Source organism: Periophthalmus magnuspinnatus, chromosome 5 (assembly GCF_009829125.3).
Source record: "Periophthalmus magnuspinnatus isolate fPerMag1 chromosome 5, fPerMag1.2.pri, whole genome shotgun sequence".
Taxonomy (NCBI): domain Eukaryota; kingdom Metazoa; phylum Chordata; class Actinopteri; order Gobiiformes; family Gobiidae; genus Periophthalmus; species Periophthalmus magnuspinnatus.
Genome location: NC_047130.1, coordinates 2,270,890 through 2,391,694, shown reverse-complemented (window position 1 = coordinate 2,391,694; position 120,805 = coordinate 2,270,890). Strand labels below are relative to the sequence as shown.

General features: G+C 38.8%; 4 protein-coding genes across 6 annotated transcripts; 2 read left to right on the top strand and 2 right to left on the bottom strand.

The window, feature by feature from the left end:
* Window positions 1-13,453: 13,453 nt before the first annotated feature.
* On the top strand, window positions 13,454-24,311 carry igsf8 (immunoglobulin superfamily, member 8). The gene is made up of 8 exons (XM_033966089.2): window positions 13,454-13,583; window positions 13,718-13,835; window positions 16,366-16,746; window positions 17,992-18,423; window positions 20,049-20,206; window positions 20,339-20,588; window positions 20,897-21,355; window positions 22,382-24,311. The coding sequence occupies exons 2-8, from the start codon at window positions 13,793-13,795 to the stop codon at window positions 22,507-22,509; spliced, it is 1,851 nt and encodes a 616-aa protein (XP_033821980.1). The 5' UTR covers window positions 13,454-13,583; window positions 13,718-13,792; the 3' UTR covers window positions 22,510-24,311.
* Window positions 24,312-25,265: 954 nt separating this feature from the next.
* soat2 (sterol O-acyltransferase 2) lies at window positions 25,266-36,630 on the bottom strand. Its single transcript, XM_033966090.2, has 16 exons — window positions 36,517-36,630; window positions 35,250-35,389; window positions 34,726-34,778; window positions 34,501-34,640; window positions 34,372-34,425; window positions 33,244-33,351; window positions 31,797-32,079; window positions 30,431-30,506; window positions 29,652-29,736; window positions 29,534-29,579; window positions 29,287-29,416; window positions 29,038-29,135; window positions 27,753-27,851; window positions 27,497-27,632; window positions 27,023-27,168; window positions 25,266-25,607 (listed from the first exon to the last, which is right to left on the bottom strand). Exons 2-16 carry the CDS (start codon window positions 35,326-35,328, stop codon window positions 25,551-25,553), a joined length of 1,590 nt encoding a protein of 529 aa, XP_033821981.1. The 5' UTR covers window positions 35,329-35,389; window positions 36,517-36,630; the 3' UTR covers window positions 25,266-25,550.
* Window positions 36,631-41,256: 4,626 nt separating this feature from the next.
* On the bottom strand, window positions 41,257-105,337 carry kif5ab (kinesin family member 5A, b). Of its 3 annotated transcripts, XM_033966088.2 has the most exons (29): window positions 105,133-105,272; window positions 79,917-80,004; window positions 78,123-78,196; window positions 77,684-77,788; window positions 76,507-76,555; window positions 75,168-75,223; window positions 74,670-74,757; window positions 72,988-73,112; window positions 71,008-71,112; window positions 69,765-69,913; window positions 67,210-67,358; window positions 64,822-65,054; window positions 63,240-63,308; window positions 61,263-61,469; window positions 57,089-57,235; window positions 55,988-56,176; window positions 55,028-55,145; window positions 53,720-53,784; window positions 52,804-52,913; window positions 51,926-52,027; window positions 51,363-51,423; window positions 51,198-51,269; window positions 51,010-51,114; window positions 49,063-49,282; window positions 47,731-47,977; window positions 46,736-46,800; window positions 44,093-44,120; window positions 42,689-42,801; window positions 41,257-41,538 (listed from the first exon to the last, which is right to left on the bottom strand). In XM_033966088.2, exons 1-28 carry the CDS (start codon window positions 105,259-105,261, stop codon window positions 42,702-42,704), a joined length of 3,255 nt encoding a protein of 1,084 aa, XP_033821979.1. In that variant the 5' UTR covers window positions 105,262-105,272; the 3' UTR covers window positions 41,257-41,538; window positions 42,689-42,701. The 3 variants fall into 3 exon arrangements, with proteins under 3 accessions (XP_033821979.1, XP_033821977.1, XP_033821978.1); XM_033966086.2 differs by having other exon boundaries at window positions 51,198-51,423; window positions 105,133-105,337; XM_033966087.2 differs by having other exon boundaries at window positions 42,689-42,768; window positions 51,198-51,423.
* Window positions 105,338-107,305: 1,968 nt separating this feature from the next.
* dctn2 (dynactin 2 (p50)) lies at window positions 107,306-116,288 on the top strand. Its single transcript, XM_033966977.2, has 14 exons — window positions 107,306-107,494; window positions 107,794-107,862; window positions 109,964-110,060; window positions 110,253-110,314; window positions 110,738-110,836; window positions 111,211-111,371; window positions 111,834-111,987; window positions 112,817-112,882; window positions 113,020-113,058; window positions 113,250-113,327; window positions 113,459-113,530; window positions 113,741-113,843; window positions 115,061-115,152; window positions 115,400-116,288. The coding sequence occupies exons 1-14, from the start codon at window positions 107,459-107,461 to the stop codon at window positions 115,484-115,486; spliced, it is 1,215 nt and encodes a 404-aa protein (XP_033822868.1). The 5' UTR covers window positions 107,306-107,458; the 3' UTR covers window positions 115,487-116,288.
* The last annotated feature ends 4,517 nt before the right edge of the window (window positions 116,289-120,805 follow it).

Sequence of the window (120,805 nt, the reverse complement as noted above, 5' to 3'; positions counted from 1 at the left end):
TGAGAAATTTTTACAAATAATCATCCCAAATTGTTCATGAAGAGGAAAATTGTCGGCGTGGAAGGCAATTTCAAGAAAGGTGCTAAAGGTGAATACAAGTTTGTGCTTTAAGGAGAAAATCTGTATGTTTTTTGTGTTATGAGGCGGGGTCGGTACAATCTACATCGACATTTTGACTCCAAACACGGAGCAAGCAGTGCTGAAGGTGTGCGCTGACCAGATACACTCTTGTCAAAAATGTCAGTTTATCAGGAAATACACAGTTACACGGAGTTACACAGACACGTAATATTTGCAACTAGAATAACTAATAAATACAGAAACAGTTATTTAACAAGTTTAAAAGGAGTTACATTTATTTTACATGACATTTGAGGCAGTGTAAATGTCACTAAATGTAAACACAGTTACATCTGGCCCTTGATGGCAGCCATTTTGCTGATGTGGCCCTCGTTGAAAATGAGTTTGACACCCCTGGTTTAGACTGATACTTACAAACTACAAACAAAATAGTTGACAATATAAAAAACAATGAGGACTGGTGTGAGGGCCCTTGATCAGACTATTGGTATGGACCCTACTTTCACGACACTCATTTCAGTCCTTTAGTCTTCTATTTTGTGGATTGGTTTCCGATAGGCTTTTTACCATTAGGCCATTACTGCAACCAAGTAAGTGTACATAATGTTGGATCAATGGAATATCTGGCCGTAATGCGTTTCCCTTGACATTCCCCCTCTGGGCTGCAGCCTCAGAAAATTAACAATGTTAATAATACTGTGACGAAGGGGGAAAATTGAAATGATTAGATGTGTTTTAGTTCAGTGCTGATGGAAATGTGGTGAGAGGGAATCAGGGTCAGGGATAGACTTGCCTTGCAGCATGACTCTGTGCTATTTTTCCAGGCTGTGTGGTCAGAGATTCGGAGAGTTTGTCGACGGAAAATGAGCGAGCGAGAGACTTGGAGGTGCGGAGAGAGAGGGGGATGTATAGACAGAAAAAGTGGTGGTTAGTTATACAACACACTAGTGAATATCATGTTAATACACCATGTACCATTGACTGTTGATCATGGCGGCAGATGGCCTTTTGGATTGGGATGTTAGTTACAACAAACATAGCTTTTACTGTGGAGCATAGACTTTTAGTACAACTTTCAACTGGTGGTCAAGCGACAAGTAGCACACTAGAATCCAGAAAAAGATATAGCAATGCACTGAATTTATACAATTTTACAAACATTACTCATTACAACACAAGTTTGATATCTGTCATATATTTGAGTTTAGTATGTTCTTTATCAGCCCTTTCTGATGCCTTTGTTACATAACACTCAGGGGAATGAGGCTCAAATTGAAGCTAATGCTAAGCTCCATGCTCTCCCAAACAAAGTGCAGTGAGCTGCCTGGTGCTGTATACAAGCCACTGTGTGTCCTGTAATCTGTGTGTCTGTCGAGGAGACCTGTGGCCACCTAATCACCCCAACAGGCGTCATCATTCTGCAATAGCCCTGGATGGGGCAACTGCTGGATCTGTCAATGTCGCTTTACAAACAATTAAAGCGTTAAAGAAATGTGTTTTTTTATTAAACAATTAGCAAATGTTGTGTTGCTGCCATTATAATTCTTTGTAAACTTCAAATATGATCAAAAACAAGAAAGTAATAGAAATAAGTCAATTGACATTAATTTCTGTTCAAAACTGCAGAACTGAGAGGCACCACTTCTTCATAGTGACATTTCACTGAGAGTACTTAAGCCTTGAATGTGTGACGATGTAGGATTACTCAAACATGAGTCTTTGTAATTAAAAGGTCATAAAAGTAGATTCATAGTAGATTCACATCGTAAAAGACAAAGTTTAAATCTGTCGACTGGACAAATTGTTGTAGGAGTGAAGATGTTTCGCTGCTCATCCAAGACACTTCTTCAGATCTGGTCAGAAGCAGATCTGTCCAGTTGACGGATTTAAACTTTGTCTTTTGCAATGGATCAGACCTGAACGACTGAGGGATTACACAGACATAGATTCACATCATTTGTCCCAGTGTAGGGTTGACAAATAAGATCTTGACAAATAAGAATATATTATGTTATTGATTATTTATGTTTTAATATCCCAGTAACAATAATCAGAAGATATTTTGTCAATCAGAAAAGTACTAAAACATGTTAAGTGTTTTAGTTGTGCCCTTGTTTGAATGTTTGAAAGTTTGATCCATTTTAACCAGCTCATTTGCAGCATTTTGAGAAAGTTTTTTTTATGAACGACAATATTAATATATATTCTGTTACATATTTACAATATTGCTAATACAGGCTATTGCCCACCTCTAGATGTTGATGGATTTTAAGATTAAAGTATAAGTAATTTATATACAGCTGTTTACTACTTTCTATGTTCATGTGGTTTTGAATGTAGAACCAGGTTGCTGTTCAAACGTCTGGTTGAAAATCCATATTCTCTGTTTTAAAGTACAATGTATAACTTTATAGTGGCAGGTCCACCAACTTTGTGTCTCCATAGAAACATTCAGCAATATGGCATTAAACTTATTTACCTTGCATTTATTAATACAGAACAAAACACTGCTTTGGAAAGGCCATAAAATGTATGTTTAGGATATGTATTTAGGGAAAATGTTGCATAGAAGAAATGATTAAGTAAAATAGCTTGCCTTTGACAATAGTTTAAACTGAGCAAACTGAAATAGATGTGACTGTATGTAATTGACACAGTCCGTTTGTCACTCCACTGCCTGAGCCCCTGACTGCAGCTGGCCTGAGGTTAGGGCGGGAGCTCCTACTCTGTGGAGTCCTGCCAACACGAGTGCGGGGCTTTTTAAAGACACTAAATTGAGGTTTTCTTATACTTATTTTATTTCATGCAGGCAAATCCGGCAGCATGATGTGTTCCATGTGTCGTGTGTGCCACCAGCCATCACTTTTGGTTGCAAAAATGCTTCTCTAAGTCATCTGATTGTCTCCCTGGTACCAGACACACACACACTAGTTGTTATATTTGTTTTATTTTCTCCTTTGTGTTAATATAATCCCAAAGATAAACAAACATTAAACCAATCCCATTTTAGATACCTTGTTAACGCAAAGTTACATCATCCCACATTGTGCATTTTATGTGGCACCAGGACAGGAGTCAGATGTAACCCACAACCATTTAGATCAAAAGATATTTCAGAACTGAGTGTACGTACATCTTATCACATGCTCTGTTGTTAGACCTGCACTTATTCTGGGATACAAATCCATTTCTGAAGTGTTGGCAGCATAAATGACTAAATGAAAGAAACATTTTCACATAAATTGTAAATCCATAACATTCAATGTTCTATTTTATGTGTAACTGCATTCTCCAACTTAACACATTCAAAAACTATTTAGCCACATGTTGCACAGTACTACTTTTTGTCTCTTTTACTATCATGTCCCTTCTACATGAATAAAGCTCAATTTTAAGTACTATTTTAGGTCTTTGTGATAGTAAGTTTGTGGTCAGCCACTTACAGGACAAAGCCCCATAAGTCCAGCACTTAGAGCAGTACATCTCTTGTCTTAGGGCCATAACTATGTGGTCTGTGCAGTGGAAACATCATCATTTATGAGAGACATTACACAGCAGGAGATCATATCTGTGAGTGGGTCAGGACATCCAGTCTGTAGACCAGTGACCAAGAGTATCGGATGTCGTCCATGGAGTGTATGGAGTAGAAGTGAAGTGTGCTTGACTAGTGTTTCCTGTGATGGAGAGGAAACTGATCTGGAGACTTCCTGATGATCAAGGAGAAAATACCCAAGACGGGAAACAGGAGGAGTGTTGGGTTAAAGCTGCTTTAAGTTATTAGTGAACATGATGCAAAATGTTCAGTTCGAATGTAGCAGGAAGGTACTCGGAAAGTGTGGTGAAAGAGGGCTGGGCCCCACAACAGAAATAGAAGGCATTATAGGAAGGTAAAATAAGCATGTCGTACCTAAAGACACTTTATTACTTATAACCTAAAACCTCTAAAATGGAAACAAAAAGGCCACGCCACACCATATGTGTGTGAGAGGAAGCTCAAGTCCTTTTTGCTTTGGACCACCCAGCGCTTCACCCACACAGGCTCCTGAAAAAATCTGAGACAGAACAGCACCGGAGCAACTTCATGTTTCACAAGGTCCTGGATCCAACTCTAATACTTCCACATCTTTTCTTTCCTCTGCGATCTGGAGAAACACCAAACCACACAACTAAAACAGAAGCAGTCTTCAATGTAAAATTTAATTTCTTTTGAATATATAAAATAAGTGAAGTGAGTTTTTTTGCACTAGGAACCAACATTTAATCACAAAGCACTGAGGAAGTGCCAAACAATTTTCTACACTAACTGGGCTGCGACTGTAGAATTCTCCCAAAGAGCGTGGCGCTTTGACTTAAAATAAAGAACAAACCATCCTTCCCCCACAGGCCTAAGCCACAGCATGTGGTCTACTGTGTTACTGCTCTAAAAATGGCAGGCCTCGGGAGAAGCCCAGAACAGCCTCCGTCGTAATGGCCGTGTGGGTGTGGCCCCCGTACATGGCTTTTGAGGGGGCCCCTCCCGGACGCCCGCGCCCCTTGCCAGCACCCAAGGGCTCCAGGCTGCCTGACCAGAGACACCGCGAGGCAGCCCACGCTCAACCAGGTCGATCCGGACCGCTCTAGGCGTGGCTAGGACCAGTGCTCCCTTGTCACCGCATGTCGTTGCACTCTGCCCTCTGCTGGGGGCACACAGGACAACGGAGGGAACTAAATAAAAAATCTTGTGGATGAAACATTTACTAAAACTTGACTCTCTGTATACATTTAGATGTAGATCTGAAATGAATCAAACACAAACAGGACATCCACTCAGTGAAACACTATAAAAACTTTCATTTGTGCTGTCAGTTTCAGTCTTTAATGTGGTACAGAAAAGGCTTTAATCCTGGATAAGATCCTTGGCAGGTCAGACAAACAAAAGCACTGTTTGATGTAAGCTGTCCAGGAGCAGTCTGTCATTGGAATGAGCATACAACAACAAACTGAGATATATGCAGCCATTATACATATCCTTAAAAAAGACATAAAGTTGCTTAAAATATTAATTTCACCATTGTTTAAAACAGTCTGTTAATGGCCCATCCTTCAGTGCTGTTGGGACAGCTTGCTTGTGATGGGTCAAAACGCCACCAAAATGAAATCAAGACATAGCAGCCCTATAGTGGTGAGTTGTACAGCCCACATGTGATGGTAATGCAGCCTGAGCTCTGGCAGAGTGGTGCAATGCGCCGTTACCTTCTGGTTTGAATCAGGGGAGAGGGGGTCGCTCTCGGTAGGTTGGCTTTTATTGCTTCTCTCCTTTGGTTTTAAACAGATCTGCCTGTTTGTGGAAGTGTGGCTGGCGGTTGGCTCCTCAGCTGGCGAGGCAGCGCCGTTTAATTGGCCTTTGTTGTGGTGGGATCGGGGGAAGGAGGCCCTGTGGTCGCTGCTGCACAATGGATCCACGGGCCGCCAGCTCTCACACACATCAACGCACCTACAGTCAACATATTTTGACACAATAACTTGCATATTTTAGCTTAGTGGGGCAGATTGTAAATTATTTAGATATATAAAGTATTTACTTCATCATCAATACACGTGTTTATGGCTACACAAAGGAAATTCTCTAATAGTGTTGGTTTATAATGGTCTTACTAAGTGTTGTAGGAAATAAAAGGGAGATTATGGGAGAATAAACAGAAGCAGCTTGGTTTGTGTATTTGAGCTGCTCTGTGAATAGGCAAGTGTATAATTATCACATTTACGGGGGAAGAGCGGCTATAATGGGTCATTGTGGGTGCAGTGGAGTGGGGAGTGGATCCTCTGTTACTCAGCCACGCCTGTAGTGAGTTACCTGAAACAACATTTACAGCACATGTCAAACCCAGGGCCTGTGGGCATAAAGTGGCCTCTTTGGTTTTCTTTATATATAAAAACAAAATATGAGGCAACATGCAAAAAGGAAATAGACAGAATTAAACAAACAAAACATATTAAAACTAAACAAGCCAATTATGAGTGATGATTATGAACCTATAATCAGTTTGTCTGACACTACTATGCCTATATTAATTAGTCAGCAGTTGATTGACTTATAGACTTAGTTTTACATTATTTGTCACCCAGGATAGGACTATTGCGACGTATTGTAATCTAATGAAGTGTTATTCTGATATTACCATTATTCTAATATGAGTATTCAAGGTGCTTGTCCTTTACTTCTTCTTATTACATTCCCTCTTATACATTTTCCTTCTGAAGTGATACATTAGTCCCAGCCAAAAATCTCCTTGCCGCCTTGTTTACTTTTCCGGCAGCCCCTGCATTTGTGTTTATCCAAAACTCCACTACTCTTTCTTTTTGCTCCTGCTGCTCCATCATGGTGGCTTTTGTGCCCAACTGTGGTGAGTTTTGTGTATTTGTGTGTATTTTACTCCTACAATTGAAAGAATAATGTGCTCCTAGTCTTCACCAAGCCCCCAGCCCCCAGCCCCTGCCTCTACCTCTCTCCTTCCAGGTCACTCAGTTTCCATTGATGCTTTTACTGTAAAATGTTCCTTCATTGTTGACCACATCAACTTAGCCAATCACTGATGACTCATTAGACAACACAACAAAGCCGAAAGAGTCATCACCATGCCATAGTGCACATAGGCAGACGCATGAGCCAGAGCAATATCTACCCCACTTTTCCGAGTTTCTCTTTCGCTCCCTCTCTCGCACACATCTCTCACACTGAAGGAGCAGAAGAACCACTGCAATTTTTGGAAATGAAAATGGAAACTGGCACCAATTAGAAAACCAATAAAGTAACCTCAGTTCTTAATGCCTGCCAAGTGGTAAACGGGATTCTACTGAGGAGTGTAGTGTTACAGACAACTTTTAGGTATCAGCCAGATAGCATCATTTACTGCAAACAACTTTTATCTACTTGAAAAATCTTTTTATCAACACTTCACATAAATCCTGCTTAATATTAACTGTGGTTTATGACTATTCCTTCTACCAACTGCATGGTTTTTTGTGTAAATTTTTTTCCCCTCATAATAAAATGTGACAAGTTTTAACTATTAATAAGGGTTTGCACTGTATAAAACCATGGTTCATTTACCCTGTAATTCATAGTGATGCAGTAGGCTTGTTTTGACTGTATTTACACCTGTTTCATCATCTTATCAGGTGTTCTGCGGTTCTTGCTTGTTTCAATCCAAAACATATGAAAATTTTGGACTTTAAACTTGACCAAATACAACATATTTAACAGTTTTGACCATGTGCTTGAACATAGGGTACTGTTTACATTGGCTACCAGTAGGATCAGTTACAACAGAGCAGACTTGTTTTGATTCCTTTAAAACACTTACTAATTGTGACCTTCATGGCTGCTGCAATTAATAGTTTCCTGCAGGTTTTCCTCGACAAACAGTAAGGTATGGCGACAATTGTTCGGTCCACTGATGATGAAGAGGAGAGAATATGGATAAGAACCACTAAAGACTGTCACATTATTATCACAATCAAACCCATGTGAAAGTAAACAAGAAAACATTAGCATCTGTGCATTTATTTTTCCTTGTACTAAACTACTCAGTCTTCCTCTAAGCTCAAACAGAGCACTATACTTACTAAAATATAGCATGAACTGGTAATTATTCGACGAAAATAAAAAGCTACACATGGGGGAACCTCCGAGAGTTGTTTGGACATCCAGAGCAATGACTTCTGTGTGATGCAAATATATGCATAGTCACATTCATATTTTTGCCCTCCTTTGAAACGACTCAATCCGCTCTTGTACTTTTGAATTATAAAAAAAAACAGTTTTCAGTAGCTCCTTGTTCACTGCCCTTTCCTGCTGTTGCTGTTTATTGCTTGTTGCCTCTGGCCTGTCACAACTACTCCACTGCGCCTGGTCTTACATCAACCGCCTCACCTCTTCCCTCTCTCTCTCTTTTTCGGTCTCCGCTGTCCCACTCCTCCGTCTATCTCCATCTATCTCTATCTGGCGTGTGTCTGCGCTGGCCTCATGTGGAACCGATTGGGCCGATCCTCCAGCCCTCATCAAAGGCCCAGTGTGGTTGAATGTGAGCAGGCCGCGGAGGCACCAAACTTGCGCTGCCTAATGAGACTCCGCTCCCCTGTTCCTGGTCTTCTTCCTTAGCCCCTAACCACAGCAGCCCTCCAGCGACAGGCAGCACAGCCCCACTTCCACTCATGTAAAAAAAAAATGAAAAAAAGGGTTTGTTTAAAATGTTTAGTTTCAATTCTCGATGTTGTTCTGAAAGCTATATTTTATTTATTTTTTTGCATTTGCCCAAATTTAAGACATTGCTATAATACCAAAATATACAATATAATTCAGTTGTATTTCTTTTACTCTTGTTTGGATCTCAAGTTAATCTCCAAATATCTAAATTTTAAACCTGGTATTTGAACCAGAGGCAGAACGATAAATCGATATCTGCTCTGTCTGTATATCGCTGTAGGTCTTAAAACTTCAACTTTTTGCTCCAGATAATTTGTCTAGGCTGAAAAACATGACTAAAGGAGAAACAAGGTGCTTGATTTGAACACTTTAGTGCAACAGAAGATACTGTCCATAACTACTGCTTTCTTATAGGTTTGAGGTGAGACAGGGCACTGAATGTTTAAAACCATTGCTATAGGAATATTTTACTTTATTATTGTACTTTTGTCTGCAGAGCACTACATATAACATATTACACTATAATTTGGAGGAAATAATGAAAATCTGTCCTATATATCGGCTTCAAAATATTAGCGAAGTTTACTGGCCATCGGCTGCTCTAGATTCAGAAACATTGGTATTGACATAATAAAGTCATATCAGTTGATCTCTAGTTGGAAGCACTAGTACAACAGTTTGAGAACCAAGAAAAAACAAAAAACAAAACAACGTTTTGACAGCTTTTCCTTTTTCTCAAAGCGACAGGACATTTTGTGTTCTTAGAAATTTTGATGAACTGATGAAGTGACCCTTTTATGAGTTATTAGTTTGCTCTTTTTTGTATAAGCCCTGCCAGCCTGTTACAGCAGCTCATTAATGAGGTTTAATGTGGACAGTGGCTTTTTAGTCACAGAAAGCTATTCATTAGGGGCATTTGAATGACCAGTTCACCTCAAAACACATGCAGGGACAATCAGAATGTATTTAGGTTTATTTCGTGGTGCTGTGTTGCTTAGCTGTGAATACATCTGCAAAAATATCTTTTGTTTTGTCAAACAGTCATGGATAGTACTACACACATGATGGGCTCTTAAAGAAGCCCTTTGTGCTCTTGTGTTTGTACTGTCATTGATCATTCTTCCTTTATTTCCCCTCACAGTTCCTCCAGCTTTAGCCGCAGTCCTCGGGCAGTGCTCCAGACCAGCGCCGGCGTCTGTCTGTGTCGGACCCCCTTTGGTCCTGTGCCCTAACCACCACCACCAGCAGGAGCAGTAAACTGATGAAACATACGTACACCCGCTCAGCTTTAATCACACTAGTGCAGAGCTGTGCCTGCGCATAGGGCAAGGCTGCAAACAGGTGGGCAACTTGGAATGACTACACATGTGCTTTTCAAAATATATGCATCTTAATTTTAATAATTTTATCAAATTTCCTTTCTATGAATGACTTAAAGTATTTAGATAATTTTACTGTCAAGGTATACTTCCCAGTGGGAAAATTTGTCCTCTGCATTTGACTTATCCTTCATTGCCGCTTGGCATTGGGCACATGACTCCAGCCCAATGCCAAGCGGCACGAGTGGATGAACAGTAGCCTGTGCTGTTGATAAATATTTGTAACTGGTCTGTTTTAAATTAATGACCACATTTTATACAAAAAACATGTCAATTTTGCTCTTAAACTTCAGCTCATGTATCATCACCTCAGCCTCACACCAACTCTGGCCCCTGTCCTGTCTTTGTTGTGTGGTTGTGCGCTTGAGAGAGGGGAAAGACTACTGCATGTGTTTCCAATTCCTCTCCTCTCGTCTCCTGCCCCTCTGCTCTGCTCTGTCTCTCCCCATGTCCACCAAATTGCCCATTAGATGTTGTATTTGTATTTCTGTTGGACAGCATTCTGTGGCAGTCGGCTGCAATCCACATCCCGAGCCAATTGGACCGCTCCTAATGCTTTACAGAACTACTCGAAACTACAAATTTTCATATTTACTACAACTACAGTAGTTTCAGATCCATACTCCTGTATATATACTATTATTATTTAAATTGAAGTAGAAAGACACAAGATACAAATCATCATTGCCAAAATGCTTCTATTTATAATGTTAGTTTTGCAATTTACAAGTGCTAAGTCTGTTATCCGTACTATTGCTACAAGTACTACTCTTGCTGCCATGCATCTGTGTCCACATCGACCATTCATCAATATTGTATTTATTGTGAAGCAGTTGGAAGGATGTGTGTCACTGTAATGTGCATTAGACAGTGTGATTTATTTAATGTATCGCTGAACATGTTGGGGAACTGTAAAATCATTCACCATACTATAGCATGACATCTGCTTTCCTTCTTATGGTGTTACAGAAAAAAGTCACTCTCTTTCTTTGTTTTTGTGGTGATATTTTAACCCCATGTGTCGATTCCAAGAAAAACGGACTGATCAAGCTCACACATTGGCGTCCCAGACAGTGACCAAACTAAATCAAACTATGTGGTCAGACGCTTTACTAAAAATTGTTGTTACATTGTGTAATAAAGACAGGAAACCTACATGGCCAGAAGCCCTTTGAGAGAAAGTTATTAATATCCTGCCGGCAGTAAATTAGCTGTACCTGGTGTTTGGTCTAGCTGTGGTGCGCTCACTGCAGTCACTCCTGGCTGTGAGTGAGGTGTTTTGGGGCAGAAAGACACGGTGATAAAACTGCTGACAGGAATACAGCGCCGACTGGGTCTAAATGGGCTATATATTGTATGTTAGGAAAGAAGACCTATGTATATATTTATATCTGTCCAGACATGAAATCCAATGGCTTTTTGTAAATTGCATTGAAATTAAAACAAACACAAGAAAAAGAAATATTGACAATGAAAATAATGTATGAGAAAGATATACAAACCAAAAGCGACAATGCGTATGTATACAGATGCCACACACGGTGATGGGCCCAGTGACGACAGGCCTGCTTTAGTGACTGGGGTAGAGGTAATTAGAGGCAGTCTCCACTAGGTCACAGTTTAGTCTGCCCTGGCCTGTTCGGAGACAGAGTGGGAGTGGAGGCACAAGGTGAGAGGGATCACAAATACAAAGATTTCATAGAACTTGGGCATAATATATATTGGCCAAATAGATGTTTTTTTTTGTCATTTACTTCAAAGAAAATGCGTTCAAATAGTTGGAAATGTGCTGGTCCATGAACATTTTCAGTGATGCAGTGTGAGTAGGGCTAGCTGGTCCCATCTCAGTACCAACGTGTGCAGAGCCACCTAAATAATACTTGCAAAGATGTGCTATATGAGTCGCTAGTTTTCATCCTTATTTGACTGTGAATAAACCATGTTTCCTTGCATTTTATAAATCACATTTAAACAGTAAACTGAGACCCAATCATCACAGCTTTTATTGGAATAGCTTTCCCTGTCTGTCTAATCAGGTTCAAACTTGTGATGCATTGGCAGCTGTGAGTGTGAGGAAGTTTACTCTGTCAGTGCCATCCCTCAGAGCGTCTCTAGGCTCCTGCTGAAGTCTGCACAGCCCACTGCCGCCTTGTCAACCCAGGACTCCCTAATCACATCTCCTCTCTGTGCCCAGCCACATGCAGGCCTTCCATGTTTCCATGTAGTCTTAAGTAAGGGCATAGGAGACGAGGGCCAGATAGGATGTAGTGTGTTGCAGTGAGTCCTTAGATGTCCTTCGATGAGCATCACATCTCACAAGGCTATAGTCAAGGCAATATTGCCCCGCTAAACTTTGTTAGTCCCTGAAAAAGAATCTATTTTATAGCTGTTTTTAGAAGGGAAAGGGGGTGGGGGGTGGGGAGAGGAGAAACCATGACTGTAACTGTGGTGCCATTTGAAGCCACAGATATGTTGACTGGTTTTCTTGCTGTTTTACATCATTCTCAGCTCATCAGTGTTATTATGTCAAAAGCCTCAGTGTTAGTTTGGATGTGGAAATAAGGGTGCTTAGTTTGTGTAGCTGTTTTATATAGGCCCGCACTTAATGCGTTTTATTCAGTGTAATTATTCGTACATTTCCACAGTCCTTTTGTAGCTTTGTGGACTTTGTAGTTCATATCATGGCATGAGGTTGTCAAATTGAATGTTGTCGCCATCTTGTGGTTAAACAAAGTTTTCAGTTTTCTGAAAATGAAACCCACCAACATATTAAAAATTGGCATTCATTGCATTTTCCTCTTTTTAATTATAGACAACTTTGTGTACTGTGCCTTTAGCAGTTTACTATTTGTCATAGACTTGGAAAAACATTGCTAAAGTCTAACCACTTTGTCCTTGGCATTCATACATACCTCATACAAGTACCTGGGTGTTCATCTGAACAACAAACTGGAGTCACAACGCAGATGCACCGCACAGGAAGGGCCAGAGCAGGCTCTACCTCCTGAGGAGACTGTGGCCTTTGGGACTGAGGGGGCCACCCCTGAGGACCTTCTAAAACTCTGCCTATAGTAATCATGCGCCATACTGAAACATAATGTGAATCATCACTGGAACAATATACTAAAGGCACAGTGTTGTGTTATTTATTATAAAATGTATTTAGGTATTTATGGATTTATTTGTTTGTTTGTTTGTGTATGTGTTTGTTTAACAGGAAACTGTACAGTCACATATGTATCAGATTGCCTTCAGATTGCCCTCAGTCAGGCATTGTATGCTTCCTATTCTTCTGCTCTTCTTGAACTTTGCATTACAACCCTGTAATTTGTCCATTGTGGAACAAATAAAGGTTTTGTCTTACATAATAGTGGGCTATATAATAGGCTAAAACATACAAATATCCTACTGCATAATAATATATAGCAACACATTATAATTGATTATTATATTATGTTGCATTAATTCATTTATTAATAATAAATAATGTACTGAGGCCTGTTTATCCTTCCACAGGGTGTAGAAATTAATTGAGCTTTTGGCTCCCTCTAGTGATTTAAACTCCTCCTTTTAAAAATCTGTGTCGTCATCACTCTATTTTTTCCATTGGTTCATGAAACAACCTCCACATCGTCACTGTTCTGGTTTTACCCAATAGCGCCGCAGTGACTTGTGTTTACGCATGGTCTTTTTGTCACTCACGTCCCTCCCTTTTGTAAGTCTGGACTCCTCCCCCTGTCCCTCCCCCTGTTCCTCCTCCTGCACCCCCTCCTGCTCCTCCTCCTGTCCCTCCCCACAGCCCCAGCCCCCTGTGATGTCTCCGTCCAGCACAGGCTCCCCGTGCGCGGCATGTCTCATCAAGCGGCAGAATCTAAAGCCTGACCCAGCCACAATGGAGGCGTCGTCCTTTTGAACAAATGCGCTTGTGCACGATAAAGGTAATTGATTATGTCGCTCTGTGCACCTATAACAGCACCGATACTTCCACTGAGAATAGCTCATGGCTCTGGGTTTCATTTCTGTGTCAGGAACATCACTGCAAACTGAATTATGATCATGCTTGTCCCGACAGTGCGAGTGTATTGGACAATGAACAGCGAGAAATCCCAGTCAACGTAACTCCATCTGGACATCAGGACAGGCCACGATGGCTCTGATAAAGGCGGCATTAATCGTGTTACTTCATGGCGGTGAGTCCATGCTGTTGTGTGAATACTGTTTACTTTGTAGCAGTCTGCCCTCTACACCTAGTTATTATTACGTAGCAATGAGTGGCTGACTACTTTACATTTTACAACTACAATAGTGCGAATAACCCATACTTCTAACACTTATTTGCTTTTCTAACATACCGATTATGTTTTTCCCTATGGGCCTATTCCCATGTGAGGCCTCTCCAGTGGACAGGTGTTTGTCCACTCCTCAGTAAAGTTAACACCCAAACTGACATGATGTTATCAGTTTCATCCATTCAACACCTACCTCATAGTTTCTGTAGGGTGACACAGCCTTGATCTCTCATCCCTGTGGTTTTTATCTCTTTTCATTTTAGAGTTTGTATTTGTTGACTCAATGATTGAGGAGAAACAGACACAGACAATGGCATATAATTAATTTCCTCATTTCAGTCTGAAGCACTTGTTGTTGCGCACTTGATTGTCCTCCATGTTTACAAAAATGTGCAGCATTATTTTATTATTATTCAATATTCATTTTACATTTTGAATATTAAATAAGTTCAAAACTTAAAGTTAGTTTAAAACGTATTAACCCACACTATTAATTTCCTTGATGCTTTTAAATACTATGCACTGACTTAAAATGTATCAATACTTCATCCATTTTCACCCATACCAGGAACTGAAACTGAAATAGACACATAACTACTTCATATCTACTAAATAAGATAAAATACATCAGTGAAATGAATCATCTTCTCTCTACTACTTCCTGATCTGTGAATGTGACTAGGTTAGTGGTTCAGTACAGACATTTGCACCTCATTTTGTGCCGTTTCTAATCCAGAGTGAGCATTGTGTCCGAAGAAAAAGATGTGGTTCGGCCCCCGCCCCATCCCATATCAGCCCAATGTTAATTAGGACTTGATCCGCTTAAGCCTCCCTCTAGTCTCTCTTGTCATTATGGGCGTGTTGATACTGGGCTCAGGTCATGACAGAGCTCCAGTTGTTTCTACATCTGACACTTTTAGTACTGTAAGTGCACAGAGACAAAACACACATAGCTAGTATTTCCTGTTGTTCAAGAACCATTTATCACGGTTATCAGTTTTAGGGCGTGTTACTTGGAGCTTTTGTTTTTGTAAGGGAGTGTACCTTGTTAAATTGGGGTAATCACAAATCACTGGCATCATCTAAAATGTATTTCGGCTTTAAACCTGGGGATGCGGAACGATCAATCTTCCCTTCCTCTAAAATACAATATAGTTGATCAGCTGGTTGTGTGTGTGTGGGTGTCTAAACTTGTAATCTGAATATGAATTATGCCTGTTGGGTGAATGCATAAAAGAAGAGCTGCCCATCGAATTGCAAAAAGAGCAGTATAGGCCCTACAGCATAAAAAGAAACCGCTCACAGCAAAAGCAGTTGAGATCTTCCATCAACTATAAATGTCTGTCCAGTCTTGTGTCCCGCTCAATGTCCAGTTTTGTGGCATCTCCGATTACATCTATCCACAGGCGTCTCATGATATTGAATGTTTTGTCCATTAATTTCCCCATTTTTGCAGAGTGCTGTGAAAGGCGTCAATAACTCACTGCTGACGCCTCATCAATCTTACATGTGGTTTCTGACACACTTGGGTGAATAGTTCACCTCTAACTGTAAAGAGAAAAAGAGAAGCTCTTCATTTGGCATCTTTGTATTTAAAAATGTTTTGTGTTATGAATTAGTGTCCAAAGCTTTTTTTTTTTTTTTTTTAGGGAGAAGTGCATTATAATGTCACCTCAGAAGACACACCAGGTTCCTCTTTGCACTCCTTTGTGTGCCATGAAAAATAAACATGGATACATTTTCTTAGCATTTGTTTTGCCTTGTTTTGGAGAAGGCCAGGGACAGAGTATCAGATTTAGCTATGTCACAGTGCTGACATTTACACTGCTAGTCTAAGCAGAAGTATCACAAATAGCAGAAGAAAACTTGGTACTTACAGTTATTATTTTAAATGAGTGCCACATATTTAGTATAAACTAACGGAGTAATGAAATACAGACACATAAATGTAGAAGTAGGCTCCTGTTAATGATATTTCATCATTTCTGTGGAAGTTTGAGTCATGCAATCAACAACTCCAGCCAAAATATTATGCACTGGTTCTAACAAGTCTGAATGAACACAGACGTCACCTATGTTATGTCTTTTCTCATTAAATAAATACAACTTTTAGCTGACAATGTGATCTGTTTTGTTCACTGCTGTTAATTTCGAGTATGTTGTGTTAAAACATACAACATTCAAACTAAATAACACTTATCATGGGGATTTCAATTAGTTAAATACATACGCAATATGTTTTTATTGTGCTGGCCCAGTGAAAGATTTTTACTCTTCCATTTAAAGCATCTGTTTCCAGTGAGGCATTTATCAGCTTAAGTTATTGATTCATGGCTGATTGTGCCAAACATGCTGTGAGTGCTGTAACCCACACTAGTCCCATTGCTGTTATTAAAAAGAACATCTATCTCAATTTATTTTTCTTTCCCAGTTTTCCAGTGTGCTGTGTGCCGGGATGTAACTCTACCCATCGGACCACTTTACCGCGTGGCAGGTTTCCCCGTGTCCCTGCCCTGTGTGGTGACGGGGTACGAAGGCCCACGGACACAGGAATTTGAGTGGTTCTTGTACAGAGACGATGCGGGTGGGAGGCAGATGGGTGTCATCTCCACTCGGGACCCAGGTTTCCCCTATGCCCCGTTTCAATCGCGGGTGAGGAACAGCGAGGTCAGGGTGGAGAGGGATTCGGGTGATCGGGTCCGACTGGTGATCCACAGGCTGCGTATTGAAGACCAGGGGAAGTACGAGTGCTACACACCCAGCACGGACTCCACCTATCAGGGCAACTACAGCGGCTCGGTCATCGTCAAAGGTACAAGTCATTTATTTCAGCTTTTGTAACAGTGGAATGCTTTGAATGATCCTGCTGTGGAATAATAAGAATGTGACAAGGCTGCACAGACAAAAAGGCGATTTCTCACATATAAAACTAGTAACCAGGTGTACATGGGCTTAAAATGACCCAGCCTTGTGCCATTTTCTGTGCCTAAGTCTGTTTTTGTTTGTGTTGTCGGATTAAGTTGTTATGTAAATAAGACTGTATGTGTGAATGTGCAGACACAAATGAACTCTACACCTCTACAATACATTTTATAAATTGTGCTGCAAATATAAAGTAGTACACATAGGACCTTAGACATGTTCCTATTATCAGTATGTGAGGAATGTTAACAATGCAATGTGCTATGAATGTATGATCCAATTTACATTTTCAGCAAATTACTCATCATAGCTTGAGACTAACGTCAGAGAATATTCACCTGGAGTTTCTATTTCATACTATATAGGTATAGGTGGTTTCAACGGTGGTCCTCTGGACATTGTTTTTGTGCTTTTGTGATCATCTCCCATCCAGAAGCCTTTTTCAATTTGATGGAACTGGCTTGAATCTCTGGGCTTTATTCTAACTCGTGTTTAGTAAGTCCAGCCCCAAAGGGAGTTTTAGAGTTAAACTGGCCTGCCATTGTTTACTTCCTAACATCATTATGGGTTGTTATTCCCCTATTGTGTATTGGCTGTTTCACCTGCCGCGTTCTGTAAATGGCTGTTATTTTATATCAGACTTGGAGTCCACCATTTCTGTTCAGAGAAGGATTCTCTTCACATGAATAGTTTCCTTTACTCCCCAGGCAAACTAATTCTTCTCTCCGCTTTAAGTTTGCACCTCACTGTTTTCAAATGAGTGGCTTGTGGTTAGTAAACTCAGGTTAGGATAAAGCCCAGTGCTTCAAGCCAGTTCCATCAATCTGAAAATGGTTTCTGGGTGAGAGCCAAAATGTCTTGATCACAAAAACAATGTCCAGATGGCCAACGTTGAAACTGTCTCTACATTGAACCACTCCTGGACAGATGAGGGATTACACCGTCTCATACTATATAGGTTTACTTCTTTCTCAACTTGAAATTAATAAATTATGCTTAGTTTACATTATTATTTTAATAATTCAACACATCACATCTAAAATATGTTTTTAATCTTATTTTAAAAACAATAAAAAAATGCTCTGATATCAGGCAAATATGACATAATGACATAGTCTGTTCTGTACACCCACAGTGATTCCCGACACACTGCAGATCAGCTACTCTCGCTCGCTCACAGGACAGCCACTGCCAGAGGGGGCTGAATTAACTCTGACTTGCTCTGCTAGTATCCAATCGGAACAGCTCACTCATCTGTCGGTCATGTTTGGGAAGCACGGCGAGACAAGTGACGGAGATACAGAGATTATCTCCATTGACAAGATGCTAGGGGTTGTGCCTGCACGTCTGTACCAGAAGCGCTATGAAGATGGAGAGATCACATTGGAGAAGAGGAACGTGGAGGGTGGACAGGACCTGTACGTGATGAAGATGAGAGGGGTGCAGGCAGATGACAGGGGCTCCTATTTCTGTGAGGCCTCCCAGTGGATCCGGGACCCTGATCGATCATGGCAGAAGATTGCACAGAGAAAACTGGATATTGGCAATTTGACTGTCAATCAACTAAGTTAGTACAACCAGAAAGTGTGCCAGTGTTTATGTTGACCTTAGAGGATTGGTGCTCTGAATTTCACCCAAAATTAATACAATTTTTATAGCATTTATAGCTGTTACAAGTTATCACAAGCATTGGGATTTAGTTGCTTCCAAGCCTTGTTAAAAAGAAGTATTAAAAACAGTTGTATTAGGAATGCCATGCACTGCATCAGTGACATCAGTGATTCGCTGTGGTGAGCTTTGAAGAGAGAAAAGTTCTAGTATGTCTATCCTCTGTATATATAAGGATATAAGTAAAAAGCACAAGATGATTGACACGTCTGAAGCTCACTTCCCCTTTTGATTATTGTGTTGCATGTGACAGCTGTCTGCCTAAGCAGCTGGATAACTGCCAGTTGTCATCCAGGGCTGCCCAGTTGTGATTATAAGAACCTATACAGATGCATAGATTTGAAAAAAGCTTTGTTTTCTGTGTAATTTTTGTGGCATCTCTGAGATTGGCCTCTTAAAATAGCAATGAAAAGTAGCTTATTTGAACACATGATCACATAAAATTAGTTGTAGAGGTAAAAACGGGAACTTTGTTTTTGTGATAATGACTTTGTTTGGTTGGTTGGATAGTCAAAGTTCATAGTTTTACATCAGTAACTACAGGATTTTGTAATTACTGGGCTTATCCATATGAAACAAAAACTGGCACAATATTTTCCTCTCACCAGAAATACAAGTGAAATTATTTTGTGGCTTCAGAAAGTGCAGTGGCATTATTCAACATCAAACATATGATAGATGTGTCAGCTGAAAGGTTGAAATGTAGTTAATCCCTTACAAATACTGATGAGGTTCAGCAATTGTGGATCATGTTTGTGAATCTCCCATGAAGTTATATAGGCTCTCCATCAGACATTATGATATCATATGATGGGTTTTGGCCCCATAGAAAAATGTTATCGATACTCACAATTCCTATGAATGTTTGGCCCTTGTTTTCAGTGTAGTTGCTAGGTAACAATAATGGTATGTCAGTAAAATTATAAAAAAATGAAATTTTCAAACTGAGATAAAATCTTAAATATAACTTTATTTAGTGAAACGGATAGTCTAACCTGTCCTATGCACTTTACTGAAAGTTGTGGTTAAAGTGATTTGTGATATATTCAGGTCATTTGAATTCCTCTTGTTCTGTTTAGTTAAAGCATTAAACATCACGCAAGTTCTAGGCTGCCCTGTGTTTTCTCATACTGCACTTAGTAAAACAAAGGCTTCCCACATCCCCATTGTCTGCTCAGATAACGTGTCTATTATAATGCAAATTTCCGTCTACAGATATTGTGAGCTCAGTAGTAAACAAGCGCTAAAAAAAACAATGCATGAAGTTGTTATTTAGTTATCAACTTCCTCAGACTAACCACTAGAACTGAAGATGATCATGTAGATTTTATTACAGTTCCGGAGGAGTCTCTCCTGGTACTTTCTCTTGCTCCCACTGAACAAAGCACCTTTAATTAGAACGGGCTCCATTACCCTTGACCTCTAAAAATAAAACTGACAATTATGAACAAGTGTTTTCATTTGAATTAAACTCACACTTCCCATACCATTAATGTTTTTATATCTTTGTATTTTTTATTACAGGTGACATTATAAAAGTGATGCCCGTGCCCCAGGGGATTCTGACACTGCAGATCGGTGCTCCCCTGCTCCTGACATGTGAGGTGCAAGGATTACCCACTCAAATCAACTATGGACTCTTGGTTCAGTGGTTGGTCAGTGATGGCACCAGAAGCAAAGAGGTGGTCAAATTATGTTTGTACACACAAAATATTATTTTTAAGTTTAGAAAAGTTGCTAAAAAGTGAATGGAAACTAAATGCTAAGCTAAATTCTATATTGCATATATTGAATGCACATATGCACTTTGTTAGGTGGAATTGGCACGGATGACTCCTGCTGGTGTGGTGAGCTGGGGGGACGAGCTGAGCCAGGGCAGGGGCTCACTGGAGAAAGTGTCTGATGGCCGATACACTCTTAAGTTGTTCTCGGTGCAGCCCGCAGACTCCGGCTCTTATCGATGTGCGGTCAGCTTTTACGCTCCAGACACAAGCCTCAGTCCATCTACAGCACCCATCTACTCCCAGCACTCTGAGGGAGTCACTGTCAACCTCCGCACTAAAGGTGAATTCTTTTTTCAGTTTTTATTTTAATAAGAAAAAGTCATTGGCCAGTACAACCATGAGCCTCTATCTAACGATTTCTAACAGAATGATATATGTGTATAAAAGTGTCAGAATTCTGTCTGCACATGGCAGTTTAATGTTTGATTGAGGAATTGATGGACAATTTTATGTTGATGCTTTGGCACTAAAGGGAACTAATCACACACTTCAGAATGAGTCATTCCTTTTCATACACTCACAATTTCATATTTTTGACATCTTGCTGTCAATTGCTTTGCTCTAATTGTGTGATATTCATTCCCACAGATGTGCGTGTCACCGCAGTGGCTCAGCTCCCTCGTGGTCCCCTGTTGAAAAGAGGCAGTACCATCACTTTAATTTGCAATGTGACTATTATAACCACAGGCCCTGTCCAGGCACAGGTGCAGTGGGTGCGCTCGCCCATTCCCGAACCAATCACAAAGAAAGATCAAAGTCCAGCCTCAGACGTATCTTCGCCTGATGAACCAATTGAAGTTACACCTGAGCCAGTAGCTACTTTGAGGCATGACGGTGTGGCCGAAGTATTCTCCAACAGCAGTGAGGTTAGCGTGGACCGGATAACTATGAGCAGCTACAGGCTAAGGGTGCATGTGGCCCAGACTGAGGACCAGGGCTTGTATGCCTGCTACGCTAACGCCTGGGGACAGGATCCACACGGAGCATGGTACAACACTGGTGTCAAAGCAGAGTCGAACACAGTGACTGTTTATCTCTATGCTCGGGGTAAGTAATGCTTTGTGTCATGAGAATTTATACAAGTTTGGGCAATATAAATAAAAACAGGAAAAGGCTGGCTAAGCAGATCCTAACAACCCAGTCTGTCAGCAGCCATTTTTCTTCTTAACATTATTTAAGATAGTTAGAACTTAAGGTGCACTAGGTAACTGTAACTGAATGAATGCAAGACAGATGTTTTTCATTGTAAAAAAAAAAAATCCTCTGTATGCAAACTGTAGAACATTAAAAGTAAAACAATAAAATCTCAAGACATCACAAGCAGGTGGTGTACCCTTCTCCAATGGTGCACATTTAACAGTTTGGACATGTACCTATAAATATTCTGAAAAATGATTTAGACACTCCAGATGTGAGTTGTATTTGTATTCCACTCTCCTTCAGTTGAAAAATCATTGCTCTTAGCTCTATCTTTTTCACATTTGTAGGTTCTTATTTACTGTGGTGGTAGTAGTGTCGACTGCCCCCAATGACCCTAGTCTGATTTATTAGCTATGCAGCAGCTCTTCTGGGTTATAGTTCAAGAAATGCCCTCTCGGTTTAAGCCTATTGCTTATCCAAATTGAACGCAGCTGTGTAAATGTCATGAAATCATTTGACCCTTTTTGGGGGAGTTGGGTAAAACTTGTGTAGGTACTTAATCTTTGCTGCCAAGTAAAATCTTACCTTATACTTTATAAAAACTATACGTTTTCTCTCTGCCAAACTTTTTTTTTTTTTTTTTACAATACTTTAAAAGTACAGGTCTTTGCTAGTGCTCTTAAATTGAAGTGTACATATTATTACTTATTTGATCACATTTAATGATTTAAGTTTTTTTAAGGTTTTGAATTGTGTAATGTATTACTTAAAATAAACGCATATGCACCTAAGCTTTTACGTAAAAAAATGCGTAATATACTAGATTTGTAATAAATACAAAAAGATTACAGGCAAGGGCAGGTCCGCATTTCTAACTGACAATATCTCATATATTGTACATTGAATGTAAATCATGTTTTGTTTCTGCTGCAGCGGAGGATCTGCTCCTCATCCCTCTGGTTGTGGGCGTGTCGTCTGCGTTGTTTGTTGGGATTGTCATCATCTCAGCTGTGACATGTTGCTTCATGAGGCACTTGGCTAAACAGAGAGCCCGAAAATAAAACAAATGCTATCTGCTGCTGCCTACACTTTGAATGGCCTAAAAGAAAAGTTTTCCATTGGATGGCTGGAATGATCCAGTGTCTAAGCTAACACTTAGCTTCTGCGGTTCTGATCTATTTGTTTAATTATCAATGCCAAATAATTTGGTTTAATATACATCTAACTTTTGTAGTAGTCAATTCCAGGCAAAAAAAGTTTATTTTTTTAGATTTTATGTCTGCTCCATGCCGACTGTGCACACCTGTTGTTTTCGTAGATATTTTGTGTTTTGCAAATATAATACTGCCTTTTTGCAACAAAATTCCCTAAATAGACTAGACTGTTGCTCTGTTTTGAACTGTCCATATGTTTACAGCCCCTCACTACTTTTTTTTTTTTTTTTTAAGTTAAAACAGATATTTAAAAATGCCACTGCAGGTTTCATATGCCCACATGAAACATTGCCTAAATATAAGTTCATGTGTTGTCCATTGTCACTGACTTTTAGTTGGAGAGAACATTTGAAAGTGTCTCTGCAGCACTGGTCAGCAGTGTAAACAAAGTCTGCCTGTGACTTAATAAGGAAGGCACCTACCCAAGACTGCCTCATGCCAAGCCCATTGACTACCATCATTGTGTACACAAGCTTTCTTTGTGTATGTTCACAATGTACTATTTTTTTCTATATATAATTTTGTTATGTAGGCAAAGAAATTGGGGTGATGTCTATAATGCACTGAGCAGAAACATGTATTTTTTTTTGTCACTTTGTTTTACAGTTTGTTTGACTGTAGTGTTGTGTTCGAGTTTAACATTCTGCAGCGGTCCAATGTGAAGCACTTGGACTAATGTGGGCCTCCCAGTCCACATCTTACTTGAGTTTCTTTCAGTTGAACAGTTACTTGCTGTACTTGGGCTATGGAAAAACAGTTCTTGTATGTTACTTGTATCGCATTGTGCAAAAGTAGTGTAATGTTGGACTCTTATGCCTGAGGTGAACCCGTGCACTCCAGTCATATGACTAGAAGAAGGTCTGCTGTCGCCAGTGGTCACATGGTTAAAAATGAATGACTTGAGCCACTGTGGCTAGCCCCAGGAAATCTGCTGGACACATTCACCTTGTGGTGAACACTTAAGTGAATTCTGCTCCCCACATTCTTCCACTCGTGCTCCATTAACACTGATACAGTATGCTGAAGGCAAAGGTTTTTTTCCAAATTTGTTTGCACTCATTGTTTGTGTTAATTTTATTTGTAGCCACTTGTAGCCATTTGTAATCATCTGTATCTTGTGGATGCTTTTAAATGTGGATCCTACAGGAGCTTGTGCGTTCTTAACTGACTTTTAAGGTTCCTCGTAATGAACAGGTAAACACATTTGTGTTTGTTTCCAGAGCCACTTTGTTCCAGATCAACCACTCAAAGCTGATTTGCTGCTTCGACATACTCACCCACAACATGATTACACAGGGAAGGCTCAGATACACGTGCACTCTGCCAGCGCACGGTGCCGCTGGCTCATATTTCCGATGGGAATATCTGTGTCCTTCTCTAATCCCATGGCCCTCCCCCTCTGCTCCTCTGCTCCTCTGGCTCAATTCATTTCAGTTTGTGCCAAGAGGAATTAGTCAGTTGGAAAAGTTAAGCTGTCCATAAGTTACATGTTGTGGCTGTATGTATGAATGACTTGTCCACTCTTAAGTCATGAGCTGGTACTGTTCCTGAATGCAGTTTGTGTGGAGTTTGATAAACTTGTTCACTTTTTCATGGTGCTTTGGTAAACCTGCCAATTGAAAAACCAATAAACAACTGTGGATTTATCAGGCCTTTGGGTTTTTTTTATCTTCATGTGGGTAAGTGGAAGTTGAGAAGCTGGAGATGATAATAGAAGAATCCAGCAGCATTTTTTGTGGTAACTGGAAAGGATCAATTGTCCAAGCATATTTTCCATCTTTCGTTTGCAAACCATCATATTACTTGTGGTTGCTGATAGTGCTGATTTTCAAGTAACTGTTTATCACAACTGAAGTTCAAATTTGTCCATGAAAAGTGTGTACGGTCGATTTGACGGTATATGTTTATTTATTCATATTTTTCAATTTTAGGCATGACTGAAGAGGACATGCAGTCTTCATAACAAACACTAGACACTTTACACCATAGAAGTTTTTACTGTTTCTAAATCTGCTACAATAGTTAATGCAAATATACTTTTTACAAGCTTTTATCTGTTCTGCTGCCTTTGTTTGTCGGTTCAGGTCTTTGCGGCCCTGGTATGATCCTATATCAGTTTATAGAGCATTACATCACTAATACAAACACAGTAATCCTCTTCCTCCTGTGTGACTTCACCGAGCATGATGAACAGCAGAGGCTTTGTAAAAGTGATAAGGGTTACATGCATGCCTAGGTTCCCCGTGATACAACACAACAGTGATCAAGGCTGCAAGGGATAGGAACATATCTGCAAGGGAGCTGCATAGTAAGATAGAAGCTGCTTTCCTTAATCACAATAAAACTAAAAACATCAACTGCAACTTGCTAGTTTACTCTGAGGTGAATTGTTTTATTTTTCTATAACAATCTTATTCATATATAGGTTAAAAGTTGGATCTCAAAAGGCATTCCTTAAAAAATAAAAAAAATAAAATTTATAAAAACATAAATTAATTTAAAAAACAGTTTCAATAAAAATCACATAGTATTATTATTATTATTTTATTAATCTAAATATATATTTTTTACATTTATACTCTTTATACTTTATACTACTACAAAAATTTCACAGTTTGTTTTATTTATTTTGAGCTCAACAACCTTTTTTTTTAAACATTAAACAAAGCATAAAAGTAGTAACAAAATACCTGTTACAAAACCAGACTATTCTATGCATTAACCTCTCTGTATGTTTGTAAAAAATTCTATAAAACACTGTTAACAACTGAAAACATTGCTACAAAGGGCTATTACAGTACATATTTACACAATGCATTAAAAAACTAACATCTAAAACATCTAAACCAGTCTCTTCTTCCAAAACACTCACACCTGCCACATAGTGTTCACTTATAGTAAGTGCAGGACCAAGAGCGAGGCGTCACCAGCTCCCAGAAACTATCCTGCAGGGAAAAACACACATGTTTCCTTTAGCCTATAAACACATTCCCTGTGGTAATAACATTATGTGTCATCTGTTCATGCCTTTAACTGCATAACATAAAACCATGCATTTATTATCATTGTATAATCTTATTTTATGGGCTCTATTTTTAGACAGCTGTGACGGGTGCTAAGCCAGAGGAGGAGGGAGTGACGACAGTGGCATTAGAGGAGGCCTGGCTTTCGCAGCAGAGAGTAGAGAGAGCAGAGAGCAATAAGTGTGTTAACTACTACATCGCTCCCATCTGCCACAAATCCTCCACATCTGGGACCTGATCCAGGTCTTGACTTTTCAAGAGTTAAATGTTGGTCAGGGTTTCATCATTATTTGCTCAAATACAACTCATGTGCAATGGCTGTACTATATGATTTCATGTATTAATTACATTTTATTTATTGCTAATTTATGGTTTTAGTGTTTGGCTTTATTTTATTATTCTGGTACTATAGTTTTAAAAGTATTATCAAAAAGAGCACATTTTGTTTTCTATTCCTGTGTATCACTTTGAAAACTGTTTTGTTTATAAAATGTGCCATATAAGTAAAGTGGATTTGGATTCAAATCAAACATTCAATCTAATAGTTATTGCGTACCCCTGCTTCACTCGTAAACACCACTCAATGTTAGACTTTTACGACCACGATTTAAGTTAAGAATGCAAAAATTCAAAGCATCTGACTGTCATATTATTAGAAGACTTGGAGCTGAAACTGAAAATAGCAGGAAGTGTGAAATTACTCTAAAATAAAATTTGTTTTGAGTTAGAGGATATACAGAACAAGCATGACAGTGTTTTCAAACCATTTTGTTCATGTGCCAAGTTTGCGTATTATAAAACACCCACACAAAACAGAACTTTTCCAAGTCATCACCAAGTATTTTTACAAAGTTCAAAGTACATCAGTCATGCACTTAGTTCTTCTTGTTTTTCACTTCATAAAAATCTGAACGTCCATGATGTTTTTGAAGGTAAATTAAAAGTGCTGACCCATAGGTTGCCTGCATACATATGTCTCCATTATACAGATACTACCCTGTCAAAAATGATATGAAGAATCGCTTTTATGTCAAGTCTTACTGATTTTGCTTCCTGCGGCTGTAATGGTTGTTTATCTGCCCTGGCACTGTGCTATTGTGACCTACTTCTGTCAGGGTAAATTGACTTTTACCCTCCATGCTCTTGTTCTAGTCTATTTGGATGTTATGCCTACCTAAAAACAACAAACACGTCCTTAAAATACTTGCCCCTCTCAAACACCTACTATCAAAACAGAAGTAATTCATTGTATTTAGGTTTTGGTCTGTACTCTACCATCACTGGGAATTTGAAAGGTTAATTCTCTAAAGTGCAGTACATATGAGTGGAGTACGTACCCCTTTAGGAGGACAGTGGATCTGTGCGTACCACTCCTGACAGTAGAGACACACCTGGACCCCCTGCCCCAGGAACAGACACGTCCACATGACCACGTTGAACACTGGGCTCTGTCGCTTGTCATTCATGGCGAAGTTAAAGAGAACTAGAAGAAAGAATAGAACATACTTTTATATTTTATGTGCGGTATCTATAATATACTGTATACAGCTTTAAAGGGACTAAGTCATGTCACTATCAAAGTACAAAATATAATATAGTATCATCATCATCAATCATCATTACTGTGAGTATGCTTAAGGGCTGTAGAGTCAGATAATCCTACAATATTATATACTCAAGTGTTCATTCATTTATTATCAGTAATATCTTAAGTAAATATGTTTCAGTTCTCACTCCAAGCACTTAATTTATAACCTGTCTATTTTTGAGCAGTTACATTTCAAAATTTTGTGCGTGTGTGATTAATTTACCTCCAAAGATGGCAAAGAGGATGAACATGACGGGATAGAAGAAGCCAAAGCCCATTCCCAAGGCATACTCATGAACAAAGGCGGACACCATGAAGACAGACAGCATGGCAGCTGTTCTGAACTTCCTCCTGGACAGCTGGAGGGATCACAGGCACACAGAGGATCAGTCGCAGGTTCAGGGGTCAGCACAGTTCAGATACATACATGTAAAATATACTGTTGTGTGAGTCATGTGAGGTTGTTTCAGAGCACTTACCCACAGGAAATCTCTGTATCCATAGTAATAAAGAAAATCATGGACCACCACGTTCCAGGTGCGATAATAGTTTGCAAAAGAGTAGGAGTTCCACCAGTCCTGTAAGATTAAGAAAAAAAGACCTATGAATTTACAGTTAGATTAGCCGTAGGGTTAAAAATGAGGTGCGGTAGTAAATAATGTGATGCAGCAGTAACATATATTTACCTTCTCTTATGGAATTTGTACTTTATGATAAAATACTAAATTCTTTAAACAATAGATTATTGCAATCCCTATTCCGGAGGCCAGAGCCTGAGGCTTCAGGCAAGCACAAAACAATAGCCTACTTTCACAACTTATCTGACTTACACAACAATAATGTGATCTCAAACTGTTTTACCTTTGTAGTAATACCTTAGTCATAATGTGTTAAATATACAGCAAAATATTGGCTCAAGATATCTGTGATGCAGAACTGCTGGTTGCCCAGCAACAACACATAAAATGAAGCGTATTTTAAGTCGTCTGCTGTAATTAGAGCAAAGAGTTTCATAAAGGAACATCTATAGTCTCTGTCAAATCAGGTAACACTCATGTGTATGTATGTCTGTTTGTGTACCAAATTAGTACAAGATAATGCATGAGTACAAGTCTCCTTAAATCCTCTACATTTGAGCCACCCCTCAATGCTGCTGCTGGGGCAACCTGCCAGGAGCTGTGGGTGCTCACAGTGCATCCATCTCCAGATCTTGAGCTAAGCTTGGTTAGGTCTACCTGAATGAAGGATTAGCCTATTGTGCATGACTGAGGTTCATGGGGGAATATATACTTATAGGAAACTAACCCAGACACAGGGAGAAGATGGATGCACCACCAAGAAAAGCCACAAGGAATTTAACTCAGGGCATTATTTCTGTGAGATGGTGAGAGTGCTAGCTAACATGTCGGCCACTGTTTAATGTCAGAACATGTTCCATTTAATATCACAGAGTAACGTAAACCCAATCACAATGGCAGCGCTTTGATAAACATGCACTATATGACACAGCAGTTTATTATATAATAATATTATTGCACTCATCTTATAATATTATTATATAAATACAGACTATAATAAACTAACCATGTCAAAAACCTGTCCAACTCATTTTGTGTCTATAATTGCCGCATTGCATTATAAACATGCTGACTATGCTCAGGGCCTATCCAACTGCCCTGAAGTATTTAGCTCTGCTTTTCCTACTGAGAAACAAGAGCCATGGAGGTAATAAGTGTAGAGGAGGCGATCAGTCATAGACCTCACCTTATAAAACATCCTGTCGGCAAAACGCATGAGCTCGGCAAAGAGATTGAGCCAACAGTGCAGGAAGGCGAAGAAGCAGAGCAGCAGCAGCATGGTACCTGAGCGGGAGACAGTATCATTGTGAGGAGATCTAACTGAAATGTACACTTAAGACACTAATTGATTTACAACACTATTAAATGTGCTAGCGTTGTGTTACATGAAAGGTCTGTACAGATGTATCTGGTATTTGATGTAGGAGTCACTTGCCTGGTAATATTGAATGGAAGACCGCAAGCACCATTGAGCGTTTGCTGAAAGTCTGATTAGTGTCAGGTCTGAACACTGGGACACAGAGTCGCTCCAAGATGTAGAAGCCGTAGAACAGGCACAGCAGAATCTTCAAAAACACACACACAAACAATTATGTATTATGATGTATCCTTCAAAGTGATCCAGTTATTTAAATCTTGTATTAGTATTTCATTAGTATTGTTTAAGTGGATATTTATCTTACCATGCCAATAGTAACTCCAACATACTTCCATCGAATGCGGCTATTTCTAAAAACAAAACATTTGATTAGTTACTTTTGCTAGTATGATTAACTTCAGGGGCATACAGTTGGTAATTACCTGGGGTATGACTCTCGGTAGATAAGTGTTGGGCAGAAGAGGAAGTACAGGTAGCTTGAAAAAGTTGGAAACCTGGGATTTTCTCCTGAAAACCAAAGTCATCAGAACAACACAAGTTAACTCAGTACACCCTAATGGGAAATCTATGGGGCTGGTGTTTTATGAGAAAACAGATAAGGTTGAGTTTAGACAAATAGCACTGTAAATAAAGTTGTGCTTAAATTTTTAATACTCCTGTAGCTTAGTATAATTATCCAATTTTCTTTTTGTAAACACAATGATTCACAGCAGCTTTACACAGCATTCACTGCACAAAGAGCAGTGCTTAAATGAAACTGGAAGAAGTTGATCACTAAATCGTTCGGGCAAATTACCTCTAATGTACTTCGCTATGGGCTTGGCTGCGGTAGGGCTTTAGTTTCTTACAAATAAAACTAACTTCTAATGTCTGTCATGATTAAAATCACTGATGTATTATGGCTATAACTATGGGAGTTCTGAGAAGTGTTCAAGCTGCAAATGACAGCTTTTATCATCTCAGTATTATTACATTTTCTGGCTAAAGAGATTCTCCTCATCAAATAGACATTCATAACACAAGCCCTTAGGAAAAAGAAGATTGGACATAATATATATCTTGTATGGGTTTTTCCTAGCAAGTCTGTATCATTAAAAGGCAGCCTGCTGAGCAATGTCTCAGTCATTTTTCTTTTGTCGCTGTGAGTAATGGCTCCACTCAAAGTAGAAACACCTGATTTCCACACAATAGGAGGCCGTACCTTCTTTTGGAGGATTGTTGATAATAAGAGGAACTGACTCCCTTATGAACGAGTAGGTTTTCATCAGAAATCGAATCTGTAGAAGGAGAAAAAATGTTTTTTTATTACTTGATACTACATATTAAGTGAGCAAACTATGTAATCAATCCATTCATCAGAACATTGGCTTATATTATTATATTTACAAAGGCAAAGGAAGTAGACGAAACCAACAAAAAATACAAGAGTAATTTATCTGTAAGTATGCACCTCTTTTTGTTATTAGTCATAATTATTGGTGATAGTAATTCTGGTTTTCTCACATTGAAAGTAAGATTGAGAGTTGTGCCCGAGGACACTTTTATTTGAAGCAGAGAAACCAGGTAAGAACAACCCTCTTGTTATTGGACATGTTTTCATCCTGGGGCTCTACAAAATACAGTGTTCAGGTATTGATTTCAAGAAACCAGCAGATCTGGTATGTCAAAACACAGAATGTAAACTTTTACACGGTTCCCACACAAGGGATAAATCTTGTATTTCCAGATGTTGACATATGTGTGCACTCAATGCTTTGGGACTCTCATTTCAGCAGACGGGGTTAAAGTTAGTCTGGGGACACTGGCTGCAGAGACAAAAGGGATGTGAGGCATATATTAGTGGATAGATGCTGAAATGTTGGCTACACTCAGATCTGCGCCTCTTTGATCGCTGTCCAGATGGAAGTTGGGGAAGCTTTCTTTTCATCTTGCTCCTCTTTGGCTGTTCCAAAACAAACCTATTATGTAGATAGAGGTGTGACAGACTTTAAGAGCGTCTTTGACCAAGGGTACTTAAAAGAATAGCTAAATGCCACAACAATTTTAACGGTTTCAGAAAATGTCCCATAGTATAAACTGTATTTTCTAATAACCACAAACACATTTCTATCCACAATTATCTACAGTGTAAAATATGAACATGTGAAAAACACATTTCACATTTGTTTTTTTAAGGTATCGTTTCTCATAAGGACAAAAGACATAATGTTTCCTACTTTAAGGCCTATGTTTAAATTATGTCGAATCTCTGAAAGTGTCCCACCCACATTTGGTATAAATTGTGCCCTTTAGCTAGTCCCAGTTCTGAATAGATAAACTTGTTCATGTGAATTCTGCCACTCTTTCCAGGACAAATGGTTGAAAAACGAAATCTTGACAGGTCATAAAAACGTAGCCAGAATCCAAATACATTTAGGCCTACGTATCCTGTGCCATCATCAAGCCCTTATGTCAATCCTTCAGTTATTTTCTCCTGACAAGAGGTTTCCAACCCAAAAAATCTATGCAAAACTGGATGATTTGCATTATGGTGTATTGTGTAATTGTTGAACGTGAACTTAACTAACCTGCTCCAAGATAACAATGAACCTTGAGGCAGGGGGCAGCTGGTTGTGCACGACCACATAGACAGGGAACAGTCCTAGGACACAGGTCTGCAGGGCGCACAGGACCAGACCAAAGCCCAGACTTAGACCCAGCTTTGAGGGGGACTTGTGGTACAATGACCCCCAGGAATCCAGCAACCGATAAGGAACAAGTAAAGTGTAGAGGAACATAATCGTCCACGCCCATGTAACCACCCCCAGCTTCCCAAAGGCATAAAACAGCAGGTCAAACTCCAAGACCAACCTGTAAACATAAAACAACACCATGAACAAAGTATATATTTACAACAAGTACATTTTAAAGTGCATATGACAGGTAAACTACTCATTTCACTAAAACAGAGTTAGCACAATTATAATTAAGATTTTATTTTTTATTTTTTTACTTATTATTATAATTTATTTATATTTTATATTTTATTTTAGTGAAGTTTATAATGGACACAGGCAGCATTACAGGTTAATAACAGGTTAACATGGATCAGGTTAACAATAACACCTTTATTTTTGTTAAATTAAGGTTTAAACTGATAGAGAAACGTGTTCCTTGAGCATCCTTGTATTTGAAGTGGAATTTTCAGCGTGGTTATCAGGTAGGGCATATTCTGTTTAAGAACTCATCACAACTTCCTGCATTTTTGTACTTTCTTCTCAGCTTTTTTTCTGCAAACTGTCGCTAAACTGATCTGAACTGAACCCCAAAAAACATTTAGCTACTGTCTCACCAAACCAAGTCAGAAAAAACAGAAAAACCTGTAATATACACTTTGATTAGACTTGAGCATGAACAAAAACCTCTTAGCTTATTACGAATGGTTTGATAATTAAGGGATCATGGTACAGTTACTATGCATGAATCATTCTTAATAAACTATTTGTTATTATAAAGTGTTACCTAATTGTTTATGGAGGATTACATTTACATCTCCACCTGGAAATAACTGCAATATTTTCACATAAAAGAGCTTCTATAGTCACCCAGAACTTGAGTCTGTTCACCACATTAAAGTCGAATCTAACTCAGGGCAAATGCATTGAATAGTTTGTCTCACTGAGGCTTTTCCCGCTGGCACTTATGAAACAGGGTAAAAGGCAGGAGACTTAAACCCACAACCCCACATGTGCGAAACAGCCTGCACATCATTACACGGCTGCCCATAGCAACAGCAGCAATCCTCGCAGGGGCCGATTGCTCTATCTTTCATGCTCCAGAAGAGTGGGGAGGCGGGAAACAGAGAGGAAGAGAATAACAAGGTTTAGTTGGACCAATAAAAAGATAAGACGGGAAGTTTCAGAGCACCCCAGGGTACAAAAGTTAGCTGGGGGTGACGTTTGGGGTCATGAAGTTTGGGTGTTTGGGGAACTGTGTCAGCCTATATGTGCATGTATAAAAGATAATAACACTGACCTGCCATGTTCAAGGTAGTCCACAGTCAAAGTGCTCAAACTGAAGATGAGAAAAATTGCCAGAAACATGTGGTAGATAGTTCGGATGTGGTTGATCTCAAACAATTCACTAAAAACAGGAATGAAAACATAACTATACATACAGACAATGTTATAAAATAGACATATGCAATTTGTTTGAGTATCTTGTTGATAATTGTTGTCGACACATTACTGATTGAAATACAAGGTCCTAAAACAACATAAAACACAAAAAGACCCAGACTTTCAACTACATTTTGAGACTCATTTACAGAAAGTAGGACCATCTTCAAATCATTGCTCTAATTTGCAAGATATTGCAAAAATGAAGCAATAGCAGACACTAAACAGTGAAAAACTAGTGACCGAAAGTTCCAACCTGTTTTATGACATTATTCCAATCACCAACTTATGTATATGCAAACTTAACAGTGCTACAAGAAATGATCCTCTTACTCCCATTTCTAGACATTCACTATCACAGACGGTAAAACAACATTTAAAAACAAAAACAAAAAAACAACCTAAAATTCAAATGAATTAAAATAAAGACTAACCAATTATTTGCATTTGTAGAATACTTCAGTTTGTGGCATAGTTTTAATATTTATTATGCATTTGAGACACAAATATCTTTCTTTTGAAACAGAGAAGTGTCCTCTGGTGAAGTATTTATTTTATTTGTGTAGTTTTTAACATGTTGTCAGTGACATCCACCTGCAGCTCCCTGTCCACTGCCTTATCTTTAAATATTTATTAATTTTAGCGCAACTCAGCAAAAACCTCATAGATGCAACTGGACAGGAAGTAGTGATGCTGACAGTGAGGTTGCCGGGTGCCGTTGTGCACAGTCAATTGTGGTTATTATAGTTCTAATCATAACCATGGACAGAAAATGTGTAATTTCTCCCTTGACACAATTTTTATTATCACAGTTCATCACACAAGCTGCTATTGTTGCACTTCTAAACGATGAGAGGGGAGAGATGAGAGTGTGCATCAAACGGAATATGGCTTTATAAGTCATAAAAATGGAAATAAAAACTTGATAAAAAGCCTGGGCTATTTGCTGTTTAAATACTGGCTATAACTGAAGAACAATACTTACTCCAAAAGGGACATTCTGTGCATGAACACTTTACCACCATCTTTCCTCTCTGTTCTGAAACAGAGCATAAAAGAGGATTAGTCTTAATGTTATCTGCCTCAAAAACATGTCAGGCCCTTTCATTCTCACCTAGAGATGGGCGCCTGTGCCGGCCTCCCATTCTGGTGCGGCTGGATTTGGGATAAGGTTTGAACGGACTCAGACAGCGCTTGGTCCACAATCTCACTAAGCTGATCCTGCAGCTGGGCCAGGAGTCTTCCTTTCACTTTCTAAAGGGCGACAAGAGGTGAGAGAGTGATATCATCTGTTCCACGGAGGGTAAAATGTAAAAGGACCAAAGGTGACAACACCAACCTGAACATGTTTGTGCCACAGCCGCAGAGCCTCATCCTGAATGTGTCTCAACTCTGGGGAAATACGAGACGATTGTGCAGCTTTCATACACAATTTGTATTTAGTATTTGATTGATGAATGCAAATAGCCTACATAATTGCTGCTCAATGATAAATGGTTAGAATGGTTTCATCAGACCTGAGGCTGAGGCTCAGCTAGGGGCTACAGAATATCAAGTCTAGTAATCACTTAAGGCATAATCACTCCACTCAGGCAAACTAAGGCTAAACCAGGGAAAAAACAGCACAAAAAACTCAAGTCAAAGCTAATCAGGACTACATGGCTAGTCTTGATAGGAAATGGGACTAATTGATAACTATTGTTTGGGGCTGGAAACATAAAATTATTGTTACTTCTCACAATAGCACTGACTCTAAAACGTGATATCTTGAGTCTAGGATAAAGACGTATGGCTACAAGGAAAGAAACTAGTGAACCCTACGACAAACTACTCTTACCCTCCTCCATCTCTACGCTACCGTACCTGGGCTGGAGATCTCATCAGAGCTGCGACCACTGATATTTCGGTGCAGCACTTGATTGGTTGGCTCGGCCGTCGTCATGGTTACCCTCAAATTGGTCCGCCACTCGGAGCGCTACCTTGTGAGGCTCGGTTGGATGATACTGTGCATATTAAAGAAGCAGGTTAGTCTGTGCCTATGTGGTTTGAATTATGTTCTAACATGAAAACTGCCATAATGTTTGTTGTATGTTAAAAAGAACAGAATTGTGGGGTGCTTCAAAGATACTATAGTTCACTTACAGCAGTGTCGTGTTGAGATTTTGATTTAATACACAACGGATTTTTGCTTGGATTTATAGTTGGGTTGGGTTTGATGACGTAAATCAGAGGCTCTTCAACAATAAATCGAGTTATTAATTGGGTCATAGGGCCTATTGCTGGCAGGTTGCCTCATATCAGTTAATATTCCTGGCTTCTGTGCCAAAAGGCCCTGTCTGCAGATCAAAAGCACAAAGTTTACCCTAGGATGTATAGGTCAGGCCTTTGAACGCCGGTTACCTGTCGAGCTTGTCCATAACATGAGTGCTATTGTAGATCAATCGAAGCAACGTAAACAAATGATAAGACTACAGGATCTCCACACACTATAGAACAGATAAGAGTGAGTGAAGAGAGCAAAAGGAGTCAAAGACATAAAGTGACCTTGTTTTATAATCCGCATGGGCTACAGAAGAAACCAAATAGGGGGATTATATGTGTGCATGGTGCCATAGACTGAAGTCAACAGGGGGTGGTGGGGGATCAACTTGCAGCATTTATTTTCGCATTTAAAGATTACCGGTATTAGCACGTAACTGTAAAAACTTTAATGCCTTTAATACGTCCAACAAGATTATTTAAATACATGACATGTCTGATAATAACACAATATATTATTCCTTGTGGTTAATTCAATGTGTCACAGACAAAATAAACAAGCAAATATACAAAAAATACTATTGTTTTGTTCATCACGGTGCTGTATTGTTACACACTATTTTTGTTATCTAATTTTGGAAATATATTTGAACCTAAAGGAGTTAAAGGATTTTGAAAGCTCCTTGGTACAGTAGACTGATTATTTTTTACAATTTTACATTTGTTCATATATCTTGTCTGGTCTTACAATTATAATTCTGTTCAATTATGCTGCAATACAACCAAAAACTCAAAAACTAACTCAAACTCTAGTTAAATTAATTATAATGTATATGACAAAATTAACAAGACTTTTCATCCAGATACTCACAGCGTCTGGATCCTTGCGCCTTTAGGTGAGTAGATGCCCTCCTCCTTCACACAGGCTCTGGAGTGGATTGGAGTAACACAGTGTTTGTGACATATGTCCTCACCTTTTTCTCAGCGCTCCAGTGAACTTTGACCTCTGAATGCTGGACTTGGCAAACGAGTCTCCGCCCCGTGCACCCTCCTCTGCACGCCGAGGTTAGATGTTAGGACGAGGAGTATGTTGTCTGACCTGGGACATTTTGTAACTGTACACTAGGGAAACTGGCTTAAACAACAAGACAAATACCATATAAATATGATTTGGCTTTCAAGTGATGAGATATAATCATATTACTGAACAATAATGTGCTTATGTGACCTGGCTGTTACTCTCTGGCAAGGTTCTAGCCAACAAAGTGAACAAATACTGAAGTAGCCAAGTCATTAAGCTGTGTTCCGTAAACATTACCAACGTGTAACAAACTGCTGTTTTGCTAGTTTTGAGCTCAAAGCTCACAATGAAAAAGAGCGGCAGTGAAGAGTCATTAACTGTTTTTAGGGGTAAGTAAACAGACACAACAAAGATTATTTAACTTTTTGAAGTGTGTATTTTCACTAATGAGCTCAAACTAGAAGCTAAAAAGCAGTAATACAAATCTACAGAATAAAATCTTAATCAAGGAGTAACGTTTTAACCACTTGACTCAGAGACTAGGGTTAATTCTTGTCTTAAAAGTGTGAAAGTTTAAGTTTAATCAGTGCTTAACTTGAACTTGTATTGTGCTTGTGACACTTAAAACAAATATAATCCACACAATCATAGCGCAATGCTGGATTGCTCTTTGCTTTGACTTGGATAGAAAACTGGGGCAAATAACTCAAAGCACAAACAGTGGACAGTAAGAGCCAACAGTAGTGCCCTCTGACTCCTCGCATTGATCTGTTTTAGTGGTCTCTCCTTATCAATAAAATGAGCGTCACTAACTGGTGGCTTCTGGTGGTTGTTCCCAAGTCTTTTACAGACCTTTAACAGTTTTTATTCTGGACTTTTCTCCTTTAATGTTAATTTTATGATGATTATTGATTAAACTTATGGCAATCATTCTGAATATACATAACTTACTGTAAAACCGAGGCAGTCGGGGCTTGTCCGGGTTGATTTGTCCGGGTTGATTTACATTGTTTGTTTAGTCCTGGTTCAGTCGTAATGTAGTCAACTTTTCAAGCTGTCTGGCTTCTGTGTCTCGAGTGGTACTTCTAAAGCCAAATATGAATTGTTACTATAAAAACGTGTGGGACCTCCCTTGTCAAAATGATTAAATATGAACCAATCAACCTACAGCCTACAGCTTTGTGGTGTCAAACTCAAATCTGAAGAATAATCTGGACACGTTTTATATGAGCTGTTTGTTTAAAAGGACTGTGTTACTAGTCGACAGGTGTTCTGCATGTATTTCAGTGGTGGAATGTTCAGCAGTTACCATGGTATTGCAATGCACACGTTATCACTGCCAAATGAGTTTTTTAATGGTCTGAAAACTCAAGAAAAAATACAAAAAGATGGACTTGTTTAACAGCACAAATTAGCTCACCTGCTGTAGTTCCAGTTTAGTCAATTCTTTCCAGTCAGATTGTGTTAAAACAAAGCTCAGATTAAAGTCTAATTTGAGTAACAGAGCCTCAGACAGAGCAGTGTCTACAGCTAGCATCACACTCTTGGAGAATATTGATGACAGCTGACAGTCGTAGTTTGACAATTGATAAGTCATCATTATCTGGTCTGTAAGCCACATGCAAAAAGACCTTTTCATAACAAACACAGTGGCATTAATAAGTAAAAATGACAAATAAACAACAAACAATTTGCACTTTTCTTTTATAATAGAAATAATTGTCTGAGTGGTTGACAAATCAGAGAATGAAGCACCTAAAATGAATGCTCTAGATGACTAAAATAATGCAGACCTATTAATTGACATCTTAAATATTTTACAACTGAATTGGGCAGCTTTCCCATGTCTCCGGTGTCTATAAGAATAACAGCCTCAGGACTAATTCAAAGATCTCATTTCCCATCACCCAGAGTACACTTACCCACCACTATTGAAATATAATCATGAATATTTAATACCCACTTCACTTTTATTGGCCTTGTTAAAATAAAGACAGGAGTGGTGTGTACACATGGGATCATCTTTATTAAAATGAATGGGAACAGTGCCGTTTGTGCCTACGGAAAGGAAAAAAAAAAACGGCATGCACTACGACCTCACGCAAGCAAACAGCCCAAACCGACGCGCACATGTACAACAAAGACACATTTTCTCCATTCTTGTCATAGATTTACTTCAATATTGTTACAGAATACGGTCACTAACGGCAACGGGGTGACAAACATCTCGGACATTCGCTCCAGTTCAAACATGTGGCTGTGTAAGGAAATGTTTTTTGTGGTTCGCTATATTTGAATGTTTACATAAAAAGAACTTGTCGTTTTTATGCAAATACACAGATGTTTGAGAAAGAGAACGTAGAGAGAATTTCAAAATAAACATATATTTTTTTAAAGGAACTGTTCAAGATTTGCCACAGGTAAAGGATGAGTATTTCCAGTCATTTTGTGCAAGGTTTTCTAAATTCCAGGGATTGAGGACTGTTGGATCAATTACTCAAAAATAGCATACTGCTGTTGTGTCACAGGGCAAGACACTATTTGTAAACTAAGTGATTCGTTTAGTTAGTAGTAGTTTTAGTTACTTACTTAATTAAACAGGTATTGAATCCAGCTGCAGGAGCTCACAAGCTAGTATGCTATTTTGTTAAGGAAGGGCATCTGGTATAAAAACACACTGCCTGGCCAAAAAAAAAGGTCACACACTCTAATATTTTGTTGGACCATGTTTAGGTTTGATTACGCGCGTATTCACTGTGGCATTGTTTCGATTTCGCATCTGCAGTGTCTCAAGATTTATTTCCATCCAGTGTGGCATTCATTTTTCACCAAGATCTTACATTAATGATGGTCGAGTCTGACCACTGCACAAATTCGTTTCCAGCTGAATCCCAAAGATTCTCAAATGGGGTTAAGGCCTGGACTCTGTTGCCAGTCCATGTGTGAAAATTATGTCTCATGCTCCCAGAACCACTCTGTCACAATTTGAGCCTGATGAATCCTGGCATTGTCATCTTGGAATATGTCCGTGCCATCAGGGAAGAAAAAATCAATTGATGGAATAACCTGGTCATTCAGTATATTCAGGTACTCAGCTGACCTCATTTTGTTGCTGAAACTATACCTGACTCGTACCTATTTGCTTAGTTAAATCCAGGTGGCGACTTTTTTTTTTTTTTGGCCAGGCAGTATATGAACGTTTGCAGTGGTGAAGGGAAAACCAAACGTCTTCTACTCCTGACTGTTTGATCAGGAAGTCGACTACAGGGGACAGTCACTGCTCTTATCTAAGGTGATAAAACACTGAACGCATGTAGCACTCTGTAGAGTACTCCAATACTGGGTCAAAGGTCCACAACCACACTGTCTGATGAGGTAGTGTCCAAGTGTGTGAACAGTGTATGGATCTAAGATCATCTTAAGATAACCTAGAGTAACCCAAGTTTTCCGGTCCACCTCACAGCTTGTAATGTATTTTATGGACAGAGTGACTCGATGTGATCATTCATTTCATATCTCCTCTAGAATACCGGTGCATTTTCTATCAATAGTCTTTAGACACATATCATCAACACGTCAGAGCAATAATTTCACATTCAGCACTTCTTCAAATAAATAAATATATAGCAAATAAATAACATTTACTTTAAGCTAATAATAAATAGCATCTGTCTCTTTTTATATTAATATAAGTATAAAAATAGTTGCTACACAATATATTTTTTTTACTGTGCCATGCTTTGATGACAAGGACAACAAAACACACGCAGCCCCCCACGAGCATTTTTTGGGGTAATTTAAAAACTTCACCACACAGTATTTGTCCATAGGGTCTTTTGCAAGTTATCTGTGGTTACGCTGCTATTTGCACAGTTACAGCCAGTTTCATATAAAAAGTCAAACATGCCGTGACTGACGAAACCACAAAATACTGAAACGTTTTTTAGCTTTTTTCAAGTGTGGTTCTCCCTGCTTATGGAAGTTTAGTTCTTGTACAAATGTGGCCATTGAGAAAAGTTATTTGGGGATATTATAAGGTGATATATTAATGTCTGAAAACTAGTGTGGCTTTCTCGTAAACCAATTCTTCTTTGTGTGCTGCATAAACACGTAATGCATTAAAATGACAGTTCTTCTAACTTTAAGGCCAAAACAGGCTTGTGTTGGTCCGCATTGTATATCATTTTATAAAATAGATGAAATACCCCACTATTCTACTGTTCTTAAATACGCTTTATACATTCATTATTTGAGGGTCATTGTGAACATGAAATGGAGCACAACAATATTGTCATTTGCTCAATTCAGAACAAAAAACTCACTCATTGTGGGATATTTAGACTAAACTTGATATATGTGAACTTATGTGTGCCATATTACCAACAGCAGGCACAGTATTGAACTTATTCCCTCTTAATGCATTTTGTGTACTTAAACACAGAAAAAGCAGCAATGCATTACACACTACCTCTCTGTATTTGGCCTTCAATATGTCAGACATATGAACATTATAAAAAAACAAAACTATTCTCCACATTTTGTAGACTTTTGGATTGGATGAAAGAAATGTTGAGTTTCAATGCCCATTCAAAACAGGGAAACAGCACACCCATCTGGTCATTTAGAGAACTGCTTAAGCCAGTCTGACACAGGGGGAGCAGCTCGATGGAGAAGCTGCCAGCTCATGCACTGAAGATGCAGTGCTTGCCACAGATGCCACTGAAATCCACACATGTCCAACAACATCGTGATACAGGGGGAGACGGGGGTGAACGGGGGGTTGCAGAGGGGACAGGAGGCATACAGGTGCAATAACAGGTGGGAAAGAATCAAGAGGATAGTTCATGCAGATTTACAGAGGTGCTTTCAGACCTGGAAAAGAGAAGACAAAATCACAGACACAAAGAGAGAGTCAATTAGGTTAAAGAAGAACAGAAGGGATAGGAGTTACAGCTGCAGGCAACACATCACGGCCATTTTATTTCCACAGCCTCAGACTTGGAGTAAGTGCACAAAGCCCACGGCCAAATTTAGACTCATAACAAAGTGGTTCATCTGCTCTGTGTTAAACCTGTTCAAATATATAGTCTGGAAAACATCCTCAAAATCTCATATCTTCTCTCCACTTCTACATTAAATATCTTATGATGTGTACGAGACAAGAACACTAACGATTAAGGAAGTAGTTTTAGTTTTATGTTGATAGAAATACATTTGCCATAAATTGGGACATGGTTTATCAGTGTTATTTAAAGTAAATCTATAACTATTGCAAATACAAATCACAGCATCTACTTACTAATGATCAGAATTAACAGAATTATTGCAATTAAACAACATTAGCATAGCTGTTTTGAGGGGAAAAGGGTGAATCTCGATGTGACTTCAAAGCACTGCAGTGTGAGTGGAGTCGTGTGAATACAAACTGCATGAAGGACAGTTTGTGGTATCATTAGATTTAAAAAGTCTCTGTGGTCTCCAATGCTGGAATCAAATAACTGTAAACGTTATATGGTTGACATTTTATTTTCCCATTCTGTATTTCCTTAGGCGATGATTTCTTACAGTTTTTCAAAACTCCTGATGGGATTTATAAAACAGGTCCGATGTGCACAGTTTTCTGCAGTATTTTGGATTTATTGTAAAGATTGTCCAGATCAAACCAGTTAACTTTACATTTGCATTTGGAGATTACCATAAATAGTAATGCATGCATCTTTGTGTGTATTTTGCACATCTGTTAAGACCAAAAATGTAAATATCAGAGATTAGATTGTGTAATTAGATTTGAGGCGTATGTTTTCATTTTAGGACTCATGGTGCACATCTTAAGCACGACATTACATTTAAGTTCTGAAATGTAAGCAGTTAAATTAATGCAATCATCACATCCATTTGATTTCGGAATATGTTTGTAGATGTTTGAACTACAGCGTTAACAGGTTTCTTTTGTAATGTAACAGGTTTCTTTTGTAATGTAACAGGTTTCTTTTGTAATATAACAGTCTGTTAGAAATCTTACCAGAATGGAGCTATTAGCTGGCTGAGGCCTCTGAGTGACGGCCGTAGAGCTGGATTTGGTCCTGATTGTCGCAGATGACACTTGTGGAGACAGAATTCACATTGAGACACATGCTACACCGCACATAGCAGCAGGCCAGCGGAGCAGCAGCAGTGAAGGAGGCATCAATGGGGCAGCCACAACAGGGACACGGCCAGAAGAAACAAATCAGTGGAGTTAATTGGTCCAAAAGACCAGAGGGATCAAAGAATGCAGAGGAATACAATGGTGCCATATTGGATTCTATAGTGAAGCAAAAAGCAACATTATCCTGCTGGGGTGTTTAGCAACCGATAATGTAAAAACAGCCCATAATGTAATCATTTTGGCCAAATTTAAATGCAATAAGCTCATAATGTAACAGCCACTAATGTAAAAACATGAGTGAGCCAAAAAAGTAAAACTTTATTACATGGTTGGCTGGGTATTACAGTATTACCTCGACAAGGGAAAAAATGTCATAATGTCAATAATGTAATACATCAAAATTATTCCATTGCTTTTAATTTTTGTGAGGGTGCAGGTAGGTGGGATAAATTAGGGGCATTGATGTAATGTTTTTGGGGTTTTTTGTTGTATTTTTCTGTATTTTAAACAGGGCGTCCATGAAAAGGAGAGTCTGAGTGCTTTCACTGGGCTCCCTGCAGAAGTAAAGATACATGAAATGAAAATGAATTGGAGGTAGTGGTATGCATACATTAATTTTCTATACGCAGAAATGTAACATGTCCTATGAATATTAAATAAACAGCAGATGTCCTTTGCTTGGGAATACACATATTGCATAAACTCTGGTAGGCTGCAGGTGTCGTTTACAAAAAAGTGCTGTCAGTGAAAGAGTTAAGTGTGATAAGTTATTCGGTTATTACATTTACAGTTGGCCAAAATGATTACGTTACTGGCTGTTATTTCTTTATGGGTTGCTACAGGATGCATGTGATAAGTTGGCATTTACCAAACAAGAAAATTTTCAATGTACAACAGGATTCACAAGCTAAAATCCAATATTGTAATAAATACATTTGTTTAATATTGGCTGTTGAGGAATTGCAAGGGTTGAATTTCTCCTTGTTGCGCCAAAATCTGCCAAAATCTCTGCCATGGGATTTTTTAAAATCAAATTTAAATGGTCTATTGCAAACTTGAATTTGTAAAACACTATACTTGTCAAGGAAACAGCATGTCTTTATACTAAACTAATTTAACGTAAAAGTCTAAACACTATTGTGCTGCTTTAGACGTCTCAATTAATTCATAATGAATTATACAGGATTGATGTCAGCAAAAGCAAAGCAGGAAGCAGCAGTTCATTTTTCATTTGTTTGTTTGTTTGTTTTTTCCTTTATGGATGAAATAGGCTCTTACCTGTTGTCATTGATGTCAGTGGTGTTGCCTGTGGACAGAGAGAGGTGCATGAGGAGCAGGCAGGTGCACAGTGAGGTAGGGGGTGAAGGGAGCATGATACAGCAGGAGCAAACAGTGTGGTGGTCACATATAGGTACAATACTGGTGTTATTCAGAGGCACATGAAACAAGCAACTGAGCACAGCTCATCAAATATGAAGCTGCATCTCAATGAGTTGTTTTAGTCCATAGTAAGACGCCTGGTGTGTCACTGTTTTAATCCCAGTTGCCGTAGTTTTGAATATGATGCAAATTGAGTCAGAATGTGTTTCTTATCACTTGGTTTCAAAACCAGGAAAAAACTGGACCATTAAACAGGAAGCTGAAACCCATGAATTTGGTCATTTCAGAAAATAATCCTATAAGCTTTGAAACATTGAATAACGGATTATCTTTCATATAGAAAAGTCTGTGTAAAAGGCAATCAATTACCTGGAAAATGTAGCTACTTTTTTGACTTTCAACATGATTACATATGCCCTTGCCTTTTATGTAAACATGCAGTGAGTGCTGTGCAAAGGCAACATCGGTTAAAGCCTGCTTGAATGACAAGAGGGCAAATGCCAAACTTTGCATATATATTTGATCATTTACATATTACTCTCCGACACTCCCAAGAGGAATAAAGTGGCAACATTTTTACTAAAAACAAATGTCCTCTGGTACTTCATCCTAATTAGTTTTACCAGGCAGTATTTAACACATGTACAGCAAAGACTGCCTGAAAAGAAAACAAATATGTACTTATGTGCCCCATAAATCTGTGTTATGGCCTGACTGTGCACCCACCCTTGAAGTTGCATTCTCATTATAAGTGTCAGAGCAAGAGGATGACAAATTCTAAAAATAAAACAGTGGGCTACACTGTTAATAAGATATGCACATACTTTACTCCTACAAAAAGTACAAAATAAATGACTGTATCCTGATATTTCATTTCCAAATATCGCCAAATCCATATGGAATAATGCTCAAATATTTCCCCTGCAATACATCATTAAAACTAGACAGCTGCCCTTTAGCAATCGGAAACATCTGTAAATCAGCCTGGTCACTTTTGTAGCACTGACCAGTCCGGCGTGATGAAAATGACATGAGCTGTCCTTGAGCATTGATAAACCGACCTAAAGTGCGATTTTGATTATTATTGATATTTACTGAGCGTGAAAAAGGTGGGGTGTTGTTGTGTGCACCCATACAGCTGTCATCTCTGGGACACAGGCTGAGGTGGGCATCTGTCTGGCTGAGTAATGACTCGGCAAGCACAATCTATCGCCTCTAATAGTCCTCCGCTGATGCCTGCTTACGCACACATTCGCACTATGTCTTTCTCATCTCTAGGGGCAGCTTTCAGGGCTATAACCGGGCAAGGAAAAAGCTTCATGTATTTGCATATTAAAATTTTATAATACACCTTTTGCTTTGGTGCAGGAAGTATATATTGGGTGCTTAAGCGTTACTTCTACAACAATGAAGCGAACCTACAGCACTGAGTAAAGTTGCAAAGCCATTACACAAAGATGAGCACCACAGGAGAGGAGGCGGCAGTTTTCACAGCAGCAGTATATTTAATTAACAGTCAGTAGTCAGAAAAAAAATATTGCACCATATCGTTGATCTGGGATGTCTAAAGTCAAAGTTTTGCTACAATCTTGATCTCATTATACCTGGGGAAAGTGCAGATATATGGCCTCTCAGCTTGATCTTGTGTTTGCACTGAGAGCTGAGGGTTCACTTGACCGCTGGCCAAGGAACAGTGGGTAGAAGTAATCTCTTGGACAAACGGCCTTTTTGTCAAGCTGGAAGACCTTGCTTCTTATACATCAGGGTTTAGATTGTGACTTAAGGGATGCAACACTGAAGCAAAATTGGAATATGGAATAAAAGTCATACGAGTTTGTCTGGAGCGCAGTGAAATAGCCAGTTTATGACGATGTTTATGTCTATGTCTGGTACCTCCATGAAGACACAGATGTTCCAAGGACACAGACACTTGCATGACTTGTTTATCATGACACTGCACGTTAGATATAGTTAATGCAAAATTCTCCAGGTTCCTCTCAGATCTGGTAAGTTTTTAAGCGTAATTGTGTCAAGCTAATGTGCAAATCGCAAAAAAGACACAAATATACAAAAAATGTACATGTAAAAATAAAGTTAAACGGTAAAGTAAAACCAAGACAAAGTACTTATACATTCTAATACATATACATTAAACTATAAATCAGTAAACATAAGCATTACTTAAATGGTAAAAAGGGAATTATGTGCAACATCAACAAACAGCACCAAGTCATGATTTGCTAAGAAGACACAAATTGTTTCTTTCAGTCATTTTAGAAACACAAGTAAACTGAAACACAAGACTAAAACATAAACTTAATTTCACCACAAAAAATATTGGTTAGTATTATTAGAAGTGCTTTTAATCTTTCTCTATTGCATAACCCTTAGCTTTATTACACAGGGATAACAGTCTACAAGTCTCAGTTAGCCCCCGTCCACGTACCAACGGCAATTATCAAAAGAAAACACTGTGTATAGCATGAAACAAAGTTCATTCCCTAAAAAAGTTGTTGTTTTAGCAGGCAGAAGAAGGCTCACCATTTTCTGTATCGAGCATCTCTGCTGTGCTGTTGGCAGCTGTGTTCACTGGTTCCACTGTAGGCCTGAGAGCAGATACAAAAACATGAAGTACAGTTAGCTCAGTTATCTTACAACTATAACACTTTTCAATGTGAATGAGGTGCATATCTACAATCTCAAAATGGCTTACGAAAACTCTCACTCTCACAGTCTGCCTAGTGTGATAACGCATAGGCATGACTGAGAAAGTGGCTACCTTTTAACAATATGCAATCAGAGCTAATTTCTAAGCACATGGAAGCGAGAAGTCAAAAGCACTAAGGCAAGATTAGAAAGAGCCAACAGCCATGTTTGATTAATAAGGCCTTCACTGGTCAATTTGCCTCCCATAAAAGGACAGAACCATCTCTTATAAGTATTTTTACCATCTTCTGTTTTTAATTGTAATTTTTCAGTAACTGAGGATCCATTTTAACAGTGAATTAAAAAAATATTATACATGTATTCAGCCCATTAGCTAAGAAGACTACCGGTATGTTACAATGCTTGATGTACATTTGAAAGAACACACTGAAAGATCACAACAGCGGTGAGTACTATCAAACAAATTAAATATTTATTTGCGAGCTCCATCCCATTTCTTCAGGGGCAATTCCCAAGTCGGCTTATGTGCCAGTGTTAATGCAAGGTCAAAGATTAAGATGCAAAGATAAGTGTAAGCCAAGAAAGCATTCCTAGAAGCAAATCAGTAGGCCATTCTGTAAATCTACAGGGAAATACTTAGTTGTTCTAATCCAGCATGTGCATCACAACAAATCAGTTTTTGAATGATCTATTTTCAGAGCTTAGTCTTTGGTTAATAACTTTCATCTGTAATTTAAAGCATGACTTGTCTTACCCCATGCTTTCTTGCTCCTTTGCATATCCACTATTATTTATTTAATATGCATATTTCTATCTCCTATAAGAGCCTCAGACTCATTAAAACACGTGCTTAAACTTTTAATACTTACATGCTGTTTTGAAGTCCATTATCACACTCCTGACTGTCTTGTGCGTGGGGAGTCTTGGTGGGGCTGCTCGGTGTGGACTCAGGCTCACTATCTGGAGAAAGCGGCTCAGCGGGATCAGATGCTTTCTGTTTGTTTTGGTTGTAGAAGACAGCATTGCAGAAGGCGATGGGGTGCTCACTGAAGCCTCGGCTCAAGAAGGGATTGGTGGGAGGACACAGCGGGTAATGGCCCGGACGTACTGGCTTCGCTGTGGGGAGCGAGACGAGATGATATATTGATTTAGCTATTCATCTATGCACCAATAAGAACATCTTTAGTCTCATGTGCCTCTGGCTCTGCTGTGTTTTTTGGTTTAAAACTGTACAATATTAGAATTCAATATTAGAGAAATTAAGCTGTGGATGCCCAAGGACAATCCTAAAATCACTTGTTATTCATAGACATTAGAAATACATTTACAGAAAACAGCAAGGACACAAAATCAATAGCTCATTTTCTGAAAGAATGCGCATCTCATTAAACCAGGTCTTTGCAAGTTTTAGGAGAAAAGAGTTCCCCAACTGTATCACTGGCGTAAGCATCATCATTAGAGGGTGTTATTTTTAGTTTGGTGCTAGACGTGAGCCAGTGGAGCATAACTATATGCTTTCATACTGGACTATATGAATAAACTGCAGGGGAAGGAGATTAAATGCATATAAGGACTAGTTAAGAGTGCAAATGATGTCCCACAGGTATTAACAGGAAAAGAGGAAATAAGGAAAACCTGCACCATGAAACAGCTTATACAAACAAACAAATACTTAAATGGGATTTGGGGGTTTCTCTTTTGGTACAGAATAAGTCTGTCTGACTGTACCTGGATCATACTAGTCTGACTCCTTCACCTCCAACAGATCAACAGTAGCACAATGTCCAACAGCAACATAGTAGTTGTGTTTAACCCGATCTGTTATGTCTTCAGACTTGGAACTGGCAACACAACTTCTGGAGATCCTGATATATATTTTAAATAATCACAAATGCTTGTATATCCTGTAGCCAGGTTGACTAATTCTGATCTGGGTCCATAATGTTTTCATAGGACACATGTGTAAACACATTTTCAGTAGCTGATACATCATATCATTTTTTAATACAAAGGTAAGGGCTAAATCTATGGCTGACCTGATGTTGAGCCTGGCAGATGGGATTTAAAGGATCAGTGCAGCGGTACAAATTATTGGATCGCGCTTTGTTATTATATTGCTCCATTTGATCCGCTTACAAGCTTTTATCAAGATGACACATTGGGGATGATGTTTAGTGTGGTAGGTGAGGAGTGTGACTGACCGATCTGAGCTGCGTGTGGGCGGCGGAAAGGGTTGCGAGTCCTGATCATCACGTCTTTGATGCGCTCCACTTCCTGCTGGTAGCGGTGGCGGTCCTTCATGGCGCCCTCCTTGGCCTCCTTCAGTGCCCCCTCCAGAGCCTTGACTCGCTCCGCTGTAGAGCGAAGACGCTTTTCCAACTTTGGAAGCTCACAGCGCAGGTCTGCATTGTCACGGACCAGCTGTGACAGGCAAACAACAGCATATACTGCATTAACAAGGCAAATCATAAGATATAAATATTTCTATTTTCATTGTTTCATAGTGTTTTAGCTGAGAAGCTGATGTTTAGAAACATGTGTGAGTGAGTGTAAAAGAGCTGTGGGGTATTATAGTACACCACTGTTAAGAAAATGAAAAAAATGAACCATACTGAAAAAAATAAAGAAACAGCAACCCCCGCGACCCAGCCACGGATAAGCGGAAGAAAATGGATGGATGGAACCCATTTCTTCTGTAATGCTGTAATGTTGTTGTTTTTTTGGGTTTTTGTTTTTGTTTTTTGTTTTTTACCAAACCCATACCTAAATGTATGCAGAATTAAAGAAAAAAAAGAACCGTAGCAGTTATCCTGACTGCCTGAGACTGTTTTTCAATTTAGCTTCCGAACCCAGACCAACTAAAACAATATTGTTGATTTTTCATCCATTAGATAAAAGAAGCAGCAGGAGGTTGGAGCCAATCCTAGAAACTATTCACTCTCACTTATTTGTTAAGGGCAGTTAAGAGTCAACAAACCATTATTGCCTTACAGTAAGAAAACAGAGGGATCATTAAACAGACAGTATACGGATAATTACATGCTTAAATCTATACAGTCTTGCTGTTTTCTAGGATAAAACTGTTTTTTTCTTTATAGGATAATGCCGCCTAATCAGGCCTATATTTTTCATTTCAGTCACTGAATCCTAATATCACAGTGAATATTCAGAATAGTTCAGAATACTGTCTAGATAATGCATTGTAAATGTGTTCATAGCCCCAGAATCACTGCTTGTGTGATGACTTGCCTCTTCATCTCTGATCGTAAGGCCATATTTAAGTATCATCCATTTGGAGCAGATGTAGAGAGTGAGCATAAAAATCCCTGATTGAGCACCTTGGATGGTCCGTGCACCATGATTATGCAAATGAGCCCAAACCCTGGAGTGCAACATACTTAGAATAATATATTGTTTTTATCATCCTGGAAATGTGAAGTTATTTGCACAAACCCTTCAGAAACATAATCTGCTTTTAGAATGTAATATATGAACAAACTGAAATAGGCTGTGCAGGTCTGCAGCTGTGTCACTGGAATAATCCCATCTGCATGATTTGTGTATGTGGAGGTTCAGCAGGTGTACGGGCAGACACACATTAGATATGTGGACACATTTCCTTTGCCTTATCACTACTGAGACTTTGCAGATTTATGAGCGTGACTTTAGACTTTCATTCTCACAGTATCAGCAGGAGGTGGCTGGGATAGCCTCTCCCAGCAGCCTCTTTCACATTGGTTTTCTGCCTGACAAACTGCTGCAGTGCAGTTCACATGATCTGCCAGCCTGAGTAGATGTGCCAATCAGCTGAGCATTTCGAGCATCATACGTCATCCACTGCTGTAGTGAAAATCCTCAGAGGATAAACTCATTGTTTATCAAATATAAAAAAATGTTTTGTGCCACACAGCTTTCCCTGAACGCACACCTCACTGCACTGTTTCAAGGAGACTTTCATAAGTTCCAGGAGAAAAAATATTGATGGGCCTAGAATTGCTTTGCTCTGGGAAAGCACGGATAAACAGCACACAACAATCAGCTCTGGATTAGAACAGCCTTCTTTCCTATTTTGATTTCGAACGTATCATTGCACCTCTAATACAACCACGTGCTAGTACGTGCAAAAGTAAACTCACTAAGTTTGTTACCTGTTTGTGAACTTTTGTGAGCTGTTCCAAGTTGTTCTCGAGAAAGGAAATCTTCTGTTTCTGAGTGAAATATCCTCCACTGTCATCCAGGTGCAAGTCTGAACTCTGTCCAAAAGATGATAAAAGTTACCACAATAGACTTTCAATTGATAGTTTGTGCTTCTTAGATACAGTAGATAAGGACTTACTTTTCTGACTCGAGTGGTGAGGTCTTGAACAAACAGCTTGCGGAGGTTGTGCAGGCTGTAGAGCTCACGAGCCTTAAGCATAAAGACACACAGTACAAAGTGAAAAGTTACAACAGCCAAAAACATATTAACTGAGAGATGAGAAATGAAATCATCATGACTTACAACAGTCTCCTCCAGTCCTTTGAGGTCCTGCTTTGACTGCTCATGTCGCTCATTAAGAAACCTGCAGACGGACAGAAAGTCAGACACATACAGTATATGCAGATTTATGGCACTTTCATGAATAAGGAACATATGTATCATACAGCATCGACCTATTCACGAGCTGTTAGCCATCTGCCATATGATGCAACAAGCTGCAAAGGTCAGTGCTGAGGCCTATTATCAACCAGCTGTCTCTTTATAGTAAAAGTCTATAATGGAACGTCAAAGAGGGTCTGACAGCTAACCAGATAAAAGAAGGTTAAAAGGGTTAGCTTAGCTTTCTAGCCAATTATAGGCACAGTCTGTATAGCTGCATTAGAATATTAAGAAAAGGATACAGTACATGAATACTGCATGAATGTCATAACAACAAAATAAGTGGACCAAAGAATGGTAAGTGACAGTGAAGAATAGAGGATGTGGAGTGAAAGAGACAGCCCTGAGGTATCCATATGGGGGCTGTTTGAACACTGGCCAGGCCCACAGAGCACAGTAACACACACAGTAACACACACACTCACGTCAGTTCCTCCAGCTGCCTACTCTTGTGATGCTCCTGGCTCTTCAGATGTTCAAAATCCTCATGAAGTTGATCCAGCTCCAACTGCTGTTTCTGGTTACAACTAAAGTGCAAAGCAAAAGCCTGGTTTGGATTACGATTTTCCTTCAATGTTCAGCTTAGTCATCTAAAAAGACAAGTGCATCTGAATGAGTAATGTAGAGAGTAGGTTGTGTCCTGTATGTAGAGGTCAGAACCGTAAAACCTACCTCTAATGTAATGGGGCTCTATGGGATTACATTTGTCCTTTTCTGCTTAACCTTGCCACAACATTTACTTACTTAAAATTTATATTATTACTCAGTGTAATTGAACATAACTGCCTTCATACCTCTATACATCATGCATTTATTTGTCAGGGTTTACACAAAGACAACGGTAATTGTTATTAATCACCTTAAAGGCTTATGGTGCGTTCACACCAGGGCGTCAGAGGCGTCCAGTTTAGATGTTTGATATTACATTGTGTCCCTGTGGTATTTATTTTATTTTATGTTTATAAATTGTATTCACTACAAACACTTAACAGTCTATTTCCCACCAATTTCATCTGATTAACAGAAAAAGACAGAGGAGTCTGAATGTGTTCTGAGGGTTTCAGGGGGACCAAACAAGCAGTCTCACAGCAATCCTCTGTGTACTGTCCTCTCTGTCTTATCTGATACACTGATGCTTCTAAACACAAATGCCCAGAGGAATCCTAAACCACATTTCAACATAAACCTTGTACTGCAGTTCATTCACAATGCAGACCTCATAGGAGAGATAAGACCAGGCAATTAATTGAAAATATACAGCTTTTTCAAGGAATGACAAACAGAATGACAAGTAGGCACTAACTCTGAGAGCTGGTCGATGGTCCTCTGCTTCTCGCTGAGTTCATCTCTCAGAAGGCTGAGCTGTTTGCTGTGTGCCTCTCTGTGTGAGGCCATCTGCTGCTCCATGGCCCTCTGAGGAGAGGCCACCACCAGGGGCAGGACAGACACGTGTTAGGACACACGGGAAAACACTAAATAATGACTGAGTATTACACACTCCAGTGAACACATGGACACATAGGAAATAGACTAGAGTGTATTCCACTGCCAGTGTGACTTTTGAGCTAATGAACCTTGACATAGAATAAAACAACTGTTAAGTGGTGATTTAGTGATGAACGAGAGCTCCAGAGAGCCCTCAGTCCCATTTAGAGCAAACTTATAACTGATTTGATCACATGTTAATGTTTACCCTGTAGTAGAAAAACAGCTGGAAACTGCTCGATTACATAATTGCGAGTCTCTTGAGGGGGCATGTTCTTTTGGAGAAGCTTAGTTCAAACACGACTGTGTTCTTTTAACTCCTGCATATATCAAGCATCAAAGCAAATAAACATGTGTAATTACACCTAAAAAGACTAGAAATAAACAACAGCGCTCTGAATAAGCCATGTTACAGTGCAATATCATTTAATGCAGTTATAATTTGGAATAAGGACTTGATCATTTGAATCTGACATTTCCTAAGGAAACATTCCTGTTGCTACTCGAGTCTCATTTTGTTACAAAGCAATTTGTGCAGACTTTTCTCAGAGCACTCACAATGAATAGTTTGGGCTTAGTGCCTTAGGAGAACCATGGGCACCTCAAACGATGCGTAAAAAATGTTCCGTGTCTGCTCCTCCACCTACACACTATGACAACAGCAGCTGGCACATGACTGTCGCAGAGGGATGAAAGGCGTTCAGTGGTGATGCTCTAGTCCGAGTCATGGTTACCTTTATTCTGGCTGACTTCTGGACAGTTGTGTGATTCTCCCGCATGGCCACCCGCGACACACTCTCTGAAAACATCCAAGCAGACATGTTTGGAAAAGAAGATAACTATGGTGATAAGCAGAGAGAGGAGAGGGAGAGAGATGGTGGAGCGTGTCACTGATGGAGATAAACGGGGTGACAATGACCTGCCTTTGACAGCACTGCGGCACGTCGAGTGATTGTGACGACCAGGTCAGGAGGGGAGAAGGCATACCTCTGGTGTAATCATGTGTAATGTCCCAGCTACAGGGACACTGAGCAGGACATAGAGCCACTTTAATGATGAAAATATCAGGCTCTTTCAGGCACAACCTCCACAGCTCAGCGTTTATTTACTCCTGAGACCACTCAAGGACCATGTGGCATCGTGAATAAAGAGTGAATTCATTTAGCCGACTGTTATTTAAAGCACTTCATTGAGACTCCCTAAAACAGTGACTCACACTGCCTTTGTGAAATGTGTCTGTATCTGTATTCTGGGACTCTACATGGTTAGTTGTATCTTACATTTTAAACACATTTAGAAATATGCCTCACATTGAAGCTGAGCAGCAAAAGAGATCAATAGGTCTAGACTTTAGAAGAAGAAAGAATCATTTGTTCACATTTTTTTCATAATGTGGAAAATTTGTACATTTCACCAAATGTTTTCATCTTAAAGGTCAAGTGCCTTTTTTCCATGTATTTGAGCAACATTTGTCTGGCCTCTGAACAGATATATAATATAAGCAGGTTACTGAGGTCAAACTTAGTCTGCTGGGTCCTGTCTGCATCTAATTAGAAAGCACTGTACAGTTCAATAACCAGGAAGTCTGCGTTAACATGCTAGTCATTGTTAGATGTACTGCCCTGACAAAACTGCACACTGGTTTCTTGAGAGTTGTAAAAAGTGCTTATAAACTCATCACTGTGAATAATTAGAATCAGAGGAATAACTTTGGACCACTGCAACCCATTTAAAATGACTACTTCTGTTTTTCATGTTTTCAGACAGTGAAAATCAGGTACAGTACAGCGCCTTTAACCTGTATTTTTATTTATTGGAGACTCATGGCATTATTCCAGAAGAACGTATATATTTAGTTTTATGTACTGCAGCATCCTTGCACAGTATTGATTTTCTTGGCTTAGTTAATTCATCACTGGTTCAGGTAGTGGACCGACCCCAGTATGTAGCTCTATGTTATTTACACATAGACCGACTGATGGGTGTTGACATGTTTAGGATGTCACTGCATTGATTTATTAAGATAGTATTCAGGGCCGTACCTTGAGCTTGGAGTTTGGCCAGTTCCTCTTTGAGAGAGTCATAGCTGTCCTCCAGCTGTCTCTTCTTCTGCTCCACGTTCTGCATGCACTCAGTCAAAGAGCGGATCTTTGCTTCATGCTGGAAGTCACAACACAGAGTCAACAACACACGCGGGATACTGATGAGCCGTGGGACTGCTTGGAACTGTTGGAGCAGTCTATGTATCAGCTAATTATGAAATTAACCATCTCATTCAAAATGTATTTCCTGGTTAGGCAGAGCCTGTCCTAAATTCATATGCATCCTTTTATGTAAATAGGTTTCAAGAAGATATGATATGAGCAATATGATTTGTAATTCAGGTTTTGACATGGAAAATTATGCAAAAAGGCAAATTAATGTAGCAAAGACAAACATGAAACAGAAAATGCTACATATTGAAAGACTTATTTTAATGTTTTTTGTATTCCAAATACAACAGTTGCTCTAAAAATCAACTGACTAACTGGCACATGGGGTTTTGTGCATGTAAATACACACCAAAAACTAGATCTAATTACTCGGTATTCTGATTATTCTAGTTATTTGATTTTTACTGGCTGTGTAAATGTGCTCACTGCCATATTTACTGTACCCTATGCAATGCAATAATCAATAATCACTTACATTGATTAAATATTAGTTTAAACTTTTTAATTCATATCGTTTTATGTGTCCCCAGGCCTCTAGTACAAACCATCTGTTTCATGTTTCAGGAAGGCCTGTCTAAGTATAAATTACTCTTGTCTAATCAGAGAGCTTTGTCAATGTCTAAACAGCTAATTACGCTATTGTCATAGCCATCATCTTATAAACCCCAGACTCTGAAACTTCAATACGCTGGATCATTAGTAACATAATTAAAGCGGATGCAATATCTACTTTGAATTCACGTGATTATCATCTATATCTCTATTATTCTTCATCGTGAGCCATTATACCTGTGAAACGAGGAGCTGACATGAGGACAGCTCCTTGCCTGTCTCCTCCATCTTGCGCTGACACTCAATCTGAAGGTTGTCCAAGTAACGGCAACGCTTCACCATAGACTTCACTTCCGACTTGATCTTGTTGATGTAGAGGCGCGCTACCGTGAACTCCTCTTCAATAGCACCCGTGATTTCTGCCGGCTGCGGGAAAATTCATTCAAAAAAGTGAAGTTTGCTTAACATTAAGGTAGAGGGGTGATATGAAGACGGATTTGAAGGGAGGGATGTGTTTTATATTCATAGTCGTTCAGGTAATAGGGCGCTTTAGTGGATGCTATGAAATAAGCGAGAGGTGGAGTGGGACAGACTTTTATAATCTGTCTAAATTTGACAGGAAAGATGTGCACCGTGTACAAACTATGGCTTTAACCACTGCCACTAACTTTCACTTTGTGTTAAGGTTGGAGCATAAAGTCCAAAAAGTATTTATATTTATTGGTTGGGACGGCAAAATGTACAAATGTCTTGCAAAAAGAAGAGGTTTTGACATAAAAGATGTATTTTAATTTCCGTTTTTATAATGAAAACCCTTTCTGTACGCCAATCTATTCACAAATTCCAGGCACATGATTCAATCCTGATTTGAAGGATTACGAGGACCTTTCCCCATTCAAAAGATATAATACTTTGATGTGAATTGCATTATTGCTACTGCAGCAGAGGGCTGTTGCTATGCCAAATCCTTCAAATCAGCAGCGAATCCTTAAGCCTGAAAACCGTGAGTTGCCTGTTGTGGACCGTCTGTAAAAGCTTTAATATTGACACCACATAACACTGTTTAGAGAATCGTTGATATCTTCACAGTATTTTTATAGGTCCACTCGCTCGACGCTTTAATTGAATACTGTGCAATTGATACTGGCTATAAATCCTTTCCAAACATAAATCTCCTCTTTCCCCTCTTCTACTGAAACAGGCACAAGAAACATTTTAGATATCAGTGCACAAACACATCTTGAGCCGCACTTGTTCATTATTGACAGTGTTCTGTGGCATATTTTTCACAGTCTGCTTCCTTTTGGTGCTAATTAAATTCAACATCTCTCCACTCACTAGCTTGATGTCCCGGTTTCCAACTATTGTGCTGAACTCGCTCAAGTCCCTCATCAGGCCGTTGAGGATCTCGGCGATGCGTTTCCTCTGGTGACTGCTCACTTCCTGGATACGGGACAGCTCCGCCTCCAAAGCCACGAGACGAGTCTGTGGGCAAGAATGAGGTATAATCAGCACATAGCAAAGAAGAGGTGGGCCAGTGGACAAGACCTGTATGTATGAAAATAACTACTAGAATAGGGTTCGGCCATATGGCAAAAAAATAATAAATTTTTCACATATTGACATATTTATTTTTTCTTTATCAAACACAAAATTGGCTTTCAGTACTGATTTCATGAATATACACAATAAATACTTTTAATCATTATCATTTAACACAAAAAATGGCCCAATTTCCCCCTTGAAAGTCTAAATTCAGTTATGTTATTACTGTTATTGACAAACATGACAGAATCTCAATCTTGAACAATTCACAACAGGAAGAAGACAAGATAGAGTGAATTCAATGCTGAGAGATACATGTTAACCCTTGACCTTCTTTCCAAACCAGAAACACAAGCAGGAAAACAAAGCGGAGGCCAAATTACAAATCAATAGAGATCCGAGAAACTGGCCACATGCCATCGGAAGAAGCTGATAGGATGTTGGGAGTGAAAAATGGAACTTTTCTTGTGCTGCTCTATTTCGTGCAGCAAGCAACTCTGAGACAATGCATTGCAGCAGCAGGAACACAGTCAAGCAATTGGGATTCTGTTGATTACAAACCTGACCTCGCTGTAACTGGAGAGAGAGACCATTTGTAATTCCGTATCTGATAAAAAAAAAAGTCCCAATCTGCAGCTGCGACACTGGCTATTTCTGTGATGTGAATGCAAGGGGTTTCTGTAATTGCACATTGCACTGCGACATAGTAAGTAATCAAAACTACAGCATAGACAGTGGTGTTGTGCATCTATCTGTGAAGGAGACTGCAATTTATTTGGATGGATTCACACTAACTCAAGCCTGCTAAAAATGAAAGAAGAAGAAACGAAAAAATTGAGAACAAGATTATGTAATAAGTAAAACATAAGACACACTGCCACAACATTAGAGGAGAAAATAGCAATTATGATATTATAAACACACAAGAATAGCCACACCAGAACTGAGATGGAGAAAAAGGGCTTTTGGCTTTTTGATACTTTGGTGCCACAATTACAACTTAATAATCTAGTAACAAAGTTTTATACGCACACCGACATCTGTTTTTAATGTTTTATATGAGCTTATATACTTATTTGTTTTTGTTTGTATTGTATTTTGAACAGGGCACCCATGAAAAAGAGAGTTCTCATTGGGTCTTCCTGTATAAATATAAAGATGAAGAAGATAACAAGGCAACAGAAGAAAAAATAAAAATCTTATTACATTGAACTTTAATGTAATAATACTGACTTTGATCATAAAACTTCCAAATGTTAATGTAAAAGTCAAATTGTACAACTGTATCTGCCGGCCACTGTTTTTGTCTTCTCCATTTTTGTTCGTTTCCATCCTGATAATAAGGTCATTTGACATTTCGGCCACAGTTCTATTTAAACCCACCGCAGCCTTTCTCAGCACACTTCACTGTACCCTCGTACATCCACTCATTCATTAATTGTCCACTTCAGAAAACAACCCCATAGGCTAGGCAACGTGACGTCTTGATTTTTTTTTTTTTTTTCTTTTCAAAAACAAAGAAAAAATTACTTTCAATATTGACGTTTTTAATTTTTCAACAGAGGATTGGCTATAGACCTCTCAATTAATCTCTATTTTAATTACATTTTGATTAATTGTCCAGCCATAATGTGACTCAAGGGAGCAAGAAAGACAGACGTACAGCTATTCTTAAGAAGCAAGATTAAATAAAGGTATTCAAAATGACTTTCAATAGACAGGTGGATAAAAGAGGATGGGTAAAGGATCAGTTGTATGGCAGTGACACTGAGTGATCACATGGCCTCCTGGAGAAGAACACAGGAGTATCAGCACAAAGCAAATTCAGCTTAGGAGAGAGAGGCCCACAGACAGTGATGAATGGACTCTATTGCGCCATTTCTGGGTCATTGCTTCTACAATACCTCTGCAAATATGCTGAATTTAGAAAGCTGCAAATGTGCAATATTAACATAAATGCAAGTTGCAGTAGGTGGACATGGAGCTTTAAAAGAGCCATGGGGCCTGTGGGGCAGAAGAGCCAAGAAGTGTGAGCAAAAATTAGCAAAAAAAGAGTCAGATTACCAGATGGTGGCCTTTTAAAGCTTTGGAACCTGATCCTCACACTGCAGAAGGAGAAAGTACTTAAATCTGTCTAACTTGCCCTTCGCTCTAAAAAACCCTTTGGCACATTTGGCTATTTTTAGGAGCGTCATTTCTAGATGCAAATTGAAACTGGGATGGACTGCCCAAGTGCAGCCAATCAGAGTGCTGATTATGTCTGTTTAACTATCCATTTGACAAGAAATAAAAATACTTTATTATTAGCTACGGACAGTGCGCAGTGATTTAACTTTGTCCCAAAATGCTAAAATATGCATTTGGGGGAAAACAAAATGTATTAATTTACAAAAAAAAATTTGGTTCCCCATCCTCAAAAGACTTAGTAACAAAGAGGTTAGGGCAAACTAGATGTAAGTTAGGACAAAGTGAGCATTTCCATCATATTTAGTCCAACAAAAACTAAATGGGGTAAACAATATAAGTGAATGACCTCTATGCATAAAATATGAAAGCTAATTCAAAAAGCTGAGTAATGATGGCCATGGTCTACTGGGCTGGTCGTAAGAAAATTAAGAACTCATAAATTCTGCCTCTTCAGGAAATACAGCCAGCAAAAAATAAGGGTCTATTTCTGAAGTTTGCCCTTACTGACTCCTTTCTAATAAAGGCAGTGTGATTGAGTCTCCATCAATGATTTAAAACCACTTCAAATGCTCTTATAAATATATATATGAATATACATGAGCTAGTGGACACTCTGCTGTATCAGACTGGTGAATAAGTAAACATTCTCAAAGTCAGAGCCTCATGATTAAACAAAATGTAATATTTATATTTGAGAGCACAGTTTGCGCTTGAATAAACAGAGTTCAGAGGCTTTGGTGTAATGTGTTTGGTTCTAAGAGACACTAAAACTGAACCATTTTGCCGGCAGCTCTTTATTTTAATATTGTGTTTAAGGCACCCATGGGACTCGAAATGTAATTTGCCACAATGTATGTGTGACTGAAGTATAATTTCTGGACACAAACTTGTAAAATTTGAAAGTAAAAAACATCAGTGCAGATTAATAAGCTTAAAGCCACATGAAGGGTAAGTATCATATCATGTATCTCCTCAAAATAATTTTACCAATTCAGATAAACATTTTCTCACAACTGTCTGTCAACTCATTTAAAACGCAACAATAAAATCAATATTCAATGTTTACAAGTCATGAGAGCTATTTATGCGTTTCAGCTTCCTTGTTATAGGGACATTTTCAGAACTTTTCACCATTAATAAAAGATATTCTGTTTTAAATTGTTAATTGCTATGGTAATGTTTTTTTTGTTTGTTTTTTTAAATCATTCTGAAACCCATGGATAGTCAATATTACTAATGATTTGGTAAAGTGAGGTCATGCTCCATCTTATGCATCTCCTTTGCTTATGGGTAAACAGCAGCATGTCAATGATATGTGCTTAAAAAAATCAATATTATGTGTGACATCACTGTTTCAGAGGCAGAAACATCACGCATGCGCTGTCTGAATACATTAACAAATCATTAACCTCAGGCACCAATGTAAAAATAGCTTGTATGATGAAAAAGATGAACATATAAGACACATATTACCATTTTAAACCTCATCTCTCTTATCTCGTGTACAGAAAATTCACACATGGCTAAAATTGTACTCATTTACAAATACAGCTAAGTAAAAGTAAAATGTATGCATGAAAAACACTAATTACACTTTAATGCAGCATTTCGGCGTATAAAACATTTGATTAATTTAACTGTTCAGTGCAGAATTGCGTTGTTTTAAACCATATTATTGGGAAGATTGGGACTTAGTGTTGTACTCAGTAACTCCTATGAGTACAATTACATGGCTATAATTGGTAAATAGTTACTTTCCTCTTGGCTCACTCAAACTCACCATTTTCTTGGTCAGCTCCTCTGCCAGCAGTGTGTTCTTGGTGGTCTTCTCCTCCACTTCCAGGCTCTTCTGGTCATAGTTGAGAGCCAGCTCCTCCAGGGCCTGCAGCACCTCTTTCACCTCTGCTTTGGACCTCTCGTTCTCCGACTGCAGCCGGCCCAGCTCTGACTGCACCTTCTCACTGTCACCCCTCGAAGACGCCAATAACTACAGATAGAGCATGAGCAGATGTCAACCCTGGGGTCATTAAACCTCATTCGCCTTGTTTAAGTATGCTTAATTACAAGATTAGATTTGGCCCATTTTGTTTGTTCATTTACTTGGAGTTTTATGAATATGGAAAGGAAATTATAGGTTTAAAACTACCACAGGGCCAATTTTCCTACATTTAGAAATCACTGAGGATAATTACGGTTACCTAGCAACAAAGGCACCTTACAATTGTGCCCTAGCACTAAAATACTGGATTTTAAAGTGCAAAATTAGCATGCGACATTAACTTTATGAATAATGATTAGTAAATAATTAGAAGTTTGTGTCGAGTAGACCAAATATGTACAATCAAGTGTTTCCTTATACACAGCCTATACCAAGGATTTACCTATTTATCAAATGGAAATCAATGTAATTTTATCTCAAGACCCTCTATATCATACTGTATAATTCTTCAGTGGAAGGCATACAAATTGACTATTGCCAGCATTGCTCACTTTGTGGCTCTGGTAGGAAGCCAATTGATTACAGTTCCACCATAACAATTTTACCAACTCTCTGTATGTGTTTGTGAATGTCCAGTTATTACAGCACTAATGATGATCCTTTTTTGACCCTCTCATTATACGACTTGTAAAAATACTTAAAAGTACTCTGGCTTTTTACAGAAGCACTCAGGATTATCATGACCTGGACCATTTAGTCACCCTCGTGATAGCTCTCATCTGCATCCCACTGTGTGTCAAACTTTAAACTGTGTGTGATATTAAATGTGGATATTGCTGGGCCCAGGGCGTCCGTCTGTTTGCACCATACAGAACAGGCTGAGGTCGGGCAGTTACCATCATGTCAGCTTGGCTTGTGGCAGGACCAATTTAGATTATGAATTGGCCAATTTCAAAAGTGTGCACTCATTTTCTTGGCACTGCACTGTACAGCATGGACATATGCGAGTTTGTGGCTACTTGGTGATTGGTATTCATACAACTCTAAACGCACTTTGTTAATCATGTTTTAACAAAGCCTTTCATGGATATTTTGAATGGTGCCATTTAAAAGTGCTTAGAAAAGGTCACATTACATTTCACTTAGAGACAACAGTCATGTCATCAGTCATTCCACGCAGATCAGTTGTGTGAATAAATTGGGCCTATCAGCTGACATCAATGCATCGAGTTTTCCCTTGTTGTTGTAGACGTCTAATGAGCAGTGCTGTGTATGCAGTCAGGTATTTCTCTCAGGCATAAGCCCTTCATTAATCTTCACATTGATTCTCCCACTGACAGTGGAGTCAAAGGAGCCACTGACACTCATTTTCCTACCAACGTCTATGATTAAGTGATGATCCGTTAAGAGCTTTTTGGCACATCAAACTTTGTTTTTTATTCATCTCAAGGGCTGTACTAGATAAACCTCCAATACATGTACTGTACATGAGGTTTATATAGTAGTACTATATAAACCTCATGTACATGTACTGTGTGCCTCTGTCTGCTACTTAGGGATGGGACAGGGCTTTGCCTTATTCTTGTAGCGATAACCAATACTTACAGATGAGAACATTAATATTTAAAAATTACTGTAAGATGCAAATTGATGTTTACACATACATGCATGCATACCGTTAAGCATTTCATTCACTTATATTTGTAGAAAAAAATATAACAACATAGGCCTGATATATTAGGGATTTACACAATATTGTCCACACCAGCAGTTACTTTGACAGTATTTCTATTCTGTTTGACCAAGTGTGATCTTTACCTCCTCCTGATCCAGCATCTGTTTCTTCAGCTTCTCCACCATCTGGCTCTGATGGTTGATCTCATCGTCCTAGAAACACCAACAAGATAATTTATGACTAAGGCATCTGCACAATAAAAGAGAACTTAAAGACTATTCATGATAAAAATCATCAAATAACTAACACAGAAATGGATGACAGCAATTTTACAGGGGACATACTCACTTCAGCATCCTTAAGGAAATATATATCCCCTGTTCTTCACATGTTTTAATGGTTCTAATTTGGCCTGTTTGACTTTATATATTTCAGAATATCAAACTTGTGCTATCCTAAACTCTATCCATCCTCTGCTCCCTACTGCTCTGCCTCCCGTTTTAGTCCAGAGTGCAACTTTTTCTAAACCTTAAGTCTTACAGATATACCCTTCCTTAATTTTCTCTTTTAATACACCCCATTGCATCTTCTTAGTATACCAGCTAAGTCTGTAGTTCCAATGCTGCATGAATGTCAAATGCATGGTTAGCCCTCCCAACAATGTATTTATTAAAATATTACATTGTGTTGATGTTGTATGTCTATTTGTTTGAATATCACACATTGGATAGAATAAGAGAACGTTCCTTGGAATATGTTTTTTCTATTTATAGACATGCCACATATGTAATTTTGAAAAGCCTGTCTCAGCACTTGCACAGTGAGAACACTACATGAATAAAGAAGAAAAAATGTTTTGTTTTTTCCTTTCCATAGGCCGCCCTATATTTTGAACCACCCACTGAATACTTATACATAAAAGAAACATCCTATTAAGTGTGTGGGGAGTATTGTCAAAGAAAGCCTGACCACATTATCTGTCATATATAATGTCCCCAGTGGAGCGCTCTGCACCTGCACAAATCATTAAAAGTCTTAATATAGGTGACAATAGCCCAGTGGAACCAATGTACTTGTCTTGATAATTAAAGACGAATCCTTGTCTACGTATAACACAGAGCCGGAAGAACAATTTTGGTTTTAATAATTGGGCTCTGTTCAAGTTCACATTTTAAACGCGGGCAGAAGAATTAACACAAAGAGTGGAATATAAACTGACATATAGACAGAAGAATCACATTACATTTTTCCAAGTATCTGAACAAAATGTCTTGCGTCAGTATAGATATATTGTATAAGCAGCTCTTGAACTCAAAATAAGTTGGCTGTGTATTGTCTCCATCTAATTTTAAAGTGTTTTATTGTTCAATCAGGTAGTGCACATTAGCATGCTAGCTTTACCATGGCAGCAAACTCTGCTCTGGCCTCTGAAAGTCATGAATAATGCTCAGAAACTCACTGTGGTGAAAAATTAGGATCTGAATTCATAAGATAAGTAGCTTTGGACCAAACAATTTCAAATGCGACATCACCATTCTCTGTGTGACATCTATTTTTGCAAGAATTTTACCCACTATTATCTGCCTCCACCCTCATTCATTTACATAAATAATACATGTATGGTAGTGTATTCATGAATGCAATCCATTACAGAGCCCAACCCATGTGTAATCTGCTCTCTATTCATGCACACAGATGGGCCTTCGGGCAGTAGCGATTATGCACCTTTTCATCCAGCTGTTTGTAGAGCTTGCGGATCTCCTCCTCGTACTTTTGGCGCTCCTCGTCAGAAATATGGACCACGATGGAGGAGGCGATGGAGCAGGGAGAGCAGGGAGTGCAGGGAGTGCAGGGGGTACAGGGGCTGGATATGTCGGGGATGGCCTCTTCAGATTCAGGAGGCAGCAAGGGAAGGGTTTTTACTGAAGTCAGCTCTTCTTCCCTGCTCATGTATTCCCCTGGTGAAGATGAAGAAATATAAGAATTAGAGCTGTTGCCTCATAATGTTTAGGAACTTAGGAATAGTCACAGTGTTACAGTATTCAAAGAGGCAAATTATATTGGTTGGGTTATCTTGTTACAATTGTATGTTTTGCAATCTGCATTTGCTTCCTTTCACTCAGTCTTCTCTTTTACATGTTATTTTATTATGTTTCAGGTGTGAGGAGGATACAACGTCCATCTTCATTAATAATAAAGTCATATTTACACTGTATTCTGAAGATGTGGTCCTTGTTAGTGAAACAAACTAGATTAAGTCATAATAGTTTGCTGGATAAATGATTTCTTTCTACAAAACATTAGTCAAACATGATTCATATGCAAGAATGTATTAATTGCAAGGGCTACAAGTAATTTTTCACATAACTTAATCTGCATGTTCAACCCTTTACAATATCACAGTAGTATTACAACTGATTTGATGCTTTTTAAATTGAACACAGCTTCTGTGCTTTACGACAAGGTCGAATAATCCATATGGCTAAGACAGCGCAGTACTTAACTCATGTGGACTGTCTACCGAGTGGTTTTTGATGGTGCACCAATCAATAAAAGCTGCCAGGTTAGATGTAAAACGCACATAGCGAGATGAGACCCCATTTGCCACTGGAGCCAGCGGGCTACTGTAGAGTTTAAGTGAAGCAGCTTCTGGTGTCTTTCAGCCATCTTTGACTAAAAGAGTGTGGGTAACGTGGGACAAAATACAGGTCAAACGCAGCCATTGTGAGGAGTGATTGGCCTGAGGTGCAACGAAATAGGGTGCAGTGAGGACGGTGAATGGGAGATGTTGTCAAAATGATCCATTAGCAAATTAAAAGTACTAAATTGTGAGGTAGAGTCTCTGGATGGACTCTGTGTGAAGGAGAATGAGAGCGGAATGAGGCAATAAAAGGAATAATTTTCGCTGATAGGGGTTCAATAAAGATGCTGTGAAATTATCTTCGGTGGACGACATCCCCTGTATGACTAGAATGTCAAGTAATTGCTGTCACTGTGCACATGCACATTGCATTGACCTGATGTTCTGAGAGAGTGTAGGATATGTTTGTGTGTGTGTTGTAGGGAGGTAACTGATCCACAAAGATCCCAAAGATAGATGACAGCATAGTTTGCGGGGTTACAGGTGATCTTACTAAAACATAAGGATGCATTATACAGCGTAATAAAGACAGACACCATTTAAGGGCTGCTTCTGAAGCACATTATACACTGTGTAAAATTCAGAACTTAAGGAAATAGGCATGAAGATTTTGCTAAGTGTCTGCAGGCACAGGACCAGCCATTCTCTCTGCTCTCTTTCCTTATCCATTGGCTTCATTCTCGATGGTATCAAATGAGGTTAAGTCGGCACTTAGACGGTCTGGAAAATAATGTCTTGAGGCAGGACGGTTGGTGAGATTTTTATCCAATTTCTCATCAATGCCAGAGTCCATCCCAGACACACTGGGGGATAGTGGGATTTTAGGCAGATTGCCAATATGGTTTAGACTATAAAGTCAGGTGGTGCAGTTGTTCATTTAGTCTGGAAATTATGAAAGGGTTTGGAGATGTTTGGAGAGTTTTCTCCAAAATATTAATCTTTTTCCTTTCTACATGTTGTGTATTATGCATATTTGCCTATATTTGGTTAAAACAATTAATGGACCAAAACTAGCAAATTATTAATGTCACTTCTTCTATATTGCACAAGTTTGTCCCAAAAAGAGACCATGAATTATTGACCTTATTTTTAAGTCAATACATTCACTTAAAGATTCACTATGTACTTTTTTTGGTGGAGGGTGTGCCACCAGATGTTTGCATGGAGACAGTATTTTTTTTGTCTGGATTGTGTCATAGTATGGAGTCACGTGTATCTTGTGTTTATAAATTTTTCAGCTGTTTTTATTTTTTTTTTTAATCCTTGAAAAACAAGCAGGCTTGTCTCTCCACAAATTTCACTAGTTACTTGGCCTGGCAGCTTGTCTCCATAGATAGATAAGTTTATCTTCATACTGTGGAATGTACATATCTTTGGAGACAAGCAGATGGCAAAAAGTTACATAGTGAGTCTTTACGTTTTGGACCAAACCCTTTGTGACTCTATAAGTGGGTGATTAGAGCAGACGTTACCATTCCTCCAGCGGTTGAGCTCGATCTCCAGTCTCTGAATGTTCTCCTTCAGCGAGCGGTTCTTCTCTTTTTCTTTTTCATATTTCTTCTTCCACTGTTCAGCTGTGAGCTCCAGGTTCACCGACACTGTATTGCGTATGGTCTTGGCTCTAATGAAAGGGAATGTAGTGAGAGAGGAAAACCACAGAGGTTAGAATAAGCCAATAATGAAACCAGGCAAGTTTTCAGAGCAATGTGAAAATTTTCAAAGAAACTGGCAAATTAAGGAACTGTCAACACTGGTGTGTAGCACCCCTGGGTTGTCAATGAAGGGAGGCTTACATCTCACTAATTGGTATGCAAATTAGAATATACTGTTTGATGGTGTGTGTGGTAAGGAAAATGTATGTATGAGCAATTACAATAGGAACATATACATGCAACACTTTCAAAATGTGTTATTTATTTGATATCCCTAAGACATTCATTCATTCATGGAGCTGTCCTGGCATCCTGGTGCTGTCCTGGCATCTGACAGTGAATATCATATCACTAGATATCACTTAATTTCACACTCCAGCGAGTAAACATGGTAAGTCCCAACTCATTTGCATTCTGATGTTAACGAGACAGAACGCTTTATATAAAATGGTGTCATCTTGCCAAACTTTGGGTAAATTGAACAGTAAAAGACTCAAAATGAAATGTCTTATTGTCGTATTGTATACATACATGACCGATCAAACTCTGAAATCTATAGCACAGTCAAATTGATGATCAAGCTAAATAGTAGTAGCAGTGTGTGTATTCAAATGATTTTCCATAAACCGCTAATGCATCTAGCATTTCCATATGTGAGGAAATGATCTACTGTAATAGCGTATATGTTAAATATTCATTGATTGTGACGTTGTGCAGCTGCCATGGCTACGAGGAATAAAAGCTATTATTTTCTTCTTCATTAAAGCATGCTTTCAGTTTTGAATTCTGTCAAGTCACTAGTAATTTACAAACACCATGTTCCACATTACAGCCCATATTTTAAGAATAGAAAATAATGCAATAATACCTCCATTACAGTAGATTTTTGTCTGGGCTGATACAGTGGTCTGCTCCCATTTAAAGAGGGGGTACTTTACTTAACTGCTAAAACATAACATATTTGCAGCACCATGTTACCTTTATTTGTTTTGAAAATATGCCATATTCGTAGAAAACAGCATATTAGCATATGTTATACCTTTCACTTCGTTTTTGACATTCTGAGTCTCCCCATCTCTTTGCTCTCTGCACTAAGTCCCTCCTGCTTCACAGCACTATCACATTACAACCAGCGTCCCACTAATGAAACTACTGCACATCACATCAGGTTTGCTGTGCACAGTTTTGTATCATGCTTTTGTATATTTATGCAGAATTGTCATGTGGGAGCATGGAAAATGTAAGCTTGTGGGTTGCGCATTGCACAGAATCTCACAGCTGACCATAAGAAAGGATCGAACAGACGAGATGTAAAACAGCTTCAGGCTTGTTTTTGATGAGAGAACAATGTTATAGCATGGTAGAAACCTCCAACAATCAATTTTGTATAATACTCTCTCTCTTTAAGTTCTGCTGCATTCGTCTCTTTCTTGCACCTTGGAATTTTTCCAGTTTCAACTTGCTCTTGATTCTATGCAAATAATGTGTTATATTCTTACATAAATGTCTGATTGACAGGGAGCTAGAAACATATTAAAACAGAAGACGCAATGAGCAATTCATGGGTTTCAGGCATAAAAATTCCTTCTTGACTGGGAGGATTTGACATGGCAACAGGCCTCTTTTGATATAGCAATAACTTGTTTCAAATCAAATTATTAAATATTTTGAATGGGGAAAGGTTCTCACAAAATCCCTCAAATTAGAAGGGACTCATTTGCCTGAAACCCATGAAAAATGAAAAGGGAGAGTTTTAGTACTCTAAGTAGTGTATATAGCTAGAAGACATTTAAGATCAAACAGTGTCACAGGGTCTATTTAAAGCAGTAGTGTTAAAGTGAAATATTCTTAATGACACATTTGAATGTCGGGTTTATTACTGTGTATGGGATGAATAATCTTGACTTAATGGGTCACAAGTCACCATTATTTTTGTCCTTGACCCAAAGCAAAGATAAATTAATTAACAATGGCATCAGATCCATGATTATAATAGCGTGCTTATATTAATATATTATGACTCCAAAAAACTGCACTGAAAGAAAGTGGAGGATGCAAGTATGAAAGTAAAATATGATATATTGAAAAGCCTTAATGGAATTGGTACATTAACTGTAAGCACAAGAAATATTATTTTAGTTTATTATGAGTGGAACACTGTGCCAAGTAACACTAAACCTAAAATCTAGGCTTCGTGAATATATTCTCAGAACGCCTCAGAACCCCGCCCACATCAACTGTATTTAAATGAGAACACAGAAGCACAGTTGTCCCGGGGTCCAGTGTATGAGAACAGCATTAGCAGAATAACCCAATAACCAAGGGACAGATGTATGGGGGAGGGAGTGCAGCTAATTAGCATACAAGTATTTTACCTTTGGCCAAACATCAAGGTGGACTTGGTCTCCACATCATTGTAGCTGGAGGGGGAGCAGCAGATGAACATTGTGGTGCGACAGTTTCCGCCCAGCGAGTCCTGAAGGATGCGTGTCATTTTGCTGTCTCGGTACGGTACATGGGATTTCTACACAGAGAGAAGTGAAAGGAGACACCCGAAAAAGAGGAGCAGAGGATTAAAAGGGATTCTCTTTGGTGCAGTGCTATGTTTTTCCGTATCACTGGAAGAGGAATGTTGTGAGCATCAGCCAGGAACAAAGACTCGAGAGGGTTTTCTCTGTCTGCACTGTCGCTCATAGTGGCACATGTTAAATCATTACAACTTTGTCAATCAGGCTACATCCTTGAGCTGTGAATAGGGAAATAAGTGCTTTATTAAGCAGTCAAGAGGCATTTGACAATCTCTCAGTATTTCTGTGTGGTTTATAAATCAATGAATACTTGCTTCGAGTTCAAATTAGATGGACGAATGGTGGTGCTTTCTAACAAGGTGGACAGAAAAAGGCTAGTTATATAGGATGAATACTGACAGAGATATTAGCTTATTGTTACTATGGCCATCATGCACAAGCATGAATGTACTATTTAACATTTGCACTGGCTATCTATGCTATGCCTTATAAATCATACTTTTATAATTTTTTAAATTTTAGAAATAGTTTAAATAGCTTGTGAATGGGCAAGATTCTCTTCTACTGGTTATTTTGCGTGTTTTTTGGTCGGTTGATAGGGAAAAAAGAAATGCCTGGAGGATACCCACCCAGACGCAGGGAGAAGCCGGCAAACTCAACAGAGAAAGGCCCAAAAGCTACCACTGTTACTTCCACTATGAGGTTTATATCGCCCTATTATTACTACTGCTGCGCCTGATTGCTACTACCAGGGTTAATGATTGGCTCCAGTTTATGTTAGATGCTCTTTAAATCTCAGTAAACATTTGGTATAAAAGTTTAATGTTTATAATTTAAAATAGGATTTACAAGGAAAATATAAATTATTAAATAGAACCAACAAACACAAATGACTTGTTAACTTGCTATAGGGCTGGTAAAGATGCTTTATATTTATGCTAATTAGTATTGGACACATATATGTACAGTAAATGCATTATGTATAATAAGCAGGTGTTAAGATATAGCACATGATCGTCACACATCTGCTCTGCTCAACACTGGTGGAACATAAATATTATAGTAATGTACAGTGATTTCTCAGTCATACCGTTCCTTCTGCCAGGGCTGAGATGACATTCCCCAGGGCAGACAGAGACCTGTTGATGTTCTTGGCTTCATCCAGCACGGCTCCCTCTGCACCTGTCTTACTGACCTGACACAGATACACAGCACAGGAATTAGAGAGAAACTGTTTTTAAATACACTATGTCAAAGAGGACTAGGTTCATTTTTTTTTTTTTTCTTTTCTAATAACGGTCAAACAGCAGCCACTTTCTCTACCCAAGTGTGGGCTAATTGGGTCTGAAAATCAATATGCAATTTGCGACTAACTAGAGTGAAAAATAAAATGGTGGTTACAGGGCTCACATGTGATACTCTCAATGCTATTAAGGCGTGAGGGGATGGGTATTTACAGTAACAAATAGTGGGGGTTAAAATCTGGGGGACTAAAATGATGCAGGTCTCCTCATCTTGTGGTGACAAAAATTAGGTCCCTTTTATGTAAATTCTTCAATATTAGATCACCAACATAAATAAACGTTCAAAATTGGTTAGGGTAAGTCACGTCGCAAGCCAGTGTGGTGGTCCCATAAGACATGTAAGCTTGTGTGTAGAACAAACCTTTGTAATCCATATTAAACAGAGTGAAGAAGACGCCTGGCAATCATCGCCAAGGTATAATTGAATAAAATTTGTATGTTAATTCATTCAGGTCTTGTCTCCTTTGCTTGTTAGCAAATTTAAAACATAATTATTCTAGGAAGTAATTTCAAACTAATTAAAAAGTAAGCAACACAAATAGAGCGGTATTATGTATTATAGTAAAAATAACTGTCTAATTAATTTCTGCTAATCTATATAAAAACAGTGTAATAAAATACGTAATAGCGCTACATTCTGTATGCTGTTTAATGGAGATCTGCCAAACTGTAGTTAGCATTGCCTGCTACCTTATCTCTGTGTATTGACGCTGCATCTCTGAATGGAGCTGACATTTCCATGCCATCAAAGTCCTCTTGATTTTTCATTTCAGTTGTCTGGAAATACCACAGCTGATGGCATGTGGCCCAGAAAGCAAGCAACACAAAAAGCACGAATATATAGGCAATAAAAAGAACTAAAAGAAGACAGCAAGAAACTTTGTTGCTGTTGTGGAGGCAGATAAAACACCAGGCGCCGTCCTGTGAATACACTTCTTCTAATTGAAGTTATAGGAATGTTGTCCACTGTTTGTAACAATGTGCCAGTCAACTTCAAAAACTACTGACACATTTGCTGTCAGTAGAGAAGACATTCCAACTGTGTGAAGCATCGTGGGTATTGGTATTGACTTAATTAGGAGCCCATTTTCAGCAAATAACTACTCTGATCAAAGCTTTCTGTCAGAGCGATTTGACTTGGTGTAGAGTCGATAATGTTTTGTATCAAAGTGAGCCCAGTTTACAAGGGAGATGTTATTTTTTCCCCAGGAGATGACCATGACAACTCAGCCGTGCAGTATCAGCAATTATTAGCTAATGAAACCTCAGGCTATTCCTGGCACTACTTCCCATACAAGACATTCTATAGTTTGCATCAATACCGTTTACAACCAACAACACTGAGAGGCTATGTTTCCTGCTGGTTGGGTTTTTCTTCTCCCTGCTTTCCTCAGAATGACCTATGTCCTCAAGAGAAATTATTTTTCAGCGAGCATGACAGAGCAAGCTGAGTCAGAGTTCACCTGAGTGGCCCTGAATAGAAAATATTGGTTCTTATGTCTTTGGGGTCCATTCGACCTGTGTCTTGGAGGAATGACCTCATTAAACAATGGAAATAGCTATATTGTTTCCACATCGGAAAAGCTCCCAAATCTATAAAAAATGGCCTTTACCTTGAATGCAGAACAATGTAGTAACATTTGTTTGAAGACTCCTAGTGGTGTCAAGAATGAAAAATGTGAGAATTCACTTAACAGAAAAAAAACAAAAAGTCGGTGGCAAATTTGACCTTGTAGTAAGTTATAAAAACAGCCCATTTTTCTTACCTTCTCGCTACCTGCTAGGTCGACTAAGTACAGCTTCCCACTCAGTTTCTGCTCGGTTTCCACATTTTCCTGTTTGATATTTATTAGGAAGATGCTGTGGCTGCGAGAGCTGTGCTCATTCATGTCTGCAGAAGAAACATAGTGAGCCAAGATAGAACGTCATTTTGAGTAAGCTGCGTCAAAGCTGAGACAAGTACCGGTAGTCATTTTACACCTCATGGCACGTTCCTCACCTCTGCTCCCTTATGTTCCTACGCTACATCATAGACTGTTTATCACTGACAAACAGCAACCCAGGTCTTTATCACAACTCAACAGAAGCAAAACAATATGTACGTGCTTGTGCCTACCCCTAAATTCAGAACACAGAATAAAATACCGGCCTCTAAACAAGGAGTAATGTGGTATGTCTTACTCTTGCGTCCTTAGTTTGCTCACACAACCAAACAGCATCCCTGTATCAGTGAGCTATTAAATATTCATAGTTTAAATACTTGATTGAATCCATTGCAGGAGATGTCTCCTGAGAGTACATCTGATGTTCTAAAGATTTCACCATATTTCCTTTTCATTGATTTTTGTTCTTGCTAGAAGCTTTAACTTCAAGCTCTAAACAAAACACCTACAAATGCAGCTACTCTAAACAGTGCTCATTCGTAGCTGTGAATTTTGTTCACTGACACTGGCAATATAGCTTTCTGTGATTGCAATACTGATTCTAATACATCAGACTGGTACATTAACAGCTCCTGAAGGCATTGTTTCAAATGATGTATTATGTCTCACATGACCTGCAGTCTTACTAGCTGGTTCCATCACACTACACTCAAACCACTGCTGCATAAACAGACACTTCCATGGCCTGGCCCCTCCTCCTCTTGTGCAGTGTAAGGTCCAACATGAGGCGGTCACTAGAGGATCATCTAGAGGAGATTGTTCTCTCAGAATGACAGTCTTTAACCAGTCACATTCTCCATCAGAGCTTCTAAGAAACTGAACACCATCCCTCAAATAAAATTGGTTATTAGGCAATCAAATCTGTCAACACTGAATCCCTGTTGCGTGTTTCTTACCTTCATGTTTTACTGTTGCTTTTATTCACACTGCCTCTTAAACTTTGCTTTTGCTGCTGCCTCTGTTTCACTGAGCTGCTCTGTCTGGACTTTTATCATTTGTGTCTCTGTCTGGACTGCCTGCTTACTGCTGCTGTGCAAACATGCATACATTTTAAATAAATGTTTGTTTTATCTTATTGTGATCCTTCTTTCCAGGGTGTTTTTTGTACATTTGGCCAAGAACTACAGATGGAAACGAGCCTCTTGGCATATTCTGCTGTTATACTGTTGATCAATACGCGCTGTCCTTCTTGAAAAAATGTAATTGATAAATAAAATAAATGTAATCTATACTTGCTGGATAGACTGAAAAAACACTCAAAATTGATTAGAATTCAATGATAATTTTTCAATGTTTTTTGCAAAAATGAAAATATCTGACAAGGCTGTGCTACTACATTGATATAAAAAAAAATAAAAATGTCTAGTTTGCCCTGTTATTGCTAAAAACATCATCTACCGTCATTTAAACCATGCACCTTCCCATCCTTGTAACATGCGTGCTCCTAAGTTTTAACTGCAAATTAGATGTGACGTGAGATGCCTGAGAAGAGTCGGGTGACTCACTGGTGACTGCAACATGGCGGTTGGCCTTTCCTTCATCTATCACATCCATCACCTCCTCAGGGCTCGTGACGAAACGCTCTGTACATCCCTGTGTTTGAAAACAACCAAAATAAACATGAGGGTGACACATTATAAATACTGTATGGGCTTATCGTTCAATACATGGCAGAAGGATAAATTATTTTTGGGGATCAATATTTACCGTGGGGACTCTTTCGTTGTACTAGAGGGAACATGTGGGTTATCTTTTTTCAGTTCAACGATGAGTTTTGAACTGTAGAAGGTTGAATTATGAACTTCTATGTGTTGCATTCTGTTATTTATGTATTGCAGCTCATGTTCTTAACAATATTGTACATTCCGAACATTTTTTGGTGCTGCTTTATGGTTTGGTTTCAGTATTATTGTTTATCACCTATATTTACTTTAGCAATATTTATCATGACAGCCCTAAACACAGTCGCACATGTTTACTGGGGAATTACTCCAGGACCTCACCTTTACATAGGGAACTCTGTATCGGTCTTCGTGCACTGACAGGTTAGTCTTCGTCACTAGAATGGAATAAAAAGGTCAGAGTTACCCAAACTGTGTGGTTGAAGGTGCATTTGCATAAACTGACTACGCTAGCATTTAAGCATAACAAAACCCAACTCCAGTCATTCTTATCTATCTCTTTTAATTCACTGTGAAATTTTACTATCCCCCTACTGAATAAAACCATTTATAAATCTACTGACATGCTCCAAAATAATAATAACTTTAAACCACTTTTTGGCTCAAACTCTTGCATTGCTCACACAGCTTTTGAATGCTCCTGTGCTTTAATTAAAGTGAACTAAGATTCAGAGACCCTGCGCCGCTCCAACAGCCCCCATATATAGTTGCCAAGTCCACAACTCTCAGCTTCTTTTTTAGAAAGTCACTTGCAAATGTTGAGAGTCGCAGGTTTCGGGGTTTTTTTTAGCTTACTCCCAAGTGGCACTTTCACATCATAACTTTTTTTTTTCAGTTTTGTTTCACATTAATAGACTGTTAATGTTTTAAAGTCGTCATTGATGTTAAACATGTGAAAAAAAAAATGTGTATCTCATTAGCGTTTTCTCAGCTGTCACACACAATGTTTAACTGGTAAGCTGCTTCTATTTGGGGCTTCTTTTTGCACGGCTCAGGTCACTTGTTTTTCAAAGGCTTGGTTGCTTGCTACTCTCTGAAAATCTGGCACCCGTATCCTCATCTCCTCTCTAAATACTCTGCTGGCAGCTGTATGATGCTTTGATTTACCTCGCTTCAGACTGCTTAGGTTTTGGCCAGTGCTTCTATATCTTTCGTCTTCATTTAAGCACCCTGCATGGTGATGGCGTATCGCTGCAGTCTCAAGCTCTTTTAAAAATGTTATCACAATACTGTATCCTGCGGTTTACGTTTTTTTAATCCAGTCACTTCACATGGTTTTTTATCCCTATAATAAGAATATGCTGTGTTACGATGTTTACTGTGGAGGTGTACAAACCAATCTAGTTTTATCAGCGGCAACCAAACATAACTGCACATTTCATATCTTGCACATTTTCGATTTCAGTTTTTTACAATGCCATCATACCTTTATTATCTGTTTATCTTACTAGAAAAAGATATACTGTATTTGACATTTAAAACATAGTGTGCCCTTTCAATAATAAGACAGCCACGCTTCTTATATTGATTGTGACTCTGTGTAGGCAGTTGACTTTTCAGCACCTAAATTCCCACGAGAATATCGTAGCCTGCCTTTGTAATTGGGTTTTCGCTGTAAAATAATAAACCATAGAAAATGCAAGTGTGAGCAGTACTTTACCATCCAACAAGTCCCGGATTTTGTCCATGTAGATCTCAAAGTAGGACACCTGCAGAAAAAAACAAATGAATGAAAAATGTAGTTGAGGTTTTAAATAACAACGTGATAATAATAACACGGCAGCCGTACACATATACAGCATGTTGTTTTGCCCACTGCTGAGCCAAATGGGTTCAGCGCCCTGTTTAATTACTGTTAATTATGTAATCTTTTTTGTTTTTGCTTTTAACCAAATTATAAAAAACAGGACGTCAGGAGGAGAAATGATGAAATACAAGAAATGTTACAGGATGAGACCCAAATTTAAAGTAAGTAATTTTAAAACATAAGCAAAGGTGAATAAGGAGAAGCTAATGGTAAGGTTTCCACAATACAGACTAGCTTATTGAGTTGGAAACATAGAAACAAGTTGCAAGCATTTTATTATTTGTAATGTCTATTAGGAAGTAGCTGATTGGGCGGAGTAGTTAAGCTTGTTCTGGTTTTGTTCAAATGCTTAATTCATTTCCATCTAAAGCTACGGAATAGTGGTGTAGTTCTAGGTCACAATTTATCACAAACAAAACAAAACAACATCATTTTCCTTGGTCCATTAATGAGGTCAATAGTGGAATCTATGGGCCATCAACTATAGAGCAGAGTGGGACATAACCTCATTTTATTTTTAAACTGTTTATAGTTTAGGACAATTATGACCATTTATCCTGACGAATTGATCGCATTGATTTTAACTTACATTATGGCTTTTCTAGTAATTGCATCACTATGTTATGCGCTCCATAATGTATTTGCCAAGTACTTAGCAAAAAATGAAAACAAAAACTGCGTAATAGTTTAAAGAAAATGCTTGGTCATGGCCAAATAATGAGGCACTGCAGCCAAGATAAAAGCTCATTATTGTGAAGAGATGCACATAATCCTGCAATAACACATCCTTTGTCTTAAGTGTCTATTAGATAGGGGTATAAACTGGAAGAAGCCAACATTATGTGACGTTAAGTATCATAATTTATTGGTACTTAGTTTAGTCATGTGAGATTATAGTGGTAAACGTATAGGAGGAAAGCCCTGAGGTAGACATTATACAGTGCTGCATGTCTATACCAATAGATTGATGAATTTAATTGAGCAGGAATTGAATCCGGAAGCAGAGATCAGGATGAAAACACACAACAACCTTGATGTGAAACTCCAGGTTCTCATCCATGGCAAATATGTGCTCGAAAATGTCCTCTGCAATGCGTGGGATGATTCCCATTCCCTGTGGGTCGTGCAGGTTCCCCTACAAGAGCAGAAAGGTATAAGTGTAAGTGTGTGAAGAGGAGGACGGTGGACGAAGACCTTGGGGTAAATTAAGTAGCAAAACAGTGAAAAAAAAAGGCTGGTAGGAAGGCTTTTGACTTGTAAAGGCTCTAGGGTGTCTTCCCGTGAGAGTTGTAAAAGAGGTTAGCTCCCACTCATGGCTAGAATCTGGAGAGACAGTGTTACGACATAGATGGAGTGAGATTTACTGTGTGAGAGATAGTACTCCATAAAAGAAGGTGTGTCTATGTATGTGCTGTAGCAAAAGGTCTATCTGGTGAATAATTTAGTTGTACAATATACCGATACTCTACCTCCATTGTGTGTGTCTTCCCAGATGATGTCTGCCCATAAGCGAAGATGGTGCCATTATATCCACCCAGGACATCTACGACAAGAGGAGAAAGCAAGGTGAAACTAAAGGACAGAACAGCTCTATCCAGGGAATACTTTATTATAAGTAAATTCAAACGTACAGTATTAATGCATTGGTTAAACAATAGTAAAGTTTACAATTCTTCTAAATAGTTGAGCATGTGCTTTTTACGTGTATTTAAGTTAGTTGCAATGTGTAAAGTTGTAACAATGCCTTACACATATAATCCACTTTAGAGGCTTGTTGAAGCTTCTAAAAGTGCTACACTATAGTAATTATTAATTTACTCCATACTCAGGGGTAGTAAGCTATTTCTATACCCACAACTGCCCTGGAAAAACTGACAAAAACGAAACTTCCAATCTGTTACTTTGATGCAAATACTACATATTAACAGATGGCAATTATTTCTGCTTTTGATGTATTTTTAACGTAATTTATGTAAAAAGATGTTAAGCCATTCACATCATCATTAATCAGTGCTAGTGCAGTCTGTGCAGCTCAATGAGTGAATTATGGAGGTTCGGAGCTTTCACGTGAATAAGAGAATAACTGAGAATAAGAAAAACCTGTATGTGTCCTCTATGTGCAGGTTAATGGACTGGTGACCTAGGTTCAGTTGTGATTGCAGTACCTTTTTTGTAGGCCTTTAAGTGTATAGCATCGGCAACCAATCTGATGGTATGTGCTAAATTACAGCCTTTCTGTCATCAAGTGTTTATTTGTAAGCGAGATGTCCACGTCCAGACAGAGACAAAAAACTCTGACCTTCAGCTGGAAAGTGCAGTCAGGTGGTATTTAGGCTTGGTTAGGTTTAGAACAACCTTTGTGGCTGCTTCAAACAAACAGACATACAATCCCTTCCTGGAAAGTCACAATGCTCCCAAAAGGCTAAAAGATCAAGGGGCACAGTGCTGTTCGAAGAGATATGGCTGGCTTTCCTCATAAAATCTGTGGTAAAAGCGCTGAACCGTGCAGACCAGCTGACTTCAAACTAATCAGACAGAATGGCTTTTCTTTCTCCATCTTTTTGTTCGTAGTGTTGTTGCGCTCTGTCTCGTGAGCCGCCTCCCTCTGCCTGTCCACCTGTTAGGAGACTGAGATGTGTACAAAAGCGTAGGATCAAGCGCTTGACTCGACCGCAAAATAAAAACAACGGACAATTAGGAGCAGTCTGTTGGAAGATACAAGAGAGTGGGTAGACAAACTGTCGGAAAGCACGGTGCAGGCGCGTGCTTTGGCCTTGGATGCTACTGTGATGCCCCGCTGATCTTCCTTTTAAACATATTTTTTCACTAAGCGCTATTTTTATAACCTTGAATTTTCCATCTTTCCACGCTTTGATTTTTTTAACCTTTTGCTCCTGTCATTCTTCGGGTGATGCTGTAAGCTGACATTGCAACATCCAGTTATTCACGAGTTTCAAAAGTCTAAAGACAGCAGACAGGATGTTTTTTTGCCTACGCTTCTATATTTGCAGTATGTATTTATTCTGGTGGGGGTTCTGCCACCTGCTCGTCTTTGTGGTTACATTATTGGTTTTGCCTGAAATGGTCCAAAGTATGACATTAAATTTAGCTAATCCAATGTTTACAAAGTCCTTGTGAGGTGCAATGTCATGTGATGTTTACATTTTTTCCTATAAGTCAAACTGAAATATGATATCACCTCCTTCTTACATTAAAGCGATAGTCTGCTGTGGACAAAAATCAGGTCTGTGCGGATGACTCACCTTTCACAATCTGCTTGGCACAGGTGTTGTAGACCTGCTCCTGGGTGGTGTTAGTGGGGAACACCTTGTCAAACACATAAGGCCGGCCCTGTGAACCAAAACACAGTCACTTAATTATGAGAGCAACCACCCTCTTCTTTCTAGACAGGTCAATTATCATGTCACTTCAGCTTTTACTCCAGAACATATGGAAAAATATCATAGAAACACCCTATAAATCAAAAGATGCTATATAATACAAAAACAGTGATAACATGAGTACTCTCAACTGCCTACTCTGGGAATGGGAATCTTGGATCTTTAATGGAGAAACTAGTTGAGATTTCGCTCACGTCCAACATATTCTCTAGAGTCTTTATGGAGCCCACTGGTGGAAGTTTGCGTAGCCCTGCACAAAGCTGTATGTTTAAGAGTGTCAAAGTGCAGCCTTATAGAAAGCTTACCACTAAAACATCTTTCTACAGTATATATGCCACTAAACGCACCACATGAATAATATATTTGAACGGTCAATAAATTCTGTAATGAATGTGCCTATAATTTTGTCTCATAAAAGATACAGCTATTACATTCTTTATTATAAAGTCAAAGGGCTCGATCTTACCAGTCTTAACTCTCACAACGCACATATAAAGCAGAACTTTGGCGCATTCGGGGCATGTAGGTCTTAAGACAAATCTGCAGGTGAGTCTACACTGCGCACTTAGACAATCAGAGCTCTGTCCTTTCTCTCATTGAAGGATATTATAGGAGATATACAATATTCATAATTTCTTAACTGTATTAAGTCAAAATTATCATTCTTGTTTGTTAATGCCTCAGAACAATTAAAACATTATAAAGCTGTTTCTCAATCGCCCGTCACAGTGCAATAATACAGTATATTAGTGATCTGTTTCTGCACCTCTTGTTTAGAGATTTTAAAGCATGACACAAGCACGGGCGCAGTGGGGCTTGTTCACCGCCCGCTGTGTGCCATGAGGAAGATCGGCCCCAAAGTGAATCTTTGCAACAGGATTTGAATACATTATGGTGTTTACAGAATCAAAGTTTTTCAGTTGTTATGAAAAAAAGTTGTAGTAAATATCAACCATATGGTGTGACTAATGATGTTTACATAACTGCTAATGCCCCAATAACAACATTTTTTTTCATGCTTTTTCGTTATGTTGTCAGAAGGTTAGTTCTAATTTAGTAATTTAAAAAGATGTTAATGATGCTTTACATTTCAAATTCAAACAACAATGACAAAACACACCATTTTTATTGTATCTGTTGAAAATAGTATGCTAACTGCACATAACACAAGAACAGCACTATTCAGTATCAGTATTATTATTAAAATGATGTGTTTCAGAGATATGACTTCCTGCAAAGCACTTAATGAGACAAGTGGCCTGGCACCTCCACTGGTCTGATTTAGTGCAATATCTGACAGTACTAAACACCTATGTATTACACATAAGTTGTGTGTCGTTTAGGAGCTGACCTATTTGTGCCTAATCAGATTTACATTACCCATGCAGGCCTGGCTTTTCTTAAATTCATGACAGCTCAGGAAGCGTGACGATCCTGGATTGGATTAGAATGGTTTTACTCCACTTGCAGCGGCTCATGTCCTTTCTATCAACTGCATCTGTTTGGCCACAGCATTACATAATGTTTTGTAAAAACACATATACCACAAGTGCAGTCCTCATAATCTTACATTAGACTCATAAGATAACCTAATGGAGTAGCTGTAGAGTTAATGGTCCTTAGCCAAAATATTACTCACTACTGTGGTGTGTTCACTGCCTCTTTAAAGCTCTTATGTTTGTTTGTGGAGTTTTCTGCTACGAGAGGCAGTGGGTGTTGTGATTGTGAATGAGCTCAGAGCAGCGTGATGCCTTGGGCAGAATACTGGGTGACCCCAAGAGAAGGACAGACACACAACCCACATCAGAGGGGGAGCCATTAGAGACAGCGATCAAGAAAGAGGAGCACGTAGAGATGGATGTGGAGAGGAGAGCAAAGCCACAGCACTGAAGGCAAAATAGAGTAGTCAACCTGAAACAAATGTCTGCATGGGAGCGGAGACGGGGAGAGAGGAGCAAGATGAAATTTCTTAGAGGCAAAAACAGGTCTTACATCAGCAACCAGGTCAGGAAGCACTAAACCACACAATTCATTCAATCCCCAAGAGACCGGTGGTTTCCACCTACTTGAGCTTTTTCACACTAGCAGCTGAGCCACGACTGTTTCACAAAAGTAGAAATTGTGACATCTTGTTCTTTAAAGACATATTTCCATCCTTTCCACTGGGGCTGTGCAATTAATCTTAATGTAATCAAATCTAGATCCAATCATTTCAAATTATCAGTGATTAGCTTTGCTCTTTATAATTGAGAGGTCTACTGCTAATCCTGTGTCAGAAAAAGGGGAATAATTTTAACACAGTTTTGTGTTAATTCTCACAATCTAAAATAAAATTATAATATAACTGTACTCTCTGCATCCTTACTTTTCACCTTGTGGACATCAGACTGGTCATAGATTTATCCACAGCCAGGACAGGAAGTGCAGTTTTAGATTTATTACCAACTACATAGTGTCACATTCTTTCACACATACTTTTTCCACATTATTGTCTTATATTCTTATGACTGCCATCTGCACAAAAGCTGCTGTTTGTGCGAACAAAGCCATTATTCAAACAAACAAACACCAGTCATGATTCTCTCAACCTCAGTGCTTCCTGTCACGCTACTCTCGTGCTTTAATATTATATGGAGACAGAGTATTGAATACACTGTCTCCATTTGATGCTATTGAGAGCTGATATAGCACAGGATCATTCAAAAATATAACTTTACAACCTTGTTTGTAAGATTACACTTGACGTTTCTGTTAATTTTAATTGTAGTTTAATTTTAATTATAGACAATATAATAAATATTCAAGCATATCTCTGGAACAACAACTGAGATATTATGATTTTGTTTCAATATATCTTCAACCAGTTTTACAGGTATATTAAATTTTCATAGCTCTGCAAGTTATTCACTACCAACTTGACCCGTTTTATTTGACTATGACAGACCCAGAATGAAGTCATCTTTCACTTAAGGGTGCCAAAGGTGTGGAGCTAAACCACTACGGTGTTGGGTGATGTATGCAAGGGACTGGGTTATAGCAATAAAACTATGATACACAAATATTCAGAGACAATATATTTATCTGACTTCAGACTGTGGGTGTGGACTAAAACTGTGAATATAAACGTAGCTTTCAAAAGGAAGTGTAAGCCTGTAATGTAGATGTAAGAGATGCTACTGGAAACAGTTTTAAGGAGCTTAGCGCATTTGATACATCTGCTTCAGTTCTTCACATGAAAGCGTTAAATTACAAAATCCTGATTGCCACTTCTCTCTGGGATAGAATACCCACAATCCCTTGCACAATGCCTTCAACATTTTTAATATAACTGAAGACACAATTCCATCCAGTTCACATTCAAATTCATAGTTGTATTTGCATATTTTCATCTGATTTATATAGAGTAGATCAGAACAGTCTTTACAATTCTTCAATTTGTAAAAGCCTGACTTTTGGGTAACTGTTTACACACTCAACATAGTTTAATGGACGTGCACAAATCCAATAAGATGGGGACTCTCATACCCTTCAACTCGGCTTCTGCACACTTCATTAGGCCAGCTTCATTTCATTTGCAGCAAAAGTAAGATGAATGTGGATGTTTTCTCTTTGCTCATGGTTCAGGATCTAACCTCAAGAATAAACCACCGCATGAGGAAAATAAAAACACAATTTACCATTCTCCCAGAGCTGCAGCAAAATCTCCAGCACTAGAGTCAGAGCAAGTGACCTCGCTCTGCAGCACTTATATATGGTCAGAAAAACACTTGTTGTTTATGGAAATGTACTGCTCGAAGTTCCAACTTGTGCTTACTTGTATTTACTGCATATGGTTTGTTTTTTAAATTGTCTTACCATGCAAACTAAATGATATACAGAGTGCATTAGAATTGTAAGAATATAGAATAAAGTACATTGCACACAATGCTTTTGAATGTGTGAAATAACAGGATAGGACATATTAACAAGTCATCATTTTGAATATAAAATATACTATATTTTACATTTATATTATAGTAAAGATTTTTTTTTTTTATGCATTTGTGGTGTAAAATCACAAATCACAGAGTTTGAGGATGATTTGATGAAAAAGGATCTGAAATGTGTTTGACACTCTCAAAACAGATATTCTCAAAAGTATGCTAGAATAAAGTTATGTATTCATTCAAACTTCAGTGTGAAAGACTGTCACTGCAGGCAGCTGCACCTTCTGTTCCAGCAGATGGTAAAAGTGGAATTGGCATTACCATGTTCTTTGCCAGCCATCTCCTAAAATAACATGTAGGTACTGCCATAATGCTATGCTGTTTGAATGATATTACACTACAAAAATATAGGGATTTTAGCGTCAATCCAGAGCGCTGTCTAGGGTAAGCAGAAATCTAGCCTTGATGGAGGTCAGGCCACACCTCTTGTACAAACCGATCAATAAATCAGATGTTACAGCAGACTCGAGCTGACAGTAATGATGCTTCATATGCATGTCCACCTTAATGAGCTCATCTGTTTCGATACTGTTTTGGAGTTTGGTAATCACAGCTGCAGGTACAAACAAGCCCCCCATCAGAAACAATTAGGCCTGACTCCCTAAGCCTAATCATCGGCTTCACATACAAACCGCGTAGTGAAAAAACATGGATGGCAAACGGCAAACCATGATGGTGTGTAAATGTTACATAAGATGGATGAAATAAACCTCTTTCCCGGTCATTTGTTCTGCTAGCTGCACCGGCTATAATCTTCCCCTTTTCTGCATTTACCATAATAGCCTGCATACAGTAGAACAAAAGCGCCTCTAGTTACTGCAGAGCTGTGTGTGTGCCTGTTCAGTTCAGTTGTTTAATTAAGGAGAGATTATTATGTTGGAGGGACATGCTAAAGAAGACAGGCAAGGATTACAGAATGTGCGTGCAAATAATATATCCAATTATGTTTTGTCCACTGCTCGGGATTGGACTTGCTACATTGAACACCCTGTCCAGCCTGCAATCGTCCGCTAAACTTTAAGACAAGAGGATGTGTGATGGGAAAGAAATATACAAAGAAGCGAGAGGAGGGGATCGGAGCTGTTGTAATGAACAAAGTTTCTAAGGCGGGCGGGTACAAAGGAATTGAAAAACAAGATTAACAAAACAGCTACGAGGAGACAGCAGCAAGGGAGTGGTTATAAATGGAGGCTGAACACAGGATTTAATGAGCCCTAAATGCAACAGGTGGAATAAAAATGAGGCAAAAAGACATTGATCGAGGAACTAAAGTCAGAACGTAAACAAATCATTTAACAAGTTCCACATGCAAACATTTTCATCGTCTTATATTCTGCTGAGTGACTATTAAGACTTTCTCAGATCATTTTAACATCATCATCATCCATCCACATAATGTTACTTGAACTCTGTTTGTGACAAGTGGCAGTATTTGTTGGCTAATCTTGCACCACATCCAAATCAGCAGTGAAAATAGAAAATAGACACTATGCTGAACACATTGTCATAGAGTCAAACTGAATTACCATATTTGCAAAGGTCAAAATTTGGCAAAGGTTAGCCAGATAGTTAAGTCCAATGAAACTTTAACTGTTCCACTCTTTAATGAAGGCTGGCATAATAAAAACTGTCAGTAGAGAACAGTATAATACAAGGCATATAACTTGCACAGTGTTTTTTCATGTATTTGAGCAAAATTTGTCTTGTCCCAGTACAGATATATAGCACGCTACTCTTGAGGTCAAAATATGTCTGATGCATGCTGTCTGCATATTGTCTGATAATCAGGAAATGCGTGTTAACATACTAGTTATTGTTAGCATTACCGTGACAGCAAAAACTCTGGCTCTGGCTTCTGTGAAAAATGCTTATAAAGTCATTGCCGTGAATAATTAGGATGCTCAAAATTCATAAGGCAAATGAGGAATTACTTTGGACTGCTGCAAACCATTTAATATAAACTTGTAAAAAACAGGTAGCTACAGCGCATTTAATCATATATTGTAGATGGCTTTTTAAAAATTGGAGTTTGACATGATTTAGTGAGGAGTGTATCCTTTTTTGCAGTTTTGCAAGTCATAAACCTCAGAAAAGGTAACACTATTAATAATACATTTCATTTTCACAGCACAAGCAACGAAAAAAGTGTAAATGGACATCAGAAAAAACAGCATGAGGCTTGTCTGGGTCTTCGATGTTTCCAGCGACAGGAAAGTCTAAGTTCAGGGTGAAAACATGCTCTCATGAGACTGGAGCCGAGAAAAGATTGACAGTTTTAAGAACCATGCGTTTTTTTACTGTGTATTCCCAATTGTAAATACCACCATGGATTTTGTTTAACTCCAACAACAATCTGCCTCTTACTTTTTGCAACCCATAAATAATGCCGTTATTGAAGCAGTTTAGTGAGGACATCCACAACATCCAGAGGCTATCAATCGGAACAACACCTTTTTGTGCATATGGTGAGACGCTCTGACTGCCGGCTGGGAACAGATGCACAGTTAGTTCCAACTGGAGTAAATTATTCCACGTTATTTTAGGTGGTACTGTGATAATGGCCAAGAAGATAAATCGCTATTCAATGTCCAGATGATATTCTCTTCTAGATCACTGTTGTCTTCACTTATAACAAAGTACATCTCATAATTAAAGGCCCTGTAGTTTGTGCAAAATTAGTCTTGTCTGTATCTAATTATAAAGGCTTTTATTGTGTTTATTAAGTGATTGTTTGCATGCTAGTTGTTGTCAACATTCCTCTCTAGTCTGAAAAGCACTTGTAAACTCATGATAGTGAATAATTAGGATACTCAAAATGCATGGTTAGGTGAGGAAAAACTTGACCTCTGCAAACAATTTAAAATAGAGTGACCACACAGACATCTCTATTGTCCTCTGTCCCAGCAGATTTATCCAAGACCATTGATTTATTCCTGTCTATTACAAGAAATGTCCTAAGTGTCCCTATTTTGGACTAATCTGATACCCTCCAACAGCAAAGAATAAGGAATATATTGTCACTTGTAAATGGTAAAAGGTCACATTTTTATATAGCACTTTCACACCTTCAAAGCGCTTTACATCAAGGAATGACTCATGCACACACACATTCACATACCAGTGTACGCAGACACTGGGGACAAGGTGGGTTAAGTCTCTTTCCAAAGCACACAACGACAGCATTAATCTGTGGGAGCTGGAAAAGCGCCGTCAACCTGTGGGTCTAGTTCTGTTGTTCACATTACAGGTACAGCGCCTTCAAATTGTCAACAATTTGAGTAATTATCATGATATCGTTAACCGCCATTATGTCGGCTTTGATCATTGTGTCACAAATTTATGTCATAAAGGAGAGCAGGATGATACCATAAGAAGATTAGCCCTCCTACATGTTTGAAGCCTGAGCTAGAGGAAGGCAGCGCTTCAACAGTTACAGGCAAAGACAGAAGAGGAGTGGGTCTTTCGATTGGTTGTCCGTCCATGCTGGTGTCACATTCTGTCTCACTCTCTCACACAGACTCACACACACACACGCACTTTCCGAGTGACAACCCAGAGACAAGGTCGGCCTGCCAGTGTCGCCTGCTTCCGCCCGAGCTAATCAGGACTCCAGCTCCACAAAACAGAGCCATTAGAGAGTTCTTCGTGATCCCGTCAAAACGCCAAGAGCCCGAGTCACACAGTGTTACCAAACATTAGTGTATTTTGAGATTCGCTTTGTTGACAAGTCAATAGCACTGGCTTCAGGGGTTGGCTTATCTAAATGTCTCGCAAATGCTGTTGAAAATGGTGAATGGATTTGTTCTATAAACCTTTGTTAATGTGTTTGTGAGCTAAGATGTAAACAATTACCAAAGCTATAATTACAGTTTTAATCTTCTGTTATGCTTTCAATGACTGCAGCTATAGCGCCTGAGGTGTAGTTTTTTTTTTAGATTGGACATAAACAATCTTTTACATTCAAGTTAGAACAAGGGAACGTGAGTGTGAAACTCCATTGGGGTTGTAAAAATGATCAAAAATACTAATCAATACTAAAAGTAGACTCTAATTTGAGCAAGTATTGGTGCTAAAAGTCATATTCGCAGGACAGAAATGAACCTTTCCTGAATAGCTTTCCAATGACCTTGAGCTGTATCAGAGCAAGGAAAAGATTAGTATACGATCATGGACAACTATGGAACCTACCTGAATGATTGAGAGATCACATATTTATAAGGCTACATGGTAATATAAAAGAAAGTACTACAGTTTAATGCTGAAAATCACATTCTATTGTCTAAAGAAATAGTGTTTTTATTATTATTGTGGTATCAGAATCAGTAGTGAGGATCAAATCTATTACTTAGTATCGAAATCGAGTTTAACATTTTTCTATACTGGCAAAAATCCACAGCCCTGCAGCCACTCCAAGACCGCAAATGCATGATTGTTTTGGTGGTGAGACAGATCCAGATGCAGCATACATTACTTAATTATTTAATACAGACTGTTTTTCTAACTTTTGCCAGCATGCTTTGTAGTCCAAGTCTTTGGAATAAATTATGGATTGAAAAGAAAATTATCTGAAGCATCACAGAATCTAGTACAGCGTGTGAGCAATTGATGAAAGAAATTAGTTAGCAATACAAAAAAAAAAAAAAACTGTTAAAAAGAGTGATTGGCTGGTTTCTACTTTATATTTTATGTTTTTATTTGTACAGGGGAAGTGCTCAACAATATATTAACCAAGACAATTAAAAAAAATGTAGAAGAGGTGCTAGTTTACACCTATAGTCCCTGAACTGGTTTGTGGAAATACTGAACCTACAGATTCAATGTACATACAGACATGGACAAAATTGTTAGTACCCTTCGGTTAATGAAAGAAAAACTCACAATGGTCACAGAAATAAGTTGAATCTGACAAAAGTAATAATAAATAATAATTTGCTGAAATTTAACCAATGAAAGTCAGACATTGCTTTTCAACCATGCGCCAACAGAATTATTTAAAAAAAATAAACTCATGAAACAGGCCTGGACAAAAATTATGGTGGCTGTTCTGTGACCACTGTGACTTTTTCTTTCATTAACTGATGAGTACCAACAATTTTGTCCACGTGTGTACATAAATTGACCACAAATAAATTGAACAGATATTACCTGGGGTCACATTGTTCGTACTATTCTGAAAACAGCATACAGCCACAGACATATGCACAAACACTCGTATGTGCGCTCCCCTTAACCCCTCCCACCCTCCATCAAGGCTCAGCACATGCAAACTCACATTCTACCTTCTACTGATCATTCAAATCACATTCATCTCTAATGGGTGCACAATTGTAGTTTAGATTTCAGCCATTTCTTTGTCAGACATGCAAACATTTGAAAATCTGTGCAAGTTAGAACCTCTGTTGGCAACTTATACTCACAGAAACTGAGATATCACATACAAGAAACTGACTGGTCTCACCGCTCAGGAAAAATCTGAGTCTAAAAAACTGTAAACAATTGGATGTATATGAAGCATCGCATCTGCTTGTTTGAGCAGAGCAATTAGTTCTCCAATATGGCTGCCTAATTTATTACAGAAGAGATTGAAGGAAACGGGGGACAAAAAACGATTATCTCCCTTCACAGCTTCAGACCAGAAAATAGAGCTACACCGTTCTCCCGATACAGAGGCGACGGGAGAAAAATATTTTCAGTGCAAACCTCGACATCTGATGGAAGATATTGAGATGGAGGGGGACAGAGTGAATGATAGCACAAATGTAAACCATGACGGATGGACACAATATTGCAGGAATGACAGGCGCACTGCAGACCAGACCATGGCAATAAACTGTGATAGTTCTGTTAATCAGTGCATCAGGGGCACAAACTCAGTACATTATGGTGGCAACTGGAAATTCGGAGGATTCATATTCAAATGGCTGCAGTGGTGATGATTTCATTATGTCTTTTCATTTGTCTCTCTTCGGTAGTTTTTATTAAATCCTCTAGAAGACCATGGTGGCTCTTTGTAACCACATAATGCTATCCATGTTGTATTCATTGCTGTAAATCCACGGCACATCAACGCTACTAAATGTCCTATATTATATTCAATAAAGAAGCTGTTGTCGTTTCAGTGCCTATTTCCTTAGATCTGTCCTGGTTAAGTGCTGTCATAAAGAACTGAAACAGCACACATTCACGTTTGCTGGACATTTCGGCCAATAAGTTGCTAGCCTCGTGATGTGAAGCAAGCAACTCCCCCTATACTGTAATTAAACAGTCCGTTAGATACACGTTGACCTGCTATACACACACCCCGACCTTTTACAACAAACTAAAATTAAATCCCTCAATCAAAATCAATGGACAGAATCTATAGGAGAGAGCTTTATAGCATTTGCATAAACATATAATATATATTTATTGCCATATCCTGACAATACATAGTAGCCCCTTGGAAATTTCACTAGACCGCTAAGTATGTGGTGTACTTTTAATATGCAGCCCAGAGTTTCCACAAGTAGGATAAAAGACAGGCTTTTTATCACAGCTGCACACCCTCTACACCTTTAAAATGCAGTTAGGGATTCGCTGCAGTCTGGGCAAGTCTAGGCCTGGCTGCTGAGAGCTGCGTTTGATACTGTGGGGAGCTATCAGGCATTGGACCACTGTTTGCTATTCATCATTTCCTTCTCAGTATTGTCTGGCGCTACTATCTCCTGCGCCTTTTCATCAGTTTTTCATTGTCGATCAGGATTTGGCTACCTGCTGCAGAACTACAGATTTTCAGGCAAGTTCAGTGAAGTTTCTGAACCTTGTTTTCATGTGTTTTAGTACATACTCCTATAATGTTACATGTCACTACTCATCAGGAAGCGCCTAAACAGGAACCTGACTAATTTGTATCACGTTAAAACCTGTAAACACGCAGCCAGCAGTTGAAAGTGCTGGCACAATAATCTAATGAGCTGGTTGGCAGCATTCACAAGTCGAGTGATGTACTGTCACTGAAAGAGATGGTCTTATGATGCTAAAGCTAGGTCAAATACTAAGACAAGATGACAACAGTAAGCCAAATGCCTGGAGCCAACAGAAGCAGCGAATAATGCACAGTTCAAAGCACCTTACAAAATTCATTGATGCTGGCAATATTTCCGCATCTAGTGACACTTTGACTGTTTGAGTGCTTCCCTGAAATGTCAAGTCTAATTGGATCCCCATTTGTCACATGTCAAAGCCTTTCACTTTATGGATTTACAGAAAACAGAATAATCACAGACTTCAGCCTTGAGACAGAAGACCTGTGTCTGGCATGAAGTGGAATCTGTGACCTTAACCTAGAGTGAAAAGCTTAGATCACAGAGTTAGTCCGAGGAGGCGATTAGCAGCTGTCTATAACCAAGCAATGTTGTCACAATCATAATATTTCAATTTTGATTTCGATACAAAAAATGTTTCATACTCAAAACACAAAAACCTGTACAAAGTATCTATTTGTGGTAATTTTAGTATTGATTAGTATCTGAGTTTTGATTGGACAAGCCTATCACAAAGGCAATATTTGATACTAATGAAGTGCTCCAGACTGTGGCTTTAACTCTCATCTATTATTGTTGATATGGCACCTTCTGCTTTCAGCTCAGCAAAGCGTAAGCACAATCCAATCAAATATAATTCACACAGACAAAATCATACCTGGCAGCCACTTTGTCTCTGTCTCCTGCTTTTAGACGTAAAGAGAAAAGCTTCACACATTTTATGAGAATAAACTGTGCTTTCCATCTGCAAACTCATAAGTGCTAGTGTCTGATCTGAAGCTAACTAACACTATATAGGGTAATAAAACCTGCTCGGAACAGTCTTTATTTATTGGTAATTTCATCTACCATAATTGAATTACAACTTGTGTCCTGACTTGTTTTGTCTAAATTTTGCAATAAATCTGATTGACAGCACCAATCCTCAGTCATAGCTCTTGCTTTGTGGAAGATTTTGTGTGGTCCACAGTTCCAATTAAATCTGAGCCCAAAGGCAGAGCCATGTGACTAATCCTCAAAAGTACAGGCCCAACAGAAGACACAAGCCGCCAACATGGCCAACAAGCTATATCTCACCATTATGGGTGCTGTTAATGACCGCAAGTGGCAGAAAATTAATAATGAATGAGATTAGAGAGGGATGAGATGAAAGTGGGGAGACAGAGCGCTGTATGTGTGCAGCTCAATCCAATATGAGTCTACAGTTTAAGAGGAGGCGATGCTATATGAGGTTTACAATCAGAGAGGGAATACAACAGAGCTCGGGATTGAATGTCAAAAATATCAGCCATTAGCAAAATCCGCCAAGTTTGGTAACAATGCAAAGCTTCCATACATGCATGAGCAAAAATAATATAGAAAAGTAAGCAAAAGAGCTGTGGAACAACCAAATAAGGAGTGGTAATCCAGAGGTATGACCACACAATCCTGAGTTCTATACCCCAGGAGAAAAAGTAACAATCAAAGGTATAGTATCATATCATTATCATATATCAGTTATAAATACATAAACTACAATGCTACAGTTGTAAGTAATAAAAATGTTTTACTCACACATCTCTTCATCAACTGTTTAAAAAGAAAACGTATCCTGACTTTATCTAAAGCATTAACAACAATTAATACTTGCACAAGACATAACAACATTAGCTCAATTCTAATGTTTGCATGTCAATTTGCAGTTAGCATCCTAGCATTTAGCTTATGGGCCTAGCACATGTCTTTGTAGTGCAAATTAACACATTTTCCATGCTTCAGATTAATACAATATTTAAGTAGACACTGAAATTCCCTTCATCTTCAACCATTAGCATAATTTTACACCTGCTGCCACAGTGCCACTGACCTCCCTCAAATACAGAGCTGGTGTCCAGTTGAGTCAATAGCTCTGTCTAAAAGCTAGCTTATCTGAAACGGAGTATGCATTTAGTATCTTAACGTCATATTAGCCTAAAATATAATGTTGCATAAGCTACACAGTCAGGCTATGTACTGTAATTCAAGTGTAATTCAAGGTTAGTGCTAGATAGTCTGCTCTGGGGCATGGACTGTGTAAAGAAGTGGACTAAGGGAACGTGACATCCCCCAGAGCGTTCGGCTCCAGTGTAAATGAAGCTCATCCGCTCTCGCAGTTATAGGAGTGAATTTGGAGCCAAATTGCATATTAGGAATTCCAACCGTGAGTATCATAGCAACCAAAGAGCCAATCCGGAGCGAGGCTGCTGAAGATAAAGCCCTTTCCTTTCCACACCGCTGGTTTTGCAGCGAGCAGGTGCTTAGCGATGCTCTCGATCAAACCTGTTGCTAACGCTAACGGGAGCAAACTCAAGGAAGGAAGGCGCCTGATTTGTCTGTTATTAATGATCATATCTTGAATTATGGAGACAATGGGGAAATAAAAATACCAGGATCATGTAGAACAGGTCAGTACGAACACACCAAAATGAAGAGTCTGACAGAGGCAGTTACAGAGAGAGGGGTGACAGTTTTCCAATGTAAAGTGAATTGGAGCCAGAGTCAGTGGAGCCGGAAGTGTGCCCATGCAGTGCATTATTACATTAAATTGGTATCTTGATTTACAAATGTTAAGGTAAAGAATATAACAAGAATATAACAGCTATGTTCTGGTCACTTGGTTAAAGCCAGACTTCTTATCTGTAGCCCCTCTCACTAAGGAGTGTGTGACCCCAACTCTGAGAGGGTTATAAAACAGTCACCTTGTTTGACTTTGCCTAAAGTTTCTTAATGTGTAACATCATACAGACCAGAAGAGGACCCGCCTCACACACACATACATTAAGAGACACTATAAAATCAGTCAACATGCACATCTCAGGACTCTCTTCCTATCCTTTCCTGAGAGTCTGTTGCTTCATTGTTCACTTTACCTGTGTGGAACTCATTAAACCCTTCTGACTTTATGTTTCAGTCTCTTGGTCCTCTTTGACTTACACCAGAAAAGAACATTCTTACAATACAGTCTGTGATCTGGAGGGACAGAGCCAACTATCTGACCATATTCCTTAACCAAATCCTAAACACGGACCATTTCATCCTAACCATAAACCATTTATCTGCTATTGATCCTGTTCCAGGGAGACCGTCCCTCTGAGCCTGGCTAGCAACAACTTTTTAAAAATGGTACATATTTCCAGATTACCACTGGGCATATCAACTCGATGGGTGGCCTGTATCAACTCAACCTGATGATGGAAGATTGTGCCATTTGTTATTAAGTCGGTGCATTTAAATAGCTCTGTCTGAAAAGACAGTGAGAGTAAATGGTTGTGTCCATGAGACTAATTTAAGGAAGGACAAAGAACCCAAAGAAAGATAGCTTACATTAATCAATTAACAGATCGAATCCTACTTTAAACAACTGATCATTTCTGTCCACACACCAGGCATAAAATAAATCCAGTATAAAATATGAGATCAGGCTGAATGACTGAATGATGCAGCAGAGCCTTATGAAGTCCACAGAAGTAGATTGGATTTAAAATAGATTAACCATACATTATAATCACAGCCTATAGCTGAAGCTCTAAGGTCACATGCCTGCCTTAATACATGTGTGCAAGCTGTTTATTACCACTGACTGGGATATAAAGTCACGGATCAAGGTAATACTATACAGGCCGCAGCATTATATGAGAATAAACCCATGTAAATGTTCTGAGGATTAACCACAGCTCTTTACTTTACGCGCCATGTGACTGATTAGCCTGTCAACTCCACTGTTTTTTTGTGATCGATCCCAGAAACTGTGGTATATTTTTGTCTAATTATATGAAATAACAGTGATCATTCATTTCCTCCTCACAATGCGTCTTGTCACAGCTTATTTCTCCTGGTTTGCTCATCATTCTGGGTTTTATTTAGTTCATGCTCTGCTCGCTACAGAAGTTTGTTTAGATCAAAAAGTGCGTGTTGGGCAGGATCACACTGGAGTTCACTTGAAACCGTACCTAGAACAACTCAAGGAAGTGGTCTCGATACGGTTCTTTAGTCCGGCCCAAATCAAACTGGTTCACTTTCACCAACATAAACAAATCGAACTTGCAGGTGATCCAATCCCAAGTCCGTTTTAAAGAGGACCAAATAGTGTAGGTGTGAAAGCCCCTTGGGAGGTTGACTCTCATAGATCTACCGTGGAAATTGGCTTGGTACAGTGAAGTGTGATTAATTGCATCTGAAGTGTGGTCAGCTGAACTCCTTTCCACTCTCACTGGGATTTCTTTGCTGTCACATTACATAGGTAATTTGGCACAGAGCTAGCCACAGAGGACCCTGCATCCTTACACAGAGCCAGATAACGAGTAGGGGACACCACCTAAAGCCAATATGCCCCCGGTACTCACAGCCCACTTCACCAGTTGTGTTGGTGAATTGGCCTGTGCTTATCTTACCCCAGCATGAGTGTACGCTAAATAAAAACAAATCGGTTAGCCTTCGCTTTACAGACACTTTACTGACTCTTCAGCATGTAACGTCACCCTGGGTTTGCTTTTTTGATATTTTTTCACCTGTGGGTGGCATCACTCATCATAAATGCTTAGGTTAACACTGCAAAGCACCTGTGTTAGAAAACAGATGCAAAGTGCGCCAAAGCCTTTTAGCCCTTTAATTTTCTGACTTATGATTGATAGCAGCATCCCCCTCAACACAGTGAAAAAGTGCACATCGAAGCCGCTGCTAAACGTAATGAGACAGCGGCGTCTAAGTCTGTCCAAGTCTGTCCAAGTCTAAAACTGCTGCTGACTCATGAAGAAGCAGACGGGCGGATAATTACTGCATGAAATACAGCGCATACAGCGGAGATTCACTCAGCTGTGTCGAAGCCAGTGGCCCAAACAGAGGATGGGAGGTAGTGCCCTGGTTTAGCCTTGATAGTAGTGTCCTAGAGATATATATGAGAGCATATTCACAACTTTCCCATTGGAACAGCTAATGGGACATACACAATTTGATCAGTGTAGTCAATGTCAGGTTTCCTACACATCCTGGAAAACCTGGAAAATAAATGCCTGTTTTTCAGACATGAAGAAATGCACGGAAAATGAGAAAAAGGAAAATATTTATTTTGTCCTTTAGATTTCTCCACCCTTTGCTTTGCTGTGTTATTGGATGTCAAATTAATAGAGACTTTTACTGGCACATATTATTCAGAGCCAAACTCCACCAACATGCAATAAATAAATATTTTGTGCAAAATAGGACCCCGAAACCCCCTGACAGATTTTGTCTTACCTCCTTAGACCTTACTGTCACATTTAGGTATCTCTTGTTTTCCTTTGTTATAAATGCAACACTAGACTCGCAAAGTCCCATTAGTATGCAGAGAATGAGTCATGGACACACTTGCTTACTTGTTTATTGTAAATAAATATGATTGGTTCACATGTGATCTCCATCTAATTAGAATATTTTTGGGGCATCTACATAACAAAGTATAGTGTGTTTGCTTTGGTGTACAATTGATACAAATGAAGCTAACTGTGGGAACCCTGAATGTTTAAAGCTTAGACTCTGAGAAGCACCATAGACCTGGTCCATGTTTGACTGGCAGACAAAAATTTTAAATAAAAAAAAAAATCCAGGTGGAGAAATGGCAGCAGCGCTTCTCAATAATAACAGTTGTGGTCTGCTATGGTATCAAGCATGAGCACCTGTTTTCCACACGTATAAGCCTCTTTGGTCTATAAACAAGATGAAAACTATCTCTTTGCCTACAACATGCTGGAGGGGAGACAGAAATCAAGGGATCTTGAATAAGCAGTTCATTCTTTATTGCATGTTTATGCAACAGCGGCACACAAATGGTCTAAATTAATTTCCATTCATCTCAATATCAGCTCCACTGAAGTGAATGTCATGCTATGAAAGAGCACATTAAGAAGAAAGATGTGTTTACTTTTGAAACAAAAAGTTAAAGAACACTAACGTATTTTTATTGCAACAAGTCAATAACAGATGTATAACATATGGATGTCCTTTCTGTCATTATGTGACATACCAAGTGGGGTCTTGGTCAAGGACACAACAACAGTGTGTATGAGTGGAACATGAACCATTATAAAGGGTCATAAATAGTGGTAGTACATATTATTGCATAACAACAGATGTGGCGTTTCAATACCCTCTCATGTTATCAGAGCATGTTACTGTGAAGGTGAATCATGGGCACTCAGTGAATTAAAATTTGAGGGTAAGATATTTGTTAATTCATGTAAAAGCTTTTCATTGATTCTTTGACTGACAAAATGAAATATATTTCACACCTAGAGCTGCCTTTAACACCAGTGAGTAGGAATCCATACAGTTATGAATGGTGTACTGAAAATTCAGAATCAATATCCCACTTTCCTGATGCATGTTTCAACAGCAGTTTAAATAAACACACTTTTGCATATTTGTCAGATTGGATCCTCGATGTCAGCACAATCTAACCGCTGAAATGCTCACTGCTTAGCTCAAGGTCAAGTGGCGTACCATAATGAACAGCACTTAACAATGACACTGGATTCAGTGTAGAAGGTATTATTTTAATGCAAAGCATTTCAACAGGTCATGGCATCTTACTCTACCTTAAAGAGGGAGTATTATGCGAAAACAAGAACATGCCTTAAGTGGCATTGATGTACGTTTGAATAATCTTGTGATCTCTCCCAGGCACTATTTGAAGCTTCCTTATGGTTATCAGGGATATGAGCCTGTACAAGCCTCAACCCACAAGCCTACGTAACCCCTGCTCCGCACGGCCATTCTTCATAAGAAGGATAAGTGCAATCCCAGGCTCAGACTGCACGTGGATCAGCTCCGGTCCAGTGACTGCAAGCATTCTGAATAATTAAAAGTAAAGCGAGGAGCTCAGACAGCACGCCGTGCAGTCCCGTGATGCTTGCGAGGTGCCGGAGCTGACCCCAAGCCTTTTCCCTCAATAAACAAATGGTTATTGCGTGAACACTTGGTCTTGTACGTGCAGCAAAGGCAGTGACCAAATTGAACAGCAGAGCACCGTTCTGAGTGTCACACCGCAACTAAACCGGTCCGACTCGCAGCAGGACTGAGTGCAGTCTGAGCGAGGTGTAGTAAACCCTCTTTAGGTTAAACTCATCTTAAGTGCACAGCAAAAACTACTTCCATGGGGTTAGCAACAGGAGTAGTAAAAAGAACACTGGCTGAAGGCTGGACACAGTTTGTAGTAGAAATATTATTGGTTAAAACACTGGAATAGCTGGTGATTGTAGGTGGTATAAGTGGAGATGTGTGACTCAGAGAGAGAAAAAAACTTGAGAAGTGAAAATTTGTAGAGAAACCCTAGTAGACAGATCATATTCAATATGTACTTTCTCAATTTTAAACACAGTTTTGCAGAATTACTGCAGGTATAGGACAAAAAGGCATTCAGTCAGATAGAGCATATAAACTGTAGTTTATATCTACAATGGTCAGTATAATATTGGACCAAGAAATTCACAAGGCATGGCTCATAAAAGTGTGAAGATCTGACAGGCCAGGGAAAATTACACATTATTGAGACCTAATAGATCCATGAAAGAATGTCAATATACACACTGCACGTTGGATTTTACATAAGCAATCCTGAGAACACATTGTTTTCTTTTTCATGTACAATAATGTAACCTGTGTTATAATCATATCCTGCCACTGGGAAGATTCATATCATACATTTTTAATAACCCAAGCATATAGTCCTCATACAGTCACCAAGAGCAAGCCAGGAGAAAACGTGCACGCTGTTCTCCTTCGAAGCAAAGGTGTTATTTATTCATACTGAAGGTGGAGTGAATGGGACGTGTGATTCATGGTGGCAGTCTCTTTGGGCAGCCTGGAGATTAGGAGGGACACCGCGGGCCTGTGACGCCGCATTATTCCAAACAGTGAAATACTATAGACAGACAGCTGTGTCATTCCACTCTGAACCCAACACAGAGGCTACCCCCAGGGGCACAGCACATTGTCTCTATCATTACTGTCAGGCCAGAAAGCTACAGGTGGGCACGCACCAGAGATGGCAGGAAGAAAAAACACAAGCAATAATAGACGCGCTTGTATGAATGCAGATGACACATTGCACCTCTCACAACAAGTCATGTGGATAATAGCATTGTAGAGATTGCAAATGGACTGCTAAGTAACCTGGATGTCTCAGCGGAGAATGTTTTGGATTTACAGCGGTCAAATAGGAAAAACAAATAAGTACTGATATTGAAAAAAATCACATCAATTGGACAGAATAGTTTTAGAATAAAATATTATGGATCTATAATAAAAACTAAATGGATCTACTGAAAAACTATAGTTACTGTGTGTTGAAAATTGCATTATATTGTCCAAGAAAACTGTTAAAATGAAGTTGACTTTGAAATTTTAGTATCATGACTACTAGTTGCACTCGAGTGGCATAATATAAATAAAACTGCATTGGCTATTTCATTGCTATTTTACAGAGGCTGGTTTCATGTTCCCCTATCAATTCTGTGCTATGGCTAAATTTTTACGCTTTCCAATCTTCCCAAGGGCTCAAAGCCACAGTCTACCAGAACAGTCTCTTACAGATAGTGTTCTTTAAGCTCTTCAAATGCCCCTGTGGTTGCTCAGCCTGACCAACTGTTATGTAATGATTAAAAAACTCGGGGGAGGGCATCAGGTTCAGCCAGAGCCTCTAAGGTCACACTGTGGCAGGACTTAGTTCAGTAGACTCTGACCAATCACAACCAAAACAGACATCTGGTTATTCAGACGGATGGTTCTGAATGTGTTTGCAGAGAGAGAGGAATATATGTGCGGGCATATTTTCAACAGCTGTAAAATGTACAAATGTTATACAAAACAAGTAAACAGTAAATTGGGTGTACTCAAAGGAAACAGGATGAGCACTAAACAAATTGTATTTCAGTTCCATTATGAAGTTATAGTTTTTAGTGGTTAAACAAGTGTTACTTTGACTGAAACAGAACTTTGTGAAAGTAATGCTATTATGTAATCAAATTAAAGTAACAGCTACTTTAATATTGGGTCACTGAGAAATAATACGAAATGGGATATTACATTACATTTTAGTGGCTCAGGGGAGGATTTAGCATTGTCAACCAAGGCTTAATCATGTGCATTGTAAGCACTACCTCAGCCTCTCTGAGCTGAACCAATTTAACATATTTTCCAGACTGCTTTTGCATCTTTTCATTTTAAGATTTTAGCCCCACCTGAGATCCACAAAAGTGGAAAATGAAAAGTGAAAAGTGAATTGATGGAACAGATGGTGCCTATAATTGACAGAGTACATTATATTGCAGTAGAATACACTTGGCAGCAAAATTCCAGATATATTTTTAATACCTGAAAGCATTTTTACAGGGAGGGCAATAGCTCAGTGGTTAGAATACTTGAGCAACCCAAAGGTTTATACCTCGCTTGGGCTAAGTACTGTTGTTGTGTCTTTAGGCAAGACATTTCACATCTTGTCTGTATGAATGTGGTAGGTTGGTGAGGTGCCAGTGGCACAAATTGGCAGCCACACTTTAGTCAGTCTGCCCCAGGCAAGCTGTGGCTACAGGAGCTTACCACCAGCGAGTATGGAGTAAATGCAGTGGTCCCCAACCTTTTTATCACCGCGGACCGGCCAACGCTTGAAAATTTTACCGCGGACCGGGGGGTAAGTTAATAGCAGAATAAACCACGCTTACCGATCAGGAACAGCATCCAGTCCATCAAAACATAAGGTCCTCTACTTCTCAGTCCATCATGAGATCTTCACTCGGTTCCACGAACCGCTCCGGGTCCGAGATGCCTCTAGTTTAACTTGTACAAACATCCACAGTGTCCTCGGTCGCGTACTTCCTTTGTTTTGTCCGTTTCGTCATGTTTAAAACGCAAAACTGCTGCGTAAAATTACGCAATACGCGCGCATAAATTTACGCGCGGATCTTTATATCCAGTCTCGTGTTTTTACGCGGAGAAGTGACGGAACAGATTTCACTTTCCTGCAGCAGATTGGACATGGAGGCTCTAACTTCCTTTGTGGACATAATTTCTTGACTGGATTATATTCTCTGGACCTTTACGGAACGAATGAGACCAACTTTGTGTGAATATGATGATGTTTGACAGAACCAGAGCCTCAATGGTAAGAAGTCCAGATTCACATTTCTGACTTCTCTGTAAAAACGGCTTTCCTGTCAGCACTGTGGTGATTCGAGGTGTAAGTGGTTTACATATTCAGTAAGATGAATGCCGTAGCTTTCATTTGATGTGTAGATTGTTTGTGTGGGTGACGCAGAAATACACGTACATTGCTGTAAAGTTGTAACGTGTAACGCGGGCGGGCCGTCGGAACGCTAAGTGGTCAAGTTGTCGGCGCTCAAGTGACGGAAATGTAACTGAGAGAATCCGGTCATTTTTCAAAATAAAAGATTTTTCAAAATAAACGATTGTTCAGACTCAGATAATAAATACAACAGAAATAATTAATTATTTCTTGGACGGCCCGTGGCCCGGTACCAACTGATCCACGGACCGGTACCGGTCCGCGGCCCGGTGGTTGGGGACCACTGAGTAAATGAACAGTGCACAAAACTGTAAATTGTCTGGAAGAGAGCTATATATTAGTATACTTTCTATATTTTTCTACTATTCTCTTTCACATCGCGATTTCACCATGACACCACGGTGATACCACTCCCAGGAATGAACCCACGACCACTTTTGCCCTGTTAATCAAATAGATACAAAATGAAAGACAATAAGTACAAATTAAATGCAATGCTAGCAATGACAATAGGCTAGATTATATGTAGCATTTGAACTTTACTACACTTGGAAAAAGTTGGGAAAAAGTTGGAATCATACAAAAATGAAAAATACCAGCCCACATTTGGAATACTTTGGTTTCAACACACTACAGTCAGTCAGGTGTCCTGTTTACTGGCACTGGCATTTTACACCACATCAAAATAACCTTGGAAATGAAAAAGCCCAACTATTTTGAGTGTTTTTACAAGTTTCCATCTCCTGACAGCATTTTCATTTCATGGTACACTATATTTTCTCCACTCCTCATAAAGCATCCACGGCACGTACTTGAGGCAGGCACTCATACCCTCAGCGACACAACGTGAGACAGAGGATTTAAGACTCATGACAAAAACATCACATCACACCAGCAGACCTCCCTTGCACTTTGAGTTTTGGCCCGTGTTTGCCATTCAGAGCACAGCATCTTCCCGCATCTTCAATCTTTTTTTCAAGTCTCCTTTTCCCTGCCAAGCCGATGCCACCAAAGCATCACTCAGGCCTTCACAGCCACTTCAGAGGCAGACAGATGTGGGGTCAACACTGCAGCCCTTGTGTGAATTGTTTCTTATCAACTACGCCCAGGGTTAGTTGTTGCTACATAGTATTTGCCCCTTGTTGTTGTCGTTCGGTCTTGATATTTAAATGCTTGACCCTGTCTGACAGCACTCAAGGCTCTGACTGGCGCATTTGGAGTCACAAAATATTTCAGTGAAAATTCAAAGCGTACACAAAAGCCATTCAACAAAAAAAAACAAAAAAAACACTTGGACACCCCAAAGCAATTACATTCACAAAAAGGGAAATGGTAAACATCATGCATCATCAAGAATACACTCATTTTGAAGTGGAAAGAGAGCGAAAAGTAGTTAAAGAGTATAAACAAACAAGCTCTTTGGAAACTGTAGTTATCTGAGGACTGGGAGTTAAAAAATCTTTTACGTGACAGTGACCAAAATAGTACAGAATCTACAAGCAGAGAGGTTACACTGCATTATTTAGAAGCAATTTAATGCATGCCGTGGAAGCTACAGACTTGCTTATGTAACTAACTCTTAAGTGTGCCAGAACATGGTCTACTGCAGGTCTACAGAGAGCATGTGTGTTATGAAAAGGGCTTCTCTTATGTCTGTGTTGCAGGCACTGTATGAGCACTAGGCCTGTCACGATAACACATTTTGAAGCACGATACATATATTTATACTTTATTCCACTGACACAATCATCCCAGTGAACACATTTTTTTAAATAGACAGCATCATTAAGAGATCCGAGCTGCAACAAATACCGGTAAACAGCAGAGTGAGCTAATAATTAGTCATAGAACTTGTTTATTCTACCCTCTACAGCTCAAATCATAGCTTATTACGTACAAATAGCTAAACTCTCCTGACTACTGCAAAGAAAATGTACAGACGATAAATACTGAGCCTCAAAATGTATTGTTTCAGCTTTCATATATTGAACGATAAGGTGATATAGTAATTATTATGACAGGTATAATGAGCACCCTGCAATGTTTCCAATTGTGTCAGAGGTTCAAATGGAGAATTATGGATGAGTACAGAGTAGTGCTGGTATAATGCTAAAATTTCAATACTCAAGGTTAAAGTTTAATTCAGATCTTGATGCAAAAATGAAAAAAACAACACCCTTTTCCAATAAGTATACATATATTGTTGTACATGTCTAGTATAAAGAACTCTGAGCTGTAACTCTACCATAAGCTATAATTAGTTTATTTGTTTTCTTCTTTATCAGTACTTAAAATATACCTGGATTTTAATACTGGTTTGAAAATATATTGTAGTGTAATTGTAGGCAGTCCTAATTTATGATTATGGTTGATTCATTCAGTGGTTCTCAACCTGTGGGTCGGGACCATCCAGGGGGGTTATGGCATGATTTCCGGGGGTCCACTAGATGTTATATGGAAAAAATTTAACATGAATGCAATACTGTTAAACAAGATTTGAGCCCCTTCAAATTGAGTGACACATGTAGATTCCTGTTTTTTTGGCCGACCACATTAATTTATCAAGGCCTGTGCATTGAAAATAAAATCAAACATCAGACACAATGCTACTTTATAGTTTTACAGGTAGCCTACTTTTTGAGTTTGAGGAAATGGTTATCATGTGGGTCGTGACTGAGAAAGGCTGAGAACCACAGGATTAATCAATGCTGCCTGGAGTGGACCTTGGCATCAGACAGGTGTACTAATGATGGAGCAAATTTAACTGTTGGTGCAAAAACAGGATATGCAAATGTAGCTGTATGAGTCAAAAAAACTGGAAACAGCCAGCTGCTGACACAAACGCAGATATTTCGGACAGCCACAAGGGGCATCTACCACAGGGCTGTGTTGCATTTCAAGGTGTGTGACTAAATGTGCCAGGGGGATTTCTCAGCTGCTGTCTGTTCCATCAGTCCAAACTAAACCTCAGGCCACATGGTAGTGCACCTCCCTAACATTCTTCCTCATTACTTGTATTACTGTCTCTATATTGGCCCCCGCAGTTCTTAAATCCGATTAAGGGAAACATTTGCATTCAGACCACCTCAGTCCAGGTGCTGTGGGCGAGTGCTTTGACTAAAATGTCAGCAGCAATAGGGGATTACAATATCAGTGTAAACCCAGAGCCTCAGGTGTATCTACCTGCAGACGGATGATTGGGCCATTCTCCAGCAATTTACTTAAAAACAGAAAATACAAAATGCCATTCAGTGGATACTGGGTAGAAACACCTCACAGAGAATAATCATGGATCTCATTACATCTGCAAAAACAAATTTCACTGGATTACACGCCACTGCAACATGCATCAACAGCATCCACCAAGCCCACATATGATAACAGGTTGAGTTCACATGATATCAGCAGAGCAAATGAGAAAAATAAATAAATAAATAAATAAATAAATAAATAAATAAAAACGTGAAGAGCTGAGGGTGGTGTGCTTGCTGGCACATAGGCTGCAGGCTTTTGGGGGATTACGGATTTGAAAGAAAAAACAAATAATGGCTGTTAATGATGAGCTGTATAAGTACTGTGCCATTGTGAGACAGCCATGTGTCTGATTTGGGGAGGTCTCACTGTGTAGGCTTAGGCTGTAGACTATACCATGAAATAAGGGGATTGCACTGAGAAAGAACATTTAAGTCAATTGTCGAGTAGTAAAGTAGTCAGAGGTGAATGTTCACACAGGATATGTAAAAAAGAAAAAAACATTGTGAGCACTATAGGCTACTTACCCCAAAGATGACAGTGTCTTCTCCTTGAAATATTGGAATAAACTTGTCTCCACGGATAATTTCTGATTGGTTCAATGGACGAAAGCGACACAAAACCTTGATATTACATTCAGCATTTCCATCAGCCATGGTGAAGTAAAAATGTAAGATTCCCAAATATTAATTGCAAAAACTGGGTGCGTAGTGCCCGGGTTCTTCGTAAAAACAGTGGACCCAGCCTTAAACCTCCGGGTACAGCCACATGCTTTTTAGGGCGAGACTGGTACGAGCTGAATTTGAGTTTAACAAGTCAATTGGAAAAGCACAAAAAGAAAACCAAAAACAGTCCAATTAAAAAGTTCTTCAAGGTGTTATCCTACTAGCAGCCAAAGTGTTGCAGAAGCAGGTGCAGATCGTGGAGTGTGTCCCAGATTGGTCCGGTGGCTGCTGTCTGAATGGGCTGCAGGCATTCAGAAGCATGCCTCTTGCATCACTGCTGCCATCCCTCTCTCTGCCTCTCTCACTGGGGGCGGGGTCAGTGAGAGTAGTGACTAAACCGTCCCTCATCAGCACCATCATCATCATCAGCACCGCGCCGTGCGCCAGGACCGAGCGCACGGACACAGAGCAGACAACAAAACATTATATGTGCAAATTCTGGTGGCACAGCAGGTGTTAAGAGTGGGAGTTTTGAGAATCTAAAAAGAAATAGGCTACCTTTGCCTGGGATCCAGAGTACACATTGTCTCACTTGAGTGTTCGTGAGGATGTTCTAACCAGACTGTACTCTGTTCTATGGTCCTAACATGATGGCCCAATGTGACAGACTGTCCCTTCAACTGAGAGAAATGGGCAGACAAAAACCTTCCCGTTCAAAGGTTTACATTCATATTTACTCACTGACATATGTCAGAACAAATACAGGCATGTGGATTTATTTCTTGGACAGAAGTGATCTTATTTAAGTCTGTATTTTTTATTATTATTATGATTTGCTGCCACCTTGTGTTTCTATAATGTTATGACACTAGAGGAGGGACAGTGTAGGCTTTGATCGCCACAGTTGGTTGTAATATCCTAATAGTGTATAAGCGCAGTTTAGTTCTGCTATTATTCCTGGAAGGAAAAATATGTATTCTTTTTACATATATTGTGAATTTTACTAACAATTTCTCATGAGCACAGATGAAGCCCTACAATGTAATTAAGCACTGTGCAAAGACAAGAACTAATTTTAAGTTTGACTGAGGCATGGGCTCTCAGTCAGGACATTACAGTTACAACTGACTTATACTGCAGAAAGGAAAAAAAAATGTTTGTATGTATGCTTTTTCTGCGAAATTAAAATTGTACAATAAATATACTCATTAAAGTTTCAGAAATAAAGATGTGTGGACAAAATGTGTTCTTTTGTGAATCATAGAGAGATCATTCTGAACTTGTCAGAACTTGCATGAAATGTCTTAAGGCCTTGGCTAAACTTTCCTAAACACAATATGCAATATATAGGTATTTGATATTTGATATTTGCATGCCAAAGGCGTTTGACTTTTGCTGAAACTCATAGAGGGCTCCATTGGAGATGGTATTTGCCACTAACATTTAAGGTGTGGGTGCAAAACCTCTATTTCCGGCTCTAAACCTAAGAGAATATGTGATTTCTTGAGAGTTCTGCATAAATTAAGCAAATGATGCTGCTGTTGTATATATTTTCTACCTTTTAAGTATTTTATTTGATTTTTAAGCATATCTTTTTTTTTTACTTCGTGCATGCCCTTATTTGTATTTGTATTTATTCAGTGTGTTTTATGTTTTATGTTGCACTTTATCACCTAAATAAGTTCCTAGTTTGTGAAATGTGTTCACAAACGATGGCAATAAAAGGATTCTGATTCTGATTCTGAAAATGACAGACTACCTCAAATCAGCGGGATCGTTTCCTCCATTGATAATCTTTGGCTTGTTCCTCAGAACTTTGGCGCCATCTCGTGGCTAATTTTGTGTAAACGCACTTTCTTGGTATGGCTCTGGGAAACAAACAAAACATACAAATGCATGTTGTTAGTTGGTATAAAGCATATAGAGGTGGATAAAATTCAGATGCACATTGTTATACTGATGTATCCTGTGCTTTGTGTGTGTTTTAAATTTATATCCTGTCTTTGATTAACTTTTTCCAGCACCGCCCGTCCAAACGCTCCTGTGAGTAAAACAAACACACGTCCGTCCTGTCACAGCCTTCGCCGGCGGGGTCATCCATTGCTAGCATTTGCCACCACTTGAGCCCACAGTTTAAGACCCCACTTATTTCTGACTAGTAAACTGTTGCTGGAGCTAATTTATCACCATGGCTGATCCAAAATACGTGAATTTGCCGGGGATCGTAAGTGTTTCCACTCTGATAGTCCGTCTGCAGCATTAGCCTAAGCTAGTTAAAGCTAATGTAGCTAACGTAAAATGAGCTAATCGACAAGCTTTGTGTTAGGATCGTGCTTACATATAGATGAACCAATATGTATGCTATTAGGATACCCACATCAGTTTAAACTATTGGTATATTTGACAGACAGACATGGTTAGGATGCAGTTGGAGGCTGCTGAATGTTCGGGGCGTTGGCTGTGATGACTTGGCTGTGGACAGTTTATAACAGTGCAATGTCCTGTTTACATTGTCTTCCATAGGCCTTCAATGAACCAGACGTCTATGAAACTGGTGATTTACCAGAGGATGACCAAGCCCAGTTTGAGTCGGTGAGTGGGTGATTTTATTTAGTTAAGGGTGCTGTGAAATAGAAGATGTTAGCCATAAGCTAACTAAACCCCTGTGATGCGATTGATGTTATTGGTAGTGTACTACTCTGATACTAACAAGCAAAATGATCCTTCTTTATTTAGTCATAGTCTTATGTAACCGTAGTCTTGGTGCCACAAATACAATTAATCATTTCATTGTTACTATTGAAGAAAAAAAGTACTTTAAATACTTTCCCCAATACCTAAAACAATCGTGCACGTTTCACCTTGCCTAACTAGACTTTGACAGATACAGTACTAATTTGTATTCAATTTCAAGCCATGTAATATTATTTTGGACAAACAATTAGACATTATTATGCACAAATTATTAGTTCCACTAGTAATCTGTGCTCTTTACAAGGAGGATAAGTGATTACTGTGAACCTAATTGGCCTTCTCCCTTCATGTTTCCATATTCATTCTTCCCAACCCCTTGCCTTTGCTTTGACTCTCCCCATCCCTCCTGGAAGTCTAGTTTGTACAAGTAAGACTGATGTTTACTCTCAGTGAGCTTCCTACCATGCTTTTTGCATGTCCCTTTGAATCTAATCTAATTTCAATTTTGCAATCTCTTGGTAATGAGAATTAAATTTCTATCTCAGTATTTACAAAAAATGATTTATTTCTGTTTTTATTTACTTATGGGTACATTCTGAAGGTGTACTGGTTTTGTTATCAAGTCATGTACCACTGTATGGAAAACTATTGTCTATCTTTCTCTTTCATCATGTTCTAACAGTTTTAACAAGCTAACATTTATGCCTCTGTAGTGTGTGCAGATAGCATGGTCAAGAGTAAGCCCAAGTGGCTGCCAGTTGTGAACAATGAATAGTTTTGGTACTTAACCTTTTTTTAATACAGTAGACCAAAGTGTACACTTTACAGAGACTGTATCTTAAAATCTTTTGACCTGTGCTTTCATCAGATCAGATGTCTTTATTATTCAGAGTTACACTAACTGCATGTTTGAAGTTAATTCTGGCTGAGTGGTTTATGATCAGTGTATTCTTTTTCCAACAGTTGTTCTTAATCATGAAAGGTCCATTTCTTGAAGCATGTTTAACTCATCTATACCTCTCCTCTTGTATCCCCCATTGTGTATTTAAGCCCATGTCAATGATAATGCTGTGAGACACTTATGCCCCCTGCATATGTTCTTAAGGCATTATATCAGAGAAGGTAACTATGCACTTCTAGTAGGACATCATTACTGAATAGGGGAAGACGGAAAGAAAGCCTTATAAGCTGTCTGAAAGGTCTCCAGGGCAGACACTCTTCAACACTGCTCTCTTTCTTACTCTTCCCTGCCCCTGGTCAACCGTTCTGGTTGTGTGCATGGCATGTGATAACCACATTAATCTGTGTTGTCTCTCTCTCTCCCCCAACTCTTCTCTCCCTATCCTCTCACGTTACTTTCTCTAACTCTTTGGAAACCCAAGGAGCTGGTAAGAGTCTAACTCCTCTTCCAACCCGACCCACCCATCTGTGTTACTTTGTTGGTGTGTTTGTTCTGTTTATGTGTGTCATCTGTGTTGGTATTTTAATCTACTCCATTGATCACTATCAAGACTGATCAATTGGTAGTGCATGTCATTTTAAGGAAACTAATTCCCCTAGAAATTAATAAATAATGGGCTATTAAGGGCTGGGCAATATACATTTTGTCAAAGAAAAGGGTGAACTTTTTGAAGAAAATTGCACAGCCCTTGGGTCCATGTAATAGTAAAATATTGCTATTAAACAAAAGCATCTCATTTAGTTTATGCTAAAAAGAAAAATAAAATCTGTAAGTATGAATCAGTTTATTGTACATTACAAACTATTGTCTCTGTTAAAACAATTAAGCTTGCCCTTTTGATTATTTGGAAGTATAATTATGAAAAAAAGGTAAATCATGTGTGGCCAATGGATTACACATTTGATTTCTTGTCAGGTTTTGCCATTTGTCAATTTTACTTTGGGTCTGGAAAAATTTAGGGCACAAAATAAATTGGCCAACACTGAATACAAGTCTACCCGTAGTACTGTATATAGCACTGTTTCTGTTTACCCACAGGAGGAGCTCTGCAGTGACAGTGTTGAAAGAATTGTGGTCAATCCCAACGCGGCCTATGACAAGTTTAAAGACAAGCATGTCAGCACCAAAGGACTCGGTCAGTTCTATTTATTGAATTATGCTATTGTGTGTAGACACGACCTTTGTAAGTAATGTATTATCCTTTAGTATACTGTATGTATGCTTCATTCCTTCTTATAATCTTTGATGTATGTTAAATAGTTGCATATTTAGTTATGTACGTAGATTTCTTGTAATTTCTTGACATTTTTCTGTCCTTTCTGATCAGACTTTTCAGACAGAATAAGTAAAAGCAGACGAGTGGGTTATGAATCTGGAGAGTTTGAAATTGTAAGTATATTGTGTTGTACTGTGTTCTACGTTCTTACCCTTTAACTTTTCCAGATGTTCTTTGGCTAAAACCACAGTATGTCATTTCTAAGCCAAAAAATAGACACAAAAGCAAGCTTGTTTTTTTTTTTTTTGTGTTAGTGGCTAAACGTTGAAAAACATGCATCCTTATTCTGAGCGGGCTTGCAGCTCCACAAACCTGACTCCTATTTGGCCTGAGGAGGGCCAATGTAAATAGTGTTGCTCTGGATTTAATCTTCTGCAGTATGGCATAAAACCTTTCTATCTCAATAGAGAATTTAAAATGGAAATTAAGTCAGTCATTTGTTAGAAGTTGTATTAGAATGAAGCACTAGTGTTTTCTAGTACAAAGAATACTGCAAGACTGCAATATTTTAATACATTTTTCTTATCTTTCTTTAGCTTGGAGAAGGTAGTGGGGTGAAGGAGACGCCCCAGCAGAAATATCTGCGTCTGGTCAATGAGATCCAGGAGCTGACCAAAGAGGTGGACTCTATCCAGGTGGGCTCATCAAAATGTATACACTCAAAATGTTTAATGTCAAACAAGGATGCTGAAACAATGTATTCATTTTATGCTCAGTTAAAAATAATCTTGTCAAAGAAGTTCCGCTTTGGTGGGAACAGTCTGTTCTGTTTGAATATTTATGTTCATTTTTACTTCCTACCAGCAAAGAATAGCTCTTTAAGAGTACACAGTAAATAGTCAGTCTAGTATCTCTAGTACTAGTTCAGTTCCTGCTCATATACATCTCTAAATTGTGTTTTCTTGAGCAAACCTATTTGTCACAGTACTACAGCCCCAGGAGGTATAGGTACTTTTTATTGATACTTTTTAGTATCAATAAAAAGACATTTTAATGTGTTTTTTCTTAGTCGGCCACAAAGGAAACCAATGCAGAGGAGCGCCTCACCCCAGTGGTCCTGGCTCAGCAGGCAGCCCAGCTCAAACAGCAGCTGGTGTCGGCTCACCTCGATACACTTTTGGGACCACAGGCACACATCAACCTCACTGATCCAGATGGAGCGCTGGCAAGGTGAGCTGTGAAAACAAAGGCAATCCTGACAAGCATTTTAAATCTACTCCTTCAAGTAGAGTGAGGAGGTTATAAACAAACATTTGCAGCTAAAGATTGAGATCTCAAAATACAACCCTTGAGGAAAGCATGTACATTTTGCACTACACATCACAAACACACACAATGTAATTGTTGTACTACCTGGTGAGCAGAAGACTGGGCACAGACTGGATGAAGAGATTTACCTAAGTGATTCAATACACTGAATAAAAATATAATGCGATGTGAACGTGCCAAAAAAGACTGAAAATTGCAACCACAGACATTTCAAAGATGCCAGGTTCACCTTGACATTGTTTACAACCAAGCTCTTAGTGAATAAAGTAAGAGAAAAAGAGAAGACAGGGCACAGACTGGTGTTGATGACAATATTGAATATACGGTAAAATCCCTTTGTGTCTCCATTTCCTTTGTTCCTAGGCGTCTGCTCACTCAGCTGGAGGTGGCCAAGGGCAGTCGTGCCAGCGCCACGGAAGACGGGAAACCCACAGCCTCTGCAAAGGGCCCAGATGGAGTGGTCCTTTATGAGCTGCACAGCCGGCCGGAGCAGGAGAAATTCAACAATGCTGCCAAGGTGAAGTAGAAAACAGCAGGCGTAGGCACTTCAGTGATAATAGCTAGAATCAACATGGAAATGAGATGAGCCGACCTATTTAGCTGGATATCTGTTTTTTTTAAAATATCCCACTGAACTACAAAAGCAAAACATTTGCCTGGGATTCAGAATGCACACTTCTACAATACTGTATGAAAATGTGAGTCTGGTCACTGGTGACTCTCCCTGTTTTCAAATGGCTATGATTGACAGGTGGATTAGCCAGTTGGGGACACGCGTGGTCTGTCCATATCAGAAAAAATAAAGTACAAAAATATCACAGGGCTGAAAAACCTTTTGGATTTCTGCAGAATCAATGAGTGAAGCACTAAACTCTGTTAATCTGAGGTGAGATAAATATGGTTTTATTTGTAAATCATTGGTCACTAATGAGCTCCTCTTGGCCGGGCTAGAGACAAATTGGAGCGCATGGGGATCAGACCTATATATATATATCTGTATCAAAAATACAGAGAGAGATCATTCTGGATTTGCCAAGCACACTAAACATTTAATTGTATGTATGTATGTGTGTGTGTGTATATGTATATATGTATATATATATATATATATATATATATATATATATATATATATATATATATATATATATATATATATATATAAACAAAACAAAAAAGGCCAAGAAGGCAGTTATGACAATAAGATCATTTAGGATCTGCCATCACTGAATAAGCCTGAATAAAGACATTTAAGCATGTTCAATCGCACAGCACAAGGATTTAAAGATGGCTTCTGGTATCCTCTCCTATTAACGACTTCTACTAACATGATTTTGTTTTCATAGATGGCAGAATTGGAGAAGCGTCTTGCAGAGCTGGAGACGGCTGTTGGCCCAGGATCAGACAAACCGGTATGCAGCCAGCATGGTCCACCTCCTATAAACACTTATTTTGTATTGTTTTTGCTTCATAGTTGTTTACCAGAAATGCTCTGTATCCTTTCGTGCCCCATCACCTTCTGTTTATTCTGTTTTGTTTTGTGTTGCAGGGGCCGCTGACTGCTGGAGTACAAGGAGGCAGTTTGATGGTAAACAGTATAATATTTTAAATCTGCAGTGTACATATACGGTTTCAGCATTCATAACTTCATACATATTGAGACACAACACAGTAACTGGGTCACACTATTGAAAGATAACATTGGATCTTGTCACACTGTTACACTCTAAAAATTATTCTGCTAGAGATATTGATTTGAGTATGTTTTAAATGAAACAGGACACCATAGAGCTGCTCCAAGCAAGGGTCAGTGCTCTAGACTCTGCTACTTTGGATCAAGTGGAGGCTAGACTGCAGGTAATACATTTTGTTTTTATAGCCTCTTTTCAAAAGGCAGTTCCTGTTGAATCATTGTTGCTCATTTAAGTTCCTTTTTGAAATCATTTTTCAAGTGATAGGTGTAAAATAAGTTTGTCAATGATTTGTAGAGTGTCCTTGGAAAGATGAATGAGATCGCAAAGCACAAAGCAGCTATTGAAGATGCCGAGACTCAAAATAAGGTTAGTTATGTTTTGTCAAATTGTTTGTCTAGTAGTTTATTGGCTTGTGTATTTGATGTTTTAGATTATATCTAATAAATGGTTTTACTACAAAGGTTACCACAACTGAGTAATTGTCTCAACTCTGCCCTCTATTCAATGTCACATTTTTTAAAATATTTTTTTCTGGGGCAATGTGTGATTGAAGAGACTATTTGGTTTATTTTCCAGGTCACGCAGTTGTATGACTTGGTACAGAAGTGGGATGCTGTGTCCACTTCTGTACCTCAGGTGGTGGAGAGGCTTGTCTCTCTCAAAGAGCTCCATGAACAAGGTAATATATGGTATATATGGTCTGTTAATAATGTATGTGCATTCATTACCTATAGAATTTGAACATGGGGCATCTAAAAGGCCTATTTCATGGTCTATTTCAATATTTTGAGTACTATGATCAATACATAAGCAAAAGGGGCTTAACAATATTTGAAGTTTTAGAATGAGTAAACTAGTGGTTTCCAGTTTGTGTAAGCAACATTTGCCTACAAAAAACTTTATGTACATTAGTTGCTCATTAATGGGTTTCAGCTTCCTGGTTATACTTGCCATGAGGATATTATACAATTTAAAAGATTTTGTTTTGAAGTGCTTATTTCTATGGCAACAGTGCTAACTTTTTATTACTCTGAAAAATGACAATATCTTGATATCCGCAGTAACGTTAGATACACATAACCTTTGCCGCTAGTTTAGGTCACTCTATACTTTAATGCCAGGGAATAGAGAATATCTTGGATAAATATGGTAGAAGTGACACCCGTGAGAGTTCAAGGACAATTGTTCTGTATGTGGGTTGAAGAGGGAGGGAGTGGCGTACAATACTGTGCAAATGAATGCGACTCATGTCAGGCTGCATCCGCACTGTGACAACCATCTACAAAGGCGACAAGGATTAAACTCTTCTAAATTGGATTCAAATGGATAATAGAATTAGCCTAAACCGTGTTATTGTATCATAGAGGGCAAGAAATCACTGAAAAGGAGATTGAAATGGTAATATAATTAGACTAAATCTCCTTGGTAAAGAAGTATATCTTATATCTTTATCATCGTCTTATTTTTAAGCACATGAAAGCAGAACCATGGATTGGTCAGATCATATTGATAGTTAATTTCTCAGAGTTGGAAGAGGTTCAGTTGGCTTTAGCTTTACCTTTTTACATCTAATGAAAAACGCAGTTTTTCATTAGTCTGATTATTGATTTTAAAGGGGTTACTTCTTTACCTTTCTATAAATCTATACCTAAACTGATGACTTGAGTGACACTTGTACTGTCATTTATATCAAATGAGAAACAATGAATTACAATTCATGTTATACTTTTAATTAAAAACTCCTCTTGAGTTTTGCATGTACAAACATGTGCACAGCTGAACAGTGTGAACGAGCAGGCCGCTAGGTTGCTATAGTGATGGAATAAACTGTGAAACTACACATTAAACCTTTAAGATGACGTTCTCAAATAAAGTTATTTTTATTCTTTTACACAGCTATGCAGTTTGGGCAGCTGCTGACCCACCTGGATACCACCCAGCAGATGATCAACAGCACACTAAAAGACAACAACACTTTGCTCACACAGGTAAACAGGCGCAGAAATATGAAATATTTAAAATGAGTCAACAACTACATATCTTAAGTATTTTGGCAACTGACACCTTTTCTTGTAGCTGGGACAACCACAAAAAAAATGCAGATGAATGATGAATAATGATTTGAGTTATATTGTCTGCCTATGACTATTTTGTGGTCAATATAGTTTCACAATTTTCTGTTAAAAGTCCTTTTTTATTTAAGCCTCATTGTTTCTCTGGTATGTTCTGCTCTAGGTTCAACAGACAATGAAGGAAAACCTAGTCGCTATTGAGGAGAACTTTGCAGCACTAGATGAGAGGATGAAGAAAGTTTCTAAGTAAACTGCTCCATACAGAGAGTCAGTCTGGGAGAGTGGAACATGGACACATGAATGGGGCTGGTAGAGCTTGGAGCTTGGTGGAGCAAGTTTAGACTGACCTCTCTAACCATACATCTCCTGGCCTCTGCAAACACCTCTGCCTTGTTTTTCAAGTCAAACAGGAAAGATGGATTCACAGAAGACCAAATGTTTTTGTCCTCACATCTTTACTCTCCTGCATTTCGGTATCAACTAAAATGCGTGTTCATTTTCTTTGCCCCTGACAATGTCATATGGCTGAAATTGGCTGGTACATTTCTCTTGTTAAGGACCTGTGGTGGATGCCTGTGTGCTGGACAGTGTATAATGACATTGTTGTACTAAATTATTAAAATTCCAATGTTTTTCTTGGCAATATCAACAATTATTAAAGGCTGAAAAACTATAATAGTACTTTGAATTCTCCAGATATCACTTTAGGACTTTGCGGTTTAGACTGATGTTTTTATAATTGTTACTTAAACCAAAATGTCATTCCTAATTTGTAATGATTATTTTAGATTTATACTGTATAATTTGGTTTAACAGAAATTGTTTAGTGGGGAGCACATCGGTCAGACGTCAAGAACAAGTCACAGAAGGAACGCTTGTAAATATGCCTGTTTTTTTTTCTGCAAACTCAGTTGCTTGTAACTGTAATGCTATGACTCAGACCTAATGCCACAGACAAACTTTTAATCTGCTCTTTGCATTAAAGTTAATTACATTGTACATCTGTGGTCATGGGAAATGGTTAATAAAATTCACAATATATGTAACAAGAATACATGCTTTTCCTTCCAAGCACAATTGCAATGCTAAACTGAGCCAGTAACATTATTAAAACGGATATTACAACCAAATGTGAAGACCTGTATGAAAAGGGTTCATAAGGACGTTCATTGTTCCTCTGCAGTGTCATAGCGTCGTCGAAACACAAGGTGGCAGCAAATCATTAAGAAAATAGACTTAAATAGGCTACATATGTCACTACAAATATGGACATGTGATTTTATTTTTTAAGGAGGAAACTGGACAGAAGTGTTAGCGAGAGAATATGAATGTAGAGCTTTGAACTGGAAGATTTTAGTCGGCCCATTTCTCTCAATTACTGGGACAGTCTGTCACAGTGGACCAACATGTTAGGACATGTCCACGAGCGCCCGAGTGCGACTGAGGCAAAGGTGAAGAGCTGCTGCCCGGAGACTGAGGAGCACCCATGTACTCAACAAAACAGGTCTATAGTATATAACTCAAGTACACAGTAGTATTTCCTATTACTTTTGTGACGTAACTGGTGGGAGGCGGTCAACTACAACATCAGGACCACGGAAATTAGTTCCTCTTATGTCCCAAAACATGATCAATATCAGCTTTGCCACTGCCATCAAGTCAAATAACTTGTCTGTTTTTTTGTTTTTTTTGTGTTTTTTTTCCTCAAACAGTGATAGTTAAATAAATACAATTGCCAAAGTAGCCAATATCCAGTTAAATATGGTTATACAATGATGCTTAGAGTGTATTTTTTCTAAAGTTTTTAAAAGTAGACTTGTCTCATGATCAGATGACAAAGGCTAATGTTTGATAACTCCAGGAGGGATCAGAAGCTGGAGGTGGTGAGTCATCTTCAGATCATAGAGCTCAGCCCCTGGCCCTGCTGCTCCCTCTGGCCCTGCTGCTCTTTCTGCTCCCGGTGCCCCTCCTGCTCTTTCTGCCCCTTCTGCTCCTGCTGCTCCCTCTGGCCCGGTTTCTCCCTCTGCCCCTGCTGCTGCTCCCTTTGCCCTGGACAAGTGTATTATCAGGTTACTGTAGTGTGGAGCCTGTGGCCAAAGCGCACACACGGTGAGAGGTCTGCTTCCTTGGACCAGTCACCGTGTTCAGGTCCTTTTCTAAACTCTGTCACATATTAAAGGTGCACTATGTAGCTTTTCAGGTTTTTGCCTGGAATGTTCCACAGCATTAAACTCTATCTAGTATTACAAAAAATATTTTGAAAAACACTCATTCTCCTCTCCGCAGTAACTTAGCCGGGTAGTGTCACCATGGAGATAGAAACACCAGGAAACCTACATAGTGCACCTTTAAAGAAGACATAGTGCCATTTCTGTTATTAGAAACACTCTGTCACACATGTAAATCATTTAACTGTGTGTTTATTGTAAATGGCAACATTGATCTAACACGACTTAATGATATTAACTGATTCTCTGTCACTTACTCTGCCTCATAGACACAGGTCCCTGTAAAAGCCGTGGAATTCAAATTACGCTGTGTTTATTTTTTGAAAAATGGCCATGGACTTTTTTTTTTAACCTAAGATATTTTTCAAAGAATAAAGTTACTATAGAGATGTGGGCGAGGTGACGACAGGTGCAAACGCAAACTAAGCTTTCAAGTGTGAATAGACAATACAGGATTACAGGATATAGGATCAGCATGAAGCATTCAATAATTCTGAGTACACATGAGGAGAAGCCATTTTAACATGTATGTAAAATCATCCATGTTTGAGTAATCCTGTGTTGTCCTGCATTCAAAGCTCACATGCACAAAATATTAGTTTTTACCTGCCACCCATTTCCACCCACTTTTCTGTATTTGCATTTATTCAAACATTTCAGAGTCCAGGTCGTACAACAGGGTTTTGAAAAATGTCACATCCATTTTTTCAACCATAAAATACCTCAATGAAAATTCACTGCTTGCTACAGTGAAATTCCATTATCCATCCATTCCATTATTATTATTACATCAATTGGCTCGTTTATATAATTACACCGTTTTGGATCAATATTGCGGTTTACAATGAACAAAATGTAAAATAATGATCTATGTATGTTCTAGTTTAAAACTATAGACCTGTATAACAGGTCATCTTTAAGAGCCAACAAAGTCAATTAAAAAATCTACAAATTTAAGTCTGCTTTTCTGAGGGTTCAAACAGACTAAACTCGAGCTGAAGAGATAACGCATCAAATCATGTTTATTATACTCAATACGAGTAAATGACAAATGACCTGCACATTTCTTTTAATTACAGTAAAGTAAACATTCCATTAATTACTTCCTCCTCATTATGTAAACATGTATTTATTTCCCCTAAACTTGCCAATGGATATACTCTGCAGTATTAAGTGAGGGTTTTCAGGGAATCTGACCCATGGACCTGCGCAAAAGGGAATGACCCAGACGAGCTCAGACATATACTGTGTACTAGATCATGTTAGAGAAATGGACCCACTGACAGGACACTTATATGTTTAAATTCATTTCTACACAGGAGTTCAGTCAATATTGCTGATTGGCTTTCTGTTTACATTAACTATTTAAAATTTATCAGGGTATTATTAGAATGACTTTTAAACCAGCTAAATACAACTTTTCACCCCCATAATGCTGCGCTTCTCTCAGTTTTGTCATGTCCAACAAGCTTATCACTTTTTATAAGTATTGGCACGGTTTTTCTCCTAATAATTTGAAACCACTTGATTAAATATTACTATTACAGTTATAAATTCTGATACTTGGTCATCAGTATTAAAATGATAGTGGTATAAAGGAAAAAGCACACTTGATTAGAAAGATAATTGTCTCAAAAAGCAGCTGCCGTTGTTGCTTATAGTTACGTTTGATGCTAGAAATAATAACTGAAGATGCCACTGCGCCCTCATTCACACGTATTATACGCAGAACAAAGCCTCCACATATTTTGATTGGAATACTTTTTATCACAATGAGTATGAACATCTTAAACTTTTCTTCCACTTTTAGCTCTTTATTTAACCATGTGTAAATGATTGTTTGTGAACATTAATACATTCTTTCATTTTGCCAAATCAAATTTTATCTAGTGTTAATACCACTATTATATTATGATACAATACTTTGTAAATATAAAGACGGGACGTATTCCACTTACATAAAATGTACATACTTAAATACAATTTAAATCACACAAATATAATTTATGTTAATATATCTTAAGATATTGACACATTTTTCTGTCTATACACAAATTAAATAGAGTTAATAGTCAGCTATTTCTATTGTCTGCCTGTGCCATTGTTATTTTATTTTGATGCGGCATTTTATGGCTTTATGGCTTTTCCAATTTAAAATCTGTCACCCTTACTAAACGTAATGCAATGATTAGTTTAATCATATTACATTTTGAATCAAATAAACATCAACTTTTGGTTTAAGTCTCAGTATTACACAGAGATTTCTTGCCGAAAGCCAATATATTTATAACTTAAGTATTTATCAATTTCAAATATCAGTCAGTTTAGTATTTAGAACTATTCCCCACACTGCCCTGACTCCTGAGCAGGGCTCTTCCTCCACTGGACAGAGAAAAAAGTGTGGCTCTCCTCCTTGGGCAGTGGAACACAAAAGAGGCCACAGGGAGCATTGATTGTCCTACATGTGCGTTTGTGCCGCTGGGATGAAGAGCGAGCAAAAGCGGTGCTTGTGCTGAGCGCCCCGAAGGTTGAACTGCCTGAATACCCACCTGTTCAGACACCCGTTTAAACTTTAATACCCCAGTCTCTGCTCGGAGTTGGATTTTTACCTTTGCCTTTTTCTTAATGTTTTATCTTTAGTATCTATTTCAGGAATATGACATTTCACAAAAATATAGAATAAAAAACTACCCTATTATTCTGAAGAAAGTCTTAAGAACCAACACAAAACAAATTCTAGAGATTAGAAGTGGATAGGACTTGATCGCGTGAGATCTTAGTTCATCCAATAATTCCTAAAAATAAAGAAAAATTGTTGTCGGGTAAAACAAAGCCGGGAAGCTGTTGGTGACATAAAAAAGGGGGGGTTGTATATAAATCAAATTTGGGGCCCCAGTATGTGCATTTGTCAGGTTTTTCTGAATGGGAGCAGACAGGAGAGGACACCGAAGGGCTAAAAGTAGGCTGGATGCAGTTGTGAGGCAGAATAAAAGCTTGGAGCGAATGAAACGAGGGGGAAGACTAAGGAGGTATAGGCTAAAGGGAGGTGAGCTCACAGGTAAACACGGCTTACAGATTAACGGGATTGTTAGCAAAGCCGTGCCCTGAAAGCTCCAAACACACAAATCTCAACAAGTGGAAGCGACATAGAGCTGGGAAAATCTGTGCCGGATGAGATGGCAGTGAGTGGATAGAGCTCGATAAGTCTGAGGTGAAGAAATAGACTTGCATTAGCGATGATTTAAAAAGCTGACTACTGTAAGTTGAGGACATCTTGTTTATTGAGGGATCGATGGATGGCAGACCTCTATAGAAAATAAACAGGTTGATAAATGAGTTAC

Coding starts and splice junctions, on each gene's coding strand:
- igsf8 (XM_033966089.2), top strand. CDS start 13,793: ATGGCTCTGATAAAGGCGGCATTAATCGTGTTACTTCATGGCG. Junction 16,747..17,991: donor CGGCTCGGTCATCGTCAAAG/GTACAAGTCATT, acceptor GTACACCCACAG/TGATTCCCGACACACTGCAG. Junction 20,207..20,338: donor ATGGCACCAGAAGCAAAGAG/GTGGTCAAATTA, acceptor GCACTTTGTTAG/GTGGAATTGGCACGGATGAC.
- kif5ab (XM_033966086.2), bottom strand. CDS start 105,261: ATGGCTGATGGAAATGCTGAATGTAATATCAAGGTTTTGTGTCGCTTT. Junction 73,113..74,669: donor CCGCCATGTTGCAGTCACCA/GTGAGTCACCCG, acceptor TTTCTTCTGCAG/ACATGAATGAGCACAGCTCT. Junction 56,177..57,088: donor GAAACCGGGACATCAAGCTA/GTGAGTGGAGAG, acceptor ATTTTCCCGCAG/CCGGCAGAAATCACGGGTGC.
- soat2 (XM_033966090.2), bottom strand. CDS start 35,328: ATGACGACGGCCGAGCCAACCAATCAAGTGCTGCACCGAAATATCAGT. Junction 34,426..34,500: donor GCACAGGCGCCCATCTCTAG/GTGAGAATGAAA, acceptor GCTCTGTTTCAG/AACAGAGAGGAAAGATGGTG. Junction 29,136..29,286: donor CTTCCATTCAATATTACCAG/GCAAGTGACTCC, acceptor TCTCCCGCTCAG/GTACCATGCTGCTGCTGCTC.
- dctn2 (XM_033966977.2), top strand. CDS start 107,459: ATGGCTGATCCAAAATACGTGAATTTGCCGGGGATC. Junction 110,837..111,210: donor AAGAGGTGGACTCTATCCAG/GTGGGCTCATCA, acceptor GTTTTTTCTTAG/TCGGCCACAAAGGAAACCAA. Junction 111,988..112,816: donor AATTCAACAATGCTGCCAAG/GTGAAGTAGAAA, acceptor TTGTTTTCATAG/ATGGCAGAATTGGAGAAGCG.